The sequence below is a fragment of the Haliotis asinina genome, chromosome 13 (genome assembly GCF_037392515.1).
Source record: "Haliotis asinina isolate JCU_RB_2024 chromosome 13, JCU_Hal_asi_v2, whole genome shotgun sequence".
Classification (NCBI taxonomy): Eukaryota; Metazoa; Mollusca; class Gastropoda; order Lepetellida; family Haliotidae; genus Haliotis; species Haliotis asinina.
The window spans coordinates 25,203,552-25,336,248 of record NC_090292.1 but is presented as its reverse complement, the minus strand read 5'-3'; the positions used below and the strand labels follow the sequence as shown (position 1 = coordinate 25,336,248).

The following is a 132,697-nucleotide window of genomic DNA, read 5'->3' as shown; positions in this document are numbered from 1 at the left end:
GAGATGAGTGTCACGTGACTTGGATCTCTTGAAAACTGTTTTCATCCAGAGTTTGGATAATGTTTCCGTTTATGTTTTGGTCAAATCAGAGGTTGCTTTCATTTACTGTGATGGCTGATTTATGCCCTCGCTTTCACACCTTAAAATTCGGAGGAGAGAAAGAAAGAAAACATTGCCCAAACCAGCCATCATATTTAGAGCAGAATATTTTTTGACGACGATTGTTTCTGTGTATAGAGCTCAGGTCATCAAGGTAAGCAACGTTGAGCTCGGAGAGTCTTCGGGTGGGTGACAGTGTTGGCAGCTTTACCCTTGGGAGTTTCTAGGACTTCAGTCCTGCCCTTCAACGAAGCACATGCCATAAGTGAGTTCGTTCAAATAGGCCTCTGTTCACCCAGCAGAAAATGGGTACCCAGTGGGATAAGTCATGTGACTTTATTATTTTACGCCTGACAGTCCGCTTGGAATATCCGGCTCAGTAATGAACTGTGTGTCTGTAAGCGCCTCCAGGACTATAACGCTGTAGAAGTACACATTATTATTCCTTCCCGTGTTAAACAACTTGAGTTGAGTTTATAACTATAGAATATCTAAGTATCCGAGGGCTCGATCCCGACACCTCAACCTCGCTGGATCACTAGCGCTTTAGCCAGCTCTCCCACCGCGCCCCATTTGTCTATGTAGACAACAGAAATAAGTAATAAGTGGTGGTGATGATGACGACGATGCTGACGACGACCACAACAATGATAAGCGTTCCGTGAAGGTCCGGAGTAGAATAGGCCTTTAGCAACCCATGCTTGCCATAAAAGGCGACTCAGCTTGTTGTAAGAGGCGACCAACGGGATCGGGTGGTCAGGCTCGCTGACTTGGTTGACACATTTCATCGGTTCCCAATTGTGCAGATCGATGCTCATGCTGTTGATCACTGGATTGTTTGCTCCAGACTCGTTTTTTAAAAGATCACCGCTGTATAGCTGGAATACTGCTATATCGCTGTAAAACTAAACTCATTCACTCCAACTGTTTTTGCTAAGGTTATAGTAATGCTTCGATAGAATTGAAGTTGCACTTTCCTCATAGAACGTACTTTCTTGACTGTATTATTGTTCATCTTTAATGAGTGAGTTTTGTTTTACGCCGCACTCAGCAATATTACAGCTATATGGCGGCATAGTTACTTTATGAGTTACACCCGTGAACGTCCGGGATTGATTTGGTCTTCAGTAGCCCCTGTGTGTCGTAAAAGGCGGCAAACAGTATCGTGTGGTGAGGGTCGCTGACTAGGCTGACACACGTCATCGTATCGTATCGATGCTCATGCTGTTGATCACAGGAAATCTTATCTCGCTGACTAGGTTGACTCACGTCATCGTATCCCGACTGCGTAGAACGATGCTCATGTTGTTGGTCACTGGATTGTCTCACTATGATTTTACACACCACCGCCATATAGCTGGAATATTGCTGAGTGCGGCGTAACAATAAACTCACTCTCACACTCACTCACTTTTGGGGGGATGACAGTTTGATTGCATGGATGCGTTTCTAGTTTTGCCAGGAGCTGAGATTGTTGGTTGTTTACATTAAAGTGGCAGATGTTTAAGGCCATCATCCAATCATATTCAAGTGAGTAATATTTGCAATTTATTTTCATAAAACCTAATTTTCGTGTATTCAAAATGCTTGCAGCAGTCGCAGAACAACAATTATGAACACATAATAGTGAGTGAGTGTGGTTTTACTCCGCTTTTATTAATGTTCCAGGAATATCACCGCGGGGGACACCAAAAATGAGCTTCATATACTGCACCCATGTGCGCAATCAAACCCGGTCCTTAGGCTTGACGAGCAAACGTTCTAGCCACTAGACTACCTCCCGTCATGTAGAGAGCATGTCCTATTCATTCTACAGATAGTAGTTATTCATAAACAAAAATGCAGGATTCAACATATTACTAAATCAAAGATGAATATTTGTCATTGGCCGCCAACCTTTTATGAGAACAAAATATACTCAATATATTTACGCAGCAGGCCCTTGGTGTGACGAGTGACCGCTCTAGCCACGGGTCTACTCCACTGCTCCATTTACACACAATAACGACAAAGATCACCGAATAATAATTTCTCAGCTCCCTGGGAAATACATGCTTTTTAATCTACGTATATAGGGAATTCCTACGTTCTAGTCCAAGGGACAAAACTATATTTATATGGGTACAATGTTTGAAGTCCATTGATGGTGTTCCCCACCGTGATATTTCTGGATTATAGCTAAACTTGGGCTGATCCCTGAATTGTTTAGTCCAGATTCAATTTTTACAGCCCACTGTTATATAGTTGCAATATTGTGCGGCGTAAAATTAATCTCACACACTCATTTAATAAAAGCGGCGTAAACCCAAACCTACTCACACGAGAGAGAGAGGGAGAGAGAGAGAGACGAGAGAGAAGGGGAGAGAGAGAGGGGGAGAGAGAAAAGGAGAGAGAGAGGGAGAGAAAGGGGAGAGAGAGGAGAGAGATAAGGAGAGAGAGAATGGAGAGAGAGGAGAGAGAGAGGGAGAGAGAGATGAGGCGAGAGAGAGAAGGAGCGTTCGGCGAAATATTGCTAAAGAGTGTAAAAGTACACTGACCCGTCCACTCAAACAGCTCCTGGAACATAAAAAGAGATTCGAACCAATGATTCTAGCACGTTCGGTCGGTGATTGCTTCGGTCATTTTTATACAATTCTTCTTGTTTATGTCACTTCCAATATGCAACAAGGGAAGGGAGACAGGGTTTTCTCATTGCCAATTTCAAACCAGGAAGAACATGACAATTCACAATGCAAAATCCAGAATAGTCCCTGCCACAGGTGCCTCGGACTTGACTGACACATGCATGTCAATGTATCTCAGTTGCGTAGACCACGTCTCATGCGGTTCATCACTAGATTGTCTGGTCGACACACGATTCTTTACATACTGTTTAACTACATACTAGTTTAAAGCGTATGGTGTGCAGCGTTATCGCACCTTCTCTAAAGTCTATTTTGCATTTCTCTCGTTAATACTATCAGTCCCCAGCGAAGCTATCATATATTTTATTGCGAAGAAATTACGCATTAAGATTACAATATGAAATTTAAACGCCCTCTCTCTTTCGACCGGACTTTATTTCAATCGAACCGCTTCGAGTTATACCCTATAGCGCATCTTGTGAATGAGATCAGTTCAGCAAACACCGTAAAAAACAAGGTGTGACAATTAGGAGATAAACATCACGTGTTGGCCAATTTCCGGGTGTTATTGAGAATTTGAAGCCCGGGAATGCATTTGGAACCGACGGCGTCAGCGTCTATTTCTCCAAAAACGTCCTCAATGGTGCCAACATCGAAATTTGGAATGTCCAAATTTTCAGGTGCTGTGGAACACATCTTGAAAATGGTGGAAGCGAAAAAAGTGCCGATTATTTGAACGTATTTATACGCAGCGAATAGTCTTGAAATTTCAGGGAATCGAATGCCATTCGATCATGTTTTTCAACCAATCAGATTACAAAACACACTGACTTTTGGTTTACAATTTTCAACGTCCTGTGAGTGCGGAGCTTTGATAACATTCCATATATGGCAAGTGCTCGCCTCGAAGTTAACAATTATCCCTCAGCTATCGACTTGAGGGAAGTTGTAAGGGATAATAACTCTTTATTGCATGAATAGGAAGCTAAAGTGAGTGCTTAATATGTTCGCAATATATATAGATTATACACCAAAATATTGTCGACGAAGCGTGGCATTGTGTCCTTATATAACAAACAAATAGGTAGCATCAACCGCGGTGAATTTGACTGCGTGTCATCGAGCCCCCACTTTGTAGACCGATTTCTCATTTTATCCATACGTGAATGAGTTTAGTTTTACGCCGCACTCAGCAATATTCCAGCTATGTGGCGGCAGTCTGTAAATAATCGAGTCTGGGCCAGACAATGCAGTGATTAACATCATGAGCTTCGATCTCCTGCAATTGGGAACCGATGAGATGTGTCAACCAAATCAGCGAGTCTGACCACCCGATCCCGTTCAGAGGCCTCTTGCGACAAGCATAGTCGCTCCATTAGTTGATATTCGGATCCGTATTGCTTTATAGACTTTCGTCGTGCAGCTGAAATTTGAATTTAAACATATCTACTGGTAGATAAATCCAGTTAACACATTAACTGGATTTATCTACCAGTAGATATGTTTAAAACACATTAACTGGATTTATCTACCAGTAGATATGTTTAAAACACATTAACTGGATTTATCTACCAGTAGATATGTTTAAAATTAGTTAGCCCTTGGATTTGGAATCAATCCTCAATCGAGTTCCACGCCGTGAATATTGAAAAACGCGGCGTAAAACCTACTTCACTCACTCACTCACTTAGGTAATTTTGGATTCATTATATCTTTCAACTTGGAGTTAGTGAGTGAATGAGTATGATTTTACGCCGCTTTTAGCACAAGAAACAGACCTCACACGTTGAACTCATGCTGGGAATCGAAGCTGGGTCTTCGAGCGGACGCTTTAACTACTATGCTACCCTAGCACCCAGTTTCAGCTTGGAAAGTCAGTGACACGCATTAAGCGCTGAGATGTTGCCGGACCATTATACCAAGACGAATACCTTTCTCTTTACAACAGTGTAAGAAACACACTGTGTGTTGATGGTTCAAGGTGATACACAACTAGGCTAGGTGGAACATTTGTCAGTATCACATGTTCAACATCGGCAATGATCTGGAATGCATTTTACAGACATTCCTGCACTGATCCGCATGTCCATCTCAGTGAACTGTGGAAAATAAAGACAACTGCAGGCAGGTGACAAATATTGTTCGCCTTCATCCACCCTTGTCCTGAGACCAGTGAAGATCTAGGTTAGAAATGATCTTCAGTAACCTATGCTTGTCGTAAGAGGCGACTAACGGGATCGGGTCGTCAAGCTCGCTGACTGGGTTGACACACATCATCGGTTCCCAAATGCGCAGATCAATGGTCATGCTGTTGATCACTAGATTGTCTGGTCCAGACTCGATTATTTACAAACCGCCGCCATATGGCTGGAACGTTGCTGAGTGTGGCGTAAAGCTAAACTCACTCTCTCACTCCAATTGCGCAATGCAGTTGATCACTGGATCTTCTGGTCCAAACTCACGTGTTTGAATATAAACTCACGTGTTTGAACTAAACTCATTCACCCATTAAATTATATTCAGTATAGAATGTAACACCCATGCCAAGAACACTCCCCATAATACACTGGTGCAAAAAAGTTAGGGATATTGGTATTTCTATGACTGATTTTACCGGTATGTCACTGACTAAATGCACTATTATTCATAATTTCAAAATTTACATATATCCCTAACTATTTTGTCCAGTATATAATGCATATATAAATTCAGCATAACCAAAATGATTTTGAACAATATATAATGAAACACACATATGATTACCAGCAAGAGTTACTGTGACAAACAAACAGAAACTGCCGCGAATGTAGTAGTATTACATTGAAAGAGAAATATTTCAAAATATGCGAACAATCAACAGTTCACATAAACAGCGCACATGAATTATGCCAGTGAACCACACCACACCACACCACACCACACCACACCACACCACACCACACCACACCACACCACACCACACCACACCACACCACACCACACCACACCACACCACACCACACCACACCACACCACATCGACAGGGTCAACGTGGACGTTCAAGGAGTGTGTTGGTGCGCTTATATATCACATCACATCACACCACACCACATCGACAGGGTCAACGTGGACGTTCAAGGAGTGTGTTGGTGCGCTTATATATCACACCACACCACACCACACCACACCACACCACACCACACCACACCACACCACACCACACCACACCACACCACACCACACCACACCACACCACACCACACCACACCACACCACATCACACCACATCACACCACACCACATCGACAGGGTCAACGTGGACGTTCAAGGAGTGTGTTGGTGCGCTTATATATCACATCACATCACATCACATCACACCGACAGGGTCAACGTGGACGTTCAAGGAGTGTGTTGGTGCGCTTATATATCACACCACACCACACCACACCACACCACACCACACCACACCACACCACACCACACCGACAGGGTCAACGTGGACGTTCAAGGAGTGTGTTGGTGGGCTTATATATCGCATCGCATCGCATCGCATCGCATCGCATCGCATCACACAAACAGGGTCAACGTGGACGTTCAAGGAGTGTCTTGGTGCGCTTCTGGCACCTGTGTCTCAGTAATACCACTAAATAGCGCTAGCGGTACAGGGGAACACCATTCTTCACCAGAAGGTTGTGTATGTGACGACGTTCATACAACGATGTTTGGACTGTGTCGATGACGCCCCATGGGTGACACCTCAAGGGATCTGGTGGGGGAAGGCGAACAGAGAACTCTCCTCCTCACACGAACTCCTCATCGCACGTATTATCTTCTCCAGTGGAGACGTGTCTAGCATAATTTGTTTGGTTGATTTGTTGTTAAACGCGCCGAACAATATTCAAGCCATATAGCGGCGGTATGAATATAACCAAAGCTGGACTAGACAATCCAGTGATCACCATCATTAGCACAGATCAGTGCATTCTTCATCCCATTCATGGACAACCATTCCGTTTTGGCCTTGATTTACTTGCAAAGTTCTTTGCTTGACCACTCTCTTTTGAATGGGTGAGTGAGTTTAATTTTACGCCACAATAGCAATATTCTCGCTATACAGCGGCGGTCTGTAAATGATCGAGTCTAGACAAAACAATCCAGTGATGAACAACATAAGCATAGATCTGCTCATTTGGGAACCGATGACATGTGTCAACCAAGTCAGCGAGTCTGAAAACCCGATCCTGTAAGTTGCCTCTTACGACAAGCAATTCTTACCGGATCTTCACGGCCGTTGGGGTGGGCGTCTCTCACAGATGCCGTGGGCACGTCGTCTCAGAATTGTCCTCATTGCCAGGTATGTTACGAACATAGATTACAGGGGGCCATGAGTTGTTGTCCACGAAGAGGCAGTCGCCCATTGACCTCCCGGACAAAAAAATGTGCAGTTTAAGGTACTGGTATTGATCAGTCTAGACATACCTGTAGCTGACGCCGTATAAACGGACTCATTAATACATTGGTTGCTGACATGAACCTGTGTCGGAGGCACGTGATTCCATTACATTCGTCTTGACATGGGGTCGTCACTATTGTCTTGACATGGGGTCGTCACTATTCAACAATAGCCACACTTTAAAACGGCGGTCTGTCATAATGAGCGCAGTGACCCATCCTGGAATACTATGACTTGAGTAACCGCCTTTATCCCGTTCGTACGCAACAATGGAAAAATTTAAGATTACAGGGATCTCCACAGAATGTCAAGCCTTAACAAACGTACACGAGTAAAGCTGATTTTAACATTCACTATCCACGAGTGATTTCAGGTTTTAGGAAGCCAAATGCATATTGCTTCTCTCTATATCGCATGCGTTGTTATTTCCTTGATTGTTCTTAGAACACCATGTTATGTTGGTCAGCTGTCAGTAGCTGGGTGTTCAATGCTGGTGCGATCTGACCAACAGCCATTTACTTCTTAGGGTTCTTTATAATATATATGATCGGATTAATAAATACGTGTGCCCAGGTGATATAAGACGTGAGGGTGTGGATCCATTGTCCGGCAAGCTCCATGCTTGGGTCCACAATGGTCATCACGGTAAAGGGGGTATAGGTCAGCAGGAAACATACCAGGATCATTAAGATCATGCGCAGAAGTCGCACTTCCTGTTTGGAGTGTATTCCCGTGCTCGTTTGCTCCACATCCTTCTTATCCGCTATCTTCTGCTTGGATTTCTTATATGTGCGAAAAATTGACACATAGCTGAAGACGATGATTGGAACCGATGTTGACAGGATACACACTGCAGCGACTGAAGCAAACTTGTCTTTGTTTATTATTCCACAGAAGTTCTTGTTAGGGTCGAAGGCAAACCGACCGAGGACGTCAGTGAGGGGCAGGAGGAAGACTACAGCGTACATCAACCAGCCAACAGCAACGATGATGACGTTGTTCCTTGTCCTCCCGTACACGTTGTCGTAGGTCTTGGGGTGGACTATTTTCATGAAGCGGTTGAACGCCAGAAGGTTAAAAGCATTCATCTCGGCGGAAATGTTGCTATACAAGAAATATGCAAAGATTTTGCAGAACGCAGTGCCATAGATCCAGCCACTGAAGAAGGAGTTGATGCCGATCAGGGGAAGAATGATCCCGGAGCTGAGTAGGTTGTTGACGCTGAGGTTTGCAAGATATATGTTACAGGTTTGGTGTTTCCTACCCTTCTGAGTCAACCTGTAGATACTGAAGCTGTTGCCTACTGTCCCCGCCACAGCAATTGTGATGGAACAGACCGAGTGAAAGATGCGAAGCTCGGTGGATAGTCCCTCATCGGTCAAGGTCGAGTTTACAGAGACGGCCATTTGTTTCTGAAATGGAAGAAAGTTGTACGCCGTCGTTTACCAGACACATATCATTCTGAACATCAAATCCAACGCACCCTTGATCCTATTTTTCAACTTTTAACCATCTTGGTTTATGATTAACATTTCACAGCAACATACAAGCTTTATACCGTCAAGATCTGTATTCTCATTTTCACCACCATATTATACTCTTTCACAGTCAAGGTTAAACGTTTTTACCACCAGTTTCACCCTGGAACGTAAAACCCAACGTTCTCTGTCAGTGCCCAACATTCTCACCACCAAACTCACTCTTTGCCCATTAATGCCTAACGTTCTCGCCACCGAATCCACTCTTTAAAAACCCAATGATTTCACTCTCACAGAGACACTTTTCCCCGTCAAGATCTGTTGTAAACCAAAAGTCACTGTGTTCTGTAATCTGATTGGTTGAAAAATATGATCAAATGGTATTAGATTCCCGGAAACTGCAAGACTAGTCACTACGTATTGACCTTGCCAACAATTGTTTTGTTGTGTCATCAACAGTGGTGACGTCATTCAAATCATATTGTGACCAGCTGGAACGGCCTGCTGATGACACTTCACTGCTGCACCCGTACTCGATTTAAACGAGTGCAGACAGTAAAACCCTTTGGTTTACTTTTGTGTTTACAATGTCGATAAACATCATGTGTTGGCCATTCCCGGGTGTTATTGAGTATTTGAAGCACGGGAATGTCGGTTTCAAATGCATTCCCGTGCTTCAAATACTTAATAACATCAGGAAATTGGCCAACACATGATGTTTATCTCCTAATTGTCCTCATTGTCTAAAGATATTTTTGAGACAACTGGGGAAGTGCAAGTTCTTAATGGGGAAAGGTTCAGTTTGCTAGATCTCGGTAAACAAGAATAGGGGGGTGAATGAGTTTAGTTTTACGCAATATTATAAGCAATATTCCAGCTATATGGCGGCAGTCTGGAAATAATCGAGTGTGGACCAGACAATCCTGTGATCAACAGCATGAGCATCGATACGATACGATGACGTGTGTCAGCCTAGTCAGCGACCCTCACCACACGATACCGTGTGCCGCCTTTTACGACACACAGGGACTACTGAAGACCAAATCTGACCCGGATGTTCACGGGTGTAATTCATAAAGCAAATATGCCGCCATGTAGCTGCAATATTGCTGAGTGCGGCGTAAAATAAAACTCACTCACTAAAGATGAACAATAATGAAGTCCAAAAAATACTTTCTACGAAGAAAGAGCAACTTCAATTCTATCAAAGCATTACTTAAAGCTTACCTAAAACTGTTTTAAGGTAAAGTGAGTTTTGTTTTACGCCACTTTTAGTAATATCACGGCGGTGGAATGGGCTTTCAACATTGTGAGGATCCATGTGGGGAATCGAACCCGGGACTTCGACGTGACGAGCGAACGCCATAACCACTGGGCTACCCCGTCGACCCTTTCAAGGTGTGGAGGATATTTCCTAACATGGTTCATCAATGACCGAAATTATGTCGGAATCAGTTCCAAAATTTTGATCTGTCGGAGTTCCTTTTATGCAGGTAGGTAATAGACCGATCCAGTCCGGATCGATAAGCCCCGCCCACTTCGTTTCTTGACGTTAGGGGGGACAACCTCTGACTAATAACAATGGCGTCACCGCCGTCGAAACGGAAGAACGGCGTTGATGACATCTGCTTGTGGTACTTTGGCATCCGTCTTTTGTGAATGATACTTAAAGCGGAAAGCAACACGTATTTTATTTTTAATATACCACAGCTGACAGGCTGTAATTAGTTAAATTGAGTTACATGCCTGATGAAAAATCGTCTCGGCCAGTGGCTGCGTGTAGGAAGCGTATTTTCCATCGAAGTGATTAATCTATCTGGTAATTCATGTCCGTCTAAGATACTATCAGGAAAGTGAAACTGAAGTATGCTGTTTAGGTTTTTTTCCCTCTAAATTCCCATCGTAGTTTTATAATAACCGCGAACACTGCCACATGTTCAAGTTGCAGGTCGTTTCGGTATCTATAAATAGATTGTCAACACTGCACGAGGAGTCTTCAGTTCGATCTTTTATCCGATGTTCAAATTTAGTTCAATCATTTATGTGAAGTCATGGGTCTATACCTTTGATTAACAAAGCAGAAAAATATTTACATACTAGAACATGTATCTGGACCCAAATATTCAGCAGCTAATCTTAGCAAATCTCAGTAAAATTTCAATCTTCAAATGACTACACTATCCTAAAATGACACTTAATATATAGAAATATATTCTTTTAATCATCCTCTTCAATTTATTTTTCTGTGTGTACTTTGTTGCGGAATTCTAATTTACAAACTTCCACAATACTGGACTTCATGAACTGCAAGTGTTTATATTCAGGTATATAACACCACCATAACACAAAGAAGATCCAAGATACACTCTGCACCTGTACACAGACCCATCTTCCAGAAACAGTATATAATCTCTGAACGGAGGATCCACAGTTACCAAAACAAATAACTAGGTTTCTTCAGAGATAATTACTAACGTACATAAGGTGCAAAAATATCTCCATGTTTCAAAGAGTTGTGTCAATAAAATTACATTTAGACATCATTGCTTCTTAAATAATGATTCTAGAAATCTTTGTTTTATTATATCTGAGACCATATCCCCAGAGGACATAACATGAAATCTGATCTATTTCCTTTTCTGGAATACTTAGAAATGTTACCAAAAGCATATTCAAGTTGTTTCAAAATGTGGTAAAAATCATAACATAACTTTAGGAAAATATCCTAAAGCATTCGCATCCTGCAAACCAGTGTACAATTTAATATGAAGCTAATTTTCCAAATAACCACGCATCAATAAACCTTGAACAATTTGTCCATCTTAATAAACAACACTTTGGCTCAGTGATGAAACATTGGTAACCTTCTCAAAAGATGGTGATTTCTAAGAAGCATTACATCAAATCTGGACTAAATGTATGTTTCAATATTCATTCTAGTTACATGAATAGTCAACTAAGATTTTGTAAGTTATTCTGTTCCAAGACTGAATAATGCCAGGCCTGGGTGTGGCCAACTACGTAGCATTTGCTAAGTTTGTGCCAAGCCATTGCTCTGTCATGACATGTCTATAGTGTTGTCTAATTATGCCTGGTTCTGCTTTCAAACCACATGAATCTAATATGTCAGTCAGTTAGGAATTATTGTTTATAAATGGTTATATTATTTAATTTAGTTATTTTACTACATTTCTACTTACTAAACTAAAGGATGTAAGATCCTTAAAAGATATCTTGCTATCAATTTTAATGACTGTATTATTCCTAAAGTGCACCAATGTACCTCTCCTGCATGAACAAATTTATGTTGTAACAAAAATTAAAGGCAAATAATATTCTCTTAGTTGAGAAATACAATTTTATTTAATTCCCTCCAGTATTCCAGAAAGTCACTATTCTTCTGGCATAGTTTGCGTCTCGATCCACATCTCTTTTTGGAAATTCCGAAATATTTAAGGCATGGTTTTATAGACACCCAATGCTTTTCATATTTTGGATATTACGTGATAGGCATCTGCTTACACTGTCCCTTTGAATTAAAAATATTACTCCTCAAATATTTTGAGCTATTAGTGGATACTGTACTGCACAGTAGCCCTTCAGATTGTGCTTTTGAAACTTGACAACATCATGTGTGACAAATGTAAGAATATGTAAGATCGAAGGCAACCATATCCATCACATTGTTCTTTAATGTAACAAATTGTGCCATTTTGGTCTTCCTTAACCGAAATCAGATCGCTGTCAGATTTGTTTATATTGTGTCACGGCCTTCTCGTCTGTCTCGTTTCAGCTTTATGGTCTACCAAATCAATGCCCAGTATTGACTACAACGTTATGCAAAAACAATTTTGTAGTTACAAAATTTATCCGTGTTTATAATATACACTTGCGAAGCCTAAAACTGCTAGTTGTTGTCATCCAAATGGTAATGGTTTTGCAAACGTGCGAAAGTGTGGAAATTCATGCAAATTTTCAACTTCGAGCAGACGTAGGTTTCGAGAACGATGGTGCCTACAATTAACTGATCGTGAGGCCTATAGCATTCCTTGATCCACCTCAGTTTTGTTTGTCTTCACCAAAATGGTTTTGTTGGCGGTACTTATTAAATCGCAGTAGTGTATAACAGAAATCGACGCATGCGCCAGCTTTGATTGACAGACTGGATCGGTCTATTGACTAGCCTCTGTATGTGTTGTACTACCGCGGGGGAATCGTTTCGCCAACAGCTTGTATCCCCACTAAAACAAATGTTCATGATATACACTGTGCACTTAAAAGAACCCACGAATCCGTTAGTATACCAGATGGTGGCCACATGAATGGGTACAGCAACGTGCAGTGAACTTGGACAAAGTACCATGACTATGGATTCCAGTTCACCCAGGTGTGAGTGGGTACCTGTAGGGATGGGAAAACCACATTAGGTCGTGGCACTTGGTGGCTACAATAGTTGCATGATCCACGGGTAGTTGAGTGAGTGAGTGAGTTTGATTTTACGCCGCTTTTACCAATATTCCAGCGATATCACGGCAGGGGACACCAGAAAATGGGCCTCACACATTGTACCCATGTGGGGAATCGAACCCCGGTCTTCGGCGTGACGAGCGAACGCTTTAACCACTAGGCTACCCCATCGCCCCTCGGGGAGTTGAGACTGATAATAAGATGTGCCGTTCACAACCAATAGTGGAAATAAAATTAATATATCAGTGTCTTGAGAATGTACTAGTTGCGTGGATATTTACGCTATATAAATATCCTATATAATAAAATAATAAATAACATAGTCAGAAACGATTTTTAGTATCGATTTTGTATTATTCTGTAAATTTTAAGGGAAAGTCCCTGTAGATGAGAGCGACCTGTGGCTCCTTTCAGCCTTTACAATGTTTAACCAATCAACTCGCTACGAGAACAATGCTTTGTAATCCGGACGAACCTGACTAAAATAAACAACCTGTTGAATAAACATCTCCGTATACTTGTACTATGGTAACAATGGCGGCAAATTCAGATTACACGAACACGGACAATACGGATGTAAAACGTAAGTACGTTTAAATAAAGATTTTACTGACATCTAAATGTGTGGACTTGTGTTTGTTTTCACATCTATGTAATATCGATCACTGTTGGTATCAACAACGTTAAGGTAATTTTACTCGAAAAATGTTTAAAATAATGTTTATATTAGCTGCAGCGAAGTCATGTATAACCCAACACCCCCGCTCCCCTTTCAATTTGTCTACTATAGTACCCATGCTGTTTAACTGGCTAAATAGAAATGGTTTAATGGAGCTGATGCATTTCGTCATATAGCTGGAATATCACTGTAGTGCAGCAAAGATATATTGATATGTGAAGTGCGGAAATATAACTTACCAGTCTAACGGTTCACCTGAACCGGCGATCCAGTTTTACAGGTGTTCTGTTGGCGTTCAGTTGTTCAGTGGCTCCGAGTCTGCTCGGTGGTTAGTTGTGGACTTTGCTTTTGGTTCTTCGCTTGTTGCGAAGAATTTAAACTTCAGCAATTCAGACGGAATTTACTCGTGACTTTGTTAGAATTTGTTCCAGGACAGTTGTTATGGATATTTGTAAGCTTCAGATGTGCAGAATTTCAGACGTCAGTTTGTCAGACAAACCTCTGATACATCGGTTTCTGTGATGATTTTTCAGGGGTCGATTGTTGGAAAGAAGTCCAGATGTCCGTTAGTCCGATTATACTCTAGTATTTCAGTTGCTGAAAAGGAATTTCAAAGCGTCGCTTGTTTGGACAAGGTTCAGGTGTCGATTGTTGGGAAGAATTTCAGGCGTCGATTGTTGGGACGAATTCCAGGTGTCGATTGTTGGGACGAATATTAGGTCTCGATTGTTGGGACGAACTTCAGGTATCGATTGTTGGGACGAAATTCAGGTGTCGATTGTTGGGACGAATGTCAGGCGTTGATTGTTTGGACGAATTTCAGACTTTCAGTTATTCCGACTTCACTCCAGTAATACAGGTGAACAGAGGCGGATTGGGTCGGCTATTTAGACGATATTTAGGTGTCACTGATTCAGGCTTTGTTGGAGTGGTGCAGTTGTAAAAGCGGATTTCAGTCACAAGTTCTTCAGTCGTTAGCTGTTAGGACGTTGCCTGTGTGATGCTGTTGTTCAGAGGCTGTCAGACATTCAGACCTTCTGGTTACAATAACAGACAACTGAGGATTTTCAGCTTTTATTTGATACTGGAGTGTCCTAAATTTCACGTGGTCTGCTATTTAACATAGGATTGGTCTACATTTCTTGCGTCTTGAGACGAGGAAGGGAGGGGGTATCAATTATTCTTCCTTTGTTGCTTCGTAATGAGCACATCTATTACTATTGATGACTGCAGATACTTCAAATGATGCAGACATGCACCACGTGCACGAGCTGCAAAAACTAAGCATCATCAATAAGAGAGTTATTTGGTTAGCATGTACATGCAAGACATAACGTAATAACGACTCTTGAATTTACAGAAGATCAGCGATATTTTCTTTTACATTCCATCTTGAAGAGACCATTATTCCTGTAAACTAAATCAAAATCCAGATATGCTAATAAAATCTAGGTATGTTTGTTTTTTGATAAAACCTCACCATGGTATACTCATGTTGACCATTTGATGCGGATTTGAAGGGAGATGTTTTGATTTCATGGGACATTTGTCTGTTTCTTTTTAAAAGGGGCGGACCAAATCACATGTAGCAAGAAAGAAAGCAGTCTTCAGGTGCTTGGAAATGGAATTCTGCCTCAATAGTCACAATATGGCCACGTTCGGATTTCGTGAGCAAAGTCATAATGTTTGACTTTTACCTTGCTTGTTGTTTACAGTCTCACTCAGCAATATTCCAGCTCTATGACGGACATGATTGTATGATGTTTTATGTATAACATGTTGTTTTATTCTTTGTTGATGGCGTGGTGGTTTAATAACACACAATCTTCGACTCTGTGCGAGTTTTCTTTTACAGATAATCCTATGAATGGGTTTGTTTCATACTTAACCCAGCTGTATGCATGTTATTCCACCCAGCTATGAATGAATATTCAAGGATGTTCCAAACATTGCGGTGATCAGTATTACTTGCATGTAGGAGAGGATTTTTGAGAAATGATGGGGGGAATATTTCAGGACAAAAGGGGGCGGTGCCCAAGTTCAGATGACATAGCTAATCTAGAACATGACCTAGCAATTGTTTGGTGTCTTTACAGTCAGTCGTCCTGTGACAAGAGTGCTATGGTGGCTAAAAATTCTTTGCAAAGTTTTTAAAGATAGATTTGATAAAAATGACACAATCTCTTGATATCATACTTTCGTTTCGTTTGCAGTTCATCCTTTCACTATCCCATCCTGTACATTTTCAGCAACTAGATCAGCTGCAGCTGCGATATAATCTACACACACTGAAGGTTAGACCTTACTTCCTTGTTAGTTGCCCAAATTACAAACGATGCTGTGCACATATAGTACACAACTGAGCTATCATCTATGTAGCTAGCAGTCTAGTGGTTAAGGTGTTCGCTCGCCGAGACTCGAGTTCGATTCCCCACATGGGTACAATAACCCGTCGTCATATTGGTGGAATATTGCTGAAAGCAGGGTAAAACCTTACTCACTTATGAGCTATACTGGTTAAGGACATCACGGATTACCAAAAAGCGTCACCTTATAGCTTGAATAAGTCGACAGACAGACAACATTTCAAGGGCCATAAGCGACCATGGGAGCACAGTCTAGTTTACAGATATAACCACAAAAGGCTGAACATTTTGTTCATACAAATTATGGCCATGATAAATTTAAGCAACGTAAGTATATTTCCCCTGAGCAAATTATTTTCATATAGTAAAAGTTAGTTGCACAGGGTGTTTACTTTTCATTGAGGGATATATGCGACCCATCAACAGTTTTGACTCACGTGTGTATATACATCCACTTACTTTAGTTAACTGTTCTAAAACCAGATTTTGCAGAATATTCCTTACTGTATAAAGGTACAGTTTACACGTGAACTGATGCATTGTAGACAAATCGTAGCGTTGAAAAGATTATTGTCATGAGTTCAACAAATAATGAAACTCAGTGAAAATTCTTAACAACACGACTCGTGAAGGTCACGGGGTAGAATAGGCCTTCAGCAACCCATGCTTGCCACAAAAGGCGACTATGCTTGTCGTAAGAGTCAACTAACGGGATCGGGTGGTCAGGCTCGCTGACTTGGTTGACACATGTCATCGGTTCCCAATTGTGCAGATCGATGCTCATGTTGTTGATCACTGGATTGTCTGGTCCAGACTCGATTATTTACAGACCACCGCCATATAGCTGGAATATTGCTGAGTACGGCGTAAAACTAAACTCACTCATTCACTTAACAACGCTTTACACCATAACGGATCTGTTCACATGCAGCCTACTTGCACATGCTTTCCAGCAATTCAATGCATGATACAGTTCATCTATATAGGGTTTGCAGTTGGTTCCCTAAACTTAGTGGAGAAATCTATCGTCGATGTAGCCACCTATATAGACATAACATATCGTGAATGTGTTAAATAAGTCTACACTTTTGATGGGGAGTGTACATAAGTGATAAAATGTGACTTACAATAGGCCAGGACAGATGAAATGAGTCATTTCATTCACCACACTCCAATTTTTAGAAAAAAAATGGGCAACCAGTCGAACACCAACCAAGCAAATGATAACAGTCTATAGCATCCAATCACAAAGGCTTATGGTGTATCATTTAAGTATGCGCTATTCATTGCCCTATAACCAAATGACCCTAAAATATACCAGAGCCTATTTTCACGAATAAAACAAAACTATTTGCTAAAGTCCTAGAGTAAAAATCTATTTCACGTCCTGTTCCTCAAAGTAAAGGTTTTGAGCTCCTGAAATTTCAACGGGGCTTCACAGTGACATCTATGATCTAAGCAGCCTTGAAAAACCGAACTGTTAAGCTTTCTAATATTTTCAGGAGTACCCGGATCTATGCAAGCACTCTAGAATAGGGAAAGCAAGTAGGTACGAGAAGGTACATTTGGAATATGTGGGAGAAGAAACGGTATTATGCAAAACTTGATTACATCCAATTGAATACTTAACGGATGCATTATTTGGTGTGATTTTCGGGGTTTTTCAGTTTTAAAAACATTGACAATCATGTCCCCTCAGATAGGAAATTTAAATCTAAACACACCGTAAATGAACACAAAACTCATTTCGCCACTTCGTTTCAACAAAGCAAAGTAGTTTATGCTTTGACATTTGTGATAAATAGACTGACAGCTGAAACCTAGGAGAGGGATATCCCATGACAATATGACCCAGATGTTTCACTGTCAGCTTCTGAGAGGTGCCTGGAGTGTTACTGATACCAAATGGAAGAATTCTTACACTGATAAAGGTCTTCGTGAGTCACAAACGCCTGCTCGTTCATTGAAATCTGCCAATACACGTTCCTTTAGTTAAACGTACTGACATATTTGGCTAGAATCTTGTTACTGGTTTACAGTCTTTCAAACACCTATACCGAATCTAAGGTCAAGGACGTTATCCTCCAGCATGTACCCACTGTACTTCTTGGCTTCAGGCTAAATTGAATTCGCCCAGTCGTGATGTTGTTTCATGGACGCAGCGTCATCATCACCCACATTATAACATTATCACATTTTCTTTTGCGGTTCAGCATATGAATGGATCACTAAGAAATCAGTGATGACACCAGGTGTTCAGGAAAAGGGATTACAGTGTAAGCATCTCCTGTCGTTCCCAGAAGTTCCGAAGTATTTGGACAACGTGCTGAAATACATATGTAATCCAGATCTTTCGCGAGTGAAATTTCCATTACAATGTGCGTGCGTGTGTGCGTGCGTGTGTGTGTCTGTGCGTACGTGTGTGTGTAAAAAACGTACAGGCATAAGAATTGACAACCAATTCTGATACTGCCAGGACTGTTCAGTTGAATAATATAAATATTCTACCATGGTCATGTTGATCGTCAGATCTCTCGCAAATCAAAAGCTTGTGAGCCAACCTATTATCAAAGCCGTGCTCGTAACCCACCTCCTGCCAGTTGACAAGCTGTAGTGGATGCACTCATACAGGAATGGCAGGCTATTCTGATCACCTTATACCGACACTAAATTGTATATGATAATGACTCATCTGACAAATCTTCAAGTCATTCCACCAAGCTGTGATGAGTGCTGTCCAAAACTGCAAATTCAAATTTCACACCTATCCCGTCTAACATTCAAGCGAATGCTTGAACAATGAAATATATCTGTGTATCTTGACATTTCTCCCATTGTCTCCTCTCCAGTTTGTTTATTTGTAGTGATGTCTTGACACAAATGGTAAACAGCATGTGGGGTGTACGGAACGATGTTCATTTGGCAAAGCAAGGCAAGGCACATTAGTTTGCCAAAACAAATAAGTGTGGTTACCGGGTGTGCAAATTAGCCAGGGTGCGTTCGCTGTTGCCTGCCTGTGTTGTTTGGTCACCATGGTGACATAGCAGTCAACTCCATCAACAATCTCATTGCTCTATGCAATAAAAGGGATCTGTCCTCCATAAGGATTCCGTAAGAAAAAGAGTCAGATGTGAAATGGAACATAACATCTTGACAGGCAAAGAAGGTAGTTTGGTGATGACAGATCGTCATCAACAGTATTGTTGACAGGGACGACCTTCACTAGTACCCAGAGACGACCTTCACTAGTACCCAGAGACGACCTTCACTAGTACCCAGAGACGACCTTCACTAGTACCCAGAGACGACCTTCACTAGTACCCAGAGACGACCTTCACTAGTACCCAGAGACGACCTTTGCTCGTTCACTTCATGGGGTTCTTTAGTGTATATATGACTGGGTTGAGGAAGAGGTGCGTCCAAGAGATGTAAGTAGCAGCTGTGTGTATCCATCGTCCGGCAAGGTCCATGGATGGGTCAACAACATTCATTACCATATACGGGGTGTAGGTCACCAAAAAACATATCATGATCATAATGATCATACGCAGAAGCCGCATTTCCTGTTTGGACTGGATTCCGGTGTTCGTTTTTCCCACATCTGGCTTCTTATCTGCTATCTTCTGCTTGGATTTCTTAAATTTGCAGAAGATGGACACGTAGCTGAAGATGATGATGGGAACAGTCGTTGAAAGAATGCATACAGCAAAAATCTTGGCAAAGTTGTCTTTTCTTTTAATTGCACAGTAGTTTTTGTCAGGATCGTACCCAAAATGCCCCAGAACGTCAGTTGCTGGAAAGATGAAGACCACGGCATACATTAACCAGCCAACAGCTATGAGAATGATGTTATTTCTCGTTTTCTCATACACACTGTTGTATGTCTTGGGATGAACTATTTTCAAGAAACGGTTGAACGTCAGAAGGTTAAAAGCGTTCATCTCAGCACAAACGTTGGTATATGTGAAATATGCAAAGAGTTTGCAGAACGCAGTGCCATAGATCCAGCCAGTAAAGAAGGAGTTGATACCGATGAGGGGAAGAATGATTCCGGAGCTGAGTAGGTTGTTGACGCTGAGGTTTGCAAGATATATGTTACAGGTTTGGTGTTTCCTGCCCTTCTGAGTCAACCTGTAGATACTGAAGCTGTTGCCTACTGTCCCCGCCACAGCAATTGTGATGGAACAGACCGAGTGAAAGATGCGAAGCTCGGTGGATAGTCCCTCATCGGTCAAGGTCGAGTTTACAGAGACGGCCATTTTGTTTCTGGAATTGAAGAATAAAGTGTTTCATTGAAGAAAAGAATATCTCTGACAATGTTTGTTTGATACTCGTGAAGATCCGGGTTATAACTGATCTTCAACTAACACGATTGGGTGACTCCCTGACATGGCTGACGCATGTCATAGGTTTCCGATTGAGTAGTTCGATACTCATGTTGTTGATCACTGAATTGTCTGGTCTAGACTAGATTATGTACAGACTAGATTATTTGAATAGAGAACACAACATTTGGATGCGGAAGAACTAGTGAAGGTAATATTAGATGTGAATGTGAAGGTACTAGTCTGGTATTGGGAACAATGGATTAGTTTGCTGGTGAAAACATCACGTTTTAGAGTGGAGGAACTTGGTTGATGATGAGAACATTAGATTTCAGAGTGGAAGAACTAGGTCTATGGTGAGAAGATCTAATTTGGTGATGAGAACAATAGATCTTAGGGTTGAAGAAATAGATTCGTGATGAGAAAATTAGATCCAGTTTGGTGATGAGAACATTTGATCTGAGAGTGGACGTACTAGGTTGGTGATGAGAACATTAGATCTAAACTTGTGATGAGAACATCAGATCTGAGGGTTGAAGAAATATATTCTTGATGAGAAAATTAGATCCAGTTTGGTGATGAGATCGGAGTGTGGAAGGGTTAGTTTGGTGATGAGAACAATAGATTTGATTTTTGAAAGGTTACTTTCGTGTTGAGAATGTTAGTGGGTACAGGTTTATCTGGTCGTTGGATCTTGATGGGTTCATCTGATGAACTTAACTGAGAGTGGACCTGGGAGGTGCTTGATTATATACCAATCCAAAAAGTATTGGGTATTGGATTTACAAGATCGATTCAATGCAAATGATGAAGTCAAGAAGGGAGACAAATGATGAGAAATTAAAGGAAGATGTGTATTCAATTCCTGTGGAAATGTTTCATCTGTGTGGATATATGTTACTTTTTCTCATATTAATTGGCATTGGCAAGTGGTATGCTCGCAAATAGAATATCCACTACTTTTTTGTGAATAGTATATTATCTTGTTTGTGGTGAGAGCGTCGGCCTGTACAGTGAAAGGGTTTGAAGTTAATGATGAAGACCCTACGCTTCAGCTGTAGAAGTGTTAGTTTGATAAATATTAAAACGACTATTAGAAGGGTTACGTATTTGCTTAGAAGATATTGAAACAAGATGTGTACTTACGTGCCGGGGCTTGCGTCTGAGGTGTTTTAGAGCAAAATAGTTATACAAGCGTTGCTCGGTTACCACAGAGTTTCAGGAATTGTTCTGAATGGTGCAGTGTATCAGGCCTAGTTCGAACGTTTTAGTAGTTCATGCATTCCTAGGGCAAACAGCTGCAAGCTGTTCGGGTCTTCTTGTTGTTCATGCGTCGCTAAGGTAGTCGTTGTTCAAGAGCTGCAGTTTTTCAGGTGCTGTTCGACCAAAACATTTGTATAAGCAATGTTTGGATGATGCATTCGTTTCAGGCGTTGTTCAGGAGCTGTAGTTGTTCAGGGTTTGAAGTGACAAAACAGCAGCAGGCGTTGTTCAAACGATGCGGTTTTTCGGGCATTGTTCAGGCCCTGTAGTTGTCCAGGTGTTGACATGGCAAAACAGCTGTAGGCATTTTTCTGAAATGTAGTGTTTTAGGCGCTGTTGGGGTCAAACATTTGCCCCTTACTGACAAAACAGCTGCACAGGCGTTGTTCGGGTGCAACTGTTATTAGACGTGGGCCAATGAATAGAACTAGTCGTGCTTGGAGACGTTGTTCGGGGGCTGGATTCGTGCAGACAGAATGACAACAGTGATACTTTGCTCTTTCCTTATATCAATAAATAGGGGACGATGGTAATGTCATGTAGCCCATCAGCATGAAATGTGGGTTTCAATACTATGTGCATTAGAGCGTCTTCCGGTATTGGCAAACACATTCGAACTGATGGACTATGGACATTTTTAGAGGTACTACTTCCATGAAACCCACATATTCATGAACTGCAGATACTGCAGATACGATCTCCTGTTTTAGGGATGTTGTAAGGCGTTTAGACTATGTCATGTGAACACTGAATGACAGACGCCTATGGAGTCTTTCCTTTTGATTAATATTTCATAGCATATTATTTCCACGTGGCTTCTTATCTTGAGGAGCGGCGGGGTAGCGAGTTGTGTCCCCTGCCGCGATATTATTTGGATGGTAAATAACTTGAAATTACTTGTTATACCTGCCTCGGTATAACGCTCTACAGAAACGGGGAACTTGTATCAAGTGTCAACGGGTGGATGTAGTCATCGGCTCGGGGTGAATTAGCTTATGATTTTGATGACTGTTACGATGACGAAATGATGAATGAATACGCTGATGATTACGAAGGCATAGTTTAGTTGTTCAGACTTCTTTAGTTGGTTAACGATTATCGATCTCTGTCAATTATATCAGTACTAATATACTTCATGAACGCTTTTAGCACTATTACAGCAATACCACGGCTGGGGACATCACAGATGATCTTCACAATGTTATATTGTACCCATGTTAGGAATCGAACCCGGGTCTTGGAACTGAAGAACGAACACTTTAACCACTGGGCTACCGCTACCGACCGAATAGCCGCATTAAGAGACTATAGTGGAGTACAGGTCCGATCGGCTGTCGCTCATATATATTCCATCCCCGTAACCTGTAATGTGGATTCCTCATAAATGTCAACAGTTGAATATGCCATAGATATTGCAGGAGTTCACAATGAGATTGGAATGTTCCCCTCGTGATTTACAAGATCATCAAGCTAGCTCCCCGAATACATTAGCACTGACGATCACCACGCGTTGAAGATGTCAACGGGGGCCTGTAGTCATCGGCTCGTGGTAAGGATGACTGGAGAATTAGCTGATGATTTTGATGAACATTACGTTGACGAAGACAAATGAGTATGCTGATGACGACTATCCCATGCTTAATGGACAAGGGAAGCCAGGGAGTGTTGTTCCAGGCGTGGCTGATGTGGTAACAGTGGCGGCATGTAACAAGTGGGAGTGGGCCTTGTTGGTAGTATGTACAAGGATGAAGTGGGCAGCAATGATAAGGAATTATTCCAATATTAATAAGTCCCAAGCACTAGGGAGATGTGTTCCTTGGTCACGGTAGATAGCTGGTTGGCTTCTTCTGATATCTATGGCCTCTTGCAATTTCCTTTGCCGCCAGTTGCTGTTGTTGACAGATAGGGCCTTAGTGGCTTCCCATATGATGGTGTGGTCCTGGTTCTTGTTGATGTGTTCGGAAACAGCCGATTTGAGGTCAAGTTTGTTGACGGATGCCTGATGTTCTTTCAGTCTGGTGTTGAGGGGCCTAAACTAAAAGTTTCGCCGATGTACGTGTCACCACAATCACAAAGGATTGGACAGGTGTCGGTTTTGACAGCTTCCACTGTATATGTCTATAAGATATACTCTTTTACCACCAAGGTCATCTCTTGAGATGAGCAGGAGAAAATCAATTATTTTATCTTTGGACCTTCAGCAGCAGCAAATCTTCTACTATTGATGGCATCTGACAAAATGATGAATCCTCCATTATCATTTGCTATAGAACTCCATTTTATGCCATATTCATTCTTATAACGCAAAATAAAGTCCAGGGCCCCGTTCCTCAAGGCGACCGTAGAGCTACGACAGTCGTAACTCCCATACTTAAACATTAACTTACGACTATCATAGTGCTATGATCGCCTTGAGTAACGTGGCTCTGATATAAGTACCACTCTTGGTTTAATGTTAGACCGTACTGATAAAAATGAAAGGTCAGGCAATATGAGATACCGGGGGTAAATGTAAACAGAGAATCTTTGGAAATCAGAATCTGATATGCATAAAACTCAGTCTCCTTTAGTTTGGAAAATGAATCTTGCCTCAATACAACGTCGAGACTACCCTCGTCAAATTCAGAGGAGTTCGGCAGCAAATCTGACTCTCTTTTGATGTGAGGACACCAGCGTTATTGGCACTCCTTTGTGTCTCACTCGTGTTGGTAATCATTTAAATGATCCATATTGCACAAGGCTTGGCGCTGTGTTATCTCACCTTCACGTAAAATACTTAAATTTCATTGGTAAATGGCCCTGTAATAGGTTTCGGTGTCACCCGCCTAGGAGGAAAAAAATATTACCCGCTGCCATGGTAACCATCAAACTGCCGAGAAGTTATAGTGCTAACAATTGTTTGACGTCGTAATATGACGCATGCAGTGCACTGAGTTCGAAAACTGTGCAGTCAGCTGTTTTTTTTTAGTTCTCTTTGTACTCTTTATTATATACACTTCCCCTGCTTTACTGATACCACTTTATACATGTCATCGTTTGAACACCCAGGGTAAGCGTAAATAACCACGTTTATAGCATTTTTAAGTCTGTCAGAATATGTTTCACTGATTTTAAAATCCTATCGAGAGACAGACGACATTTTGTTCACGTCATATAATCTGTAAACCCCTGAAGGTCCCGGGGTAGAATAGGCCGTCAGCAACCCATGCTTGTCATAAAAGGCGACTATCCTTGTCGTAAGAGGCGACTAACGGGATCGGGTGGTCAGGCTCGCTGACTTGGTTGACACATGTCACCGGTTCCTAATTGCTCAGATCGATGCTCATGTTGGTGATCACTGGATTGTCTGGTCCAGACTCGATTATTTACAGACAGTTGCCATATAGCTGGAATATTGCTGAGTGCGGCGTAAAACTAAAGTCATTCACTCTCTCACATAATCTGTAGCGAGTTTATCGATATTCAAATAAAATAACATAATATTTTGTACGTTAATCATGTCGGTAAGATAAATGCGTTATAAACTTTTCTCTCGGATAATACGGTATAGTATACGCACATTTATTGCAGTTTTATTCCTCACATAAAGGTTCGGGTGACACTGTCATAAGATGCGCACATCAAACCGTACCACTGTGTTAATGTAAAGAAGATTTTGAAGGGTATTTTGAGATCTGGTGAATATTTCTTTCCTTCATCTGGGGAATGATGAGAACCCCAGCAGTGTCTCTGTTAATGCCTGGTTTACGTTTTCGTTTTGGATTTCAGTGCAATGGTTCATTTCAGTGGTTTCTTGAATTTTCCAATGTTTGTGCATAATTATATTATTCGATGGATATGTGGTACAAGTTGGAGGGTAGGTGGGTAGGTAGGTGAGCTGGTGGATGGGTGGATGTCGAGGTAGGTGAGGTTGGAATGTACGTGGGCAGTTAGGTAAATGGGTGAATGTAGATGTAGGTAGGTAGGTAGGTAGGTAGGTAGGTAGGTAGGTAGGTAGGCGGTTGGATTGGTAGGTAGATAGGTGGGTAGGTGGAGGTAGGTAGGTATGTCAGCGTATGTGGGTGGGTAGGTGGGTGGGTGTTTGTGCATAATTATATTATTCGATGGCTAGGTGGCATGAGTTGGAGGATAGGTGGGCAGGTAGGTGGGTAGGTAGGTAGGTGGGTAGGTCGGTGGGTAGGTAGGTGGGTAGTTAGGTGGGTAGGTGGATGGGTGTTGTAGGTAGGTAGTAGTGCTGTTTCAACGGATAACCCGGTTGCCTGGGATAATAGGGTAATGAGCTGGACCCGCTATGATCATGTGACTGATAAATAGATTAAATAATCTATCCTTTCATGGTTATCATGTTATTCTTTCATGATTAAAAGGTTGTATCGTCTTTGGAAATTTAGACATAATTGATTGTCATTTCGTTTCATTTCGAAATTTTATCCTCCTTGTTGATGCAGATATTACCATTTCTTGCAAATTTGATGTCAGGAATTAACGTAACGGGTATACGGACAGGGTAGGGTAGCAGGGGCGGGGTACCCGGGTAGAAAATTTGGACCAAAGCCTTAGTGTGTGTGGATGGGTAGGTAGGTAGATAAGTAGGAAGGTGGATGGGTAGGTGGAGGTAGGTAGGTAGGTAGGTAGGTATGTCACCGTATGTGTGTGGGTAGGTGGGTGGATGTAGAGGTAGGTAGGTGTGCGGATTGGTAGAAAGGTAGATAGGTAGACAGGTAGGTGAAAGGCACAGCCACGTGTTCGAGAAGCACGTGCACATGTGCCGACAAAGTTATTGATTCATTAACCCGCCTCCATCTTTCTCGCTCACCTGGCTGTCCCTTTCTTAGCTTTGGAGGACAAACCTGGGCTTTGCATATCACGGAATTCAAAGTGTGTGAATTTGATCCTTGTTACTCCGATGTACATTCATGCATAACTTTTTCATGCACAACATACCGTTGTGATAGAGTTACTTCCAAATTCCCGGTCTCCAACTTGACCGAAAGGACTAAACGTACTGTTAAAAAGTGGGATCCAGTTAATCAAGATGCGTTTGTACAACATTTTGACCAGACGTTTATAGAAGATATTTGTAAGAGAATCGATGCACTGGATGTGAACGATGCTGAGGAATGTATTAATATTGCTACCAATCTTGTCAATGACAAACTAATTGCTGCAGCAATGGCTACTTTGGGAAGTAAAAAGAAACGTAATATATCCAAAACAAATTCCAAACCATGGTTTAATCAGGAATGCAAACTGGCACGTAAAAAGTATCATAACTGCAAAAAGCAATATGGTAAACTGAATTGTGTCGAGAATAGATCGGCTTTTTTACAATCTAGTAAACGATACAGTAAAATCCTGAAAAAATCTTATAAAAATTATAAGCTCAAGTGTACAAATACTCTCCGGGATACAAAAGATAAAAACCCTAAAGAGTTTTGGAAGTTGCTAAAATCTTTTAATAATAAGCCCGAAAAGCCTATAATTGCTGTAGATAAATTATATGAATATTTTAAAGAGTTGAATGAATGTGAGTATGAGGATATTAGCTTGGATGTGAATGATTTGCCTGTTAACGAGGAACTTGACTGTGACATAACTGAAGAAGAGATTCTGTCAGCTACAAGCAAGTTACGTAACAACAAGGCTTGTGGTGTAGACAACATATACAATGAGTATATAAAAGCAACCACTCATGTTTTAATGCCTGTATATATGAAACTTTTCAATTGCGTGTTTAACAATGGTGTAATGCCTGAAGCTAGGCTTGTTGGTTACATAAAGCCAATCTACAAAAATAAAGGGAACCCTGCGGAACCATGTAACTACAGGGGAATCTCTTTGTTAAGTTGTTTAGGAAAGCTTTTCACTTCCATCTTAAGTGCAAGACTGCAAAAGTATTCAGACAAATTTGACTTAATCAGTAAGGCTCAAGCTGGCTTTAGAAGCAAATATTCTACGATGGATCAAATTTATTTTCTGAAATCACTAATTGACATTTATCAAAATTTTAAAAAGAAATTGTTCTGTGTTTTCGTGGATTTCAGTAAAGCTTTTGATATTGTTTGGAGAAGTGGCCTTTGGTATAAATTAATTCAAAGTAATATCAATGGAAAATGTTTCTGTATCATAAAGAATATGTATGAGCGTATAAAATCAAGAGTTGTACATTCTGATGTTGTAACTAATGCCTTCCCATGTAAGAGCGGTGTCAGACAGGGTGAAAATCTATCTCCCTTCCTTTTTGCCTTGTACATAAATGATCTTGAGTGTTTCCTCTATGAACATGATGTAACTGGCCTCGAACATGTAAATAAGCTTATTGAGGACCAGATTGGTATTTTCATGAAACTGTTAATATTACTTTACGCCGACGATACGGTCATTTTAGCTGAAACAAGTGATGGGTTGCAGAATTCTTTGAATGCTTTTGACCAATATTGTAAAAAATGGAAACTTAGTGTGAATTTAGAAAAAACAAAGGTTGTTATATTTTCAAAAGGATATTGTAAGAAGAAATACAATTTTACGTTAAATGGTACAACTATTGACATCTCTAATGAATATATATATCTTGGTGTACTTTTCACTGGTAATGGACGGTTCGTTAAAGCGATCAAACGTATTTCTGTACAAGCCAATAAGGCAATGTTTACCATCTTCAAAAGCATTCGCCAACTTGACATGCCGATAGACTGCCAATTGGAATTATTTGATAATCTTGTTAAACCAATTCTTCTCTATGGTGCAGAAGTGTGGGGATTTGAAAATGTTGCCATGATCGAACGTGTCCATCTTAAATTTTGTAAATCTATTCTGAATGTGAAACAATCAACTCCAGATTTTATGATATACGGTGAATTAGGTAGATACCCCATCAGTATATCCGTTAAAGTTAGAATTATATCAAACTGGACCAAAATGTTAAGTTGTAATAACAAATTAAATACTATCTTTTACCATGTCATGTACAATCTATATTCCGTAAATGCTGATTTTAATTTCCCTTTGTTATCAAGTGTCAAGCGTATCCTTCAGGATACGGGGTTGTATTATATCTGGCTCAGCCAGTCTGTACCTAGCATTGTTTGGCTTAAAAATAATGTTCATCTCACTCATATTGATCAGTTTAAGCAATTATGGTGGCGCTCTGCTGTGGATTCGTCGAAAGGTTATTACTATGTAATGTATAAGCATTCTCTATTTTTAGAACCTTACTTGTTACAACTACCCTATTACTATAGACGCTGGTTGACTAAATTCAGAACTTCAAACCACAGGTTGCCCATTGAAACAGGACGCTGGTACGGCACCGAACGGTGTAATAGAACCTGCCATCTTTCTGCATCTTCGACGTCTGTCTGTGACGAACTTCACTTTTTATTATACTGCCCAGCACTCAATACCTTCAGACATCAATTTCTTCCTCAATATTTCTGTAAGCATCCCAGTACTGAAAAATTTGTGTATCTAATGAAATGTGACTATCCACCACTTAACTGTAACATTGCCAAATTTATCAAAACTGGGCTTTGCTCTATGTTTTAAGTAATTTTATGTATGAAATTGCTGTATGTTCTCTGTGTCACGATATGTGATTTTTGAGAATAAAATTTCTGTTCTGTTCTGTTCATATCAATAATGCGCCATCTATAGCAATCTGATAATCTGAGACGTACACCATGAGACGTACACAAACTGGAATTCAAATATTTGCCTCTGGATATGCTCCACAGGTTATGATTACACAGTGTCATCTAGGAAGTGGTCATTATCCAAAGGCACGTGACCCGTGAAGGCCCTGGGGTAGAACAGACCCGTGAAGGCCCTGGGGTAGAACAGACCCGTGAAGGCTCTGGGGTAGAACAGACCCGTGAAGGCCCTGGGGTAGAACAGACCCGTGAAGGCTCTGGGGTAGAACAGACCCGTGAAGGCCCTGGGGTAGAACAGACCCGTGAAGGCCCTGGGGTAGAACAGACCCGTGAAGGCCCTGGGGTAGAACAGACCCGTGAAGGCCCTGGGGTAGAACAGACCCGTGAAGGCCCTGGGGTAGAACAGACCCGTGAAGGCTCTGGGGTAGAACAGACCCGTGAAGGCTCTGGGGTAGAACAGACCCGTGAAGGCCCTGGAGTAGAACAGACCCGTGAAGGCTCTGGGGTAGAATAGACCCGTGAAGGCCCTGGGGTAGTCATTCCATTGACAATTTTTATGTGTATGCCATGTCCACACAGTAATCGACCCGTGAAGGCCCCCGGTTAGAACAACCCTTCAGCAACCCATGCTTACCATAAAAGGCGACTATGCTTGTCGTAAGAGGCGACTAACGGGTTAGGCTGGTCAGGCTCGCTGACTTGGTTGACACATGTCATCCAATTGCGCAGATCGGTGCTCATGTTGTTGCTCTGCTTGATGGCAAGATGGTTTCACTGAACGAGCGTCCTTGACTTTCGGTATCCAAGAGTCAGTTGGTTGTGGGTACTTGAATTTGAGATCTGGGTGTCTGGCATAAGGAATACCGTAATGCGTGTGGATGGTCTTGGCAACGACAGTACCTTCCTGTCCAAAAACTATCTGTGTCATTGTGCGGAGGGAGAACAAAGCAAAATCTGCATCCTGGTTTTACATGTCAGCCATCGCGGCTCCACAAGAGGATTAACTCCCATTATACAATAACGATCACTCGTTTATGTCATAAGATTCGCATGCTATCAAACGTACTTTTGGCTTATGGTTAAGCAGTAAAACAGTAACATCTTCCGAGTAATCAATGCCATCGATAGAACTTCAAGAACCATCTGCTTACAACCTTAAAGGAACACAATTAAAACTTTTCCAGGTCAGCGTTGTGATGACGTTATTCGATTCGATTCGCAATTTGTAACCAACTATTATTTCATTTTCTTAATAATTACCAAATTAATTACTTTGTTGTTGTTACTTTCAGAAATACTACTTCCCTGAAACTTTCTCCTGTTCATAAAATGTTTTCCAGGCATTGAGGCATGCGTTTGAACAAAAGACGTCAATAATTAGGTACTCTTATGAGAAAAACACTATCATCAATATTTACTTTAGCTTTAGGTTATGAAAGCTGCAGGTATAAGGCATAATAAAATGATGAAGAAAATGCCGTTACAATGACATTCATCTTGTGTATGCAGCATCATTTCACTTTATCACCACACGCCAACACAATGCATGGAAGCACGTGCACAACGTGGGAGACTCCTACACGTGCATGGGGTGTCATTATAAATCGTGATGTTTTTCAGGCAGGTCGATAAATCCTTGTAGACAAGTTTTTCCAATAATTCTCTTGCATCTGTGCATAATCGGGGTTTCCAGAGTCAAATCACACACTACTGACTGAATAATGTCAACCTGAAATTTTCATGTCATACTCCAGTCACCTAACAAGGGGGATAACTGAACGAACATCTTTGCTGTGAATGAAATCCATGTGGTGATGCATTCTCAAAACATCCATTATTATTGTATCAACATTGATTCAATCCCACATATGTCCCAGTTTCGACAATCGTACATTGAAAGCAAAGTCCTCCTACTTTTTTAAAGAGTATATATCGGAAACATCCAGGTGTTCAAATGCTGATAATAACGAAGACGGCATTCACCGCCATTTAACGTGTCGGAAATATCAAAATTTAGGAAGAACGGTGTATTTCTTTATTCAAGCATGCGATGTGAAAACTACTGTATACGGTAATGGCACATTGAGTAACTCAACAAATGACCCGTGAAGGTCTACCCGGGGTAGAATAGGCCTTCAGCAACCCATGCTTGCCATAAAAGGCGACTCAGCTTGTCGTACGAGGCGACTAACGGGATCGGGTGGTCAGGCTCGCTGACTTGGTTGACACGTGTCATCGGTTCCCAATTGCGCAGATCGATGCTCATGTTGTTGATCACTGGATTGTCTGGTCCAGACTCGATTATTTACAGACAGTTGCCATATAGCTGGAATATTGCTGAGTGCGGCGTAAAACTAAACTCACTCACTCACTCACTCAACAAATAGTAACATTCTGCACTCATCACACCGGTTCATTGCTAAAAGAAACCGCTTCCAGTGATTATCACCTCTGCCTATATAGACTATGTAAGACACAATTTATATTACTTGATTGTATGCAGCAGCGACATTTCCCTGCTTGGCATTAGCAACACCATAATGAACCTGTTTATTCTTCAATCATTTGTCTGCTGTTTTGTCTTGGTGTTATTCTTTTGTTGTCAAAATATTCCATTTATGGAGGGGAAAGGGCATATATCATGCTCGCCGTCACCGTTTGTTTTTAGCTGCCTGTAAAAGTGGTTTGTTGTTTTCATTATTTCTAAAAAGTTTATTTTGTTTGAAAAAATTGTTTCCTTTTCCCATTTTTCCTTTCGGTCCAAACCTCTGTATTTGCCTTTAGGGAATCGACAATTTGGAGAAGCATCTTTTCTTTGGTTGTCTTATACAAGAATTTAAATTTTCTGTAAATTGACTTTTGTCATTTTTATTTGACACAACAGTTGCAGAAGGTGACTCTTTGCAATATTCCAGCAATATCATGAAGGGTGGTGACACCAGAAATGGACTTCACACATTGTAGTCATGAGGCTAATCAACCCCGAGCCCTTGGTATGATGAGCAAACGTTTCAACCAAAAGGCTACCCCACCGACCCTGTGATCTATTATCGCCCTAAGTTCAAGCTGCCTTTAACAACCATTACAGGGTACCACGAACCAATTATTATCACCCAGTATCTCCACAGTGCAACAAACCTGTGAAGATCCGGGTTAGAATTGATCTTCAGTAGCCCATGCTGGTTGTATAAGGCGATTAACAGGATGCTGGTTGTATAAGGCGATTAACAGGATGCTGGTTGTATAAGGCGATTAACAGGATCGGGTGGTTGTATAAGGCGATTAACAGGATGCTGGTTGTATAAGGCGATTAACAGGATCGGGTGGTTGTATAAGGCGATTAACAGGATGCTGGTTGTATAAGGCGATTAACAGGATCGGGTGGTTGTATAAGGCGATTAACAGGATGCTGGTTGTATAAGGCGATTAACAGGATCGGGTGGTTGTATAAGGCGATTAACAGTATCGGGTGGTTGTATAAGGCGATTAACAGGATGCTGGTTGTATAAGGCGATTAACAGGATCGGGTGGTTGTATAAGGCGATTAACAGGATCGGGTGGTTGTATAAGGCGATTAACAGGATCGGGTGGTTGTATAAGGCGATTAACAGGATGCTGGTTGTATAAGGCGATTAACAGGATCGGGTGGTTGTATAAGGCGATTAACAGGATCGGGTGGTTGTATAAGGCGATTAACAGGATGCTGGCTGTATAAGGCGATTAACAGGATCGGGTGGTTGTATAAGTGGATTAACAGGATGCTGGTTGTATAAGGCGATTAACAGGATCGGGTGGTTGTATAAGGCGATTAACAGGATGCTGGTTGTATAAGGCGATTAACAGGATCGGGTGGTTGTATAAGGCGATTAACAGGATGCTGGTTGTATAAGGCGATTAACAGGATCGGGTGGTTGTATAAGGCGATTAACAGGATCGGGTGGTTGTATAAGTGGATTAACAGGATGCTGGTTGTATAAGGCGATTAACAGGATCGGGTGGTTGTATAAGGCGATTAACAGGATGCTGGTTGTATAAGGCGATTAACAGGATCGGGTGGTTGTATAAGGCGATTAACAGGATGCTGGTTGTATAAGGCGATTAACAGGATCGGGTGGTTGTATAAGGCGATTAACAGGATGCTGGTTGTATAAGGCGATTAACAGGATCGGGTGGTTGTATAAGGCGATTAACAGGATCGGGTGGTTGTATAAGTGGATTAACAGGATGCTGGTTGTATAAGGCGATTAACAGGATCGGGTGGTTGTATAAGGCGATTAACAGGATGCTGGCTGTATAAGGCGATTAACAGGATCGGCTGGTCCGATTCACTGATTGGTTGACACGTCATCGTATCATAGTTCCATACATTAGGTCATCACATATTGTTATTAAATGAGCCAGTTATAGTTAGATACCATCTATTGCTTTAAAGTAACTTGCGGAAAAACGTGTTCCAAAAGTTAGGCTGACTGACAGTCAACAGCATGGGTGTCAAGCTCACTGTCTTGGTTGACACATTTCATCATATTCCAGTTGTCTAGATCGATGTTCATGATGTTGATCATAGGATTGTCTGGTTCAGCCTCGATACGTTACAGTGTGTCACCATATTGCTTGAAAAGTGCTCAGTGTGGCATAAAACAAACTCACTCACAGAACAACAATGAAAACAAGGGTTCAAAAGTTTTCTAAGAGCTACTTGTCACATAATCATGGTGATGTGATTATAAAGGAATAAATCAACATGGTATTTGATGTTAATATTTACTGGACTGTTTATCAAGAAGTGATAAATAGCAAAGAAAGGTAACTCTACTTTATTATCATTACGAAATTTAATAGCTACAATCTGAGCAGATATGAAATAAATCCCTAAGCCAAAATTTTCTAGTAGCACAGGGACAAGCACATGGACAAGTAAGATACCATTATTTGATTGCCTGAAATGAAAACTGACTTGTCCCTGGCATCGGGCAATGGGATTTCTAACCCCTGCAAAGGTCACTAGGAGCAGAACAGTGTATATAACAATCACAGACACGACTGCAATATTTTACTACAAATTTATTTGTTATTCAAAACTTATTTACACTGCTATGTATCAAAGCAAATCTAACAGTCACAAAATATTCTACTCTCTTCTTCATACTGGTGTATTTTAGCGGGCATAGATAATACATTACATACATTCATAGTTTGTGGTTCATCTATCAGAAAGGTAAATTGTTGATCATAATTAATCATTAGAGTGAACAAATCATCACAATCAATCACTAAAGCCAATTGACGATCGTTATCAATACCAAAGGCCGATGACTGACCATTATCAATGACTAAGGCCATTGATTGATTATAATATATGACAAAGGCCAATGATGAAACAAAGGTGAATGACTGATTACAATCAATCACAAAAGCCAATGGATGATCATAATCAATCATTAAAGCCAATGGATAATAATAATAATTCACTATGGCCAGTGACTGATCACAACCAATCACTAAAGGCCAGTGACTGATCATAACCAATCACTGAGGCCAGCAATTGATCATAACCAATCACTAAATGCCAGCAACTGATCGTAACCAATTAGTAAGGCCAGAGATTGATCATAACAGTCAGTAAGGTCAGCAACAAATCATAACAAATCACTAAGGCCAGCAACTGATCATAATCAATCACTAAGGCCAGCGACTGATCATAACCAATCACTAAGGCCAGCAACTGATCATAAGGAATTACAAAGGCCAGTGACTGATCATAACCAATCACAAAGGCCAGCAGCTGATCATAACCAATTAGTAAGGCCAGCGACTGATCATAACCAATCACAAAGGCCAGAAACTGATCATAACCAATCACAAAGGCCAGAAACTGATCATAACCAATCAGTAAGGCCAGCGACTGATCATAACCAATCACTAAGGCCAGCAAACTGATCATAACCAATCACTAAGGCCAGCGACTGATCATAACCAATCACAAAGGCCAGCAACTGATCATAACCAATCACTAAGGCCAGCAAACTGATCATAACCAATCACTAAGGCCAGGGACTGATCATAATCAATCACAAAGGCCAGCGACTGATAATAACCAATCACAAAGGCCTGGGACTGATAATAACCAGTCATTGAGACCAGCAACTGATCATAGTCAATCACTACTGCCAATGGATGTTCACAACCAGTGACAAAGTTTAATGACAGATAATGACCAATCACAAAGCTCAATGACTGCTCATAATTAATCTTTAAGGCCAATTATTGACTGCAATCAAATGGTAGGTAACTGATCTTAATCAGTCAAAGCTATTCTTGACTATCAAAGAAAGATTTAACACAAATGGCACTGAATGTATAATCATTTAAAATAACACTTCAGTTAAAACATGCCCCTAGTTTACAAAACTTACTCAAATTTAGGTACGAGATTTTTAACTCACAGCTCAACTGGGAAAATGTCTGTTGCACTTATTATCAAACATCACAATAAAAACTGGCAACAAGCACAAACAAATGCACTAAACAATTACAGGCAAAGACTAAACCTTTTTAGGATTTACAGAAAATTGTACAACATAATTTTTAAATAAAATACAGAAACACATTTGACAATTCAACAAAATTTCAATTTTTCTGCAAACTCCAAAAATTAAGTTCCTTGGAATTACAGGCACTGACTTGTCTCAATTCATCCATCGAAATTGAGCTGAATCTGCTAAACCATTTCATGTATGAAATGTCGGACATGAATTGTCACTTAAGTGACTATTGCTGAATAAAGTGTTAAACTAAACTCACTCACTCCCAAACTTCAAGTGAGCTATACCTTGAGGTGGTAGGCTGCGGTATGCATGTATTCACACCAATGAGCTGTGTTTGTTTAGTTTTAAGAACTACGTATGTTATGACTAGCAGCCAAGAGACTGGATAAAACCTACCCCATCCGACTACAAAATTGTAAAAAACAAGGTATTGTGACAAAAAAATAACAACAATAATATTTTGCGTATTGATGCATCAAACCAACACCCTAAACCAAACTCAAAGTATTCAATAAATTTCCTGTCAATTGATCAGTGTTCACATGAGTTTTGGTCTCCACTCCCTGGGGAGAATACAAGCTTCCTGTAAGCCTACCATTAATCATGCGACTTCCAAGATGATATGAACAAAGCATAGCATGAACACTGGCTACAAATTATCAGTAAACTCATCATCATTAACTCATTAAAAGTATTTCTTTTAAATACATAAAAAGCATAAAAGCATGTACGACACAACATAATGGTTCTTAATATACAAAGATCACAAACATTTACAAACAGAGAAACAAACAAATGTTGAAAGGAACCAATAAATTATCTCCATGGAAAAACACAAAGCATGAAAGGTCATTAAAAGACACTATTCCACAACTATGATGACCAGACTAGTGTTGTCATGGAAACAAGAAAAGAAATTCATCACTATGGAAACTAACACTGCATGGAATTGGTTCCCAAGAAATAAATAATTTTAAAAAAAGTCTGTGCACTTCATCCTTAAAAATTGTATCAAGAATAAAAATGCAAGAATGTCAGAGCATCATCTATTATTTTGTCAAAATTGGGGGAGGGTTATTATTTTATTTTATGTACATAAAAACCTCTTATCCCACCCATATCTCAGTGACCAGTCACCTTGCTTGACCATTCCTGCCTTAAAGGTTATTATCAGGGCTGAGGAATCTTAGCACTAAGATAATCGTAACTCACACACTTCAACACAGGCTTACAATCATTGTAGTACTAAGATGATCATAACTCCCATACTTTAACATAGGCTTGCGATCATTGTAGCACTAAGATGATCGCAACTCCCATAATTTAACATAGGCTTGTGATCATTGTAGCACTAAGATAATCGTAACTCACACACTTCAACACAGGCTTACGATCATTGTAGCACTAAGATGATCATAACTCCCATACTTTAACATAGGCTTGCGATCATTGTAGCACTAAGATGATCATAACTCCCATACTTTAACATAGGCTTGCGATCATTGTAGCACTAAGATGATCATAACTCCCATACTTTAACATAAGCTTGCGATCACTGTAGCGGTAAGGTGATCGTAACTCAAATACTTCAACACAGGCTTACGATCATTGTAGCGCTAAGATGATCGTAACTCCCATAATTTAACATAAGTTTGCGATCACTGTAGCGGTAAGGTGATCGTAACTCACACACTTCAACACAGGCTTACAATCATTGTAGTACTAAGATGATCGTAACTCCCATACTGTAACATTGGTTTATGATAGTCACTGATAGCGCTAAGATCTCCTTGAGGAACCAGTGACTAAAAAGACAAAAAAGGTATCCAGATACTTTGAAACAAAACATGTCTAAACCCTAGGTTACTTCACAAATATGAACATTAAACAAATGTCCTTACCAAGAGATATTTGGACAAAGAGAAATGGATAAGCTTGGAAATACATTAACTTTAAAACTAAGAAATTAAACTTGGTTAAATTTAAACCAATGACTGCTTACCTGGAAAGGAATCTCAAAAAAGGAATCTCAAATAAGCCTTTAGCCTTTTGAAAAAACATACATTCGTCAGGATATCTGAGCCTGGTGTAACGAGAGAGTTTATGTTCCAAGACATTTATCAATAGTGTAAATAGGCCAGACCTATTTATTTCTTGTTTTGATGGATTTTTCTTCTGAGAAACCAAAATGCAGGAAGGAAAATTAAACCAATAAACCAGTCATAGTAATATTTTTTTGAAATACTACAAGTATTTCACTTTTGGAAATTTATGAATTGTACATTGATTAAAAAACAATCAATTTCTTTACACTTTTTCCCAACAAAACATCAGATTTTATTTTTTCAGGGGGAAAAATTAGTTTTCAGTTCATTTCACATTCTTGAAATAATATGACCGGCATATCCATATAAGAAGAAAAACAAAAGGCCTTACCAGTGAAACAAATTGTTTACCAACACCCATGTGACATACTCATTACTGAAAATAAATAATGCAGTGATGAGGTTAAGTGTCTCATGTCTGGATTTTGTGATCCCTTGATGTGATATTGTCGTACTGTTTAAAGATGCATGAAAAACCATAGTCCCGCACTGATTCTAAGTCACTGAATGTAAGGGAGTAAAATGGCACTGGTGTAATGGTTCAGTCTTTCCTTCGACATATTGTTCATCCCACTGGCAGAAACAAAGCTGATATTTTCTAAATGCATAATACCAAATCAAAGCCACAGTTGAACTGCTGGTAAAAATTGATGACATGATTGATGTTGGTGAATGCCAAAACAGTGCATGATAAAACAGTGAGTGATAAAACCGTGAATGATAAAACAGTGATGATAAAACCGTGAATGACATGAGCAATTCTTTCATCACACAACCATCCCGGACAGAATGTCAGCCATTGTATCACAATAGAAACGAGTGACGTCATTTGGAGGCTCATCAAACCTCCGGCAGTAACATTCCAGGACTTCGAGGAGAGTACACCGTATCCGTGGAGATGTGCTGGAAATGAAAAAACATTCCACTTAGAATAAATGATACACCATTTATGAAAGTTTCCTGCATAGACAAACACACAGCTCTAGATTTTGGCTAAGCTTTTGGCTAAGTTGAAACTTAATTTTGAAACTAGGTGAGTATTTCGAATGTCAAGTGGGTATCTATAACTTTAGATGCACACCATCTTTTTAAATCTGGGTATTCAATTTTCTTGCATATCTCCCAAATTGACTTGTTGACTACTAACTATGCTGCACTTTGTAATATCGCGTTTAACCAGTGCAAGATAAAAAAGCAGTAAATCGAGCAAAGTAAATTGTATGTAAACCCAAAGCCACTGTGTTCTGTAATCTGACTGGTTGAAAAACATGATCAAATGGCATTAGATTCCTGGAAACTGCAAGACTATTCACTCCAAACAATTGTTTTATGGTGTCATCATCAGTGGTGATGTCATTAAAATCATATTGTGACGTAAAGTTAGAATGACGTCAGAAATGAGCAGCTCCAGATGCTACCATGGGAACCAGCTGAAACGGCCAGCTGATGACACTTGACTGCTGTACACATACACAATGTACACGAGTGCAGACAGTAAATCCTTACTTTTTTGTTTACAATGTCGATAAACATCATGTGTTGGCTGATTTCCGTGTGTTTTTGAGTATTTGAAGCACAATGATATTTCATTTGAAACCTCTGGCTGACGCCGTCGGTTCCAAATGTATTCCTGTGCTTCAAATACTCAATAACACCTGGAAATTGGCCAACACATGATGTTTATCTCCTAATTAAGCACTAAATCGAGCACAGTAACCTCACTCACACATAAACAGCCTAAAATGAAAATCAGTGATATTTAGCAGCCAAGAGCTGGCTAACTGAACACAAGTCTCACCCGTTATTCACTATCTTTGTCCTGACTTTTTCCATGAGTTTTCCGAGTCTTTCACTGCCGATGTCATCCAGCTCTTTACCAACAGCTTGCAACTGCACAGAAAAATCAAGAGTTTGTTTGATTGTTGTGTAAAGCCACACTCAGCAATATTTCAGTAATATGGCTGCAGACTATAAATAATCGAGGCTGGACCAGATAATCCAGTGATTAACAGCATGAACACTGATCTACGCAATTGGGAACTGATGACATGTCAACGTGTTAGTGAACCTGACACCAGATCACGCTAGTCGTGCCCAATTCAAGAGAATCTGTCTGATATTATGGAATATTTATTGTTGGGGGTACAAATATCTGCAAGACGACAAGACAGGAGGCTTTTAAAAGTTCACCATCCAAGATGAAGATAGACCTTTCCGAGCGGTCAGACAGACAGGACTTTTAAAAGCTGCTGAATATATTGATCACACCAAAAGTCATATTGACTTGAGTTACTAAAAATAAACTATGAGATCAAGTTATGAGTCATTCTCTTGTTTTGCATGTAACAGTACTGTTGACAAAACATTTTTGGTTTGTAATGAAAATATAGTGACTTGACTAAATAGACATGTTTTGGTTTTTAGAAGCTTTTCTTTTCGTAATTAAATAATAAAACAATTTTAGTCTGATAAATTCGGTTAAAATCTGTTTTTAGGGACAAATGAAAAGTAATATTGCTTTTTTGCAGGTCCATAAAAACAGGTATTGACGTCGTTAACAGTGTATGACTGCATAACACACACCTGCAATGTGAGGAATTCACACTCATCAGCTGTTGTGTCTGTCTCCTGCTCTAAGATCATTTCCATACTTTCACAGATGGGGCTGACGAGAGGCTTGAACAGCTCCCCCGTCGCCGTCCGCATGTGCCCAAACACTTGGCACAGTGTGGCCAGGAATCCCAGGAATCTTACAGAAGAAGTCTTTCTGATCTCTTCTTTATCTGAAAAAAGGTTCAGTTTGTTGAGTGTTTATGAGTGAGTAAGTAAGTTTAGTTTTACACCACATTCAGCACGATTCCAGCTACATGGCGACTGTCTATAAATAATCGAGTCTAAACCAGACAATCCAGTGATTAACAGCATGAGCATCAATTTGTGCAAGCGGGAACTAATGACATGTGCCAACCACGTCAGTGACCCTGACCATCCGATCCCATTAGTTGCCTCTTACGACAAGCAGAGTCACCTTTTATGGCAAGCATGGGTTGCTGAAGGCCTATTCTACCCTAGACCTTCATGGGTCGATTACTGTGTGGACATGGCATACAGATAAAAATGGTCAACGGATGCAACAAATTTGATTAGCGTGTCCACAGGGACGCAGATACTAGCTGGGTTATGGCATGACATGTAATGTAATGTAATTACTGGAAGAGGAACAATGATGCACCATCTGTAGATAAAGTTTGGTGTCAAATATGAAGAAAAACCAGTGACCAATTCTTGAGATATCTCGCTAAAGAAAAAACAGTGACCGATTCTTGAGATATCTCGCTAAAGAAAATCCAGTGACCGGTTCTTAAAATATCTCGCTCACCAGGTTAAAATCTGCTTGTGACATTCATTGAAGGTCAAGGCCACCAAACCTGACCTGTACCTTTCTCATACTGTGATGAAACTAGGTACCAAGTATGAAAAGAATGTAGGCAACCGTTCTTTACTTATTCCATTTCATACAGACGAGCAGACAGACAGAGCCTAATACTATATCCCCTGCTTCGTGCTAAATGTGGATAACAATAACAAATCCCTGGATTTCTTGAACTCTTTGAAGACTGCATGAACATATTATCATCCAAAAACAGGATTTCATAGGAATTCAAAATGTCCACGCTGTTGTAATGCTGTGAGAATGAGCGTGCCACGAACTGATGGTCTGATAGGGTGCTAAAATAGGTTTTGCATTACTTGCTTTAGCCAAATCTATTGCATTTTCCATTCAATCAACCTTGGTGTATATCACTATTATGATTCTAGTTGTGCTGCGAAGACAAAACATTTCATCTGTGCTGTTTTAATATTTTATATGCCACATGGCACACAAATTAAGCATTATTTTGATTCCAGCATAACATCAGTTTAAGTGAGTGAGTGAGTTGTTGGCAATTTTGCTCAAAGCTATTTTTCCGATACTTATAAATAATCCATCAACATTTAGTTTATGATAATCAATCTGCATGATCTGTATCAGTAGCCTATCCCTTCATGTTTTATTCCTTTAATGTCGACCGCAAGGCACAGTGGAGGCAAGTGCAAATAGCAAACAAGGATAAGTTGAGCACCAACTTGACAATTGACCCTTGTTATCATGTATGACTGCGCCCACTAGCACTTGCTATTGTGACTGAAAGGGCCCCAGATTGTCTGCGACCAAGTGTAGTGCAGTGGGTGAAGCACATGTCTCTGCAAACTCATATGTGGGGAACCAATGTCATCATCATGCACTGCACATGCACTAGCAAACTACAGCTGCTCTACCATTCACAAACCAAATGGGTTTGCTCATGCCTATGAACCATCTAAATAGCATCTTTTGTCTTGCAAGTGAGGTAGGGGTCAAACCATCCTGTTTAATACAGACAGGCTTCCACAATGCTCGCTTCTCACTTACAAACAACATACTTAGCACGAACTGAGGGGTCACCTGACACCATTTGACAGCAATGATTCAGCATGTCTTTTTTGAGGTTGGGAGATCAGCAAATTGAAGAGCTTGTTAGACATTTTTAATACAACTGAAAATCCTTCCTCACAGGATGTCACTACAGGGCTCGGACAACAGAATTAAGTAACCTGTCGTGGTTTCATTGGCAGGTAAGAGTGAAGCAGACGACTTTTTGGTAACTTTTAATTACTCGGTATTAATTAAACCAACCTGCCAGCCCCAGTGTCTGACTGAATATTTCACAATGTCTTTGTGTGAAGTGGTTATTTGTGGCATACAACATTTGTTTGCAGTTCAGAAATCTTATGTTTGTTATCATATAATGTTAATAATTTCAATGCCAATTATAAGAAATGTCAAATCTGAAATGTTTGTTACACTATATTCTGTGGGTCCTGTGAATTTTCAGTGGGTCAGACAGACATCTGAAACTTACAGGACCCAATGTGGTGTTACTTTGAAACACCATCGTGAACACTGACAAAGCACAGCCATGTATCTTGAACTTTGCCAAATGTGGTGTTAAACAATAAACAAAATCAAATTATGTGTACCTTTAAAATCTTTCTGCAGTAGTGACAATATACAGTTCCTAAACTTCGTTCCTTCCACTTCAATCCCGACCATTAGGTGACATATGATGGCACCAGATTTGGCAAATTCTCGGTCGCCAAGGCACTTCTTATATATCATCTCAGCGACTTTCTTCAAGTCTTCCCCACTCTTAGCCGCGTCAGTTGCCAGCTGGTTGATTTTCTTCAGATCTGACTCATCTGCATCCACCTGTAGACTACGCAGCGCTTCCTCTACGTCACTGAGCGTCGTTGTTGACGATGATGATGGGGAGGGTGAGGGTGATGGTGACTTGGCGTTCTGATTGCCATTGTGTTCTTTGTTCTTTTCTTCTTCTGCCGTTCGAATCTGGAACATAATTGTACAACACGGTACTATAGCTGGCAGCCAAGTAAACTCAGGCTGGAGTTTTAACTTCAATCCAATGGTCTGAAGGCAATGGCTAGTAAAATTTCTTACAGTCTTGTAAAATCAGCTTGTGAAAAGTACCAATATTTACTTGCCAAAATAATGAAGCAGTAACAATACTATTAATAACTAGGGATAGGTATTTTTTGGTGGACCAGTGCCGTTCCTCGTTGAGTGAGCTCTGGGTGAGTCCTTTGGAGAGTTCGTGTGCCCCATCAGGTTAATTTTAGGTGGGCCCCTTTTGCTAAAAGATTTAGATTTTGTGGGTATCATACCCATATGGCCAAAAGTTCATCTGAAGCCCTGCGTCGCTGAAAGGCGTCCTAGGTTTATCCTGAATAATGCCACATATCGCCTATTTTTTAATGGAATATCTCATCCATACATGACATAATATCAAATGACTGGCCACAAATACAAGTATATATCAGTTATGTTCAACCAAAATGGAATATACACAAAACAAGTCAACAAATATGAATAAAAATAATACTCACATGACCAAGTTTGACTAGGAGGGCCTGAAAAAGAAACCAATTCATTTACACACCTTGGATGACTGGTCAGTCTGTGTTCATGTCAACGACGCAGAAAAATGCAAACAATATTTTGCGTGCATGTTTTGCACGTACAGGTTCTGATCTACTTAATTTAAAGAAGTACCTTAAAACAGCAACACTGTTAAAAAACCAATAAATTTTGAAATAATTCAGGATTGTAATGAACATTTCACACGCAAAAGATTTGGACTACACATTTGTAATTTTATTTCTGCACACACACATGTACAAAACCTTCCGTGAACAAGTGAGACAACCGGTCACTGATAGTGTAGACCATCTAAACACATGTGTAAGAGACAACAATGGGATCTGGAGGTTTGACTTGGTTGACACATCATCAGTTCCCAACTGCACAGATCGCTGATCATGCTGTTGATCACTGGATTCTTTGGTCCAGACTTGGTTATTTATAGACCGAAGCCATATAACTGAAATATGGCGGAATGTGACGTAAAACTGAACTCACAAACTAAACATATTTTGTACACAAATTTCATTTGCTTACTGATGTGTGACACCTATTGCTTGGTTGGACAAACACAATAACAAACAAATGATGTCACAAAACAAGGTTGCATTCTTCTTGAATGTGATAAAAGTGTGCTTCCTTTTCTTGTGGTGGTTCAATTAATTGAAATAATCAAAGATTGGTGTAGTGCCTAAACGACCAAGAAATCAATCATGTTTTGAACTGAAACAATATTGGGATGCCTGTTTGCACACAAGTATAATGTTCCTAAGGTTGGTTTTGTCTGTGTCACTGTATTTACTTGTCAGTTGTCATAAGCTCTAGAAGCTTGTTCCAAGTCATGACTAAACATAGCTAAAAGACTCCATAAAATTTATATTCCTACCAGCCTAGTATTCCTTTAAAGATGTGAAATTTGCATTTTGAAAAGAAAAACAAACTTAACGGGACAATTTAATCAATGATGCTAACTACAGGTCTAAGTATAACCACAGTGGACCATGGTTAAATTATCTTTGTTGTAGCTTCAACGCATGATTCATTGGTGACCATACACATCCAGCCGACTCCTCGCCACACGGCCGATCAGACAGCGCCGATAACTGTATTAACGTACATTCAGACGGCTCATTTCATGCCGACATCTGGAATCGACAGCTGCTGAATGTACGGCTTCTAAATGATGATAAATGTACTAGCCTTGGACAGGACTCAGATTTTATGCCGGTGTTGACAACTTCCTCGATTGGACACCTGCCGGTTTTGACTGTTTCTACAGTATTTCATCTAAATAGTACATTTATTTGGGAAATGACATCAAATGAGACAATTCTAGGAGAAAAGAAACTATTGTATTGTATTGTAATAGTAGGTCACAAGATATATTTGTTCGCAATAGGCCATCACAAAAGTATGTTGCAGTAGTTGTTTCCCCATAAATGGTCACCCGTTGTCCTCAGCCACATGACTGGTGATAATTGGCTCGGCATACTCTGACCAATGATAGTGATACTCCACATATTAATCTAAAAACCAACCTGAAATGATGTTGCGAGTTTTTAGACCCACGTTTTGAAGTAGAGGATTTTTAAAAAAAAGATTGAAAAAAAAGACACAAAATCCACAATCAACTATTTAATCCTGATCGATTAGAGTCAAATAAAGCAATCAGTATTTTTCAAGCCCTACCACTGTCCATGGGTAGTTGATCAACACCCTTCCGTTTTTTATCGTAAATGGGTACCTCACCCTAAGGGTTGTTTGATTGATAAGTTATCTCCTCTGAGTGGTAGACACGCTCATGACCCTTGTGGATGTAACGGAAACACAGTGAAAATCGTAATTTAAATGCTCATCGTCATTTTGTATACTCACTGATTATTTTATTCATTGATCCAGCAAATTAAAAATATAATTATAAAAAAATAATATTCCACTTAGGAGATAAACATCATGTGTTGGCCAATTTCCGGGTGTTTTGAGTATTTGTCAAATGAAACATTCCCGTGCTTCAAATACTCAATAACACCCGGAAATTGGCTAACACATGATGTTTATCGACATTGTAAACACAAAAGTAAACCAAAGGGTTTTACTGTCTGCACTCGGTTACATCGAGTACGGGTACAGCAGTGAAGTGTCAACAGCAGGCCGTTTCAGCTGGTTCCCATGGTTGCATCTGGAGTTGCTCATTTGTGACGTCATTCCGACTTTACGTCACAATATAATTTGAATGACGTCACCACTGTTGATGACTCAACAAAACAATTGTTGGCAAGGTCAATACGCAGTGACTAGTCTTGCAGTTTCCGGGAATCTAATACCATTTGATCATGTTTTTCAACCAATCAGATTACAGAACACAGTGACTTTTGGTTTACAATCATCAATAAAATATTTGTTTACTGCAGCCTTTGCAGTCATCACCCATTTATGTGCTCACAAAATGTGATGTCACTTAGTTTTATGGATTTAAATAGTTTTAACATACTGACACAGTGCATGACCTTTCGTCACATGACTTGCTGTTTATTGACATATATGAACACAGACGATGAGATGTAAAAGGACTGGTGCTAACAGTATCCTGTTTGTACTTGACATTTTGTAAACTTAAAATATGGTACTAGTGATCTTGGGCTATCCAGCTCAGTGTTGGACAACTGGATTTAGTATATTTACGTGTAATGCAGAGATTCAGTGAGGCGGTTACATTAAGAGTGTGAACATCAATGAACTGCTTCTTGATGTCATACAAAACTTGATTACTGAAACAGCAGATTACTGAAACGTCACAATAATTACCACGATCCACGAATCAAGGTTATATACATACAGAATATTCCTTGAGTTCTCATTAATAAATTTACATACAATTATACGAAAGGTATCTGACTGAGGAAAAGTGAGGTCAGATATGATGGGAAGGTCACAGGTTTCATATAATAATTCGTATGTAATGAGACATATTTTTTGTATTTTATTTACCACTTATGTCTTGCATGCCTTACATTGACAAAGCCGTGTATTTTTGTTGTCTTTATGGTTTCAAACCAAAACCGGTTTCATAAAGATGTTGCGGAAGAATGCTATATTGTTGTACACTTTTTGCATGTCGTAACACAGTAATGATGTCACTGCCACCTTGGTAACTGACGTCATGATGCATGTCACTCGTCACCACCTCATAGAGCCGCCTACAGTAAACGTCTCCACAGCACCCCGTTTTTTGGTTTGCAGCTACTTCACTCAGCTAACATTACTGGTGCAAACACTACATCCATGTTTTTCGATGGATATAATGTCCCAGTTCGACTCACAATTAGTGTGTGTGTGAGTGAGTGAGTGAGTTTAGTTTTACGCCGCTTTTAACAATATTCCAGCAATATCATGGCGGGGTACACCAGAAAATGGGCTTCACACATTGTACCCATGTGCAGAATCGAACGCGGGTCTTCGACATGATGAGCAAACGCTTTAACCAGTAGGCTACCCCACCGCCCCGACTCACAATTAAACAGCAACATTCACAATGTTTACATTCCTGCATAGAAGCTGTGGAATGAATGAATTCATGTGCTTGTTATGAATGGAAACGTACTTCTGTCACGTGACCAAAGTCAATGGTCATTAGTTATCCAAACAATTCATTAGAATCTCAGGTCAAGTCGTTATGACACAGGTCAATGTGATATGACACTGATGTGACCTACAAGATTAGTATGATTGCTATGCCACTACTCATACATTGACATTGTGGGTAATAAACAAATCAATGTTATGGTAGTGAACTGAAAGGGGATGCCTGGGATGTAACTTACATCAACACTAACATATCCAACCCTAAAGGCCAAACGGTTCGCAGATACCTGTGAGAGGGTATGGTGTTACTTCAATCACCTAGGAATACCCTGTGTTTTCAATTGCCTTCACAGGCCAGTCAATATTGCTCTTTCTGCCTTTGTTTGTGGAATGAATGAGCTTAGTTTGGCGGTGATCTGGAACAAACAGAGGGAAAGAGATCTGCCTCTACTCCACTCTTTTGAGAGAGAGTCTTAGGTTTTACGTAGCCTTTTGCAATATTTCAGTAATAGCACATAGGGGTAGGCTAGAGATGAACTTTACACATTGACTTCTGCCCCCTTAAATTTCATCCTGGTCAAATCACATCACCTAAATATATATTCATCTGACAACAATATTAGTTTTAACAAGTTTCTTTAATTGTATCTTGACATACTGAAAGACTTCTTAAGATGTTTCCTCATGGATAAAATTTAGTTGGTTACGGGCGGCAGTGTTACCACCTGGGAAGTGCTGCGGCAGCAGTCAGAGTCTTAAATATATAAAGTGCGACCGACAAATTTCCACTTTTGTCCAACAGCTGGTAAAATGATGATCATCACCAACGTGATCATGAGGGTTATTAAAACAGATCCCAATTCGCTATGAATTAAACAAAGAGAAAAACACCCGACATACATCGACAATCACCCCTTACAAAACCCTGTCCAGTTAATACGTTAGTCCAGAATGATAAACAAAGAAATGATCTGATCGAAAACCGAACGATGCCCAAGCCGGTTGCATGTGCCGACTGATCCAATGAATGAGACATCGATAGCAAATGGAAGTTACATGAAAAAGAGTTAAATGACTAAAACAAAACCTGGTAATCTCCACTTCCAGGAGCGACTGCGGTCACGTTGCTTGACAGAAGCCCTCTACCCCTTCCCCTGCCTCGTCCCGCCATCTTGGAATAGCTTCACTTGATGTAGTTTCGTATCTGCTATTGTGTCAGCTCCTTACTGTGCATGCTACCGGATGATTACCCTCTGGACAATGCTTTTGGGGCGAGTAGACAAAGGCAAATCGCTGCGGAGAGCTTGAGGGCGTGCGTAGGTAATGTTCGTTCATTTGACAGGAGTAACTCAGTATTCCCGCCGCAAATGTTTGAATGTCATGTTAAGATTACTTATTGTAAAAATTCGAACAAGAAAGTATGTCCAAATGACAATTCTTTGCACAGAACTTTAAACATTATCACCAATTCAAATTTTATTTACTGCTAGAACTAAACTTTAAGAACTGTCGTCGCGAAGCACGTTAGCTTGAAAGAATATTACAGTCTCCGTAGATGCATGATATTTTACATTTACATATACATGTATGACATTCACGTTTACATATTATCATGATATTTACACACACGGATAGTTATTCTACATGCATATATTATAACCCGGCTTTTCTCAAACGTGACCAACCCATGCTTGTCGTAGTAAATTCGTTTCTAGTTATATTTATTTGACCAGAAAAACAAAACAAAAACCCAAAACAACAACAACAACAACAAAAAGAACGTGTTTTGTCTTGTGTTGGATGCAGTTGATTGCGTTCTATTAGACACAACCATACATTAACGAATATTTCGCGGAGCAATCAGTTGAACGGGCAAAACAACATGTATACGGTTTCGGGTTGAGAAATGTGGACTCCTAGTCCGTGTACGGTGCCGGTACGTTTTTGTATTTCGACCTTGCTTATACATTACTGTATACAGAAACGTACCTGGGGTACACATCTAGAGTAACGTACTGTGCCGACAGCCTTTTGCAGCTGTAACAGGGAGAGTATATAGATTCTATATTGTAGATTATCCCTGGCTGTAATTACAGATAAAATTTTGAAATTGTTGGAAAACACAGTTCTATGGATAGTCAAATTCTTCATTGCATGAGTGGGAGGTTTTGGTGTACGTACAGGTAGCCATACAAATTGGTTTTCCTTCACCTTCACAACTTCTAAAATTTTTCTTTGATTTTCTAAACGACATCTAAATAAACACGATGCATGTGCTCTCGGACTGAATATCCAAACTGACATTTGATCTGTGTTAACAGCTGTATGTAAACATATCGCACAGAGCTATCCAGGAAACATTATATAAAGAAAGTGTTGCTATTACCGAGTGTACTGTAGTACATAATATTACATAAGAAGAAATGTCTGAAATACGACAGAAGATCTATGTCGTTTATCCTGTAACATCAATACCAGCTAGTTCCATCAGAGACCTTAATAATATCTATTATATGGTCTCTGGTTCCATCGTGGAAGTTAATCAAACAATTCAAATGTTAAAAGTTGGCAAAATCGGACTCTCACTCGTCAAATACATGTTGTCAAACTTTTGTGGTATTTGAGCACATGGTTCTCGGGCGGTGCGGTCACGTGACAATTTCGTTGACTGCGATTGGTCGTTTCTGAACAACTCGAGTTTGGAAACAGTATCACGTATGTTCGATGGAAAAAGTTTGTTGAGAATAGAGACCGTTCCTATTTCTCTGAAAATGGTGTTGGTGGCGAGTTGTTGGAATCCACCTAATCCCGATAGTCGCCTAATTACGATGAATATGGGTTTATGAAGATCAGTTGTAACACTGATCTTCATGGGTTCTGCATTGTCAGGAGTGGTATGCAAGACTTAAAGGGGCACTGATGCGGAGCGAATAATGTTTCTCGCCAACGGTCTAATTACGAAATCAAACCGCAAATTGGTCAGCGCCCGCTCCTTCGACCGTGGCGGACAAAGGAACTGGGCTCCTGTCCATATTAGCAGAATTTCTTCACCTAAACAGTCGGGAGGCCGGATGCCCATCATATGCCATTTGTTTAAAAATATCCATGGTATTCCTTGTCTGATCGTAACCAAATATCCCAGCAGTGTAGTTCTTTTCGGATGCTTGGATGGTATAGTTACTGATCCAATTTGATCCTATTTCAGTGTTTTTAACCTGATATTTAATCATGTTACATGAAAATATGATGTCTACAGGCACGTAGCCATTTGGTTCAGTACGGAAGATTGCAAAGCTTTATATTTAGGTAATTCTGAGTGCTGGTTCAGCTGTGATAGCAAATATCTTACAAACATTTTGGTAGCTATGGTAGCTACAATGGTTTATTATTTATGATAATAAAAACACACAGTTGATATGCCTTTGGTAGAGAAATCTGAAAATTTTCTTACGTAAAAAACCCTTATTTCACCTATTTACCCAAGTACACAGCAAATGCCCGTGTGTATTCCTTATGTAACGAAATTCCGTTGGTATCCTCAAAACAGTTTCGGCCCAACAGTGTTTTCAGGCTGCATGCGACACTGGGATTACATCTTCCTTGCTGTAACTCGCGTTTGATGGTGTAAACCTACACGTGTTATTTGTCATCATTCTCTGGATGGTCAATTAATGAATTTATAACAGGTATAATTAGTAGTAACACAACTTCGGTTACTCAATAAAGGTTCCCATTTGGCATTTCTCCTGTCTGGAGTAAATACTCAACATTATAAATTAAGGTCTGTAATGGCAAATGTATTGTATGTTATGTAATATGTGCATGTAAGTGATGCAAGAGGGTTTATCAACTAAGTTACAAAAACAAACATCGATCAAAGGATTAACCGATAACTCACCGATTGATTAATTACTTTTATCTTCTAGCGGATTTGTCAAAAGGCAGTGTGTGTAGATGACTACACCCTGTCGTAAAGTGTAAGTGCAAAAACAACATCCTCCCTTCAAAGAATTAACCACCCTTGCGTTGATTGATTGATTGCTCATTATTGGTTAACGAAATTACTTAGAATAGTGGACATCATACAATTAGTTGCCAGGTGTGCTATATTGGGAGACCAATCAGAGGTTTATCTGGTTTTCACCAACGAAAGACGTGAAACGATGTGTTTACTTTTTCGCAAATGAGACAGTTGTAAGACACGCGACACAGAACAGGATTACTTACCAGCTGCAGATGAATGGAATACGATTTCTTTTACGTGGATATTGATGGATACATTCCTGAACAAGGTAGTAGCCTGACATCGTTGCTATAAAATTAGTCTGTTTTACATTCATTTTTTGCATTTTGTTTTAATTTATTTGTTGTAGCATTCAGCAGAATCTGTATGACAGAAAAAACACACTAGATCGCGTATGTGTGTGAAATAGGATCCACATTGGCATTCTATACAATGTATAAATGTTGCTGTTATGTTAGAAATTTACTATGAGTATAAGCAGATCGTGCGTTCTTTTATTAATTTTCAGAATCATACAAGTATGATAATAAACTAACTAAGGTTATGAGACAAAATATAGAGACGTTTTCCGTCCTAATAGTTTTTTACCATTTCTGCCACGGGCAGATGATTAACCTTCAAAGTGTTTCATTTGTTTTCATAATACATTTGGAAAGAAGTAAAAAATGACTTCACCTCAGTTGATCTGTCTATAATTAAACTATCAGTTGCGCCTACGGACTGCGCAGCAGAGGTCACGAACCAGTCACGAATTCTGGGATATCATCCGGGTACTCACGGGAGAAAAACAATAACAAAAGTTTACACCAGTCCACGGAAATTGCTCCGCATCAGTGCCCCTTTAACAACAGACTCCATGTTTGTCAATCAATGCGATGCTGCTACATCAGGTGTTGAGGCTTTTGCGCAAAAACGTATAAAATCTGTACTTTATTTTTCAAAGTATATTCCGGATGCAAAGTTTCACGATTTTTGTCACAATTCATGTTTGACTTTTATTATCTCATTTTTAGTTTTGTAGTAATAGCTCATCAAATGAAATATTTTCATATTAATCAGTTAGGGATTTGTGTTAACTGTCCTTCGCTGGACTTTGACAGGAGTTACACGCCATCCATAGAATATAGGTAATCTTTTGAACGTGTTGGTTGACACATGTCATCGGTTCCAAATTACGTAGATCAATGTTCAGCTGTTGATGTCTGATTCAGTCTCGATTATATACAGACCGCCGTCATATAGTTGGAATATTGCTGTGTATGGTGTAAAACACAATCCACTCACTCATTCAAGACAGGACAGGCTAGTTCCATAAAGCCACACAAACGATGCCGGAGCAGAGGGGAATGGCCACTGGAAAGGAGCACGGAGGTGGTTCTGCAACCACTGTAGCTAGACAATTATTGGGCTGTCAGCTTGCCACCGATACACGACCTGCACAACGTGCGTCATCAGCCAACAGGAGACGGCCACTAGTGACAATTCATACGCATGACTGGTTCATCCGGGCCACTCATCTACGCACCCGAACTCAAGCATCAACAGAACCAGCTGCCTTAGTTCATGGATCAAGAACAGTGCCCAGAGACGTGATTAGGCATCATCTTCGGGCTGCCGGAATCCACTTTTCAATTTATGAAGTGTATATTGGGCAAAAAACAATCGCAAACAATTTCTTGTAAGTTCACATTTTTTTCGAATAAAAACATTACAATTTTACTTTCTGAGCAGGAAAAATTAATTTGTATTATGTTTCCTTATTTGTGAAAAAAACTACGACCGGCAAATCCATAAAACAACAAAAAAATTGGTCTGGCCTGTTACAAAACTGAAACAGAATCATTCATCATTTGTCATCATGGGGTCTGGTTCTGTTGAATGTATCCGATACTGAGTACTTGTTATGAAATTACTTAACAAGTATCGCGTTACGTCATTTTCGACTGTCTTAAAAATTAGCGCTAAGAGAGCTTCGACAATATACGCCCAGAACAGCCCAGAACGACATTAACACTCTTCCACGTCACTTTCCCCGGACGTAGGGTAGCTGGAGGTAGACAGCCACTCACACTTGCACAGTTGGAACAAAGATTGGTGTTTAAGTGGAACCACTTGCCTCAGGGGAAGGGAGTGTGTACTATTGAAAAATTCGAAACTTTTAAAACTTCCTAGACCGGTTTGCTACATCCTCGATATCTCCAGGGTCTACGTTCCGAAAAGTCTCCACTATAGTGGAGACTTTTCGGAACGTACACTATAGTGGAGACTTTTCGGAACGTACACTATAGTGGAGACTTTTCGGAACGTACACTATAGTGGAGACTTTTCGGAACGTAGACCCTGGAGATATCGAGGATGGGTTTGCTACTGATGCTTAAAAAGTATTTTAAAAAGATTACACGGTTTATAATTCGCGACATTCTGGCTTCACTGCTTTCCATAAAATTCATTAAATGTATTTTCTTCATATGAAAATAATGATTTGTTTTGGTAAACTCCAATGTATAGGGGAATTATACCTTATAACATATACATACTGATGCATGTGCCGTATACCTAAATGTATTTAGAAATATGTACTCTTTTCCTCAGGGTTCCCCGAGTTCATGCTGTTTTCGAGACAACAGCCTATTCGTTGTCAAACTAGATGCACAGCGCTTGTATGATGTACAGTCCTGCTATGTCAGGAGAGAAGATCTCACTCGCATAATATCCGAAGCTTCGAAGTTTGGTTTGAGAGTGACCTCCCTTTAAATCGCACATCGTCGGCAAGGTCAAGAGCACACGAGGATTTCAGTGTTGCAAATACTTCTGGTAAGAATTCTCTTTGATCAAATGTGGAATATTGTCATTCCAACACCTAGCCAGTTTCATCAGTGTTTTCTTTCACCTTGCGGCTTGTCGTCTCGAGGCTGTGCAAATTTAAGAATGTCTTCAATTAACACATGCCAAACGGTGCACGTGGTGTGTAGTTGGGCTACACCAAATACACGAGGAGAGCACTACAGGCGATTGTAAACCCAAAAGTGGCATCAAGGCTTATAGTGTCGTCAGTGACAGCCAATGTTTTATGAACATGTAGTAAAGAATGCAAATACGTTTTCACGAATACTTTATGGTAAATAGATCTACCTGCAAGAAGTAACCAAAATGTCATGTAATGGCTTAACTTGAAACATTTAAATGACATTATCAATAAAACAAACAACAAACAATGCCGTGTCCAGGATCTCTATACTCGTTTTGAAAAATCTTAAAGTCTTACACATGATTAATTGTTCCTACAAAGGTTGTGCAGACCCTCAATAGTGTCTAAATATTAGGTTTATACGAAAAATTGGGTTGCTACAGCCTAGATCTAATGCCTGTTATATTGGGCCACTTGAAGTTATCTGATGCTGTTTCAGTGTTACCACTTGATAAAAGCATCCTGATTATAAGTGCCTGCGCTACATTTATGTACTTGAAAATATTACCACCCCATGAAAATAAGACATTCATTTAAGACCTGTTACAACTTTCATTCAAGGGGATGGAAAGAAACCTACAACATGTAAAGGTGATGGGTGAGTTAAGTTTTACGCCACACTCAGCAATATTCCAGCTATATGGCACCGGTCTGTAAATAATCGAGTCTGGACATGACAATCCAGTGATCAACAACATGAACATCGATCTGCACAGTTGGGAACTGATGACATGTGTCAACCAAGTCAGCGAGCCTGACCACACGATCCCGTTAGTCGCCTCTTACGACAAGCACGGTCGCCTTTTACAACATGTAATGAAGTAAACTGCCCTTGTATACAGCGAATACGAACTGAAGGTAAATTGAAAGTTGTGTTTCCACACCATTCACACGGACATGCACGCACGGACGCTCGCACACCCAGACACACATACCCATAGGACTTAAAGGCCCTTATTCTCGAAATGTTAGTAGACTTAAGAATTCTTAACTTTTATCGTAACCAATGTGTTAAGAATGGGCTTAAGAAGTTCGTACAGATACGAACGTTTCGAGAATAGCTAGCCTGGGCCTCTTTTCAGAAAGCACTAAGGTGATCGTAAGTCACTAAGGTAACCTTAGTGCAGTGTTAAAGACTGGAAGTTATGGTTAATCTCAGTAAAGGTTGCTTCATGAAAGTAAACCCTGGGCCTAGACTTTCCATGCTCTCTTTGCGCTAAGATAGTCGTACGCTAATGTTACTGTATGACACTTACGACTATCTTAGCGCTAAGGGAGCATGGAAAATCTAGGCCCAGGTCACCAGAAGGGCACATGCACAGCATACAATATGAGTATCAGTTATCGAATTTTCCAAACCGCCATGAAAACCCGGCCATGAAGATCCGGGTTTGAATTAGTCTTCAGCAGCCCATGCCTGTCGTAAGAGGCGACTAACGGGATCGGGTGGTCAGTCTCGCTGACTTGGTAGACACATGTCATCGTATCCTCATTGCGTAGACCGATGCTCAAATTGTTGCTGGCCTGATTTGCTGGTCCAGACTCGATTATTTGCTGACCGCCGACATATAGTTGGAATATTGCTGAGTGCATTGTTAAACAACAAACCAACTAACCAAAACTCGTCACACCCATAATTCAATAATATTGGACTGTTCCAGAACTGCAAGAACGTAAGATAATGGCTAAAGGCAAAGTAGGGCAAGGGAGGACGGGTGATCCTACTCGAGTCCGCCAACACAGAATGGTTCTGAGGGACTATCTCGGTGCCATCACCCGAAACAGCATCCGGCGTCTGGCGAGAAGAGGGGGCGTGAAGCGCATGTCCAAACCAGTCTACGAGGAAGTGCGAGTTGTCTTGAAGAAGTTTTTGGATGACCTTATCGGTGACGTAGTGACGTACACCGAATATGCCAACAGGAAGACGATAACTGTAATGGACGTTGTGCACGCTTTGAAGAAGCAGGGGCGTGTTTTGTACGGCTTTGGAGGATGAAATGAGTGAAATATGTCACAACTTCCGGTGTTTAAATGGACAGTGAGTACTAAGTACGTCCCTGCTTCCTTTGTTTGCGTGGACAGTTGAAATTACGTCATTGCTTCCCGTGTCTGCATGGACAGAGCGAAATGCGGGACTGCTTTCTGTGTTTGTATGGACAGTGCGAAATACGTCACTGCTTCCTGTGTTTGTATGGAGTTTGTATGGACAGTGCGAAATACGTCACTGCTTCCTGTGTTTGTATGGACAGTGCAAATTACGTCACTGTGGACATTACTTTCCATTGTCTTGTTTGTTGTTTTTTGTTGTTGTAGTTGTTGTTTCCAGGAACCATGTAGAATAATTTGCACAAGTTCGCAATAAATGCTTTCATTATACGTTCATGTCTTATGTCAGTTCGAGCCAGTCAAAAGTCTATTCCAGTCAGACCCGTGGAGATCCGGGTTAGAATTGATCTTCAGCAACCCATGCTTGTCGTAAGAGGCGACTTATTTGATTGCTGTCTTTGACCCCTCAGTGCCACAGTTTTTAAAAAAGAGGTACACAAAGTGATACTACGTTCTGTTATTGCAAACAATGTAACGAAACTGTATAACATTCAAGTTGAGCCCATTGTCTTTTCATCACAAGTACATAACTACAGAAGCTGGTCATAAGTGAGTCATCATTAGTGAAATTTCCAAAGAATTACATGTTAATTAACTATTGCAAGAATAATTTTCATAAACATCTTGGAAAGCATCTTCAGATACGTGTACATATTTTTCTTTCATCTTTTATCCGTTGAGTAATCATCGAATGGCTGCTGAATACATAAGACTACTGGTCACGACCTAAGACGCTGGGCATGCATACTGTTTCAAGCTCCGCGAACCTATTCACTGCGCATGCGCTATGGACAACCAGTCCCCCCCCCCCCCCCCCCAGCGCTGGGGGGAATTTAGTGATTTCACGGGCTTTTCTTTCATCGTGTTTTTTTTCAGGTTTTATAGGTTGAATTGGCAGCTGAATACGCTCCATGAGAACAACGTAATGTTTTATCCATCCCATAGACAGTCATGTTAAGACATGCAGGTTTCTGAATAACCATCGGAAAATTGAATCAAAATTATGTGGATGTACCTGTGATGACTTTCCTGCTGGTAGATAAGTATTTAAAGCAATTCGACGGGAACTAAATTTATGAAAATTATTTTTGCAAGAGTTCGAAAACATGCAGGTTTGTGAATCTCACTAATGATGACTCACTTATTGACAACTACTGTAGGGCTACCCAGTCACCGGTGAATGTTCCGGTGTACTAAGCTATACTTTTCAACGGGAATGTGTGACCCGTCCCAGCAGTCCTCAACTACAGTGGAATCTGTCTACACTGGCACTTATTGGGACTGAAGAAATAATCCGGTTTATTCGACATGCCGGATTGTAGAGCTAATAAAAATGTACAAGCTGAGATTTTATGCCGGTGTTTACAATTTGACAGAATCCACTGTATGTATCAAAGGGCTGTAATCAAATACGAGGGTTTATGAAAAAGTAGTTGGTCTCACCTGGAACATGATACAAATGCAGCTGTTTTTACATTTTCTTTTACTTCATATCATCTGTCAACCTCAAGCAAATCGTTTTTGTCATGTTCCAGTCTCACGATTCCCAGTTTGTTTGACATTTTATCTTGATACTCCCAAAACCGCAAAATCTGCAATAAATGCATTACAAACTTCAGGAAACTGAATATGCAGGAAACGTGTATGTTTGCAGGGATTCAAATATTTCTTTAAAAGCCACTTGCGATGGGGCAAGTGACTTTGATAAAGTAACTTGTCCTGACTAATTATCCACTTGCCCTGTTATTTATGACATAATCATGATAATGTGACTATGGAATAACAAATCAACATGGTATTTGTATGCTGGAATATTTATCGAGAAGTGATAAATAGCAAAAAGATTAACTCTACTCTACTATCACTGCCAAATTTAATAGCCACACTATTATTCAGTTGCCCGAAATACAAAATGACTTGTCCCGGGAAACAGGCGATGGGTTTTTGAGCCCCTGGTTTGGGATAGGTACAGACTCGTACCTGTTATATTCGGACACATGACGTAATTGCCATAGACTTACACGTTCTTTCAGTGTAGCATAAATCATGGAATGAGTTTAGGATGGATCTTTGTGAACTTAGGCAGGCAAATGATATATCTCTGCGCTTCGCACACAATTTCAGTTCAAACTTACGACTACTACCAATGCCATTATATTTATCAAGTTACTTAATACGTAGGTTCATCCATGTTAAAGGAGTTCGCGGCACTGTACATATTTTGATTAAATTTTTGCCACTTGAGAAATAAGCTACGAAACAATCAGACAGGAATTATCCGATTGTAGGTGAGAAGATTCTACACAAATGTGCAGATTTTCACTTGGAAGTGAATTCATGAAAACTGTTTCTTATGCACTAAATTAACCCCACTCACAGAGGTCTGTAGAAGTCCGCTGTAATCAAAGTCATAAACAAGCAATCTGAAACCACAATCGCGTGTTAAAGTTACTCCCGCTTCATAAAGTGAGTGCATGAGTGAGTTGAGTTTTACGCCGCACTCAGCAATATTCCAGCTATATGGCGGCGGTCTGTAAATAATCGAGTCCGGACCAGGCAAACCAGTAATCAACAACATGAACATCGATCTGCACAGTTGGGAACCGATGACATGTGTCAACCAAGTCAGCGAGCCTGATCACCCGATCCCTTTAGTCGCCTCTTACGACAAGCATAGTCGCCTTATATGACAAGTATGGGTTGCTGAAAGAATAATTCTACCCCGGGACCTTCACAGGTGCCCCCTTCATAAAATACTGAATGGTCACACAAGTGCGAACTCTCAATATATTGTAAACAGGACCAATCTGGACACATTGTTTTTGAAAGACTAAAATCTTTCAAAATAAATCAAGCAATCCAAATATTTGTTGAAGATGACGAGAATCCATCCCATACTATACTGAACATATACTCTTCACAAAAAGTAGGGGAACCTGAACTGTGACGTCTGGTGCAAAGAAACCCCACTGAAGAACGTTACAATGACATTCATCTTGTGTGTGCAGCATCATTTCACGTTATCACCACACGCTAACACAATGCATGGAAGCACGTGCACAACGTGGGAGACTCCTACACGTGCATGGGGTGTCATTATGAATCTTGACGTTTTTCAGGCAGGGCGATAAATGACTGTAGATCATTCTTTCGGATAATTTTCTTGCATCTGTGGATGGTTAGGCTTTTCAGAGTCAATTCACACACTATTGATTGAAAAATGTAAACCTGAAATTTTCATGTCATACTCCAGTCACCTAACAAGGAAAATAACTGAACGAACATCTTTGCCTTGAATGAAATCCATGTGGTGATGCATTCTCAAAACGTCCATTATTATTGTATCAAAATTGATTCAAACCCATATATCTCCCAATTTCGACGATCGTACATTGAAAGTACAGTTCCCCTACTTTTTTTAAGAGTATACTTTATGTGACACATACTATTATCCAAAAGATACCAAATGACATATCCTTTTTCATTTTCGGCATTTTTTACAGACAAAATTACACCCCAATGTGCTATGACGACTAATATCTCGTTGACCACATTTATGATGATTGCCCATGTGAAAATTTGGACTTTACCTTTACTAATAACAGAAGCTTTTCAAACAGTGGACAGTGATAATATTGTTAGGCCGACTTCTTTTTGACCCTCGTACATTAAGAACAGAAATGTACATGGCACCTTTTAAAAAAAATTCTGGGATATCTGTGCTAGCACCCTACCATTGCAGAGAAAGTTGACTTACTGAAAATAGGACACTCCGTTAATATTCCACACATTCAAATATTTATTTGGAAAACAGACTGAGTGAGTGAGTTTAGTTTTACACCGCACCCAAGAATATTCCAGCTTTATGGGTCAGACAATCAAGTGATGAACAGCATTACCATCGATCTGTGCAATTGGGAAGTCAACCAAGTAAGCGAGCCTGACCGCCCGATCTCGTTTGGCGCTTCTTGCGACAAGCATTGTCGCCTTGTGTGACAAGCACTGGCTGCTGAAGATCTAATCCATCCTGTATTCAGAAAACTGAATTTCCAGAAGGCATGTCAGTGATCCAGGGTACATGTTGTTTTTTCCCCCTTTTTTTCATCAAACGCCAATGTTCATTCTGGAAGATCATGATATATTCGAAACTGCACAAGAACAAGCATCAGAGTGAACTTTGCGCCTGATTGCAGAGAGTTTAAAAATTGCGTAACACATGTTCTACCCATCAAAGGTTCAGACTCGCTTGTGTAAATGGAGCCTCTTCAGTCAACTTTTCTAAACTAGTTTTACGAAATATTCCATACTGTTTAAGGTACTGTTTACATGTGAACCGATGTATTGTAAAACAATTTTGTAACGTTGAAAAGATTATTGTCATGCGTTCAAAAAATGAATTTTTTTGGTCAAAACTTCACTCCAAAACGCAGCCGTTCACATGCATGATATTTGCACATGCTTTTCAGCAATATCATACCTTATATCCATGCAGTTCAGCTGCATACGGTTTGCGGTTGGTTCTGCTAAGCTTGTGGGGAAGTTCAACTTCGATGAACCGGTTATATGGACGTGTTACGTGAAAAGGCTGCGGCTTTTGAGAATGATGTATGTATGTATGTACGTACGTACGTACGTACGTATGTACGTATGTATGTATGTATGTATGTATGTATGTATGTATATATGTACGTATGTACGTATGTACGTATGTATGTATGTATGTATGTGTGTATGTACGTACGTACGTACGTACGTATGTATGTACGTACGTATGTATGTATGTATACACACACATACACACACACATATATACGTACCGTGCGTACGTACGTACATATATACATAACGTTATAGTGAGTGCGTTCAATGGGTACTATATGTCTGTTATGTTACGCCATTTATCAGATGTAACCCAAACTAACCTTCTTTAGATGAATTTCTTAATTTCTCATAAATTTTACAATAAAATGACAAATAGTGCTGGTCATCAACACCAACCGTCACAGTGAAACGAAGCGAAATAAATTGTCTGAAATGAAAACATAGCAAAGGGTAGTTTGAACACCGTGTATCATTTTCTCATATTGTGAGGATTCCGTGCGGTTATATGTTTCGTAACTTGTTCACTGGTTTTGGAAACTTCCTGGTGAAGTTTTAGGGAAATAACTGTATTTCACTGATTTTGTACATTCAACACAAACTTTGCTATAGTATGTCAGTGACGCCATTGCTGACGCATGCTAACGCACAGTGTTAATTGTATCTCTTCACAGTTTTAACTGCTTCCCATGGTTACCAGGCAATAACGTGCAGATGGTCAGAATGGTTCTATAACTATATATTTATGCATACGATCCCAGAAATCAGCGAGAGTTTCTTCTCTCAAACCCAAACAACGTCATTGGGTTGTCTTACAAAACATCCACCTGCAAAGTTTGGGTTCGACTGGATTATTGGATGAAGTGTTATTTACCCCCCAAAAAAACAAAACAAAAAAACCAAAAAAAACCCCGGGTCCACGTGCATTTCATGCCATACTATAGTAGGTCAGGTGCGTCAGGTAATACAATATACGTTGTAGATTATCCCTGGTTTAACAGTACTTCAGCCAGTTTATTGTATCAGTCGGAATTTTACAATGAATGAATGAATGATGGTAAGAATTACGAACAAGAACTATGGGAATGAATGAAAGAAATAAAGAACAGAAGAAAGAAGTGCATATGTGAATGAATGAAAGAATAAATGATACACCGCGGCCTTCCCTCCCAATACATGTTAAAGAACGCAAAAGTATCGCGAGAACACGTGTTAACATCAGCTGTCCTTTTAAAAAATCTACTTTGAAACATTTTTGCTTACACTAATAACTTATTCAGATATCTTATTGCATGTGGGGAATTGAATGGACATTAACAAAATGTTAACTGATACTGTCACACTGAAATCAAAAATAAAGTGTAAAACTATCACAACGCGTTCTGAAACACCTTTCCAGTTTTGTGAAATAATAAGATCAAAAAGAAAGAAAGAAGTTACGGAACTATAACACTCAAGCATCAATGGCGAATCAGATCGGCAATGTGTCATATTTTTCACACACATCAAATACACGCTAACATTTTGTATTAGATATTGGAACTGTCACTATTACTTGCAAACACATTTTACCTGATAGTATATTCCCCTCATAAGAATTAAAGGTGTATGTGAAAGATGTTTTTGAAGTAATAACTAGAATCACTCACACAACGGCGTATATTAATTCAAGGGCGCATCAGGGCAGATCGGTGATATGTCACATTTGTCACGCACCTCAAGTACACCCTAACATTCTTTTTTAGATTATGAAGCTATCACTATTACTAGCAAACACATTTCACCTGATAGTATATTCCTTTCATAAGGTGTATGTGAAAGATGTTTTTGAAGAAATAACTAGGATCACTTAAATAACGGCGTGTAGCATGTAAGTGGCAGGTGAGAACAGATCGGCGATATGTCGTATTTTTTAAACCCCTCAAATACACCCTAGCAATTTTTAAGTCATAAAACTATCACTATTACTTGCAAATACCTTTCAGTTAAACGCATGTTTTCCTTCTAAAAATTAAACGAATGTGTGAAAGAAGTAATTATCGGCACAATTTAGTCTTGAACCTTTACTACAAATCTACGGTCCTAATACTGAAACTGATACCAATTATTTGACTTAAACTGAAGTGACAAAATTGTTAACTTATCTTCTACATGTAGGATTTCAGTTGTCACAACTCTCGGCGAATTTAATCAGCTGTTGAAAGTAAACCGGTCTCAGTCTTAAATACTGCACTGCCGCCATATTGGCTACACGGGTTACGTAACGACCCGTGGCATACGTTCGGGTTTTTTTTCGGGGGGTTTCTTCTCCCTCTGTATATAGTCTCCCTGCTCAAATAAGCTCTCCCCCACTGAAGCATGCATGCGTTAACCACATTCAGATGTGTCTGCCAAAAGCTAATAATCGAAAAGTGACACTGCCTACGATATAATATCCAGCTTTTTGAAAACGAGTACCATTTATTCTTGTCTGTTGCGCCTTCTCCGATTGAAGAAAGCATTTGAATTAAAGGTGTATGTGAAACATGTTTTTGAGGAAGTAACTAGGAATACTCAAACAACGGCGTATAGCATTTCAATGGCGAAAGGTCATATTTTTCACACATCTCTGTTACACCCTAACAATTTTTTTAAAACCGTCACTATTACTTGCAAATACCTTTCAACTAAAGGTGTGTTCTCCTTCTAAAAATTATACGATTATGTGAAAGAGGTTTTTATCGCTACAATTTAGTCTATCTTCGCGGTGAATCGAGAATAGAAGCCAGTGAGCTATAACTTACCGACTTGAAACATTACTACAAATCTACTGTCCTAATAAGGACACTAATACCAATTATTTGACTTAAACTGAAGTGACAAGTTAACCTACCTTCTACATGTTGGATTTCAGTTGTTATAACACTCAGCGAACTTAATCAGCTGTTGAAAATACACCGGGCTCAATCTCAAATACTACGCTGCCACCATATTGGCTACACTGGTTACGTAATGACCTGAGACATACGTTCAGCGGCTTTTCGAGCAGTTTCTTTTCCCCCTCTATATAGGCTCCCTGGTTCCACCAACAATTATTTAATACTAATTACAAATGTTCCCAAATCATTTGTGTTCGATTATGAGTGAGTGAGTGTGTTAAGTTTTACGCCGCACTCAGCAATATTCCAGCTATATGGCAGCGGTCTGTAAGAAATCGAGTCTGGACCAGACAATCCAGTGATCAATAACATGAACATCGATCTGCACAATTGGGAACCGATGACATGTGTCAACCAAGTCAGCGAGCCTGACCACCTTATCCCGTTAGTCGCCTCTTACGATGTTCGATTATGAGAAAATGTGCTCGATGTCTTTGTCGTTTGAGCACTGAGACCAATCTTCGGGATTTTTTTCTCAAACACTCCGACAACCATTGCCTGTCAGTGCTCAAAATCACAGGTTTGGAAACAAAGGAACAAGTGATGTATGCAATAATTGGCTGGATTACACCTGGCCAAGGAGTAGATTGTTCCTCCATGTATAATATATACAGATGCTATGTAAAACACATTGGACATAAATTGATTGAGAAATACAGTTCACTCCACCTTCTTGCACAGTGTAAAAAAAGTACTTTTGCCCTGAACCTGAACAAAAGTGAGGGTTGAACTGCTGGCTTACAGCATAGAAATTATAACTGGGTCAGTGTGATTTTCTCCGGTGAAACGTCTGTGTGACTGTTTCCTAATACACTGAAATTTTGGATTGTCGGATTTTCCAAACGACCCAAAACATCGTTCAAAAATTATTAAATTGGTCAAGCTATAGCTCTGACCTAAGTCCAAATAGAAAATGTTTGGGGACTCTCGTATGAAGGAAAGCGTCAAAGAGAAAAATCTGACCAATATTTCTGAAATGAAATAAGAGGTGGCCCAATATTCGGAAAGCATGGACAACGACTTTCTAACTTCTTTGATCAGTAGTATGCCCACATCACATTGAAGAACTTAAAATGTTTCGGTTAAAAACCTCAATACCTTCTGGTCATGCTATACAGCAACCCATGTCAGTAAGTGGGAGGTGAGATCAGTTTTTCAGAATGGATGGGGTGATCAGGCTCGCTGACACTGTTGACACAAGTTATCACTTACGATGTTCAAAATGACAATCAGTGGATTATCTTGTCCACACGCAATTATTTAAGGACTGCTGCCATACAGCTGGAATAGAGCAGCATTAAAAACGCACAAACATTACTACCGGGTACCCGTTATATGATCAGCTATTGTGACTGCATCCTGTTATTTGTTTGTCATCATGCTTTAATTTACATCATAATGAATTGAAAAGCAAAACAATCATTCCTTTTGTTAATGATTTATTTTAAACTACCTACACTTACAACAAACAAATATGTGTATCACAAAATCCTTCAACCATCAAATATGAAGTCATGCTGAAATAAACAAGTGGATTTGGGATGTCCACAATAGTAAGGAATGTCAGTCATGAAAAGAAATAATGAAAATATACCCCAGCGTGGTTGTACACCATTTCTGGGAAAGAAACCTTTCAAAATTGACCAGTGAGTGGACAATAACTATTGTTCCTGTTAGTACTTCACAGGTCCAAAATAGCACCATGACCACTGCAAACTTATCATTTAGTGGTCCTCATGAATTTTTACTAGCCACGGACCACAGGACCAGTGTAAATTTTGCACACTTCATATTAAAGATTAAAGACATAGACATCATTGGACTGACTCCTTTTCTTCATTATATCCTGCCTCCACATATTCTGTTTGATAATGTATAAAGCTTTTCAAGGGAGATAACCCATAACACCCGACACACACATTTTCCCCTCAAACCAGACAAAGCATCATAAAATCTGATTTCAGTTTCTGGTTTGACAAGTTATTTGGTTCCCCTTCTAATGGAAGACTTTGACATTCATAAGCATTACAAATATTTTTCTTCAAGTAAGCTCTTATATGTTGGATGAAATGGTACATTGATATCACAGTACGTATTGCAGTACAAGGCCTTTGGTTCGGCATATGTGATACGATCATAATGCAGAAAACATGAGCCGAAAACCTTACATTGTTGAATAACATTTTAAAATTACCATAATCTTTGTTATACTGAATGAACAAAACTGTCATTTTATGAATAGATAGAAATACCAGTACAAAAACCAAAAATACAAAATTTTTAAATTGCATTATGGTATACCGAAACCAAGGCAAAATTGCTATGGTTCTAGTAATACCATTGTATACTGTTCACTCTAACTAATTTGTTTGAAACTTCAAATATATCTCAAACATCAAGCTCAAAAAATAATTTGAAAAATTAATTAACTCCTCTTGTCATGGAAATTAATATGCCGAGGATGTTCTCTTGTTCATCCTTGATCATCCCATGTATTAAATACAGAGCTTTACATACACTGTGTACAATATATGCCATACATATGCCATTACAAGTTAATGGAGACTAGCATCAGTTAGTGATTGAGTATATTTTAACACTGCTTTTAGAAATATTCCAGTGATATCACTATGGGGGACAACAGAAATGGGCTTCACACATTCTACACATGTGGAGAATCGAACCCAGGTCTTTGTTGTGATGGGCAAAAGGTTTAACCACAAGGCTACCCCACAATCCCTGATGATATGAGATCATTATAGCATGAGAGAAGGGAAGGAAGTTCAAAATCCAGATAGTTAATATGAATACTGGATGTTGACCAATCAGAATGCAGTCTGGCAGGCTGATGAGTGAGTGAGTGAGTTATATGCCACTTCTAGCAATATCCATGGAGGGAGCAAAAGAAATGGGCTTCAAATATTGTACCCATGTGGAGAATCAAACCTGGGTTTTCAGTGTGACAAGAAAACACTTTAACCACTAGTGTACTGCCCTATTTGCATCATCCTCTTTGATGCAGGGTATCGTATCTCACCTGTTAGTTTGTAAGTATTTTGTCTGTGTTTTGCATCATCCATGTTCCCCAAATCTGCATCTCTCTCACAGGTAATGATTAAAGATGCTTCAAAGCATTAATTCATCAATACCATGACTGTGATGTACTGAGGCACCAGATATGCCTCTGAAAGAATTCCACTTGGGAATAGAACCCAGACCTAAGGTGTGTTGAGTGCTTGCTTGAACCACTGTGCTACCCTTCTGACCCCTTCAAAAACCAAAAACAACTCCTTGTAGTGTCCAGAAAGCTCTTCATCATGTTTATATCAGAAGGTTGATATGAAAGAAATGTTTTTTTCTGCATTAACTCGTGATGGCACTATCAGATTCACAATGGGAGGGAAGCCACCACCACAAAATCACTCTCAATAAAAAATCGAAAACATATACGATAATATTGCTCATTCAGCTGAATCACATCATACATTCAAAATACATGACCAACACCCGATATAGCAACACATTCATGCCACAGTTCACTCACTTTACAAGTTAATTGATTTTAAAATTCAATTAAAAATCAAAATAGCAGCCTTTTTTTCATTCTGCTGAGCAGAAATAACGTCAAATGTTCACAAAGATGACTGAATTAACTTTTTCTTAATCAACTGTTTGATAATCAAAAAAATCAAAAAAATCTTGTGTTTGTATGGATGGTTTGTCTTGCTTCATAAATATTACACCTGAATTCCTTTAGATTGCTGCATATATCCCTGGCTGCAGAGTTTTAGCAGGGATTCAGAAATACATGATATATTCCAAAGACAAAACACCAACAAAAAAATAAAATAAACCAACCAATCGAAATTTGTTTTTAAAATATTGCTTTCCAAATTAATAATCATAAATACTACAATGAAATTATGTTCAATATTTACAACAGCTCCTGATTCTTGTTTTAATGGTTTTTACTGAACAACCTTTGGGATATAATTTACCTGGTGTATAGATCTGAATTTGGACGAAAAATCTGACTGTCTGGCCTCATAAGTACATACACAGACACAAGCAAACATTCATAATGATTCTTAATTTAAAAAAAGTCAAATAAATACTATACAGGCATACAGGATGATCTCAATATTATAGGAGGGAATGTCTATTATGGCGATACATAGTAAAACAAATTACTGTTGCCACAGCTTCCTCAATTAGTTCACAGATGACAATGACTAGCAACCGCATCTTAAACCTGTCACTCTGTTCATGAAGATGGACAAACTTTACATTGAAGGTCGGTCACTTGAACTATCTAATCACTTCTTAAATGGCATTTAGATACCAGTATGATGAACATGTAGTGCTGGAAATCGGAAACAAAATCCACTATCGATTATTGAAGGACTTGTTATGAACGATTATCGATTATAATCGAAATATATACATTTTTAATGTAATCACCAGTTTTTAGGGTTTTTCCCCAAGCTTTTTCTTAATTATAGTCTGTTTGACTGATGAATTGCAACCTAACTAATAAACGTAAAATAGTCAATGAAACCCTGATCATAATCAGAACACCAGGCCAACTCTGAGATGTTTTTGCAGAATTTATACCTTAAAACAAATAAGTTGCTTAACTATTATTAAAATGTTGACAGAGTTCATAATTTGTTACGAGGGATGAGTGCACAGACAGGAACAGACAGACAGGAGCAGACAGATGTGCGAGAAAGGATGGAGACAGCACAGCAAAGATCAATGAATCAATAACTTCATCACTACTTGTGAATATGCTTCTCGAACAGTATGTTTTTTTACAATCGATACTTATTTTTAGTCCTTCTTTCGATCGATTTTTAAACATTTCTGACCATCGGAACACCACTTTGAAGAAGATTTTTTATGGACAGACAACTTCTTCACTGCAACAGATACTGTAATTATCACAATATCAACTACACTGAAAGTTCTCATCTATTGTAATATTTAATGTCTGTACATTAAAATTGTTCCTCTTCACAATCCAGATCAGATCCGAAATGTCTAAATTCTTGCCACAAATAATCATTCACAGCTGCATATGTATATTTTGTGTCTTGACATTTAACTTAAACATATGTTTCAAACAGAAACAATAAAGTTTTTCTCTGTGCAGTTGTCTTTCTTTAACATCAACACCAAAAATGGAATACCTATTGTCCTGGTTTCATATAAAATCAAAATTTCCTTATAGGGTAGTAGAGGAAGAATATTCAAGGGTGAATTAGGAATCTCTAAATCGAGCCCTAAATCGCATGTTAATCAATACATTTCTCATTTTTATCTGGGTTTTCATATTTTAATACATTGTCACAAGGTATGTATTTTGTAGAGAGTATGATTTGTAAGTGTAACTGTCAGGTAATATAACTCATTTCAGTTCTCCTATGATGAGTTTAACAAACACAAGGATTCTTTAATCCTAGTAATAACTGACTGGATTCAGATGTGCTATGACAAAAAATTTTCGAAGAATATTAACAACCTACACGTTGTAAGGATATCAAATTCTTTTTTGTTCTTTAAGACTTTGTTTCCGCACTAATTTTGGAAGGAGGAAGAATTGGCTGTGAAACAATAAAATAAAAAATAAAAAAAAGAGTTTGCTATCCAAAAAATGTGTAGCATAACTGTGTGTCCATCTAACTTCAAAATGCCATTCAAGAACTTCACCGTAAACACCAGAGACGCCAACCCCTATGAGTTGCAAATAGTAGTTGCACCAAAATTAGTATTTGCACCCTAAAATTAGTAGTCAACTAAATACTTAAAATCATGTTGGATTCTGAGAAAGATAATATGACATCATAATATGATAATATAAACTAATCATTAATTTCACATATCTCCAACAGCAGATTTCCAAATTATTCGCATTACATTTCTTCTTTTACTTGCAAAATGTATTTAATTGAGGAAAATAAATATTTTGTCTATAGACCTGAATTGTAATGATCTTTCTTCAAATTTCATTGAATTTCTGGTGTAATTACATTGGAGTAGTCTGAGGCAAACATTCTAAGCAGCTACAATAAAATCGTATCGTAGAAGCTGGCATCTCTGCAACACCTGTTTAATTGTATCTCTCAAATTTCCTCACATCTCTCAACACTAAGGTGAACTCAATACACCTGTGATCTTACATATGAAGGACACACTTTGGTGAACATCATCATCACACGCCGCAGCATCTAGAACAACTTCTTCTTCCTCTCTGCAGCTCTACGACTCATGACACAGGCACAGATGAGGATCAGCAGAACAAGGGAGGCAACTCCTCCAGCTATTGCCAGGAAGGTGACACGATTCGGGCCTTCGATTTGGTCCTGAGAAACAGACACAGAGTACTGTGTAGAAACTTGTTTAAATTCTCTTGAACACATGTAGTACTCATCTCCATGCAACTTATTCTTTTAAAAGCAAAAATTTGTCACCTTGTTTATTGTCATGTACACAATGTTTGGTACTATATTCTTTCCCTTTCGTTAAGTAAATGAGAAAATTTGGAATGAATGCTTTACACAAAGAAAAGACAAACATGAAAGATATATCCACATCTTCTCTGGGATACTTACTTTCAAAGCCTTTGCAATATTTTCTGTAAGTTCATCACTGAAAGAAAATAATGAATTCATGAACTACATGAAATTTAATTTGTATAACTTATTGTTTTCATTTATCATTATAGGATACTTATATAGAGCACATATCCATGTAAACGTAAACAGTACATAAGATAACTCTCTATTATCTTTATTAGTGATTGTTTTGCATCATAAGCTCAAGGCACTGGTATTTTTCATTCGATCATTGGATATCAATCTCAACAGCACATTGTCAATCTGAGTGAGTGAGTGAGTGAGTGAGTGAGTGAGTGAGTGAGTGAGTTTAGTTTAGTTTCATGCCGCACTCAGCAATATTCCAGCTATATGGAGGTGAACTAAATAATCGAGTCTGGACCAGACAATCAACTGATCAACAACATGAGCATTGATCTGCACAATTGAGAACCAATGACATGTGTCAACCAAGTCAGCCAGTCTGACCACCCGATCCCGTTAGTCATCTGCTTGAGATCTGTAACCAAAAATGTAAGTATAATGATATGTGAGTCTGAACTTTTGATGGGTCGTCGTCAATGTAGATTTTGACGATAGCGACACCGATTCGGACATCAATGTCTTCTGAAAGTGGCAACACTGACTCAAGTGGTTACCAGATAATGGCTTTTGAGATGACCCCATCTTCACAACACATGCTGGTTAATTACCTGGCTGTTCTACCAGCAAGTGCCCCCCCCTCGTACAAAATAGAGAAAGGTGACAAGAAAATGATGATCATTTGTTAAACAACTTATTTATTCGGGTGTCCCAAATTATGAGACACATCATCAGAGTTGGTCTGTAGATTTCATGCGGATGTGGAAAATTTTTTTGTTTTGTTGCAATTGTAAGATTTAGGAGCTAAAGGCATTCTGTTTTCATTTTTGTGGTCCTTTATAAGTTGATTTAAGACTGGTAAATGTCATTTAAAGCCGAACGTGTTAGCGTAAGGAAGTGAAAAAGAAGTGAAATAAAATGCATTTCACAGGACATATCAGTCAAGTTAATGCTGATTCTGATCACTAGTTTATAAAAATATATAAAAATGGACCCTTTTGGGTCCTTATGAATACAAGAAATATTAAATCTCAATTGTAATGTACACTCGAAATATTTTATAGTTGTTTAACTCTTCTCAGGCACCAATTGAAAAGTCTAATCCTTCTGTTCATAAATATGACAGTTATTTTTTATCATATTATTCATATAATACATAGACAACTTATATATGTTCATTTTAATGAAAATGCAAGTTTGCACATTAATATTTACACATAGCCCATTTTAGGTGCACTGCTGTAGCAAAATTATCTGGTTATCGAATATTCATTTTCCAACTTTCATCTGAATCTAAGCTTGCAGATATAAAAACATAAAAACACATCTAAGCTGTATGCTGTTCTCTCTGAAGCACATGGTGAATACTCACAAACTTGAGGGATCCACTGGTACAGACTCTGCCTTCATGTTTTTGTACCATCCTTCCACGAATGATGTTAAAGATTTTGTGTCATATTTTTCTACTTCATAGCGGTACATTTTGCCTTGTCTATAACTGCAAGTGAAAGAACATAACACAATGAAACACTTCAGATTCTGAAGGGTGAGTGAGTGAGTATGGTTTTACACACCTCTTGGCAATATTCCAATATCATGGCCAGGAATATCACAAATGGGCTGCATACATTGTACCCATCAAGAGAATCGAACCCGGGACTTTGGCATGGTGAGTGAATGCTTTAACCATAAGGCTACCCCACCGCCTGAGTTCTGAATGTTTCTGATGGGAGTTGAAGGTAAAAGCTAGGAAGAGAGTTGTCATTGGAATTTCAACAACTATATTTGTAACTGCAGGACCGATACAATAATAACCAGTGCAGGACCTCATGACTTTGAATACTGGCTCTCTTAATAGCATTGGCCGCACTCAGCAATTTTTCAGCTATATGGCAGCAGCAGTCTGTCAAAAACAGAGCCTGGACCAGACATTCCAGTGATCAACAGCATAAACATCAACCTATGTGCTTGGGATTTAAGGATGTCAACGAAGTCAGTGAGTCTGACCACTTGATCCCTTCTGAAAGAAGCATGTGTTGCTGAAGATCAATTCAAACCCAGATCCTCACAGACTGACATGTAAGAGTATGTAATGAGACAAGCATTGTCGCGAAGGTGACATAGCCCCTACTACAAATTATCACACTAATGAAAGTAAAGGTCGTAGATTAAGATGGTAAAATGTCAACAAAAACATGACCAGTCAAGCTCTCTTTATATCTTGCTCTGCGGTTGTTCAAACGCACAAATATTTTCAAAACTCACTTTGACCTTGACATGAATGTCATGGTGCATGCTGTATGTAAAATGGTAATAAAGAAATTGCATATCAAAATTATTCAAGAGAAGTCTTGAAAGTCCGTGAAGAAAATCCAGTGAATGGTTCTATAGGTATCTGACTGACAATCTTCACATGCTGGTTCAAAAGCTGAAATCTTCAAAGTGTCACCGTGACCTTGAAAATTCATTGAAAGATACCAGAATCAACTGGGTCAATCTGTGTCATCCTTAGATGAAGCTTGGTGTTGAATGTGAAGAAAATCCTGCAAAGAGTTCCTGAGATATGTCAATGACAAGGGTAAAGTGCTAAAATCCCCTTGTGACCTTGAAATGAAGGGTAGCGAAACCTACTTGGGACCTTTCGCACACAGTGATGAACCTATGTACCTATTATGAAAAGAATCTAGTTGATGGCTCTGAAGATATTTCAATTTGTATGTACATAAGAATGGACAGACAGAGCCTATATAATGAAATTCCTTAAGTATACATGTAATAAGATAATAGGAGGAAAATATCTGGGCCTGCAGTTGTAAGACTTTCCTGAGTAAGATTCCATGCTCAAAACCTATCTGGTCTTAAAGAGATCTGGATTTCAACCTTAACAAACAAGGTTATCATGACCTCAGGCAATGCCAGGCTGAAATAGCTCTTTATTTGTGTGCCATAGCACGGTATATGTTAAAATATTGCATGGATGATTCCACGGTATATGTTAAAATATTGCATGGATGATTCACCATGATTCATTTAATGGAAAATGAGCAAAAAACAGAATCAAATTAAACTCAAAACCTCTTCTTGTACCTCATCAAACTGTACACATGTACTGGGGACACTCTCAGTCTTACAGGTTTTTTTTGTCCATTTTGGAATACCATTGTGCATGATGGGAAATCCTGTTTTGGATGAAAATTTAGTTTCTGGGTTTGTTCATGGGTCCAGGGCAAATGAAGCGGAACTAGTCTTGTAGCCATGATAGTGTTCACAAAATCCAGCAGTCAAGTATACAGATTTACATGATACATACTAATTTATTAATTGAGTGAGTGAGTGAGTTTAGTTTTACGTCGCACTCAGCAATATTCCAGTGATATGGCGGCGGCCTGTCAAAAAATCGAGTCTGGACCAGACAATCCAGTGATCAACAGCATGGCCATCAATCTGCACAATTGGGAACCGATGACATGTGTCAACCAAGTGAGCGAGCCTGACCACCCGATCCCGTTAGTCGCCTCTTACGACAAACATAGTCGCCTGTTGTGGCAAGCATGGGTTGCTGAAGGCCTGTTCTACCCCGGGACCTTCACAGGTCACTAATTTATTAAACAATATACTGAAATGACACATTGTTCTGATGTTTTAGGTATAACTGGATCATCAACAGGTTTTGGCACACGTATTGTCACAAAGGGATACCTAAATTCACTGTCTGATGCCCAAAAATGGCACCTTCGAAAAAATTGCAATCTTGTCCCTTGTGATTCATCTTATTTCATACTACCATTATAAAGAGACTTTGACTGGTCAAGTTTGATTAATGTTCGATTTTCACACTCAGCAAAAGAGGACATGAACATCACTGGTTATAATGACAGGTATTCACTTACAATATGACGCTTGGACATTTTGTAACTTTCATCCTTTTTACCAAACGGGGATTGGTTGCCATGTCAACCTTGGCTATGTTCATTTTCCTCTTCATCCTGAAAATAATGAACTTAGGTCACAAATACAATACTAATCAATCAGAAACAAACCAGGCAATAATCTTGCATGATTTTAAAGTGTATTGTAACTTAATGAAACCCATCATCGAATGAAGGGGGGTTTGGGGTAGGGATGGGGAAAGCAAAAAGATGTCAACACATGCTCACATAAAACACATGTCCAGGGATACTGAGTATGACATTGAGCCCAGTTTTGCCTCAACTCATCCAAGGAACAGCGTCACACCCAAATCACCTACCTGACGCCAAAACTTTCCATGGCAAACAGAATCTTGGAGCAGGAATCTTTGTAACTGTAACATAAACAAGCCATTCAGGTCACCATAAGAATGAGTGAGTGAGTGAGTGAGTATGATTAGACACCATTTTTTGCAATATTCCAGCAATATCACAGTGGGGGACACCTGAAATGAGCCTCACACATTGTACCCATGCAAATGAGTGAGTGAGTTTAGTTTAGTCTGTAAATAATCGAGTCTGGGCATGACAATTCAGTGATCAACAACATGAGCATCGATCTGAGCAGTCAGAAAGCCTGACCACCCGATCCCGTTAGTCGCCTCTTACGACAAGCATAGTTGCCTTTTATGGCAAGCATGGGTTGCTGAAGGCCTATTCTACCCTGTCACCTTTACGGGTCGGTACCCATGTAAGAATCACGCCCGTGTCTTCAGGGTCATGAGCAGACTCATAAAATAGGCTACCCCGTCACCATGAGAGATCAACAGGTGTATTTCTTGCTTAGACAGCAGTATAATGGCAGTGTTCAAGTACAATCTGTATCAAAGAACCTTCTCCCAAATCCTTAATCTGACCCCCGAGTGAGTGAGTGAGTGAATTTATGAACAATTGTGTATTTATTTCTTAAATTTTGGGCAAAAAAGTTTAAAAAATTGGGGGGGGAAAAAACTGAAAAAATATAAGCACTGTTATACTCACAATGCAACAAGCCAGTCACCTGTTGTGGCGCCAGTGGCTGCTTGGGTGAGGTGCTCAAACGAGTCGTCAGTTAAAGTTTTGGTTGCTACGTCTGAAGCTATGGTCAGCCAGGCACCGATATTCTCTGTGTCCACAGTCACACCTGGACATGTTCACAGCCATAATTATTATTATCATTATTATTATTACTATTATTTATAAGCAACATTTCTGTAGCAGCCTATTTCAACTACTTCTAGATCACTCTAAGGCTCTTCACAAGTAGTTTTTACCTGTATCATTGATGTCAGTCTTAACTCCATGGAGATCATGAAACTTTGACTGCCACTACGTGCACCAAGTTAATGTGGCTTTCCCATCCTTACGAGGTACCCATTTACAGCTGGGTGGACTGGGACACATAGCTACAATACTTTGTCCAAGAAATTCAGATTTATCTGTTTTTTTAAATGTACAGTGTTGTGTATTGTACACTAGGGGTTGTGACAACACAGAAAGAGCCTGCAAACCAAATTGACTCCAAAGTTTTCACACCCAGACAGAGGTGGACTTGATCCTCAAACTCACTGGATCGCATGCCTGGTGCCTCAGACAACACGCCCACTGTGTCCCACATGCAATCAATGGATGCCCATCATTATAAACAGAGTGGAATCTCAAAAGGGCTTAATTTATGCATTTTGAACTGACACTGTTAATGTGAAAAGCCACCTCATGATTATGACATGATTATGACTATGATTATCATGATTATGTTTATGATTATGATTATGTGCAACCAGTGCATGTTAATATTTTACTATTCTAAGAAGTGAGCGAGTTTAGTTTTCCCCCATTTTAGCAAGTTTCCATCAATATCACAATGGTGGACACAAATTGGCTTCACACATTGTACCCATGAGGGGAATCAAACCCAGGTCTTCGGCGTAACCAGCTAATGCTTTAACCACTATGCTACCCCCCCCCCCCCCCATCATGTTCCAAGATCTCAGACTCCAGCTGGAAAATAGAACCATGAAGGACTGCCTTGAATTTGTGACTCTGACAACAGCGACTCAGAGCTACAGATAAGTTTGGGAATCACTGAGTTATGCACTCGCTTGTGTTCATTTCAACTGGCTGTCCTCATTTTCCTTTGAATAAACAAAGGCAGTCTGTACAATCACACTCAAACTCAATTGAAGATTAAAAGTTGCCAAGTTCATGTGCTGAAATAGAACCTCTCAGTATATGTCAGTTATGTTATGTATCCCCCTGAAACCCTCACCACTAAGGAAGCTAAGACACTTCTGTACGCACACACGTAAGATCAAAGTTATAGAGCATTCACAAAAATTCAGATGTACTTATATGCAATAGACTTAATAGGAATATTTACACAGAACTGGATACGCAGCTTATCTGTAACTTGGGAAGAAGAGGAACTTATGTTTTATGTAAAGGATCAAAACTGACTCTGAGCATTTGTTATAAAAAGTAAACCCACGACAGAGGGACATTGATGAGGGTCGATAATATTTAGAACCAATATTAATAACAGAATTAAAGGAAATAACAGAATTAAATGGAATTATTCTGTTTACTTTTATGCAGCCTGGTGAAAATAAAAATTATTTTACAACCTGTCACAATTCAAAGGCTATCCTATTTCATGGTATCTTGTCTGTAACTTATGGCCGATTTAAGAAGAAAAAATAAAATAATTTCTTGAACTGATATTAGCTGATTTATGGAAATCCTGTTTGACAGTACCTTGTGAAAACAATGGTTATTTTTCAGAGCTGATATTACATTTAGAAATCTTGATTCCTGCATAAAAGTCAATGCCACAAAACTTATATTAGAACTGAAAATAGTATGGTAATTGATATTGTCAAGTGATGCTTAATTGCAAATTTGATTTCTTCACTGACAAAAGCTATTTTCCCTTGGCGCCTCATACAAAAGAATAGTGTGGTTTTCTTACTATAAGAATAATCAATGTGATAAGCTTGTAACTGACACCTTTTTACAGACTGTTTTTTTTTTCAACTTATCTACAGTCAAATAGTCATACAAAGTTTAAAGGAATTCCTGTTCGAAAGCATACTGACTTGACATTCTTGCTTTTTTTTAAAAAAAAAATTCTTTTCAATCAATACTAAGTCAAACGAAATGATATTCAACAGTTTCTTGCCTTTACATTTTGCAGACATACAAAAACAATAATCATTTTTGCCTTACAAAAAGGTTAAAGGAAATGCTGCTCAACATTGAATTCTACCTACCATCATAGACGACTGGACTCCCAGTACCGTGTCTGAACAGAACAAAGCCGGGGGTAACGAAGGCTCCGAAGGAGGCAGCCAGGTCCACATCAGATATTTGGATCTTCTTCAGCTCTGGAACAAACACTCTTATCTTACGTCACATTTAAATGTCGTTTTCCGATTGGCTGAGTGCTTTTGTATAGTTTTCAATGTACCCCACTTACAAGCGAGGTACGTTTCAATGTACCCTGCTGCCAATGGCAACTCATCTGGTACTTCATGGTAGTACTTCTTTAGTTTGAATAACATTGAAGCACACATGATGCACAGAAATTACTGATGTCTTGTGAATGCAAATCGATGGAAGGGAGATAACTGAAAATTTGTTTTTCTTGTGTCATCTGCAAAATCTAGAGATGACTATGAGAAGACTTGCCTTGCATTCCAATAAACAAATTTTGACCAAACGTTCAAATGTAGTCCCTGTGAATATTAAGAAGGGGATTTACACCATGGCGATACCACTAAGACAATACCTGCAGGGAAAACAGCAAGATGCAAGATTCGAATCGTTCGATTCACACAGGTTGACCGAAGTGTACGATCCGATACCCTACTTCCAACAGTTCAAAATTAACACTGAGGTGTTCGGTAAGATAAATACATTGTTCACTGGTCCCTTGGGGCCCATGGGTTGATGTACCCTTGATGGTTGTTTATGTTGAAGGCTCAGAGAACATAAACAAACATCAAGGGTACATCAATCCATGTCCCCCTCCTGACCAGTGAACACCTTATACTGTATGATCCTGTAGAGAGAGGGAGAGGGAAAGGAGAGGGAGACCTTTGTTGTTGCTTGTGATGGTATAGAATGAGTTGGGCCTTTTGCTTTAATTACTTGGTTTACAGATTTTTTCTTTTTAAAAATTATTAGGTCATTTCATTGGGAAATTATGTGGAGTGAATGGTAAGAAATTTACACACTTCAGTAAATCATATATGCCAGCTGCCGCGTGTTAGATGAAGAGCCTATGGCATTACCTTTCTTGCTGTTCCCTAAGTCAAAAACGTTTCCATGGAAACCAAGAACATAATACATCACAAAAACCTTTAAAAGCCAAAAGGCACCACGTTGGGGTCTGCCACACACATCTAGAAAGTTTTACTAACAGATATTAAGAAGTTTTTGAGTTCTGCTCAGGAAATGAAACACACCTCTCACTTTTCAGACTAGGTCCAAAACGTTTCCATGGAAACCGAGAAAATAATAAATCACAAAAACCTGTACAAAGCAAAAGGCACCACTTTAGGTTCTGATTGATATATCTACCAGGTTTTGCAGAAAAATATGAAACGGTTTTTGAGTTCTGCTCAGGAAACGAAGCCCAAACCACTACAAGAAAAACACCAAAATGTTCCCTGGAAAAACGAAAAAAATATAAATGCCAAAAATCTGTAAATAGCAAAAGGCACAACCATAGACTGAGATTACTATATCTATCAAGTTTGTTCTAAAAATATGGAACGGTTTCTGAGTTATGCTCCGGAAACAAAATGATTACGGACGGACGGATGGATGGATGGACAGGGACGGACATGCCGGGGGGATAAAAAAACGTGTAACCATCTTAACAGATGTGGATGAAATTACATTTAACCACATGTCCTGAGATGTAATTCCTGATAATTCCTAACTGCAGTATCAGGTATATATGATAATCGCATAAATAATCATACTTATAGTTTTCATGACGATTAGGAGAGTAAATTTCAAACAATAGTCAATGATAAATGAACCACACATCAATAAAATTTGCAATAAATCATTCTAATATTACACACTTTCCTGTGTTGATTAGGCTTGAACTACCAGAACATTCACATTAACATATAATTCCACACAATCAATAGTGTCCTGAATCTGACTCTTTACACAGATGTTCTGACATGTACTTATTTACTGGCAAACAAGGATAAGTTGAGCACTGACTTGTGACAATTGACCTGTGTTAGCATATATGAGCACAGGTTCTTACCATTGTGAGTGAAGGGGCCCTATGTTGTCTGCAATCAAGTGTAGTGTGGTGTGTGAAGCGGAATCAAGTTCATTGTCATACACTGCATATGCACTGACCTACATCTGCTTTTCCTTTCACAAACCAAATGGGTTTGCTGATTGCACTGCCTGCAAAAACGTTCTCTGCGGTGGTCCAACTTACTTATCCCTGTTTGCAAGTAACACAACTCATTTATAATAACACCAACATGATATCATATGACTTTGGAAAGAATTAGTGTTGTATCAAAAGCAATACTACTCTCAGACACTTTAATGTTACCTTGTGGGAATTTCTAGTGAAAAACTAGTCTCTTAGAATAAAAAAGAAACATATTTTCTCAGTGCACTCCCCATGCAATATACTGGCAAACATGACAACGAAAATAATCTCTTTGTTCTCATTGTGCACGGTGACACAAGAAACAAATTTAGCTCTATGACAGAAGTAAGTCTACAGTGAATGAGTTTTATGCTGCAACAACATTCCATCAATATTGTGCCCAGGGACACGTGGACTGGGCTTCACACACTACTGATATTAAATGTTTTTTTCATCACTTTAGCACTAAGATCACATTGTACAGCACCAACATTACACTGTAAAACACATGTGGACAAACACCATTACATTTCAAAGTTCTAATTCTCTTAAATCAGTATTTGTTTTAAGACGACAGATCGCCTCTATGGTGTATTGGTTAGAGTGTCCACCCGGAGAGTGGAAAGGTCACTGGTTCGATCCCTGTCCATGTCATACCAATAGCCGTTGAAATATGGTACTTATTGGTTCCTGCCTTCTGCTCGTCATGAATGGGTACAACAAGGACTGGTCGCCTCAGTGTCAGTATAATGTGTCTGAGTGAAATATTCATGCTTAACTGTGCCATAGCATCTCACATTGTCATCAGTGTTCGTATTAACGCAGAACCATGCATTTTTCACGCAAAAAAAGTAACAAAACCATGCAAAAAATATTTTGTGCATGTGGTTTGGACGCATAGATTCTGATCTTCATAATTTTAAAAAGTGCCTTAAAACCGCAACATACGAGAAAACATTCTATATTTTGGTGAAAAAAATTGGTAAAAATAGACAAACATTAATTTTAACATGATTCAGGACTGTACTGAAAATTTCACGCGCAAAAGATTTGGACTACGTATTTATAATTTTATTTCTGCACGCACTCGTAGAAAACCTACTGCGATCACTGGTCATGTGACCAAAATAATCTGAATTACAACGTTAAACTCCATTTCAGTTTACCTTAGAATGCATTTGGGGTCTCAGTCACCTCAGCACTAAAAAACACACTGTTCTTAATTACGATGTTAAACCCCATTCCACTACACCTGAGAATGCATTTGGGATCTCAGTCACCTTAGCACTAATAATGCACTGTACGGCACCTACATCATGTTGTAAAATACAAGGACAAACACAATTTCAAATTCCTTTATTTCTCATATAAATGTGTATTTAAAGATTGTTTTGGGAACTGGTCAAGGAATCATCGAAAAAAATTGGTTAGCATCATTTTTCAGATTTTCTTATTCAGGTTGTTAATGCAGATAAGTACTACACAGTTCTCTGTTTGAGACTTTATTATTTAGAAACTGCGCAAACTACTTGGACCACTTTCTAAATGGCACTGTGTGATCACAGCTTTAGGCCTATGCACTTATTAGTTGGGTACACAACGTAGGTTGTTTAGACTACCAGTGGTGGCTGAGTGGGTTAGGTGTCTGACTTCGTGTGTTGGCAATATGATGACTGACTCTGAGGGTGCAGCTTCAAATCCAGGATGGGACTCAACCCCCCTTAAAAAGTACTAGAATTTGTATTTTCCTCAGAAAGTGTAATCCCAAATATGATATATGTCACATGTGACCACTTTCTAAATGGCACTGTGTAATCAATGATGCAAATTGGTACACTAAAATGATGTCTGATATATCATAAACATGAATTTCCCAGATTCTTCCAGAAATGCTCAGTCATCACTTTTCAACAAGTGAAGTGAGAACAAAATGAAGAATTAAATATGTTTCAGGCTGTTCTATTATGAGAAAATGAGGTCAATCCCTTGGTCATTTGGTCACTGCAACCAATCTTTGATTATTTCAACTAATCGATACACCACTACTTTAAAAATGCATTTGGGGAGGTTCAATCCCAATCAAGATCTCATTGAACTAAGCATCCTTTTTTATCTTGAAAAGTATATGTAGAGACAAACAACCACAAACATCGCTGTGTCAGATCTGAGAGACCTACATAGTGATAGTCACATTAGTTTAGTTATCAGGTTTGAGAACCTGTGAAGGTCCAGGGTAGAACTGGTCTTCCGAAACCCATGCTTGCCATAAAATTGAAAAGGTGACAATGTTTGTCGTAGGAGGCGATTCATGGGATCGGGTGGTCAGGCTCACTGACTTGGTTGACACGTCATCCATTCCCAATTGCACAGATTGATTCTCATGCTGTTGATCACTGGATTGTCTGGTCTGGCCTTGATTATTTAAAGACTGCCGCCATATAGCTGGAATATTGCTAAGTGCAGCGTACAACTAAACTCACTCACTATCACGTCTAAAGCCGACATGTTCTTTTTAGCAGCCAAAATTGGCAAGCTTTTATTGGGAAAATGGAAAAATATTTTATATCAAGATGGGTAGTTACACTACATTAGAATGTGTAGTGTATATTTAATCATTACTGCTTTTTAGTACCTATTTAGTATTTATTAATCAAACAGTATTTACCATTCTACATATAACCCTCAATGGGTGGCTCATAGTTGACAGTTTTTTTTAATGTCTTGTCTTTTGTTTTATATTGTTAATATGACATGAGACTTCAATAAAACATCTTTGTGTTATCCAAGCACTGACACAGCCACAACAAAGTGGGAAATATGCAGGGACAAATTATTTACATAGCAGGAGTATGTAAACAACTGAGTCTCAGTCAGACAATCCCGTGATCAACATCATGAGCATCAATGTATGCAACTGAGATACAATGACATGTCAACCATGTCAGCGAGATTGACACATCCTGTGACGACAAGCATGAATTGCTCTTCCAAAACAGTTCTTGAAGACCAGCTAGACAAAACAACGTATGTCTGTATAACTTTTACATAAAAACATGTGAACAGGTTATCATTTGCTGGCAACTGAAGACCTCCAGCCTCGAAAAGGTAAAAGAAAATCAATCCTACAGTTGATTATCTTCGTAGAAATAGAGATTGTTCTAGCAGTTGTTGGCTTCTGCCTTTGAATGTGGGAAAATAAACTAATCAATAAAATAAAATGGACAAATTCTGCAGCAACCGCCAAACCACAGATGCACTGGAAGCTGGGGTTATTATATAAATATCACCATATGGTGTAATGGTGGTGTTGATTTACATGAACTGACATAGCTTAATGTGCTTCTCATTACACTGAATGGAAAAAATCCTACTGCATGCATGGATATGGCAGAAGGATGGGGATACTAGCAAGTTGACTATGGTGATGATCATGATGACTACAATGACTATGGTGATGATGATGATGACTACAATGACTGGTGATGATGATGATGACAATGACTATGGTGATGATGATGATGACTACAATGACTATGGTGATGATGATGATGATGACTACAATGACTGGTGATGATGATGATGACAATGACTATGGTGATGATGATGATGATGACTACAATGACTGGTGATGATGATGATGATGACTACAATGACTGGTGATGATGATGATGACAATGACTATGGTGATGATGATGATGATGATGACAATGACTATGGTGATGATGATGATGATGACTACAATGACTGGTGATGATGATGATGACAATGACTATGGTGATGATGATGATGATGATGACAATGACTATGGTGATGATGATGATGATGATGACAATGACTATGGTGATGATGATGATGACAATGACTATGGTGATGATGATGATGATGATGACAATGACTATGGTGATGATGATGATGATGATGATGACAATGACTATGGTGATGATGATGATGATGACTACAATGACTGGTGATGATGATGATGACAATGACTATGGTGATGATGATGATGATGATGACAATGACTATGGTGATGATGATGATGATGATGATGACAATGACTATGGTGATGATGATGATGATGACTACAATGACTGGTGATGATGATGATGACAATGACTATGGTGATGATGACAATGATGACTACAATGACGATGATGATGATGAGGATGATGACGAGGAGGAGGATGACTACAATGACTGGTGATGATGATGACGACGACTACAATGACGATGATGATGAGGAGGATGAGGAGGAGGAGGAGGATGAGGATGACTACAATGACTATGGTGATGATGATGATGATGATGACTACAAATACTATGTTGATGATGACGATGACAATGACTATGGTGATGATGACGATGACTACAATGACTATGGTGACGATGATGATGACTACAATGACTGGTGATGATGATGACTACAATGACTATGGTGATGATGATGATGATGACTACAAATACTATGGTGATGATGACGATGACAATGACTATGGTGATGATGACGATGACTACAATGACTATGGTGATGATGATGACTACAATGACTGGTGATAATGACGATGATGATGACTACAATGACTATGGTGATGATGATGATGACAACTACAATGACTATGGTGATGATGACGACTACAATGACTGGTGATGACGACAACTACAATGATTGTGGTGATGACAATGATGATGACTATAGCAATCATGATGCCCCCACTCACTAAACAAGCATGGTGAAGAAAACACTTGAGCATCCAACTTCTAACACCAACACCCCATGCCCCACTAACCCACCCCAAGACCCTCATCAAGTGATCGACTGCACCTGTACTTTCCATTCAGTCAACACACACCACATACACAGGGTGAAATAATACACTTATGCACCTGATTTGTAAACCCCATGTAGACCCTCATCAATTGAATGATTCCGCTTGTATGTCCCATTCAGTTACCACCCACTAGACTCTAAGTGTGTAATGCTACAAGGCTATCAATTCCACCTTTACTTTCCACAATTCCCACACACTACACACTACGGGTGAAACGTTACACTTGTGCACCTGATTTGCAACCCCACATCTAGACCCTCAACAAGTGATCAATTCCACCTGTACTTTCCATTGATTTCCACTCAATACGTACTTTGGGTGAAACGATTTTTGACACCCTATCTAGACCCTCATCAAATCAGAAAATGCTTTAAAATGTATTATTAAAAAATCATCCTTGTTCGAGTTCACAAATTTCAGGTCTTGATGCGTAATTTCTACCTGTACACATATTTCAATGAGTCAATATTAATTTTAGTCGAAAAATCAAAACTAACAAGGAGAAGTCCAATTTTCTACATGGGTCTTAAATTCACTTACCTATTTTCTTTTGATTTGATTAATTATTCAATTAATCAGTAAGTACATTGACTGAATAACTATCAATATGAAACTTTCCAATGACGACACATAATTTTGATGATTCACAAACATACATCTATCATAAATAAATAAGAATAACAGCACTATTAAAATCTGTATGAACAGATGTTTCAGTTAATTATTCCAATGTTTATCTAAACCCTGGCTTAATAATACTGGAAGTTGATGCAACCTGGGCCTACAAAAATCATTATCTAGCCTCATGTAAGAATGTCGAGTTTTGATTGGTCCACATGACTCTGATAAAATACCATGTACATCCATCACGATCCGCCTGTGGGAGTATACGACTTTTATACTCCCGCTGCGAAAGTCATATCCTCCCGCTACGCCTCGGTGACGACTCAAGAAGTGAGAAAAGCGTGCATCGACAAGCCTTTAGTAACGTGCGGTGCATTGAGGTCAAACGATCAGCTGGTGTCAACATGGCAACAAGTCGATTTGATGCGTGTTGTTTCGTTTTGATTTAATGAAAACATTCAGCTAGATAAATGCGTTATCACATTATGTCTCGGGAAATACGGGGTTTTATAAGTCCCTCGTAAGGTTGTATTCCCCGAGCCGGGGGACTGGACTGATAAGTCGGGAATACAACCTTACGAGGGACTTACGAGGGATAAAACCCTGTATTTCCCGAGACACGATGTGATAACTTATTGTATGTGAGTGAGTGAGTGAGTGAGTGCGTGCGTGCGAGCGTGCGTGCGTGAGTGAGTGAGTTGGTCTGAACTAGACAATGTTAGAGGTAAAAATAAGTCATGCTACTGATATAAAATAGTATGTGTGGAGATAAATTCAGATAGAATGAGATGAAATGAGATTGACAAAAGTTTTAGATCAGGTTGATAAAATTGGTGAACTGCACTGTTTGCATGAAAGATTACCGTTGCCCTTCTATGGTATTCCCTTTCTTACCTCCAGGGAATAACTCAGGGGTCTCAAGCTTGCTTATGGTCAGTTTGGCTTCTTCACAAGTCACACACCCAGAATCGTCTGAAACATGGAGACACATGGAATTAGTCATCATGGTATTGTTAGACACAGTGGTATTGTAATACATGTGACAGAATGTAATAATGATGTTTTCAGGTATGGGATAAAATTAAGTTATGTAGGATATAATGATGTTATCAAGGCTTGTAGACATGGATATAATGATGTTATCAAGGCTTGTAGACATGGATATAATGATGTTATCAAGGCTTGTAGACATAGGATATAATGATATTATCAAGGCCTGTAGACGTAGGATATAATGATGTTATCAAGGCTTGTAGACATGGATATAATGATGTTATCAAGGCTTGTAGACATGGGATATAATGATGCTATCAAGGCTTGTAGACATGGGATATAATGATGCTATCAAGGCCTGTAGACGTAGGATATAATGATGTTATCAAGGCTTGTAGACATAGGATATAATGATGTTATCAAGGCTTGTAGACATAGGATATAATGATGTTATCAAGGCTTGTAGACATAAGATATAATGATGTTATCAAGACTTGTAGACATAGGATATAATGATGTTATCAAAGCTTGTAGACATGGATATAATGATGTTATCAAGGCTTGTAGACATAGGATATAATGATGTTATCAAGGCTTGTAGACATAAGATATAATGATGTTATCAGGGCTTGTAGACATAGGATATAATGATGTTATCAAGGCTTGTAGACATAAGATATAATGATGTTATCAAGGCTTGTAGACATAAGATATAATGATGGTTTCAAGGAATTATCAGGCTTGGGACATGATGGTGTTATCTGAAAGTGCTCAGAAGTATCAAGGTATTCTCTGACACATGGCAGTTATCAAGGCATTCTCAGACATACAGGAGATAAAGTGTTTTCAGACACATTGTAAGGTTGTGGTGTCATAAGACATGGATATAAGAGTTACCCAAGTACTCTCAGACACATCATGGTATAAGGCAGTTACCTAGGTATTTCCAGAAAATACCAGTTGAAATGCCCCGGCTACCAAATGCCCCAGGGTGGTCAAATTGGGACATAAGGGAGTTATGTATGCTAGATATATACTCCTTCCCTAACAATCAGGGCATAAGGGATTATCATACTCTTTTTCAAAATATTCCCAAGTCTTGCACATATGAACACAATTAAACCTAGTCAAGCTTTCGGGTTCCAGATATGGACACTGGTTCTACACAACATTTCCATTTTATAAAAGTTGACTTAATGCATCAGGTGGCCAGCACTGTTTTGTTCTTTGGATTTGATCATATCTAAATTATGGATCAATATTCTTGTGATATCAAACATTGGATTGTCTGACTATGAGTCATCCATATCTAAATTACGCCACGTACATGTAAATGATGGCTGACTGACCCGTAAACAACAAACAACCACAGTTAAGCATAGTTAGTGATGTCGATAGTCATTTCAATGACGGTGTGTCAAATCAATAAAAGCTATTGTAAAAGAGCTGGTGACATGGACCCAGTCTGTTGGTTTGTACACGTGGGACGTTGAAGGAATTTTTCAAAAATGCTTCTAAGGAAATACTCACAAAATAAAACCAATAAATACGGATTGTTCGTGACAAACGTTACAAAATTGTCTTTCGTTGCTTCTTCTACTGGTGACGGTTGTGCAGGATCATCCGTGAAGACGGGCACCAACAGTTGAAAATTCAGGAGTAAAGTCCAAATCAGGCAAAAGTTCCTCGCACGTGCCTCAACCATTTTCGTCTCTGAGCTGCAATGAATCTGGCAGCACTAATATACACACTTGACAAAGAAAGAACAAGAAAAGACACTCCGGTACGAAGAATGCACTGCCGACAATAGCAGACGATGCGACCAAATGCTACAACGTGTTATGTTGTTGTAAACGATCTGGGTTGTCTAAAATTTGGAATTCGAAGCGGAAAAGGATTTCTTCTCGAACTTTGAGTATGGTTGCGAAATATGAATACTTCGCAAATTAAGTCGTTATATAGAAAATAACATTAGATTCACACATCGTTTGCATAATGATGGCAGACAATGTTCTCTGCCTTGTTGTATATCTACTGACAGATGGATATACGCAAATATTATTTGCATGAGAAAGTAAACAAAGCTTTAAATTGTCTTTTTACATAATAGCATTTTCTCTTCCACGAAAAAGTGACAATTTGGTTGTTTTTCTTAATATTTACTCAATATTGTTTTATTGAAAAAGGTGACATATAGCTATGAAACATCACTGCACCAACATACTCGTGTGAATTCTAACAATGCGTGTCCACATGCGGGGCGAGAAGCTACAAGTAGTTAAAATGATATTTGGTGTTTGAACAAAGACTTACAAATCAATACAAAGACTTACAAATCAAAAACTTATACTCAAATCAAATAATGAAATAATGGTAATGATTTTTCGTACGCTTCTAGCGGTGAAACATTTTCATAATGTTTGATGATTTATGATAAAATTTACAACGAACAAGGATGTAATTTTGGGGAGAATTTACACAGTCGATCTTTACTGAAAGTGAAGATGCAACAAATAATGTTCTTGGACAGGGTCACACACCGTGAAAACACTGATCCGTTTGTGAGCAACGAATGTCACATGCAAAACTTGGTTTTGGTTAGTGTAATAACCGCTTGATGTATGACGTCAACGTGTTTCAAAGTTATGACGTCACAATGCTAATGCCGCTGTCGCAATTTTACTACTATACCTTGATTGCTGAGAGTGATTTCCGCCGCTGTTTTTTTTGTCAGTTTTTGTTGGCGATTAACAAACAGAATACTAAACTCACTTGCGAGAAATACTATTTTTATTAAACTCGTTTAAGATTTAGTATCCAACTCGCTTTCGCGAGTTTCATACCAAAACATTAACTCGTTTCGCTTTCGCTAGTTTGATACCAAATCATTAACTCGTTTAATAAAAATGGTATTACATGGAATTTTAAGGTCGTTTCGTATCTTCTTTTTATAGCATGGAGGTTTTGGAAGCGTGCAGGTTCCATAATGACAACCTTGATGGAAAGCAACTACATTTCTTCGTGAGAGCGAAGTTTTGGAACAGATTCTTGTACCCTTGTCTATCAGATTATCGTGACCATTCTGTTTATATAGAGACGATCGCCTCCGTGCTGTAGTGGTTGGAGGTTGCCGGAGATCTAAACACCGACCTCCCACTCATTTGCAAACGCTCTACACCACTCATGACCAGTGTGCGAAATAGACACTGGTCCGCTAGCCAGTGGGTATTAGAAATTCAGTCGGGCTAGTAAATTTCCAAAGTCACTGGCCCGACTGGCTAAATTGTGGGATCATTTTGTAAATATATTACTCTCTCCGACTTTCTAAGTTATAACACACTTTTAAATCATGCAAGATTATGGCCCGATAGATGTGCTCATCACAACAGCAGCTTAATTAGTCGAACTATGAGACATTTGTCCCTTCGGAAAACATAAACATGACTCGGCGCCTTTGATCTTTCGCCGAAGCATCTTAGAATAAGATTTACGGCTAGTGAATTATTTCGTAGGCTAGTAACTTTCAGACATAGCTATCCCGACTGGCTAGCAAAATTTGGAAAAGAAACTAGCGTCCAAAAGAAACGCCACCAAATATATTGTGTCTGGTCTAAAACAATACTTAAGCAAAATGTGGTGACACTAAATGTTTTATTGTAAAAAGCAATCATTTGGCAACAGTATAACAAGAAGAAAAACGACGCAGCTCGTTATCTAATTATCCAGTATTCGATCACCAATGCAGAATCAGCTTGGAGCTTTTACAACTTTCCGGGCAGCTGCCAAAGCGTTTCTCGTCAATAACTGATTTTTGTGTTTCCGAATATGACGTCCCAGTTATTCCAAATGTGCTCATTTGGGGACAGATCTTGAAGAGCTGGAACTTGCGTTCGTCAGTAAAGTTCACTTTTCGCCAGTTTCGCTGCTACCAGTGTGATACAGTCCTGGTTCACCTCAATCTGGCACGTCGGCGCTGGTACGTCAACGTCATGCCTTTGAACGGTCGATTGGCACGGAGACCATGAATACGGGGTCGTCTGGCCTGGATGTCCAATGCTGTTGGCTTTTGATGACGTCATAGTGACGTATCGGTTCCTCTAGTGCCGTAAATACCAGTCCTCTTTTTGGGTAGTGATCTTCAGTCTACCGCTCTTTCTCTCTACAGTACTGCCAGTCCGTCGTAGACGTGTGGCAAGTCTTCCGACGGTGGATTTGCAGCAACCCATGGTCCTAGCCACATGCTCTTGTGTCTGCCCCATCTGTAACAGACCTATCGCTCTCTCCCTCTGCTCTGCTGTTAAACGAGGCACGTTCCAGATTGTAAATCGATTAAAATGATGTAAGAGAATAAACCTGGTTAGCTATTGTACTCTAATTTGATACCGGTAACTTTGTGCACAGTTTAAGTTTATTCGTGCAAATTCGTTCGTTTTGTTTTGTTTTTTATGGGTTTTTCTTTTCACAAAATACGAAATCAAGTTCAAGTGTTCCCTGGGAAAAGAGCGATGTGTTTTTCGCTATTTTCATACGGACTGACAATTCTTTTGCCAATTTACTGTCGGTTTTTTTTGTTTTATTTTAATGGCGTAGCTTTTGGTCGTTAGTTTATTTCGCACATTGCTCATGATGCCAAACTGACATGGCGTTTCAGTTGAAATAGGCCTCACTGCTTACCTACCTGGAGGGAACGATGAGGTAGCTGAGTGGGTAAACGGCTCTCTCGTAACGCCCAAGACCGGGTTCGAGTTTGAGCATGGTTATAGTGTAATATATGTATTAAATGTGCTCGCGGGGTCAATTGTTGCCTTTGCTCATACGGCTAAACAATCCTGGCGTTTCACGTTACAATCGCTTAATGCGGATCATTAATCCCGATTCTAAACGATTACAATGTCATGTGTATCGTGAAGAACCACACTCATTTTGGGATGTTTAGTATTTTAAGAAGAAAAAATATATTTAGGTTAATTTTTCAGTTGCAAAAATTTAAAGGTCTAATTTAATCTTTTGTGAAAACGTTTGGCAGTATATCGCTTTACATTTTTTACATTCATCACATTAAAGTCGGTAATGATTGACGCGTACAAGACAAGCGCTTAGTCTCTGAATATATCATTTGTGATTGTAACAAATAAACCTCTTTAAACTGAAAAGGAGCCCGTGGGAGACCAGACATTCACATCCTGAACCTGGAGAAATTTAGACTTGCTTTATTTAGTTCTTTAGCATTGCAGAGAGGGCTGTAGTAGTGTACATATTCTGGTTCATGTCTGTTAGACAGACTAGAAACGTACCTGGCACCATACTACCTGTAGTTCGATTTAGACAAAAATGCTGAGTTTTTTCTATGGGAGTGGCGGCTGCTCTTGATTTCTTTTAGAAGTTGGAACCGCACTCATTAATAAATAATCTATGTACTCCAACTACATTACGTCGGTCTGTAAATAACTGAGTTTGGACCAGACAATCCAGTGACTGATATAATGCACATTGATCTAATGGGTAATTATGATGACATGCATCAACAAACTCTGTGAGCCTGATCAACCGACAGTCGTCTAAACGCATAGGCAGTTGCCCGGGGCTCCACGAACATACGATACCCATGCTATCCTGGGTAAGTAATGACCTGCTTCCAGTAAGTAAATTAATATTTCAGTGATTTACTAAATTATAAATATTTGTAGTTTATCGAACAATTACATTGTGATTGCCGTGAGCGCTTGTGCAGATTATGCCCAGAGGCATAGGTTTAGTCCTTGGTCTTCAGCCTGTAGTGTTAGGACGGGTACAACAAAAATGGAATCATGTACCAGCATGTACTCATCCGAATCGGAATCGCGTGTCCAGAAAAGTAAGAAATATAGCGCTTCAGTAAACTTTCTGAATTTTCTATCTCGAAAGCGTGGCAGTAAAACATTGAAACTGTCGTCTGTGTAACCCAAATAGAGCGCAACACAATTACTTACATTCTTCGTTGAAACTTTTCGTTCCCCGTATTGTTACTATAATTTGACTACTCCCTGTCTCATGTGTAGATAGCTTACATTATTAATAACCTCCATTAATCGGACACTACGTCAACAATGCGAAAAAGACATATTTTAACTGCTCGTCATTATAGGGTACCCTTTTCCGGGTACTCGATTCCTAGAAATAAGACTCGATTCCAGCTGGACCCGAAACGGATTCGAGTATCCGAGTATCTGTCCCGGTCCTATTGTCCTGTTGAGACCACCCACGCAGGGTTGTTGAAGACCAATTCTTTAAACGTTATCGAATGAATACGTTCAAGGGTTGTGAAAATCGGGCAGTCTGGCGGCCAAGGCAATGGTTCCTTGCTCTGAGGACCGGGGTCGATCCGTAGCTGATAGTGTTTGGAGCAGATATGGCTTAATATATTGCTGGCTGTGCATGGAATTTTGCCAAATCTTTAAGAAATACGGATTTGAGTAACAGTGGCATTTAGAAGCTGGCATGACGAAGTGGGGCATATTTGTATGGACAGATAACTTCTATATTGTCTTTTGGCTAGATATGGGTGTTAGGATCTACTGCAATAAAGTGTGGGCGAAATTTTATGCAGCCTTCAGCAATATTCCAGCAATATCACAGCTGGGGACACCAGAAACGGGCCAAACACACAGTACCCGTTTGGGGAATTGGGGAAGTGAACCCTGGTCTTCGGGGTAACGGGCAAACTCTTCAACCATTGGGCACCGTCTCTGCAATCAGTAAATTTAATTGTCTACCCATAAAATAGTGCTCCTCTATGTTTAGATAAACATTCGGTGATAAACAAACGAAACAGTAATATCAACTCATTTGCCATGACGACGTCAAATTAATATCAATCTTGATGACAGAAAAGCTCTTATGGAAATATATTACGGTAGTCGATAAATCATGTTCCACTTCGATCCACACTTTACATTTACCCAGCCTCTCGCATGTGGCGAGAGTTATCAGCGATATTCGCCGCTTCTGTCATTTCCGGGTTAGGTCAGTGAAATCTGTCATGAGTATGGATGAGCGTTGCGTACAACCATAGCCTCCATTTACGTGCATTTTACTCCAACGGGAGACAGACATCGATAAGGTAAGTGGAACAAGTTTTCTGAACTGATTGCTATTGTACTTTTCACTTTTCGATTTCACGAAACGGCTTATGTATGGGAAACAGATCGTAGGTCGCCATTTTCGGAAGTAAGCTAGATGTGACTCGACTGACTTCGAGGAAAGGGCTTGGCAACTCGTGAGGTTAAAATAAATGTGTGAATTTTAATCATCAGTCTTGAATAACGTAAATTTATCCATTGTTACCAACGTGTTACAATGTTGACCGGTGGAAATGATATCAGTAAATATTTGGGAGGATGTGGAGGAATTCCAAGATATATTCAGGTATCCAGTTACCTCAAACGTTTTTTTAGATTCATGAGTGATAAGAATGATAAGAGCTGAGTTGTGGTCTCTCAGATTCTCTTTGTTATTGTCTGTTGAGGAATGCGTTCTCGTGTCTGCGCCAAAAAAGCCAGGCATATTTGTCATAGATGTGTCATTCCGTTATAACACGTTACAGGGAAAAGTTGATTCTGTATACCGCGAGGTCGTATTGTATAAATATTCAAAATCATGATTATGAGTGGTATTGCCTGAGGCATATGGTATGGGATAAGTGAATGAATCTGTGATGATATTCCATTTTGTATTTAGGTATATTTCTATATTCCAAGTTTGAGTTTAAAAAAGTAAAAAAATAAATAAAAAGATTTTGGATGACACTGTTGACAGTGGGTCATTGTCCATAATATTCAGATAATAAGCAAATCTGAGACTCTGTATTCTGCTGTTCTCTCTTTTTTATCAAGTGAGATCAACACTGGAAACCATATCAACATGCTGACATAGTATTGTAAATTATCCAATCCCATTCCCTGTTACAGTGAATTCACTCACTTAGCTTGTAGTTCCAGTGTTTGAAATAGGTTTAGGGTGTGTATCTACAGGCCAGCAGTATGTTGATGAAGGGGCACTCAAGGGGCACTTCATTTTGCCAGGTCCCAGTCAGCATTTTCATGTTGCTGAAATTATCACACAATCACCAGATTCTAATTAGTATTGAACACACGCAATCATTATTGCCAAGAATAAGCAAATTAAATGTCTGTTTGAAAATGCAATCCATTTTTCAATCCTTCCATATGTAAAGTGTTGTTGTCTTTTAACATAAGGATTGACAGGGAGACACGTGAAGATCCGGCTTAGAATTGGTCTTCAGTAACTCAAGCTTATTGTGAGAGGCAAATAAGGGGATCGGAGGGTGAGACTCGCTGACTTGGTTGTCTTTGAGTCACAGTTCACTAGATATGTGCTCATGCTGTTGATCGCTGGATTGCCTGGTCAAGACTAGACTACAGACTGGCAACTCTTAGCTGGCATATTGCTGAGTGTGGCATTAAACAACAAACCAACCACTGACAGAGAGCTCTGAGCGTTTTTCTCTTGCTTTTCATTCAGTGCTCAACTTGCTCACCGAAGGAACAATTGTCTAAGTATTCCTCCATCTGTCCTTGTGCCCTATCTTTATGCTTGATGGGGTTAGAACATCACAGATTTGCTGTAATTCATCATATTTGCCACCCCTGCCGTAATTGAACTTTACCTAAGTTTCAGTGTAGACGAATTAAGTGAAAGGAGCTGCCTTATGTGCCTCTCCAGCAAGATATGGTCATTTCTTTCTGAATTCGATTCAGCTTTGCTGCTCAGTTGTCAGTTGAGCATTTGTGGTTTAAATTGATAACGGTGACATTGACCTTATTTTGTAGGTCATGGAAACTCAATGCAGTTTGATTTTATTAATGATAACCTCACTAGTCAACATGATTACTTCCTCTTTGTGATGGAGTAATCCCACAAGTGTGGAAACAGGTGCTTTATGAATGTCCATTGTGATAACATGGATGCATCAGAGATTCCATGAAAATTGTAGTTTGTCCAGTGGTGTGTAGTAACTGAAATACTTCCTGTCAAAGTGACATCGTGAAGATGTGGGCTGGCATTGATCTTCAACAACCCATGCTCGTTGTAAGAGGCGACTAACGGGATCGGGTGGTAAGGTTCGCTGGCCTGGTGAATACATGTGATCATATCCCAAGTGTGTCAATTGATGCTCATGCTGTTGATCACTAGATTGTCTGGTCCAGACTTAACTATATATAGGCCAACGTCATATAGCTGGATTATTGCTAGATGCAGCATAAAACTGAACTAAAACAATCAGTTTAGTCAATTCTGACAATTTTTACCTTCTTTGTGACAGTGGGCAATAATGCTGGGAAAGCGATTTTTCATTGTCGTAGGGCAGAAGCTCGTATTTAGGAAAATGTACCTACTTCCTTGAGGAGAGTTATACTTAGGTGACAAAGTCAAACTTGCTGAGTCAGCCAATTTGCACCAGTGCAATAGTTTGTATATTATATACATTTATGTCTACTGCTTACACTTCACTTAATGAAGGGGCAATGTTTAGTCATTATAGTAAAGTAGGTCCTTGTTCCTCTTCAGGGAAGTAGTAGGACTTGAGTTGTACTAGATCCTAGCAACTAGTGACATCATTCTTTCAAACACTGTTCATCTGTGCTGATACTTACATGTTTCCCCTTGATGTAGAAAACCTGCTTATGTAACACAGTGTGAAGTGACAATACACATAGAAAACAAACCCTGCATTGCTTCTGATGCAATAAAATCAACTCGTGAAGGTCTTGGGGTAGAACAGGCCTTCAGCAACCCGTGCTTGCCATAAAAGGCGATTATGCTTGTTGTAAGAGGCGACTAACGGGATTGGGTGGTCAGACTCGCTGACTTGGTTGACACATGTCATTGGTTCCCAATTGTACAGATCGATGCTTGTGTTGTTGATCCTTGGATTGTCCAGTCCAGACTTAATTATTTACAGACCGCCGCCATATCGCTGGAATATTGGTGAGTGCGGCGGAAAACTAAACTTCCTCACTCAGACACTGCTATAAAATCACTAATCAAAGCCATACAATTCAGGTTTAATATAGGTAATAAAGGTAACTTTCTGATTTCAAACTGATTCGAAAATACACATGATAATTCTTTAAAATTCAGACTTAGACTAAGTTAGAGGCATAAAATTAGTTGAAAATTGATTACTTTTTAAATTGTTTGTTGATCGAAGCGGAGCTCAGGCACGGTGGCCATCTTGGAGTAGCCCCTGATACTTTATAGGTCAGTTCTGAGGGCAGTGCTGCGCATTCCAGTGGAGGTTTAAATGATTTTAAACAAGAAGACACAGTCATCAATATCCCCAGCATTACCTCCAATTTCAGTCAAATCAAACTTGTTGCCATGGAAATGTCAAAAATATGTTATTCAGGATTCCAAAACTATCAAAAGGCACCAGTACACCGCTAGACCAATCTATGTGTCAAGTTTGGTGAAGAAATATCGAACAGTTTTAGAGTTCTGCTCTGGAAAAGATAAATCTGCACGGACGGACAGGGTGCATTTTAGTACCCCCAGCAAAATGCGTTTTGGGGGATAAAAACCGTGTGGGGGATAAAAAATGAAACAATACACACTGACTGCTCCTTCCGACATGGGTTGGGTTGGGTGGCCTGATTTTTTAAAGCGTCCACATAGCATGCATAAGACCATGGTTTGATTCCCTTCCAGGGTACAGTGTGTGAAGCCCATTTCTGGTACCGTGATATTTCTAGAATATTGCTGAAACCAATGTAAAAACCATACTCATTCATTATGATGTCTGCAGTAATGACAAGTTTCAACGAGGATGACAGTTTGAGTATGGTATGCTTGACTTAACTAAGGCAAAGCTGAATGTGATCGTCTTCCAATGAAATTAATTTAACATTAAAACAAGGTTGTACAATACCCACTCATTTCTCATTAAGATATGGGGGTGGTGGGGCAGCACTCAGCTATTGTAATGTTATGACAGTATACGTTTGTTAAAGTACAGGAGGTATGACAGTCGTAGGACTATGATAGCTTTGTGAAACAGGTCCCAGGTGCAATTCCTCACTCAGGTGAGATGTGTGAAACAAATGTCTTGTGTGATTAGTGTAGTATCACTACAGGGTGCCATTTTTATTCGAATCTGCAGAAATCTCTGTATTTAATTGCAAATCAATTGATCGTGAACTTTGTTGGTCCCCATACCCCTAGCTGATATTCAGTAGAAATCACTTCACCTGTCGCCATCCCTGTGTTAAAGCTGTGTAAAACCCTGCTCACTCACTCACTCACTCACTCACTCACTCACTCACTCACTCACTCACTCACTCTTTCACTCACTCACTCTGACATCTGTTTCCTGAAGGTGAAATTTCAGTGTGCTGACTTAACTACAGATAGGTAGATCAGTTCCTAAGGCAAGGCAGAATGCAACTGTGTCCTGATGGAGGTAAAATAATAAAAATATTTTAAACAATACATGCTCACTTCTCATTCTGATGTCTACACTGATGTCAGGTTTCAAGAAAGGCGACCAATTTTTCTGACAGATTTATGGCAAATTGATAGATACTGCTAGCCGCACAGATAACAGTTGTGCATATTCAGCACCCAAGGCTTCAGCTTGATAAAGTGTGAGCGTTCATGGAGTCGCTCATCTATGGCAGTCATGTCCTGGGGCTATTACAGATGGACTCAATGACTGCCTAGATGCAGCAAATGACTGCTTATCACAGATTAAGGGATTGTGATAATGGATTAACAATAACTGATTAGTCTTCATTCCGGAATTTCATTTGTCATCGCAATTTTTTAAAACCTCAAAATATCCTCTTCACATGCATGTCCAGGATGCCAGGGGACACCTCACTCCCTTATTCAGAATATACATGGCGACAGATAATGGCCATACCGATGTACAGCTAAAAATAATAATGCATGACATAATATAAGATGTGAAGCATATCATATGTTCATATCACCTTTGTACGTTCAACATATTTAAAGTTAAAAAACTGAAAAACTGTTTAATATTAAACATAACAAATCATGTCACTAGTTAACTCTCATACAAATATATGAGGTGTAAGTACACCCACATCCTTAAAAGTGAATCTGAGGCGTTTACCTAGCAGTCATAGAGAATCCATTCTATGTAATGACTAATGGTCATGATATGGCAGGTCATTCTTCCTCCACCCTTCTCCCCTTCCATTGTTCTCCAGCACCCACTTGATCCTTTTCTCTCACTACCTCCTCGATGTTGTCAAAGTCGTCCTTTCTCCCCTTCTCTTCGTGTGTGGATGTTTTTCCTCTACACACCTTCTCTTTTCTTTGTCTCCCTCCCTACCTGTCTCTCTTCTCTTCTCTTCTCCCTACCTGTCTTTCTTCTCCCTCCATCCCTCTCTCTTCTCCCTCCCTACCTGTCTCTCTTTTCCCTCCTTCCCTTTCATACTCTTTTATATTCTTCTCTCTCATTTATGTGTCTTCCACTCTCTGTTCTTTTCTCTCTCTGACTCAAGCTCTTTTTACTTCTCTCCTTCCTTTGTTACTGTTTCTTTCCCTTTTCTCTCCCCTGTGTCTCTTGTTTTCTTACTCTTTTTTTGTGTCTATCTTCCTGTCTCTTTCTCTTCTGTCTCTTTCTCTTCTGTCCCTCTCTTTCTCTTGTCTCTTTCTCTTCTCTCTTTCTTCTCTCTTTCTCTTCTCTTTTCTCTCTCTCTTTTTCTTCTCTCTTTTTCTCATCTCATTATCAGTCTTTTCTCACTCTCATCCCAAATATCCTCCTCTTTTTTTTCCCTCTTTATACATCTCTCCCTCCTCCTCCTCCTAAATGCTCCTTTTCTCAACCTAGCATCTTCTCAAACCTCCCAACCCACCCCACATCTCCTAAAACCTCCCCATCCCCGCTCCAGGGTGTACATGACACATTGTCACAGAAAGTCATGTGCTAATGGCGCATAAATCCCATGACTTGTACATATCTGCAAGTGAACACGCATGTCTGCCTAATCTTCCAGAATGTCCCTGTATGCAGGGCGACGACACATTTCCTTGTTTCAGACTTAATCAGGTTACAGGTTATGTCACCCATTTTGTCCAGGGATGCTCTGTGATATTTCATCCTGGTGCACCAGATGAACTGAAGACAGCAATCCAAAAACTATATTTTATTTCATGTAAATATACATTATTGAAAAATGCTTGTGCATCTTATCTGAAATAAACTAATAAGTGGTATTGCTAAAATCCTTCCGAAATCAGCCTAAAATTGAACTCACTGCTGTAGTCACACTGTCGTGGCAAAACATCTTTTGAGTAGAATATGTGCTGTTTTTAAAGATGAAATATTTCATTCACGGGTACATAAAGTATATTGAACAGACAGTATTCTTGAAGTATTTTTATTTAGTTTTTTTAAACACGGCACTCAGTAGTATTTCAATTATAAACCAGCAGCCTCCAAATGTCTTGGTGATACTGGATATTACTTAGGGCTGGATTTTATTATGGAAAATAGAGACTGATAGTTGATAACTTAACTACTGCAGGGGTTCAAACATTTTTTTAAAAGTGACTTGCCACAGGGCAAGTGACTTCAAGAAAGTAACTTGTCCCGACTAATTTTCCACTTGTCCTGATTTTATGACACAATGTTTGATGTTAATGTTTACTGGACTATTTATCAAAGAGTGATAACTTTCAAAGAATGATAGCTCTAAATAACTATTGTTGCAAAATGTAATAGCTACATTATGAGCAGACATGATATGAAATCCAAGTTCATTTGCAGTTTGAAACCATAAGTGGAAATTATCTAATAGCCCATGGGCAAGTTAGATACCATTATTTGTTTGCCCGAAATGAAAACTGACCCGTCACTCTGTATTGTCTGATTCAATTACAAAAGAATTTGATCCTAGTGAGTGAGTGAGTGAGTTTAGTTTTACGTCACACTCAGGAATATTCCAGCTATATGGGAGCTGTCGAGTCTGGACTAGACAATCCAGTGATTAACAGCATGAGGATCGATCTGTGCAATTGGGAACTGATGACATGTCAACCAAGTCAGCGAGCCTGACCACCCAATCCTATTCACCCGTTCCTGTGAAACCAGAGTTGGTCACAGGAAAATCAGATCAATTAAAATGTCATGGTCATTAGGGCAAAATAAAAAAGGTGAAATGTTTCTCAATTTTTTTTGTGTGCGTAACTATTTCTTATTGCCAGTAAACAGAAATTATCAGGTAAGGTACCATTATTTGATTGCCCGAAATGAAAACTGACTTGTCCCGGGCATCGGAGGATGTGATTTTCGAACCCCTGAAACCCATGTGGCAATGTAGCCTAATGAATTCTTAATAATGGCTTCTTTTCTTTCCCTCTTAAACATGTAGCAATAAATAAGTATATCAAAACTCCTTCCACAAATCTCAGACCGCCTCTCACACCTCCTGACTTGTTAGAACACATACAGGTGTATTTACCTTGATGTTTTACCTTAACGAGCGAGAGGGAGACAGTAGCAAAAGCTACAGGTTTTGTTAGTGTTGGACACACACCTGTCCTGCAGTGTTTGTTCGGAGTCGGTTTGAGAACACAGAACATGCTGACAACAGAACCATGCCAAACTCCATGTGTTTTAATTGCTATTGATGGGTCACTGGAGGTATTCTGGGTCGAAACAGGTCACTCGCGTGCTTGTCGTACAGGCATCTTAATAGATCCGGCAATCAGGCTTAGTGACTTTAGGGAGACAGGGTTGAAATAGGATGCTGTTGTACTTGTCGTTTGGGCATCTTAACAGATAAGGTAATCATGCTTAGTGACTTGTAGTAGTTAAAACTAAATAATGAAAAATGACGTTTGCTAATCAAGTTGTGAAGCCATAGTTATACCAAGGGCTTAAATTCATGAAGTGCACATGCTGAGTGAAAAAAAATGTCAGAAAAGTTTTTCTACGAGTTGGAAGTGTTCCTGTCAAAATCCTTCTCGTTTTTGCCTTTGGGTGTTGCTCCTATTGTCTGCGGCAGTGTTGATTTGCTTGCAACTTGTCAATGCTGAGATTTCTTGAGTCAAGTGAGTCCTGTACACGTGATTTGTGAGTGAGTGAGTTTAGTTTTACGCTGCGCTCAGCAATATTCCAGCTATATGGCGGCGGTCTGTAAATAATCGAGTCGGGACCAGACAATCCAGTGATCAACAGCATGAGCATCGATCTTTGCAATTGGTAACTGATGACGTGTCAACCAAGTATCAACCGATCCTGTTAGTCGCGTCTTACGACAACCATAATCGCCTTATATTACAAGGGTGGATCGCTGAAGGCCTATTCCACCCCGGGACCTTCATGAGTCTGGTTGGTGGGTGGGTTAACTCTGCACTCAGCAGTATTGCAACTATATGTGGCGGTCTGTAAATGAAAGTGTTGGGAATTGGTTAGAATCTCATATTTCATCATGTTGATGATTGGTTCATTATAACTGAACAGTCATCGAAAATAATTGGCTATTAGCATCATCGATGACATTTTCTTGGTTATTTACGTTAATGCTATGTTGTCAAGTGTTGTTTGTGTTCAGTTACAAATAAACACGATCTATTGATTAGTTGTTTTGTCACTCTTCTTAAATCTGAATTAAGCAGACCACCACTAGTAAACAATTGAATAGGGACCAGACAATCAAGTGATCAACAGCATGAGCATAATTCTACACAAGTGAGATAAAATGACCTTTGTCAACTAGTAAAAAAAAATGTTTCTTAATTCTTCACAATGGAATGGGTGTTCAGAATGGCATCTGAGCAAATGATTGTTGTCAGAAAGCATGAGTAACATCATGCTGCTGAATTGGAGAGATAGAGATACATCTGATACGATGAGCAGTCAGCTAGCTCACCAAACCTGACCACTTGACTTACATGACAAACAGGTTACTGGAGAGCAAATCAAACATAGAATCTCTCCGAAGGCCTTTCTCTTTGAATTTGAAGAATCTAAACCAAACATTCTTCTAGAGCTGTATCAATTGTATTATTTGCAATAAATAACATGAATATTAAATTTTGTGCTGGATTGTTATATTGAGGTCATGTGGTCATGAAGTCCTTTGTGTTATAGCGAGGGATGAGACTGGGATGTAAGTGGACAATCATCTGTGTTGAAAACAGGAAGTTAACCAGTTGCTAACTTGTCACTGACGTCTGCCCACAGTGGCAGGGGGCCATCTCATGAGTTAAATGGCAATTACATATCTCTATTAGGTGTGTGGCAATTAAATGGGATAAATACATGTGATGAATACATGAGATAAAAACTCTAGTTTGGAGTTTTTGATTTCTGAATCGTGACAGCAGGAAAGAGATGATGACTTTTTTTTTTCCAAACACAAAATCTTCCGTCACACCTTTGTGTGTAGTGACCACGGAAATCCGGATGCGATAAATGGGTGAAAATAGACATCATGCCAGGATAATCGCCAAATTATTTCACCAGAACCAGAATTATAGTTATGGCATTATTTTAAGGACAGTGTCATAAGGCAAAGTCTGCAATTTTCCGCGAACTTAAATGTAAATGAATCAGTCTTGAGATTCGTCTAAGGAGAAAATATTTAGGGGGTGAGGTCCTGATTAAAAGGTTTGTTCATAGTACAACTCCGGTTCTGAGGAAACCATACAAACAAACCAACTTTACAAAAATATTGGCAAGAACTCCTACCTCTCTCACAGTTCCTCTGGATCAAAGGCCAGCTAAAGGAGGTAATAAAATTATCGGGCCAAGCAGTAGATGCATCTAGGGTATAGTGAAGATTTATCGTAACAAATACAATGGAGATATTGATGATGTAGCCAGGTTGTCAGGTTGTTTTCATTTTACTTTATGCTGGAAACAATAATAAAATAATATTAAATAGTTCAATTATCATGCACATTTCCCCATGCATAAGGCAAGTTCGAAGCCCAAGCTACCTGCGGGGGTGCTAGAAGGTTGATGGTTACATGATTTATTCCCATCGGGTACCCATTTTGTGCAGGGTGAACAGAGGCAAGTTTGAACAAATTTCACTTGCCTAAGGTGACCACACCTTAAGCTGTCAGACATGATCACCCATCACAGGACTTTTCAACAGGGTCAGCCATTTTGTGTAACAGCAGTCATTGATTCAGTGTACTTCAGTTATTTCATGAAATTTCACTTATCTACAAAAGTGGATCAGAATTTCAACGTCACTTATTTGAACAGTTAAAACTATTGTGGCAGCGATTGTTGCACTTCAGTTTGGCTTTGAAGCATTTACACTTGTTTGTTTAACACTTGCAGTGTCCAGAGCAGCCACAAGTCACAAACCACCTATAGATGAAGTGAAATGTACTAAACTATATAGATTGTTGTTACAGCAAATTACACAAAATAACTGACACATTCATTTCATGAAAATTGAAATAACTGAAATTTTTAGTCGTTTCACAAGATGACTGATTTCACAATCAGACTGTAACATATATATGCATATAATTCTTGAGATGCCCCCTCATTGCAAGCCATATGAGAATGAGGTATGTAGAATGTTGACTATCATCTGTCTGACATTTTGACTGCATGCATTATCACCATTATACAACAGAGAAGGAACAAATACCAGTTATTGGGGCGCCTTTGTTAACACAATTGTTGCACAAAACTGTATTGTATTTTCTTCCAGGTCAGGGAGCTGCAGACTGATGCCTACATAAAGAAAATATAAAATTATCATTTAAAATTATTTTGATAAAAACTGACTTAAACTAAAAAGGAGATTCAGTGAAATGGATCAGCCCTAAACGCAATTAGAATCTAGACCTGCTTCTTTTCGGGGAATTTACATCAGAGAAGGGTCTGGATGGAAAATTGTATGGTATGAGTTTATTGCTGTAAAGTCAGGCTGCATGAAAATAATTAAATGTTTCTCGGGAACATTTTTTTCAAAAGTGATGATCGCAGAAGGACTTTGTTTTGTTTTGTTTTGATAGAAAAAATGTGACGAGGGAGGAACACATATTTTTATTGTCTCTGAGAAATACAGCTTGGGAAGTTAAGCATGTGTTAAAATGAGTTGTAGATTCTGATTAGTGTGTGTTAAGAGCAGTAGACTCAGTCACACTCATTCTTACAGACGCTGATTCTTATTGTGGACGAATGGACGATCGCGACGTGGCAAAGTCAAAATTATTTTTTTAAAATGACAATAAAAAATTGTTACGCGCACAAATAAAAGTGACGGGCCGATGCCTGAGAAACATTACACTTTTTTTATTTAGCCTAAGGTAAGGCTCTAAAACTAAATAATTTTGATAAAAACAGATAATTTTCTTATAAAATTTGACTTTGGTACTATGTGTAAAGCATATTTCTTCTCTGCCTAAAAATGGCATAAATTATCACTGACAGTTGGAGGGCGGCAGATAGGGTTGTATTGGTGTATATATGGATAGAAAATATGCACAATAGAGTAGGAAATAGTTCAGAAAACGTGAGAGATGCGCATAGTAAGGGTGTATGTTGTTAGAATCATTTGCAGAGGTATATATCTAAAACATATCAATCTGATTTCATACAGTGTCTGTCTTTAAATGATAGCAACACATTGGGTTCCCCTTGTCATGTTTTTTGAATCTCCATTGCTAAGGAAACCGTGTTTCGCAGTTACATGTTACATGTTACACTGTTACATGTGATTGGTCAAAATTGTGCATGTGTATGTAAACATTGTGGCACAGAAACAAATCACAAGTTTCTTTAAGAAACAAAACTTTGCCTTGACAACGTAAATGGTCAAGTAGTCAAATTGCTGTATGAATAATGAACAGTACGAACCAGTATAACTTGTTTGTCTTGTCATAGTTAGTCTCCATCAAATTCCATCCTGTACTCTAAATGAAGTGTTAAGGTTTTCCAGTGCTCCTGTGTTGAAAAGTAAGGAATAACGAGCACGTAGCAAGCCATTTTTCGTGCAAGCCCGATAGATTGCACAGCTATATATCTATATATTTGGATAGTATTGTGGGCTTGCACAACCTTTTTAGCAACAGTCATGTGTTAGCTGTTTTTTTTTTTTTTTTTTTTTTTTTTTTTTTTGAGGCCAGACCAATTCTATTGACTTAAAGATTTTTGTCCTCAGAAAAGCTAAAGGCAGGAGGGGAAAGAAATTAATACAAAATCACCAGTCAAGTAATATTCTTTCTATATACAATAAATACATTAGGATTTTTTTTTTTTGAGCTGGTAAAATTAATTTTTAGTCTTTATCTAATGTTTGAAAAAATACAGCAGGCGGATCTGTAAAATAAGAAATACAATTCATAATGGTAGCTACACCCTTGAGTAAGTACTCCTGATGTTGAAAAATTATCTGGAACCCTGCTTGGTGTGATCATAACCTTGAAAAGGTTTCAGGTTATTTTGTTTTGTTTTTGTGTTATAAAGGTGGTTTAAAATACATACCTGGACCAGACAATCCAGTGACTGACATCATGATCATTGATCTTGGTAATTGGAAAAGGATGGCATCTGTAAACCACGTACTGAATCAGACCACCTGATCAGCTCCAATCAAAGCATCAGTTATAAAGGACTATATCTTACCCTGATTTTTCAGATGTTGAAAAATGTGTAAAATTTCTAAGAGTTTCTGATATAGTTTTGTAAAAACCTGTATTTGGTGCCCATATAATTTACTGCAAATAGATGGATACTCGACAGTTCTATTAAGGCAATAAGGAAAAAGATATCAGCATTGTATGGAACACAAAAGTTGGACCCTTGAAACATGAGCTATGTTTAACGAACCAAACTGGAATTGAGGAAATATTTCTAAGTTGATAATAATATGATAATCCGTTAGAGTCATGTCTCATGTGACATCTGCCCCACCTTCAAAGTTCAAGGTAAAATGTTCTTAGGAAGTAACCATGGTAACCCTGTCCCATTTTTGTTTTTGTGCAGTTTAAACTTTAATATTAAGCTGCACACGTTCTAGCTGTATAGTGGTAGTGTGTGTATAATTGAGTCTGGACAAGACAACCCAGTGATCCATATCATGGGCATCGATCCAGTAACAAGTCGGCATGTGATGTATGATTCGTTGTAAAAAACAATACCAAATTAATGTTTTCATTTTTTCTTCGTATTGATAAAATTCACTTATCACAACAACGACAAATGACAACGTTGCCTTGATATTTCATATGTCAGAGGAGAGACTAACATTATTATCCAGACTGGCATGGATATATTCCAATTGCATGTCTAGCTTTGATGAATCCTAACAAAATTCAAGTAAAAACATCCTGAATATTCAACTGGAGGGTTAAAAGTCCCATCGCCTAACACTGCGACAACTCAATTTACATTTGGGGCAATCAAAAGATCGAATCTTACTTGTCTTTGGGCTACTGGATAATGCATCATTCACATCTGAAACCCGACAAATCGGAAATGGAATAGTGTATTTTGAGTGTCAATGAAAAGGAAATGTTGTGATTACACGATGCCATTTAGAAAGTGGTCAAATGCAACATATGTCATATTTGGGATTTCACTTCCATGGAAGTCGCGGTGGCTTAGCGGGGTAAGCGGCTGACTTTGTGTGCTAGCGATTAGGTGCCTGACTCTGGAGGGTGCGGGTTCGAATCCCGGATGGGACTCAACCAAATAAGTACTAGAATTTGTACTTTACTAAGAAAGTGAAATCCCAAATATGACATGTTGCAAAAGGAAATCGTGGCAATTTTGCATTACGAGTATGCGACTGTTTAAAATCCAACTCATAGTGAACAATAACACGCTAAAATTGCAAACAAAGCACACAAACACTTTATTGAGTGCCCTTGGACTCACTTGAATACAAAAACATTTCATTCACTGAAAATAGTGTACATTGTATTTATTGCAATAAATCATATATAAGGATGTGTTTTGTTTTGTGACTGATTGAGAGTTCTCCTATTATTTTCAGTGTACCCTGCTCACAAGCTAGTAACATTTTTTATGTTACCTCCGGGATTGGGATAGAGAACTTTGGCAGTGTCCATTTTCAGGATTATTAGCCATTTTCTGAGTTTAGAATGTGCCACTGCCTCTGTATCAGTAGTAAACTTCAAAATATTAATGGACCATTTATTATTCTACTGTGCAAAATGGCGAATGGTCCCTGCCTTTCCCAATACCTGGTTACCTGCTTGGAATGCCTAACTGTAACTGTGAAATGATGAACACCCCAGAGCAAAGTGGGTGATCCCCCCTTAAAATCATCTCCTCATCTGTTCCTCCTCACTTCTGGAGCACAATCCAGTGATCAACATCATGAGCATTGATCTATGCAGCTGGGATATGATGGTGTGTGTCAACCAGGTCAGCGAGCCTGACCACCCGATCCCGTTAGTCGCCTCTTAAGACAAGAATAGTCGCCTTTTATGGCAAGCATGGGTTGCTGAAGGCCTATTCTACCCCGGGACCTTTACGGGTCGATTAATGTGTGAAGGAAACCGAAAACAATGTGGATCCTCGATGCCTGCTTGTTGTTTAGCAGGCACTCAGTAATATTCCAGCCATATGATGGCGATAAGTAAATAAGCAGAAAATCAACAATCAGAGAGCCTTACAGAGATGCCAACCTCTACGATTTTGTCGTAGTCGCGACGAATTTTAACTTCAAATTACGCCAATACGATTCCACTAGAAATCCTACGAAGTTTGAATAATATGCGTTAAAATTCAGATATATAGACAAAAACATACATTTTCAACGATGAAATATATTTTCAGACTTTACGTACCTTCCATTCATCAAATTTACGACATATGTAATTTTAGCAAAGCTAATTTGAATACCTATGAGACTTGACACATGTAGTTCCGGCGGAAATAATTTATCCAAGTGACCATAATATCATTAATTTTCTCAGAATCCATCATGATTTTGTTTATGTAGTTGACTTCTAATTTTATGGTCAAACTACTAATTTTGAATATTGAAACTACTATTTGCAACACTTTGGGGTTTGCATCTCTGGCGTTACCTCCCAGTCCCGTTAGTTGCCTCTTACAACAAGCATGTGTCACAGAAGACGAGCTCCAACCAGAGATGCATGGGTCAGTGATTTAGAAAATAGATCGTGTGTCATCACATACCAGTTGCATGGATTCATTCACATGATCTACACAACCATCATCAAGAGATTTGGAGCCTTGAAAACCCCTGAAAAATTACTTCTTGTATTTTCCAGAACCTGTACACCACCACCGTCCAGGGAACAGGATCCCTGCTGCTAACCGGAGTGACCATCTCCCGGAAAACAACCACTTTTCCTGCCTCCACCATCTTTGAAAATAGGTGGGTCACACTTTCCCCCGATGATGGGCGACGCTCTGCTGTGCTTTAGCTGCTGTATCACAGAGCAGCCTCAGACGGTACGTAACCATAGTAACACATGTAAATCACCATAGGCAATTAACATCAAATTATTTTGATATTTATTGTTGACATTTCAGTCTGAAACCAAAGCTGGACTAATAATATTGCTGTAAAAATGCTTGTAACACCCAAAGAGACAATGACTCACAATGTTTCCGAGTGACATTTAAATGTATGTATGATAATAATTCTTGTGAATATCGCCTCCTACATTGTATTACCACTAATTCTTTCGAGTTCCCAACCTCTGTTGTATCATTGCGATAATTCCCATAATTTGGCTGTCATATCACTTTATAAAAATATTCTTCATTGGTCATGTCAAATACTCACATGGGTACAATGTGTGAAGCCCGTTGCAGATGTGCCCCACCGTGATATTTCAGGAATGTTTCTAAAACAAGTGGTAACGCAGTGTCACTGACTCGCTCATTATAAAAGCATTCAGATATACAAGAGAAGTCCTCTTCTCCTTCACTTATCACAAGTAGTTGTGCCAGTTGTAGTATCTTGCTTTCGAGGGAAAAAAAAATCCACATCTCTTTCCTGTGTGTACATATCGGAAATATTTTCATGTTCAACACATCACATTAAGTTTAAAGTTGTCATCCGTGTTGTAAATCTTCAGTTTATCTGTCAGAGCGGGTAGGTGTGCACTCAAGTGTAACAAAGTCTTTAATTGGCTGGTTCAGTGGGGGCTGGTTGTATGTATGTAGAGATGTTTGATTGGCATTTTAAAAGTATGTTGAGTAATAAGAAAGTAAGATTCTTTATGAAGAATGGCTTCTTCCATTGTGTATGATGCGGTATTTCGGTATGGATTCATACACCGTTGTCTTGAAAGATGAAACCACTTTTCAGTGCTGGGGTGAAATTACTGAATTGTTTGAACTCCAGTTTCGTGTTTACTTGATTGTGTAATTTTCAACTGTATTTGTTGAAATTGCATATTTTATCACTTGTTGCTGTATGTCCACACCTAAAAGTGTCAGAAACTTATTCCTGTTACGCTGTGGGTAGTTTCATCATATCCAAGTGTTAGATCAATGCTCATGCTGTTGATCACTGGACTAGCTGTCTAGACTTGATTATTTACAGTTCACGATCACAGAGGTGGAATTTTGCTTAGTGAGGCAACAGCAAGACAAAAAAAATCCCCAGCAGACCAAACAAAACAAAAAAAATCCTGATTGAAGAGCAACAAAAACACATGCATAAAGAGGTGTGAAAATGCATTCATTAGCTCAGTTTAATATTATTTGTACACAAAATTGGATACAAGATAGCGTGATATTTAATCTCAACTTCTGAATCCAGAAGAAAATGATGAGATGACCTTGTGCCTTACTTACAAAGAAAGATACTATTTTCCCAAATGCTGTTTCTGTTTGCTGGGTCTGTGATAGGCATTGCAAACATACAGCCTCATGATGAAAACATCAAGGTGGATTAGCCATTGATACAGTGAGGATACCAATCTGGGTGGGTCTGGCTGCTGCAGGAGGAATCAAACACCATGTTGTGGGGCCCTGTATCACGTACAATGAGTCAGTGTCTGATGTTGACAGAACAGGCATCATGAAACAGGCTTTGCACAGTTAAAAGAATTTTTGAATTTAGATTCTGCGTGTTAAAAATGTCAGTGTCAGTTGAAAGGATAGTGAATATTCCGATGAATTTCCTTCTCAGATGAATTGATTTTGAAAATTACAAATATGTTTTATGTCTTTTTAATGGAATGTCAGTAGAGTTATCTCCCTTCCCAGTTGATCAGTGACTCAAATATATTAAAATAGTCTGAAACAGTAACTTAATGAAACAGAACTTGATTTCATGTGCCAACTTCATTACATTAAATACAATGAAGACTTTGAATGGAGAATTCCGATATGATGTACAGAATTATGTCCCTTTTGGAAGAAAGGATCTGCTGCTTGAAGTTTTGAAATTGGTGGTTTGTCAGATTTGTAGCTACTTCTTTCTGAATCTCTTGTGGTTTGGGCAATGGGGAAGCCTCATGGTTAAAGCATTTGCTCGTCACGCCCATTTCTGGTTGCCGCTGTCATGATAATGCTGGAATATTGCTAAAAAAGGTTTAAAACTAAACTCCCTTACTCACTGTCTTGTATTTAAGTAATTGTGCGCATGTGTAAATATACATGTGTGAGCAGTAGTAAAGTTACTTTGCATTCACACTGAATTTGTGTACAGTGAGTAAATGTGAAAGTGAGAATAGTAATTGCATTAAATTTTCTAAGTTTTTCTCTGTAATTCAAGTCAAAAACATGTTTTATTATCATGAGCGCTCAAGAAGACAAACACAGTATTGGATACGTACTACTCAAGAGGTCAGTAATAGTAAAGGCTCTACATGTTTCATCAGTTATTAGCAGTTTTTTGGAAAACTTTTTTTCAAAGGGACCATGTGTTTCCACTTCTCTCCCTCATCGGTTGTTTTAGTGTTGACAAGCGCAAATTAAAGTGTGTTGCCTAAACTAGTTTTCGGTTGTCACTTCTGTTTGGAAAAATCTAATAATGACAAAGACTGGTACGATACTTTTTGAGTGAAGAAATTGGTTTTGATCACACAACTGCAGGATTACTGAAAAGAGTCTGACCAAGCTGTTCGCCAGGCTTTGGATGTGCAGATGAAAGTTGCAATTGCAATATATTAGATGGCTTCATCTTGAGAATACAGTTATAACGTGGGTATTTGTTGGTTGTTGGGAAGTCTGCTGTTTATACATGCATTTTTAGAGTTTGTCAGACCATGTGTGATGTTTTTCTTCCGGTATATGTAGCTCTTACCCTATCAAAAGATGACAAGACATAGTATACTCACAATTCAAATTTTCATATGTGTAAATATACTTCTGCACCTGACCTCATGTAAATTTGTAAAGTTGGCTCATCTGTGCATTTATGCATAAGTGCGCCAACAGGTGCATGTGAATGTTGCATGTGACATAAAAACCAGGTATGGGTAAAGTAGAAAGTGTTTTAATAGTTTGCTCTTTTATTTCTTGATAAGAAGATAACTGTTGGTTTGAGTTTGAAGTTACCCAGACAAGGTGCATGACATCAGTGAAAATATGGTTTGAACTATAAACCTGATGAAATGTAATTTTTGAAGTAGAGTTATTTCCCTTTGCCATGTCAAGTGTTTGCTAATTATTGACTTGATTAACACAGTTAATATTGAAAAATGTTTGTACAGTTGTAAGGAAATTGGTTTAATAAGCATTAAAAACTATTCTTTGATATATTATCTTCCTTGACTGTTTTATTTGTGATGTTTTAAACTTTTTTCAACATCTGTACTTTTTTTATAGATGTTAGTAATTGTACATGAACATTTGTTTTTAGACTCGGCCTCGCAGAAGGATTGACCCTAGCATGATAGGCTTACCGACAGATTTCCGCCACACGACACACATAGGGTCAGGAGAGGTGAACAGCAGTGCTCAGGTAAATAGTACCAAGTATTGTACAAGGATTAATGACATTCTATTTGTTCAAGGAGGAATAGGATTATTTTGATAGTATACAGTGCTTAGGTAAATAACATCATCGGCTCTATGTAGGTTAATAGATCATTTTAGCGTCTTTAGATGTATACCCAGTGGTATCATTTGCCTTAGTTTGTTGTACAGAGTTATGTCTCTTAGCTGTCGCAGGATCAGCTGAAAAAAATAATATGGGTTCCAATGCCATTTTCACATTGTGATTGTTGAGAGTCTTGAGAGTCATGTGGGATTTAGTCAACACATAAGTCAAGAATGTGGCTGACAACGTCTTCTTTAATGAACAGTGACCTGTGAAGGTTCAGGGGTAGAATTGGTCTTCAGCAACCCATGCTTGCCACAAAAGGTGTCTGTACTTACTGTAGGAGGCAACTAATGGGATCGGGTGGGCAGGTTTGCTGACTTGGTTGGCACATGTCATTGGCTCCCATTTTCGCAGATTGATGCTCATGCTGTTGATCACTGGATTATTTGGTCCAGACTTGATTATTTATAGACCGCCACCATATAGGTGGAATATTGTCGAGTGTGGTGTAAAACTAAACTCACTCACTCCCTTTACTGTAAAACAAAACGTTTCTGGACTACTTCTTGCCTCTTCATCAGGTTTTACACTAAAGAAGTTGCCATATACTCGTCTTATATTTTGATTGTCGGCTGGATGGTTTGTTTGTTTGAATATTCCAGTGTCCGGGACTGTCATTGTCTGGGATGAAGACCTAAACCGTGTCTTGTGTTAAATGCTAGGGCTAATATTAGAAACCTTAGTTCAGAACTACTACCTGTACTACCTGCAGCGACACAGGCATATGCTCCCTCTCATTGCTGCAACCTTGAACTTGCACCACTAGGGAAAGTAGACATAAAGATCAAGAGGTCAAGGTCATATCCTCGTTTAAAGATCAAAGGGGCCCCTTGACAATTTTCGATTCATTGAAAACATCAAGGACATGAGTATCCATCTTGATGAATCTGTTCCTACAATAAATCTGAACATATTTTTCTAAATCACTTTCATGCATTTTCAGATCGATTCCATTCAAAACCAGATGTCTTCAAAGGGAGGCGACTATGACGCTCTGTCTCCCGGTGAGCTGAAGCTGTCTGTTGTCGACCTACCTCCGCAGAACCCCACATAATGTACGTATTCATTATGAAGGTCATCAGTTGGTTATAAGTAAATGTTCTTTTAAACCTGTTCATATCCATTCATAATGAAAGTGTCATATAGACTAAATATTGAATATTGTAAACCAAAAGTCACAGTGTTCTGTAGTCTGATGAAAAGCATGACTGGATGGTATTTGATTCCCAGAAATTGCAAGATTATTCGCTATGTGTTGACACTTAAAATTATCATACACGATTGCTCTGTTGCGTCGTCAGAAGTAGTGACGTCATTCAAGTCATATTGTGACATAAAATAGCGTCACAAATGAGCAGTTCCAGATGCTACCATGGGAACAAGCTGAAACAGCCAATTGATGACACTTCACTGCTGTACCTGTATGCAATGTAAATGAGTGCTGAATGTAAAACCCTTGTGGGCTTTTTTGTTTACTTTTGTTTATAGTGTGGATAAACATTCATTATAACAGTTTAAAGTCTAAATATTGAACAATATCCCTCCCATAATCTTCATGTAGCCTTGTAAATCTTGTATTTTTGTACAAGTCAAACTGTTATGCATGTAATGAAAATATTCTAATGAGATGTATTGTACATAACCATGCTCAGTAATGAAAGACATTCTGAAAGTACCATGTATCATGGACTCGTGAAATTCCGGGGTAGAACAGGCCTCCAGCAACCCATGCTTGCCATAAAATGTGGACCTGTGAGGGTCCGGGGTAGAGTAGGCTTTCAGCAACCCATGCTTGCCATAAAATGTGGACCTGTGAGGGTCCGGGGTAGAGTAGGCCTCCAGCAACACATGCTTGCCATAATAGGCAACTCTGTGTGTCATAAGAGGCGACCAACGGGATCGGGTGGTCAGACTCGCTGACTTGGTTGACATGTCATGTGTTTCCAACTGCGTAGATTGATGCTCGTGCTGTTGATCACTGGATTGTCTGGTCAAGACAATGTTACTTTCAGACCGCTGCTATATAGCTGGAATATTGGCAAGTGGGGCATAAGACTCAACTCACTCACTCACTCACACACTCATAGATTGTACTGGTGGTAATTGAACATAAATGAAAATGTAATCCAATTTGTGTTCCTAAACATTTGTTGCAGATATGTAAGTAATTTATTTGCACTGTCTTCAGAACAGGAAAAACTGCAACCATTATGTCAAGGTTACACTACGGTCTACTGTAACAATTTGATGTAATTCATTTTCCACATTTGCTCGTCATGCCGAAGACCCGTGTTCGATTTCCCACATGGGCACAATGTGTGTAGCCCATTTTCTGGTGTCCTCTGCCGTGATATTGCTGGAATATTGCTAAAGGCGACTTAAAACTAAACTCACTCATTTTCCACATTTTATTTCAGGGGAGGTAACTGGGAAGATTTGAGGATCTGCTGTCTATAGATTTACCCTCACCTTCACCCGTGTCTGGGTTCAAGGTCATGTAAATAGTTCTAGGGTCAACTGCAATGTAAGGATGATGTCACAGCTGTATCGGTGCTACGTGTACAGGCTCGTTGTATCTTCGCCTGATGAGGCAATGCCTCACAGGCTATCACAGAGGAGACTGGTGTGCTTGTTTTCATTTCTGATTATGTCACCATGATAAGTTGGAAGAAAAAATGGTTCCTTTGTTTGGAGCTTGAAATTATTTTGATATGATCCCGGAACTGTACCAGATTTAGAAATTTCATGAGTGCCATTTTTTTATCATTTGATGTTGAATGTAGTCGATGCTGTGGACACTTGGCACTTGCAACGTTTGTTTGCTTTTAGAAGAAACAGTACAAGGTGCAAGAATTTAATGAATTGTTTTGTATTTAAACAGATATTTTAGGAAAAACTGAAATCAGATTCTGAAATGTTTCTCAGTTAGAGGTTGTTTTGTTGAGGCAATTTTAGGTGTTGGATCACCAGTTCATTCCAAGCCGTCACCAAAACCAGGATTGTATTGCCATGAAACAACTCTTAGATCAGGACATCAACAAATGTGTAACTTCATTTATGAAGAAGGATTTCCAAATTCAATGGATGTGTGCTGGGATCATGAAGCAGTTAGCCGTCTTTGTTGAAGATCATCAGTGATGGAAATACTGGTTAATCCAGAAACCTGCTTGAAAATGTGCTCCTGTCTACGAGTAGTCGAATCAGTGATTTTAAGCCATTATACAAAACAACCTTACTACTAAGACCACCTTAAGCCTATGTTATGGTCATCTTAGCGCTGTTGCTTTGAACAACAGCACCCTGGATTTAAAGGTTTAATGAATCTACTTATTTACTGTCAAACCCTCCGAGTCTGGTCTCCTATGTATCTGGGCACTATAGTCCAGGCCCTTTTAATCCAGAAACGCTTTAATGATTATTATGTGGGAAGTGTGTTTTCTTTGTTTTATCTCCATATATTGTTATATTCCAAAGGACAAAGGGTGTGTTCAGTTAATCCAGAAATATTATGTTCAGCAAATACAAAAGAAGGGTGTTCCACTGTGGGCTCTTTTGTTTACCTTACCATACAGAGACGGACCATTTGATAGCTGGCCTTGGGGCATTTGTTTTGTAGAAGGAATATATTCTATCAGCAGTATTCATGACCACATATGGATGTCGGTGGAAACACAGCAATCTTGTATACCTTACATGTGTTTTCTTAACGCTGATGACAGTTTTAATTTGTTTTAAGTCAGTTGTATTATTTTATAGTTGATTTGTACACTTTCCTTTTCGTTTTGAAACAGATCTTGTTCATTGTTTATGCACAGTTGTGTCTCTTGATTTAGAGTTACTTTTCTTGTTTTTAGAGTTATCTCCCTCATGCGAACTGTGGCAGTACACTCAGAATGGCTTGTCCTGAGACTGTATGTAGAGCTCAATGAGATTGCAATATTCTTATGTGATTTAGAGGCCAAAGAATTTGTATCTCTTTTTATTACTTTAGGTGCCATGTTTGTAAATAAGAATCATAATGTGTGCTAGTTTCGTATGAATATGAAACAAAAAAGCTCTGTTTCCGTATATCCTTTAAAAGCAGGTCTTGGGAGAAAAAGACAAGTTATCAAGTCATTTCAACAGGTTGTCATGAATATTACAAACAGTGAAATCTTTTTAAAATCTCTTTGATTTGACTTGCCACAAATTTGTTCTTCTTGACTAGTTTGACATTTGGTTGAGCATGTTGTGTTTCCTTCATTGAAACTGTTTTAGCACAAAAAACTATTGATTATTTTATTGCATGCCATTTTGTTTCTTGGTAATTTAGATGGAATTCTGTCATTATATTGAACCAAGATTCCAAATAGGTTTTATCTAATTTAACTGTTTAGATGCTTAGTTTTGAGAAAGCTCCTGACTGTTGAACATTTGTTGAATGACTGACATTGGGTGTGTTCAAATGTTGGCTTCAGACGTATCCTCAGAGAAACAGGCTGATTTGTCAGTGTATGAAATAAGTGAAAGACACAGCCTACAGGCTTGGTTACTTCAAAAGTTTATCAGCCCGAAAGGATTTCACCAGACCAGACAATCCAAAGAAATAGATTTTAAGATATGGTGAATTTACTCATATGCATGGAACATGACCTATAAAATTGTTCCAGACCACCGGGCTGGCTAGCTGTGAATTTAATCTGTCAGAAATCTAGCCCATCTCTGGTGGTAGGACAAGTCTTCATACACTGTCATTATTCTGTTCACAGTTCACAGTTTCCTTAGTCTCAGCTACGTGTGTTCTGTGCCATCCTTTATGATGCTGGGAATGTAATGACAAGTAAAGGGCATTCTTCATGTTTCCCACTACATTCTTACAATTTATCATCGATATTGTAAGATTAAGGAACTGTCTTGACAGCAGAACTTCTATTTTTATGGTGTACCAGGGGTTCATAAATCCCATCGCCGGATGCCAGTTAGTTTTCATTTAGGGCAATGAAATAATGGTATCCTACTTGTCCGTGGACTACTAGATAATTTCCACTTATGGTTATAAACTGCAAATAAACTTGGATTTCACTTCATATCTGCTTATAATGTAGCTATTATATTTCTCTATAATAGTAATTTAGAGCTGTCGTTCTTTGAAATTTATCACTCTTTGATAGATAGTCCAGTAAAGATAAACATCAAAGTTTGTGTCATAAAATCAGGGCAACTGGAAAATTAGTCAGGACAAGTTACTTTCTTGAAGTCACTTGCCCTACGGCAAGTCGCTTTTAAAAAAAAAATTTGAACCCCTGGTGTATCCATAATGATTTAACTGCATTGTCAGGAGGGTTAAAGAGGAATTTGAAAATCTCTACATTATATGTTTCTCAAAAAAAGATGTCAGTGTGTTCCTTTTTTACAAGAGTGATGCTCATAATGTCGATCACTGGACTATCTTTTTTTGATGCAAATGTTTTCACACCATCATTATTCAGCTGGAATTGTATTAATGCATAGTTTGACAGTAAAAAGACAAATGTTTTATCATTAATGATAAAAATTATGATTAAATCCAAGTCCCCGCTCCTCTTAACATCAAGTGTTTTGGTCCCTGAGAGAAATGTATCTAAGGGGCGTAGCCTAGTAGTTTCTAAAGCATTTGCTCGTTACACCGAAAACCCTGGTTTGATTCCCCACACAGGTACTCTAGAAGAAGCCTTTTTCTAGTGTTTCCGGTGTGATATTGCAGGAATATTGCTTCAGGCATCACATGTAAAACTATAAACTCACTTGCTCATGTAATGAATTTCTGGAGATATTCTTGTTTATTTTTTTTCTTCAAGACAAAATGGCTGTCCAACTTATACTGTGCCTTCATGTTCCTTTTGTAAGATTTGTTTTCTAACTTCAATAAATTTCCTGTATTTTTGGAAATACGAACTTTTAAGCATGATACCTGGTCTTCTTACGTGATAGTGCTGCTGAATCAGGTTTTTAATCTCATTTCTCATAAATGGTTGTACAACTCATAGGGTTAATTTGAAAATATTTTTGCTTCTTGTGTCAGAATACCGTGCAGGAGATACTTTTGTTGATGCTGGAGATCATTAATCCAAGGTGTGTGCGATGAAAATGAAACTGAAATTTTCAAATCTGATTTTATTTTAGCCGTGATAACTTCTACAGCATTTATTAACTCTCATGGTTCTTTCAAATTGCCATTTTCACACATTCATAGGGCTGAGGTTCTCTATGCAAATTTACTCTATGCAAATCACCTGTTTAACTTATGGTCAAAACATCTTGTACGTTCCTATTCTGTGTTTGTTACTAACTCTTATATTTGACAATGTTTCACTTTTTTACAGACATATTTTTATAAGCCTAGATTAATTAACAGATACATCCTAACTGTTGAAATTTAAGGTAGGCGTCCTGCTGAATATCTGGGTACAGTTCCCACATGGATACAATTTGTGAAGTCCCTTTCTGGTGTCCTCTGCTGTGATAGTGCGGGAATATTGCAAAAGCTGGCGTAAAACTGAATTCACTCGCTCACTGAGAAGAAGTGTAACTTACCCATTCCTAGATGGAATAAAACCTGTAATTGACTGCTGTCACTCTCGGTGCATACAATATTAATCAGTCCAGCGACATAAAAAGTAAAGATATATATATATACTGAAGGAATAAAATAGGGGATCTATTTCTGTGTTTTTTCCCAAGGTCTCTTCACACATTTTGTCTTGCATATCTTGTGAGGAAACCAAGAAAAAATAGGAAAACGCTTCTGGTTTCATGTGGTCCTTATTTTTTTCTCAGAGTGTATTAATAAGTAAAAAAATTACAGCAGGCTTCCTGTATTTGCCCTGAAACTATACGAGTAAGAACGAGGGTTGACTGAAGTGATGTTGATTTGAAGAGCGGTTCAAGCCATGGGGTAATGGTGTGAAATCAACCGGTTGTTCAGGAGGAATAAGTCAAAGCTGTGACATTACAATTTTATCCATCAATGAAGGAATGCGCACACAAAGAATCTCTTCGTAACTTTTTATGTGTATATGTACAGCTTGTGCCATCACTTGTATTGCTGTGGATAATTTAAGAAGCTGTAATTTAAAATTACTTTGACTGACATCATGGAATTGCTCACTTGTCTAAACAAGTTCATCATGAAAGTTTGAAGTTCAGTGGAAATGAATTTTTTGGTACATTTTTGATGAAAAACCATAACTTCTGTGAGTGTCTGCTGAGGTTGACAAAATATTAAAATATGTAATAATCATATTGTATTTTTCACTCAAAAGAAAGAAAGGACAGTGAAAATGGTTGCATTACTGTAAGAATGCATGACATTTGACATTTGTGTGTTTAGGAACTATTACCTTGATGTTTTTTACCTTTTCGTTGACTCAAATGTATTGATAATGTGTTGATAATATGTGTTGATCATTGCCTAGATGCTGATGATCAATGAACTGTGCTGATCCTTGTCCCTGTGTGGGGAGGATGAGTTGAAATTTGTATATTATTATTTATCACATTGTATTCAGACTGGTGCCTTCTAGCTTTCGATAAAAATGTCTTTTCTGTCATGTCTATTGAATTTTAAGATGTTTACATATACTTCATAGGATTCTAGTTGATCTAGGTTTCCTAAAGTATATAGTTTTTGTACAGTATCAAAGTGCTTTTCTAGACCTTTATCTAAAAAATACCAAAAGTTGACTTGTATATCTTTTTCTGTTACCGTATTATGTTGAATGGAGACAATATTTCACAGTCTGTTACCCATGTCGTTCTTGGTCCAGATATTGTAGAGTGTTATCCAGATTATTTGAATAAAATGCCTCTGTTCGTGAAGACCAGGCTAGCTATTCTCGAACGTTTGTAGCCTGACGAACTTCTTAGGCCTATTCGTAACACATTGGGTACGATCAAAGTTACAAATTCTTAGGGCTACGAACGTTTTGAGAATAAGAGCCCAGGGATCCTTCATAAGATGTGGCATCAAGTGATCTATTTAATCAGCCAGTCATAGTTGCAGCATTTAAATTCCCTTCACATTCTGACAATTATGTCTCGTAACCATGGCAACAGAAGCATATTTTACATATTTTATTCTCTTGTATATTCAAGATACAGACATTGTATGTACACTATTGACAACATTATGCTTCTACAATTTCCCTGTAACCATGGTAACAGGTCACCCAATATTTTTGTTGTTGTTGTTAATCCGTGATAAGTCTTTTGTGTTGAAATATTCTGCCATGTCTGTACTTTACAGGGACTATATGATGATGAAATTATTGCCATCCAGCATCCTTTTGAAGCATCTGTGCTTCACATTGATCCCTTTCTGTCTAGGGTGGGAGGTGGCTGTATACGGGAAGCCATTGTTTGTGCACTGTTAGGGGAGATAACTCCCACATTTAGATGGTGGGGCAGCCTTGTGGTTAAAAGTATTTTCATGTCACACTGATGACTTGGGTTCAGTTCCAAATGTAGCTAAAAAACTGAGCCTCTCAAGTGTGCCTGTCATGATGGTTTGGGAATATTGCAGAGACACATGGGAAAACATTCACTCTTGCCATATCCTAGTACCATTTCTTGACATGTTAGTTTTAACATCAGTTTTACCTTGAAACTATCTTTTTTGGGGATAGCATTGTGTAAAATACAATAAAAAGCCTTGCAGAAATGTTACTTGTGCTGTTAGTGGTTAAGGAAATATTTTTTTGATGATTCTTAAGAGATTTAAGTCTATGAATATATCTGGGTTGTCCTCAAAAAAAGGCCAAATTCATGTTATGAAAAGTCAGAAAATTATACAAAGTAATGTCGCTGTCTACTAACAGTGTTTTTTTTTCTTTTCTTTTTTTAACATCATTTTGAAGAAAAAAGTACTTTTTTCTTTTATAATATGATTTTTGAAAAAAAATATAGAAATAATATTTTCATAGCAATGTGCTACTGACTTGAAAGTTGGGCAAATTTTGAGAATGACCCATCAGTTAAATACATGTTCATCACCTGATGCCAGTACTCACGGGTATGATTTGTCCCCAGTGTTTAGCATTCAGCATTTCTGTTACTTTATCTGTTGATAAATGGCAGTGTGTACAACTGATTCCAGATATGTCAGGGTCATATTTACTGAATAGGTCAGATTGACATAGCGAGGAGCCCACAAAGTGATCTAAGTGCTACGGAAGTCTCTATTTAGGTTTGGGAGTTACGATTGTCTTAATGATATCACTCTTGTTAAGATTTTGGTGTTAGATCATCTTAACAATATGACTCTTGTTAAGGTATGTGAGTTACTATCATACTGTCAAAGGTCTGTTTTAAGGTACTGGAGTTACGAATGTCTTAGTAATGCAGCTTTTTTTAAGGGATGGGAGTTACGACCATCTTAGTGATATGACACTTGTTAGGCTATGGGGGTTGCGGTCATCTTTGTGATATGGCTCTGTTTGAGGTATGACAGGTACAATCATCATATGATTCTTGTATGTCTGTGTAAAGGTACAGGAGTTACGATCATCTTAATGACACAACGCTTGTTAACTTATGTGAGTTACTATCATCTTCGTGATACAACTTTGATTATGTCTTAAGTCATAGGAGTTTCGATGATCGTAATGATGCGACTCTTGTTAAGATATGGGAGTAAATATAATCTTTTCACTGTAACTCTCTTTAGTCTGTCATCCTGAGAATGTATGGGAGTTATGATCACCTTAGCATTGTGCCCATGTAAAGGTATGGAAGCTACGATCACCTTAGCACTGTGTCTGTGTAAAGGTATGGGAGTTATGATCACCTTAGCACTGTGTCCATGTAAAGGTATGGGAGTTATGATCACCTTAGCACTGTGTCCATGTAAAGGTATGGGAGTTATGATCACCTTAGCACTGTGTCCATGTAAAGGTATGGGAGTTATGATCACCTTAGCACTGTGTCCATGTAAAGGTATGGGAGTTATGATCACCTTAGCACTGTGTCCATGTAAAGGTATGGGAGTTACGATCACCTTAGCACTGTGTCTGTGTAAAGGTATGGAAGCTACGATCACCTTAGCATTGTGTCTGTGTTAAGGTATGGGAGTTACGATCACCTTAGCACTGTGTCTGTGTAAAGGTATGGGAGTTACGATCACCTTAGCACTGTGTCCATGTAAAGGTATGGGAGTTACGATCACAGCACTGTGTCCGTGTAAAGGTATGGGAGTTACAATCACCTTAGCACTGTGTCCATGTAAAGGTATGGGAGTTACGATCACCTTAGCACTGTGTCTGTGTAAAGGTATGGGAGTTACGATCACCTTGGCACTGTGTCCATGTAAAGGTATGGGAGTTACGATCACCTTGGCACTGTGTCCATGTAAAGGTATGGGAGTTAAGATCATCTTTGTGTTATTACTCTTGTATATTTTTGTTTAGGTATTGGAGTCACTGTTATCTTAGCACTTTGTCTGGCTTAAGGTATGGAAGTTACGATCATCTTAAGACTGCATCTGTCTTTCAGTATAGTAGTTACAATCAGTTTAGCACTACGACTGTTGTAGAGTAAGGTTAGGTATTGGAGTTTCGGTTAATTGGAGTCCTAGCACTAAGATCACTTTATGGGAGAGCTCCAAGTTCATAATGACAGGCATGTGTATCTTGATGAATGTGTCATTTTATCACCTGCACATAAACTGGCAGAAGAAACCAAGATCATTCTCATATATTTGTAACTAAAAATAAAAAGAAGGCCAGACCAATTCTACTTCTTGTTTTACGGATTTTTGTCCTCTGGAAAAAGAATAAAAATACAATCCCAATCAAAGTAATAAATAATCCTTCTAAATACTCAAAGTATTTGACTGTGGGTAATTTATGAAGTGAATATGGGTAAAAAAAAACACATGCTAAGAAGAATTTTCTTGTGAGGTTACATTTTTAGCCAATGAAAACATAAGGATTTTATTTTTTGAACGGGGGAAATTAATTTTTATTTTTCTCTTATTCTTGAAAAACTGCAGCAGGCGGATCCGTAAGACAAGAAATATGTTCACAGTGGCCATTCGGAATATTTGGAATATTATTATTTCCAAGTTTCTTGTTTTCAGTAAAACCATTTCTTTTTGAAACACACTTTTTAAACCTATTTGACAAGTGCAGTAAGTTTGTCAGATATTTTAGTGAATATTTTGTTAACAAATGGTTTTGTTTCATGTTAATGTGCACTCATTGAATAGTTTGGCAGACTGTATAGTTAAATTTAGAAAATATTCAAATTTATTAATTTAATTTTAATTCTAGATGAAGTTCAAAATCTTAGTACTGCTTACATATTGCCCAAATGAAAAATGTGTGATTACCTTTGAGAGCTGTAGACTTTGCTATGAGTTTAATCAGACCACTGTTTCTCATGATGCAGAAAACCTACATATTTGACTCCCCAAAACATGTACATGACTCCCCCTCATGATACCAGAGAGTCATGATGACTCCTAGCTGTTTATGTTAAGGGCAAACACTAATCATAGTTGACTCTCAAAAACATGTCCATGACTCCCTTTCATGACACCAGAGAGTCATGATGACTCCCAACTTTTTATGCCAAGGGCAAACACTAATTACAGTGGAAGCTGTCTAAACCGGCACTCATTGGGACTGAAGAAATAATACAGACATTTAGAAAAGGGTTTCAACAATGTGCCAGGTTGTAGATCTCATGATAAGTGTACAATCTGCGGATGGGACTGAGATTTTACACCGGTAGAAACGACTTGCCGGTTTGGACAGATGCCGGTTTTGACAACTTCCACTGTATAGTTAACTCTCCAAAACATGTCCATGACTCCCTGTCATGACACGGGGGAGTCATGATGACAGCAACATTTTCATGCCTACAGGAAACACTGATCTATGATAAAGAGCATGATCTTGGATCCTTTTGCTTCTGAAACTTCAATGTGTTGTTGAAACTGAAGATGTGACAGTAATGACCAATATTCTGTAATGCCGAGTATGTACTATCATACTCTCACAGCATTTCCACTCGTTCCATGATTTATTATACAAGTTTTATTTATTGTGACCCCTATGCATTGTGTAATACAGTGGAAGCTGTCTAAACTGGCACTCATTGGGACTGAAGAAATAATCTGGTTTTGACAATGTACCAGACTGTAGGGCTGATGATGAATGTACAAGCCACAGACGGGACTGAGATTTTATGCCAGTGTTGACAACTTGCCGGATTGACAGCTTCCACTGCACTTGTCTCTGACTGCTGGGAGTGGAGTTGGGTTTTCAGGGCAAGGGTTCATCTAATTCTCCACAGTCCTGAAGAATGATGTCCCTTTGGCATGACAAAATCCTATTATCTTTGGTTTGAGTTAAGGTTTGGCCAGGGTGTTAAGGGTTGACCTTAGGAAAGGTAGCTGTGTGAAAGGTCTTCCAGGTTTGTGTACAGTGAAGCCATGGGTTTAACAGTATTGACAAATGTCAAAGGTCTGCATCACTGGTTCATTCCATACAAACCTTGACACAGTAAAATGAGATAACATGTAACGCTGCCATGATGGTTCTGGGGTGGTCGAGTAGCCTAGTGGTTAAGGTGTTCACTTGTCACGAGGAAAACCCAGGTTCTCCACATGGGTACGGTTAGTGAAACCTATTTCTGGTGTCCTGCACCGTGATATTGCTGGAATATTGCTAAAAGTGGTGTAAAACTGACTCACTAAGTAGGATCTGGGCTGTCATTGATGATGTTCAGGACATGTAAGGTAACCCATGAACACATTGCCATAGAAACATTTGTTGAGTATAGATTTTCACATTGAGAAGAGATTTTCTCTGCAGATATTTTTCAATATTTTCATCAGGAATACATAGCTGGCCCTTGGATTTGAACTGTCTGTGTCATTCAATGAAATATATCTAGGTAGAAAGCTTCAGTACCAAAACTCACAGGTGGTGGCGGCGAAGTTAATTGGTCAAAGAGTTCACCTGTCATACCAACAACCTAGGTTCAATTTTGCGGTGGTAGCAGCATAAAACCCAACTCAAAATTTTTCACATGTGCACAATGTATTGTCTATTTCGAAGCGACCCTTTGCGATATTCCTGGAATAATGCTAAATGCATAGTAAAACCATGTTCACTCACCAAATAACTTTACAAAATTGAAAAATAATGAAGTTTAAATCCACGGGTTAACTCTGTCTTTCTAGATAATATGTTTTAGTGAATGACATTAAAACAATATTTTTCTACATGTCTACAATCAAGTAACTGTATAGACACTGTGCCATGTCTGTATCATCCCAAGTGGAGCCGCCATGTGGCTGGATTGGATGGAAGAGTCGATTGTCTGCCTTACCCATGACTTTTATATGATCTATATTTTGTCTTGTCTGTTCATCAGATTGCAGAGTCCATTGTCTGCCTGGCCTAAGAATTTTAAGATGCTATATTTTGTCTTGTCTGTTCATCAGATGGAAGAGTCCATTGCCTGCCTGGCCCATGACTTTTGAAGATGCCATATTTTGTCTTGTGTGCTGTTACCAGTCTGTGGGGCAGGTTGTTGTATTTTAATGTTGGGAGAGAGGTTTTTGTGTGCTTCACAGAGTTTTACCGTTGTCAGAGTAAAATCACTGCTTTTTAAACCCTGACCTATCAAGATTTCTTGGAACCTTCTCCACAAAGTAATCATGGCATTATGTCATCAGATACCATGGCGACATCAGCTGAAAACATAGTAGCAAGGGGTAAGATCTTGGCTGACCATGGTAACACTAAGTTAAGTAACGGATGTTTATGCCAGACATCACAAATCAGTTGTATCCTTAAGATTTTTGGGTAACCACGGTGACATTTAATTTTGATTTATAATAGTCATGTAAATACAAATTTATATGCCATGGTACAAGGTAACCTTGAGGTAACCTTGAGAACATTTAGACAGATTGTCTGTAACCATGGTATCAGAAGTTTACACCATAACACAAGGTTTTATATCGCTTTGTGGAGGAGATCCTGGGAACACTCGATTCTATGCAAGCTCTTGCTTTTACATCAAGGCATGCAATTCTGTGAAGAATTGAATTATTACTGAGTGTCTTATTTTCCAATAGGATAACTGATAACCAATTTGTAATTGCTGTTTTATTTTCAAGGTAATTCAAGAGAGGGAAATTGGTATTCCTGGAAGGATTTCAAGACTTTTGGTAATTCTTAGTACTTCATGCTTTTACTGAGAGATTTTAATGAGAAATATTTAAACTAGATGTTCATGAGGACCTGACAGCTATGACAAGGAAATGTTCAACAAAGCAATTTTAGTACTAAGGCGAGCTGTTAGTGTCTAAAAACGAGAGTTCAGTTTGACTTCCCGGTAGTACTAAGGTTGCTTTATTGAAAGAGACTCAGGTTGACAGTCTTTGCAGTGTTAGCATGAAGCTACCATGAAGGTCACGAGGTGATTAAAAGCAAGGTGTTTAGGGGCTCCCATATTCAAATCCTATTGCAGCAAACTATGAACATGTTTCCTGTAATTTTGCTTGAAAGATATTCAGACATTTTATCAATTATTGTAATGAATGCTCATAGCAATGACCACTGGATTGCTTCTTCCCATAACCATAATAGTGCTGGATGTATTTGTACTATTGTTGACATGGACGTCCTTTCACAAAGCACTTAGGTGATCGTATCTCACTAGGTTAACCTTAGTGCGACGTTAAAGAATGGGAGTTAAGATTAACCTTAGATAGGGCTGCTTTGTGAAAGGAGCCCCTTGTCTTCACATTCAGTGACACAGTGTTTGCTTGCAGCACAGGTGGTCTGAGTTTGAATCTCAAGGCAGGCTGAGTGGGAAGATGCTCATGGTTTTGCTTTGCCAATTATTCACTTACAGATAACTAAACTCTTTTCATATGTGACAGATGTTGCAATGGTTTTAATGGAGTATTTGCCTGTTGTGTTGCACTTGAGACGAGTGTTAGGCAATGTGTTTGTATCATAGTGTGTACAGGGTTTTCTCAACTGTTGCTTTGTCCATGGAAACCACAATTTTCATGTTCCTGTGATCTGAATCTGCCTTGACAATAAATGTGATCTTTCCAACAGAGTCTTTGTCTTCTGTCTGGACCCACGGTGTTGAAATGGCATAAAAGATGGGGCTGTATTAATGATTAGTTGATCGAAATGGCGCAACATGCATGCAACCATGGGAGATCACTCCTGTAACCCTGCTGAACCTGGGGTGCATTGCAAACAGCCAGTTGCTTGGAAACGTTTTATCTTACAGTGGAACACTAGTCTTTGCCCCTTTCCTGGTCCTTGTTGTCTTGAAATGGTATATAAGATGGGGTAACATCAAGGATTAGTTGATCAAAATGGCACCAATATGCATGCAACCATGGTGACAACATGAAGATATCACTCCTGCGACCCTCCTGAACCTGGGGTGTGGTAGAAAGAGCCAATTGCTTGCAAGCAATTCACCTTACAACATAGCGCCAGCTTTCACCCATTTGCAATTGCACCAGTTTCTGGTTGAGGTCGAATCATTCTCAAACCTCAGATTCAACAGCTGAACAAGACGTTTCAACTGGGAAATGGGTAATGGTATCTATCATCCTTAGATTTTCAAGGTAGTAATTACATCATCATTGTTGCTATTCTTTGTCATTAATGCAAGATGAGCACATTTAATGCCTCTGACTAAGCTTGTCGTAACAGGCAACTTGCAGGAACAGGTGGTCAGACTTCCTGATTTGGTTGATACATGTCATCGGTTCCCAATTTTTATCACGCAGATCGATGCTCATGCTGTTGATCACTGGATTGTCTGGTCCAGACTTGATTATTTACAGACTGAGACATAGCTGGAATACTGCTGAGAGCGGCGTAAAACTAAACTCACTAACTCATGCAGTTGCAAGCCTTAGAGAATGGAGTGAGTGAGTGAGTTAATATTTTACGTCACATCGGCATTATCTCAGCCATATCATGACGAGAACATTTAAATGAAATATATGCATGTGGTAAAATCTGTCAACGAAGGACAGTAAGACAACTAGAAGATCACAATTTCAATTAAAACTAGCATGAAAAGTTAAAACTAATAGCACTATTTAGACAATACAACATAAAAACAGACTATAGATCGCCAACAACAGAAGGTAGATCACCACACTTGGGACCATGGGGACTTACAGTACCTTTGCTTCCTACATGGACCCTAGTTGGATTTACACCATCCCTTCAGCTGCAGGCGATTGTACGAAAATTTAGTCAAAAGAACATGAATACTAAAAAAAACCCCGGTAGACTTAAATTTACTGTGAATGTTAGTGGACTTACGTACCCTCTCAGGAACCGATGTTTATCGACATTGTAAACAAAAAAGTAAACCAAAGGGGTTTTAGTGTCTGCACTCGTTTACATCGAGTATGAGTACAGCAGTAAAGTGTCGTCAGCTGGCCGTTTCAGCTGGTTCCCATGGTAGCATCTGGAGTTGCTCATTTGTGACGTCATTCTAACTTTATGTCACAATATGATTTGAATGACGTCACCAGTGTTGATGACACAACAAAACAATTGTTTACGTGTAAATACACAGTGAATAGTCTTGCAGTTTCCGGGAATCTAATACCATTTGATCATGTTTTTCAACCAATCAGATTACAGAACACAGTGACTTTTGGTTTACAATGTATAACTGCACATGATCCAATACTCTTACCATTGATCCTTGGTTTTTCTCAATCTACAAAGTTAACACTCCCTCTGGGGGCTTCACTTTATACGTCATTGCACTCCAGGGCCCTAGTTCACAAAGCTCTTCTTAGCCTAAGATCTTGTAACTTTTCTAGGAGCATTTGCACTCCCAATGTTACAGAATTGGTGATACGAAAGCTACGAGAAAAGTTACAAGATCTTAGGCTTACAAGAGTTTCGAGAAATAAGGCCCAGTCTGGGTGTATAGTCCTCAGTTTGCCAGCCCAGCTTACACAAACACAGAAGACTTGTTAGGAGAAATAATTTATTCTGACAGTCAATCACAGCCATACGTACCAGACAATCAGAAAAATCCGGTTATATATAATCATCCTCTATTTACACTGTGAAACAGTCGCAAAGTCAAACATTCAATATTGTTTCTAATGGCAACAAGTGGAAACTGAAAACTACATCAGACACACAAGAATACTATTCCAGTCATCTCCAGTATCTCAAATTATACATTTGAGTGACAAGATGACCAGGATTCTACTTTCTTTATCGTTCAGCGTCATGTTTCATGTTTCAGTCCAGATGCAGTCTGCATGCATTTGTACAAAAATATCTTTTACTTGATATTGGTACCCAGATCTGTTTTGAAACAATTTACTTGACAAACGTACTTGTGCTGCACTAAAACAAAATGACACTGAACTCAGCTTTCTTTGGTATCATTGGCACCAAATTCAATACCATTGAAAAACAAGAATTTTCAGACCCGAAAACTGTGTAATCATTAACATCATACATTCATTTTTGTGAAAGAATAAAAAAAAAATGTTCTCACACAATGTACACATTTAAGACGTCAGGGACAGATACAGATTTTTGAGAAGACCCGTGAAGGTCCCGGGGTAGAATAGGCCTTCAGCAACCCATGCTTGCCATAAAAGGTGACTATGCTTGTCGTAAGAGGCGACTAACGGGATCGGGTGGTCAGACTAGCTGACTTGGTTGACACGTCATCGGTTCCCCATTGCGTAGATCGATGCTCATGTTGTTGATCACTGGATTGTCTGGTCCAGACTCGATTATTTACAGACTGTCGCCATATAGCTGGAATATTGCTAAGTGCGACGTAAAACTAAACTCACTCACTCATTTTTGAGAAAGGGTTGTGAGGTGAAGGGCACACATCATTTTCACCCGAGTTTCAGTGTTCATTTTTCAGGACAAAAGATCCCCCATACTCCGGCGCATCGATGACCTAGCATGACATCACTGCCACAGGCTAATCTGCATACCATGTGACAGTAGTTTTCTCTTCTTTGTAAACAAAGGAGCATATTTGTAAATAAGCTGAGATTGGCATAACACAAGTGATTTGGCAAGGTTTTCATATTGTTTTACATTGTTACATGAAATGTGCACATTATATTGAATGAACTGTGTAAGATGTGACGAATTGTCACATCTTTCTGGCCTGTGCCTGAGGTACTATGCTGGCTCCCGCATGGAACTCTGGGTAGGAGAGTGAAGATCCCCACTCTGGATCTGCCTATGGACTTCATGGGTCTATGGACATTCATGGGTTGCTTCTAAATTATGGTCTGGATGTCGATTTGTATCCATGCGAAAAAATAAATAAAATAAAAGATAAATAGAATCTCACCCTCATGTCTACTGATATCAATCATATCAACACTCGTTGATAAAGGTAAGCCTCAGATATTTGTTACTTTATCAACTTGTGTTGATATATTTGACATCAGTAGATTCTCTATATACCAGTATTTATTTCCCTTAAACATTTTAAAAAATCTTGCTCAAAGTTATATATCTGATATTATTGATAATGACTCAATATTAACTGAAGATTACTGATCTCTGCGATGTATATCAATAACCAGCCTTGTCTCATGTGAGTGAGTGAATTTACTTTTATGCCACACTAAGCAATATTCCAGCTATATGGCATGGAACTGCAAGTTCGGTCAAGTCAGTGGACTTGATAAATGGAACCCAACTTATCCGGAAACTGTGCCGCCTGGACAATATTTACAAAAAATGCTATATTAGAGGTGTGACAAATTTCATGATGCATATCATGATATCTTGGAAAGATATGATTCTGGTTCAATTTAGTAACCTTCTTTAAAAACGTATATTTCGATGTCAAGTAACAGTGTAAATTTTGACATAATCATCCAGTTTCAAGGCGAAAAATACATATCATGATACGAAAAATAGTATGGATATATTTATCCTCAGATTTAGAGAAGCATACATCAATATTATGAATATAGTCACAGTTGCTTCTGGAAATGGGTTTCTCAATTTCAGATAACTTAATTTTAGTTACCAACAGTACCACTCATTTGATACACCCCTACACTGAGTCTGACAAACCCTAGTAGGAGCTTGTGTCAGGTAACCTTTATGCAACCTATGACCATCTAATCAAAAGCGAGACAGCTAAACGGATTTAACTAATCAGCCAATGGCTGCTATTTAGGGTTCAGCTGGACTTACAAAATACCCCAGTTATTGACACTGATCTCACAGCAACAAAAATCTGCATAAAACAGATATTTGATCTGTAGTATATATACACATTGGGTTTTCTGTTAACATGGTAACCATTAGCTAATATTTCGTAACTACTGGCTAATATTTCCGCAAACTGACATCCTTGAATATTGACAAAAACACTATTTTCAGTGACTATTACTCACTACTAAAGTTGAAACATCCTCCAGGTGCATCAGAGTCTGTCGTATGGATTAGGATTTGTTCATGTACAAACCTTTTTGAGGTAAAAGTTCCAAAGTTAAACACGAATGTCCACTTTCACAATTTCGTAAGATGTGTTGTGATTGGTCAATCTCAAAGATTACCTGACGCGATCTCCTACAAGGTTTTGTAGGACAAAGTTTAGGAGTGTAACAAATAACACTGATACTAAGTTTCCATAGACTACACCAAACACACAACTGTCCCTCACTTAAGAACAGAGATGATGCTCGATAGTGGTTGTTCAATATTTCGCTACCAGGCAGTGGGATCTAACATTAAATGTGGTTATATCTGATAACAGTGTAAATATAAAGTGTTATTACACTTATCTGTTTTAAAATTAATCATAACACATCTGGACTTATGGAATCAATATTATT

General features: G+C 38.9%; 8 protein-coding genes across 8 annotated transcripts; 4 read left to right on the top strand and 4 right to left on the bottom strand.

The window, feature by feature from the left end:
• The first annotated feature begins 5,608 nt into the window (after nucleotides 1–5,608).
• Nucleotides 5,609–6,340, top strand: LOC137259467 (soluble scavenger receptor cysteine-rich domain-containing protein SSC5D-like). Its single transcript, XM_067797117.1, has one exon. The coding sequence runs from the start codon at nucleotides 5,609–5,611 to the stop codon at nucleotides 6,338–6,340; it is 732 nt and encodes a 243-aa protein (XP_067653218.1).
• A 1,330-nt stretch (nucleotides 6,341–7,670) lies between these two features.
• Nucleotides 7,671–8,561, bottom strand: LOC137259204 (protein trapped in endoderm-1-like). The gene has a single exon (XM_067796806.1). It carries the CDS (start codon nucleotides 8,559–8,561, stop codon nucleotides 7,671–7,673), a length of 891 nt encoding a protein of 296 aa, XP_067652907.1.
• A 10,949-nt stretch (nucleotides 8,562–19,510) lies between these two features.
• Nucleotides 19,511–20,404, bottom strand: LOC137260010 (protein trapped in endoderm-1-like). Its single transcript, XM_067797691.1, has one exon. The coding sequence runs from the start codon at nucleotides 20,402–20,404 to the stop codon at nucleotides 19,511–19,513; it is 894 nt and encodes a 297-aa protein (XP_067653792.1).
• A 7,400-nt stretch (nucleotides 20,405–27,804) lies between these two features.
• LOC137259466 (uncharacterized) lies at nucleotides 27,805–29,278 on the top strand. The gene has a single exon (XM_067797116.1). The coding sequence runs from the start codon at nucleotides 27,869–27,871 to the stop codon at nucleotides 29,276–29,278; it is 1,410 nt and encodes a 469-aa protein (XP_067653217.1). The 5' UTR covers nucleotides 27,805–27,868.
• Nucleotides 29,279–34,433: 5,155 nt separating this feature from the next.
• On the bottom strand, nucleotides 34,434–48,807 carry LOC137260181 (CBP80/20-dependent translation initiation factor-like). The gene is made up of 6 exons (XM_067797877.1): nucleotides 48,724–48,807; nucleotides 44,021–44,044; nucleotides 43,097–43,463; nucleotides 40,619–40,818; nucleotides 39,834–39,925; nucleotides 34,434–38,938 (listed from the first exon to the last, which is right to left on the bottom strand). The coding sequence occupies exons 1-6, from the start codon at nucleotides 48,805–48,807 to the stop codon at nucleotides 38,803–38,805; spliced, it is 903 nt and encodes a 300-aa protein (XP_067653978.1). The 3' UTR covers nucleotides 34,434–38,802.
• Nucleotides 48,808–54,334: 5,527 nt separating this feature from the next.
• Nucleotides 54,335–56,624, top strand: LOC137260144 (uncharacterized). Its single transcript, XM_067797841.1, has 2 exons — nucleotides 54,335–54,474; nucleotides 56,290–56,624. The coding sequence occupies exon 2, from the start codon at nucleotides 56,310–56,312 to the stop codon at nucleotides 56,622–56,624; it is 315 nt and encodes a 104-aa protein (XP_067653942.1). The 5' UTR covers nucleotides 54,335–54,474; nucleotides 56,290–56,309.
• Nucleotides 56,625–68,737: 12,113 nt separating this feature from the next.
• On the bottom strand, nucleotides 68,738–88,610 carry LOC137259801 (thioredoxin domain-containing protein-like). Its single transcript, XM_067797417.1, has 9 exons — nucleotides 88,283–88,610; nucleotides 86,654–86,731; nucleotides 78,166–78,279; nucleotides 75,899–76,040; nucleotides 75,199–75,252; nucleotides 74,840–74,935; nucleotides 72,322–72,447; nucleotides 70,866–70,902; nucleotides 68,738–70,616 (listed from the first exon to the last, which is right to left on the bottom strand). Exons 1-9 carry the CDS (start codon nucleotides 88,455–88,457, stop codon nucleotides 70,482–70,484), a joined length of 957 nt encoding a protein of 318 aa, XP_067653518.1. The 5' UTR covers nucleotides 88,458–88,610; the 3' UTR covers nucleotides 68,738–70,481.
• Nucleotides 88,611–93,744: 5,134 nt separating this feature from the next.
• On the top strand, nucleotides 93,745–127,919 carry LOC137259804 (CDC42 small effector protein 2-like). The gene is made up of 6 exons (XM_067797419.1): nucleotides 93,745–93,851; nucleotides 109,025–109,208; nucleotides 112,579–112,680; nucleotides 113,765–113,876; nucleotides 115,239–122,287; nucleotides 122,335–127,919. The coding sequence occupies exons 2-4, from the start codon at nucleotides 109,152–109,154 to the stop codon at nucleotides 113,873–113,875; spliced, it is 270 nt and encodes an 89-aa protein (XP_067653520.1). The 5' UTR covers nucleotides 93,745–93,851; nucleotides 109,025–109,151; the 3' UTR covers nucleotide 113,876; nucleotides 115,239–122,287; nucleotides 122,335–127,919.
• The last annotated feature ends 4,778 nt before the right edge of the window (nucleotides 127,920–132,697 follow it).

Coding starts and splice junctions, on each gene's coding strand:
- LOC137259467 (XM_067797117.1), top strand. CDS start 5,609: ATGCCAGTGAACCACACCACACCACACCACACCACACCACACCACACC.
- LOC137259204 (XM_067796806.1), bottom strand. CDS start 8,561: ATGGCCGTCTCTGTAAACTCGACCTTGACCGATGAGGGACTATCCACC.
- LOC137260010 (XM_067797691.1), bottom strand. CDS start 20,404: ATGGCCGTCTCTGTAAACTCGACCTTGACCGATGAGGGACTATCCACC.
- LOC137259466 (XM_067797116.1), top strand. CDS start 27,869: ATGTATGAGCGTATAAAATCAAGAGTTGTACATTCTGATGTTGTAACT.
- LOC137260181 (XM_067797877.1), bottom strand. CDS start 48,807: ATGGCGGGACGAGGCAGGGGAAGGGGTAGAGGGCTTCTGTCAAGCAAC. Junction 39,926..40,618: donor GTGAATTCCTCACATTGCAG/GTGTGTGTTATG, acceptor TTTTCTGTGCAG/TTGCAAGCTGTTGGTAAAGA. Junction 38,939..39,833: donor ACAAAGATAGTGAATAACGG/GTGAGACTTGTG, acceptor TTTCATTTCCAG/CACATCTCCACGGATACGGT.
- LOC137260144 (XM_067797841.1), top strand. CDS start 56,310: ATGGCTAAAGGCAAAGTAGGGCAAGGGAGGACGGGTGATCCTACTCGA.
- LOC137259801 (XM_067797417.1), bottom strand. CDS start 88,457: ATGGTTGAGGCACGTGCGAGGAACTTTTGCCTGATTTGGACTTTACTC. Junction 75,253..75,898: donor GGTGACTGGCTTGTTGCATT/GTGAGTATAACA, acceptor TTTATGTTACAG/TTACAAAGATTCCTGCTCCA. Junction 74,936..75,198: donor ATGGAAAGTTTTGGCGTCAG/GTAGGTGATTTG, acceptor CATTATTTTCAG/GATGAAGAGGAAAATGAACA.
- LOC137259804 (XM_067797419.1), top strand. CDS start 109,152: ATGATGGGCGACGCTCTGCTGTGCTTTAGCTGCTGTATCACAGAGCAG. Junction 109,209..112,578: donor TCACAGAGCAGCCTCAGACG/GTACGTAACCAT, acceptor ATTTGTTTTTAG/ACTCGGCCTCGCAGAAGGAT. Junction 112,681..113,764: donor AGGTGAACAGCAGTGCTCAG/GTAAATAGTACC, acceptor ATGCATTTTCAG/ATCGATTCCATTCAAAACCA.